General features: G+C 39.2%; 1 protein-coding gene across 1 annotated transcript; it reads right to left on the bottom strand.

The window, feature by feature from the left end:
• Window positions 1-33,103: 33,103 nt before the first annotated feature.
• LOC109398343 (uncharacterized) lies at window positions 33,104-121,476 on the bottom strand. Its single transcript, XM_019670693.3, has 6 exons — window positions 119,743-121,476; window positions 49,040-49,248; window positions 48,784-48,919; window positions 48,450-48,712; window positions 48,115-48,247; window positions 33,104-34,551 (listed from the first exon to the last, which is right to left on the bottom strand). The coding sequence occupies exons 1-6, from the start codon at window positions 119,783-119,785 to the stop codon at window positions 34,379-34,381; spliced, it is 957 nt and encodes a 318-aa protein (XP_019526238.3). The 5' UTR covers window positions 119,786-121,476; the 3' UTR covers window positions 33,104-34,378.
• Between the last annotated feature and the right edge of the window lie 22,703 nt (window positions 121,477-144,179).

The raw sequence follows: 144,179 nt of genomic DNA, 5'->3' as shown, positions 1-144,179 counted from the left end.
AAAACAATTCCTGCTATCAGTGATAGCAAATTGATAACTGTTTTTGCTATCAGTATGAAAAAATGGAAAAATCGTTAAATATAGGGATATTTCGATTGATATCAAATCCTAAATGCCATAAGATAATTACACTAATGGTATATTCCAAGAGTTATTATACAATATTGCCTAGAAGTTATTAAATAACCTTAAAACTTATTTTTTTAGAAATAGTTTGAAGTGACAGCAAAACGAAATCTAAATTTGAAATCAAATTTAGTCAAGACCAACTGATATCAAAATGTGATATCAATTTGCTGTTGAATACAAAACGAGTTTTCGATTTGCTATCATTTTGTTGTCAGACTCTGCTCGGGTAGTAGTGATGGATGAGAAACAAACAAAGGTCCCGGCTCAGGTTTTGCTGTATGCCAAACGAAGTTTGATCCCCAGTTGGAAGTTTAAATGATATGTGACAATATGTGCGACAAAGGTGGCTCTAAGACTACATATTTGATATGACGATGTTCGGCAAAATTCCCGGATTTCAAAATGTCACCTGATCTGGATCTACCTAGTAAAGAGGTACGATTCATGCAAAATCTACCTGTGATTTAAACGACAACGTAGGCTTTTCTGTGAGGAAATTTATTATTCACTCGACATTTCGACGCGGGGTTTGTGTCTTCTTTAGGGGTAGCCAATTACCATTAGTTAAATAAAATTACCTATTTACATTTTGGCTGAAACAATATTGTTTTTAGTTTTATTTACTGACGCTACACATTAGGCCTGGCCGCTTCAATACTTGTAATGCTTCTTTGATGCATTGCAAGTATTGATAATGGAAAGAAACATGATAAAAGTAGTTAACCCAAGTAACAGTTTCATTGCTGATTGGTTTTGTTTGATTTTTATTAGGGTTTTATTACAGCAATAATTAAAACTCGCAGTTTAATGACTGCTTTTATGAAAACCATTGATAAAATGTTTTATAGTATACTTGAAGATATCCATAAAGACAGATTTTAAGAGTAAACAAAACTTTCCGATTTGTAAACCTTCTGGCTATTATTATTACCACAATAAAACTGTTGAAACTCTCAACAGATGGCGATCCGTTCGATTAGTAACGACATCTGTTGGTGGAAAAGCAGAACTACGACATTTCTAGGTTTATTGCGGTCATCATAAAAGTAAACTTGCTTTCGTTTTATTTTCGCTGATTATGGTTGTCGCCACAATGAAGAATTAGCTAACGTGAATGGAAAATAGTTAATTTTGGTCAAATTAGCAATGAATTGATAGTTTGCCACCATATCCATAACATGCTCACATAAATAAACTCTATCTGCTGAGTTTTCTTGTGATTCGAGATAGTTTTACTAAATTAACAAATTGATTTATTTCATTCAGAGATGATAGTATTCACTATTTTTATGAATTTTATGATTCTGCCACCCCAATACTCACGGTAAAATTGAATGCGCATAAGTCTACCAACACAATAACTACTAAAATATTGCTTTGAAATGACTGCTTCTACTTACGAATGATGTATCCTCCTGAACTTTACGTGCCATCGAAGAAGCTTCTCTGCATCTTGAGCTGTCATAGTTTTTGTTGAAAAAAAAACAACAACAATCGAGAATGGGATATTTTTCTACTAGGTTTTAAAACGGTTTTATTGCTACTCTTAATGCGGTTTGCAAAACCTTTCCGAGAGTGGTCCACTTAGCCGGAAGATACTCTTAAAGAGGTTATCAAGAGGATTTGATGTATAAATCAGTTTTATTGCGAGTTTTATAAAATTGGTCATGAAGATCTCTTGTAGAGCCGAACAAAACTTAGAATGTTACTTGGGAAGTGTAGTGATTTACTGATAAATTTTGTAAAATTATTCTGGATTGAGCTCACCAATAAATGTCCTTCTTGTACTCAGGAGATCAAAATCGAGGATAACAGAGCATTACCCACAGGGGATGGCCAAAATGTTTGGGTTAGGCAACTTTTTTTTCTCTCACAAAAAAGTTCAACAAGCTATAACTTTTCATTGAGTGATATAAAAAATCTCAAATTTTGACTGTTTGTCAACCTATTATATGTGCATCATTCGCACAAATTTGGGCTCGATTGAATAATATTTCGCAAAGTGAGAAGCTTTCGGGTAAAACACTATTTTTAGACAACTCATTTTTGAGCTGTCATATCTCGGAAACGAGTGAACCAAATTGAATGAAATTTTGAACGTACACTAACAATATGTAAATACTTCACAAACTATTAAAACATAGGTACTTTTTAAACGTTGAAAAAAGTTATCATGAATTGAGATTTTTTGGATTTTTCTCGAAAAATGTAATTTTTTTACATCAATGTCAATAAATTTAAGTGTTGATATCCAAAGATTTTCCATTTCTGTTCTCAACATATCTCTAATCAGATATATTAGAGCCTATTTGGATTGAAGAAAGAACACATTCAGTAATTTTTGTGTAGTATTGTAAATTTGACTTATTTTCCTCTATATGGGTAAACATTTCAACCCGGTATAACTTAATTCGTTGTGAGAAAATATTACATTTTATAACGTCGTATTAAGCATCAATATATTGTTGATAAACGTTTAAAAATTCATTCAATTCGGTTCACTGGTTTCCGAGATATGACAGTTCAAAAATTAGTTGTCTAAATAATAGTGTTTTACCCAAACGTTTCTAACTTCGCGAAAAATCAATGAATCAAGCCCAAATTTGTACCAATGATGCACATATAATAGGTTGACAAACAGTCAAAATTTGAGATTTTTTCATGCACTCTATGAGAAGCTATAGCATGTTGATTTTTTTTGTGGGAGAAAAAAAGTTGCTTATCCCAAACATTTTGGCCATCCCCTGTATATCGAACAACGTCGAACAATAGATCTTGCAAAAAAAAAATTTTTTTTCTTTTTAAGCACACGAAATCTTACCTGTTCCGGTAATCTTACCTGTTCCAACACAGCGCTGTTAGACATGTTCCGGTTTTGACTTTTGGATTGTTCAAGATAATCTAAACGCTTGGAGTTTTATTTGTATTCCATAATAATGAATTTCTCTTTATTTGTGATCTCGTTTCCTTCACAGTTCTCACACGGCTTACTCTTCGATCATTTTGATTTAACTAAAACTCAACCCTAGAGAATTGCTTCTCATCGTTCCGAATCTTTTCAGTATAACTGCTTTACCCTTTGACTGATTTACTTCTTCATTATTTTTTTTTCTTACGGCACATTATTTTCACCTTTTTCAATGAATTCAACATACGTTACATCTACGCTGTATTTCTCTCTTTTGATTTAAATTCATGGCACTCATGTCTTCCCTCTCTTATCTAGTACTAGTGTTTTGACTATCTTTGATAGAGTTTTAAAACTTCTCCCTCCTTTCGTTTCGCCACCAGATGCAGGTTCGGTAGAACAATGAGAAACAGTGATAGTATGTTCAATGTTATCAGCTCTTAATCTTTCCCAGGAAATTGATCGAACGTATATGTTTGAACATCAAATAGCGATTTTGATTTCATTTTGCGCAGTTAATTTCGTGCTGTCGATACTTTGTTTTTTTTTGTTAGTTTCAGAGATTGTAAAAATTTTCCTATAGCTACGCCATAATGATCGCTTTTTGTTGGTTGTGAAAAGTCCTTAATTGATCTTCAATATGCTTTTGATATGGAAACGGCATTATTGATATACGCTTTCCGCATTGTTGCTTTTACGATATGTTACACGAGGACTCATTACCACCTTTGTGTCATTCATTGTGTTTTTTTTATTTCTCGGGGGATGAGGACAGAAACTGTTCAGTTGGAAATTAATTTTTACGGCGTTTTTGTTATCGCGTATCGCATCCTGCTTGTACGGCAAAAATAAGCTTTTTAAAAACATTCAGTTTCCTGTTGTGGCCTTCGTCCTGCATGCGATCTATTTTGGTGGTTTGGTTTGTCTTCTGATAGGAAAAACTGGGTTTTAAATCGTACATGCATATTCATGGTATTTAATTACACTCATAATTATTCAACAGCCGGTTTGCGCCGTCATTTTGCTTAAACACTTTCCAACCCCCGGCGAGACTGAATGTGTATTTATTTACACAGTAAAAACCGAACACCGGGGAAAGGTTTTCCGATTCATCGAAGTTTTGGAATAGCTAAACAATGGTCATTTGGTGGTGGACGAACGCCCGGGCAAAAAGCGTGCCTGTTGATAAGATCTACCCACTTTTCGGCGCGGTGGAGGGGGTAGCTTTCATGGGAGGCACTAGTCTGGAAAATTTACGTGCCAGCAAACCAGCAGACGAGGGGGGGGGGGAATGGCTGATGGATGGTGTTTGGTTTTTTGTCATGCTTTCTCGCTCTCTCTCTGGGTACGTTGGATGTGGGGAAGGGAGTTTCGGAGGAATGAAGTTTTTGGGCGAACATCGATCTCGTAATTAACGTGATGTCGGTTTTATCTGGCTATTAAAATTATCGCTTTTCACCATGCGGATTTAATTAAATGACGAATGATATTGATATGATTTCGAACGTGGCTCGCGATATGAATAATATATGCAGCGTTGAATCGATCCCTTTCCCATCTCTCCCCGCATCCATCCTTTGACGTCACTCTTCTTGACACGACTGCTGTTTTGAGATACACATATTCGCCAGCCAGCCGCAAATGTGTTTGCCATAGTAAATGAAAAACACATTTGCATTGAGTGAAATTGATATAAAAAGCGTAGCTTGTTGCCTGATGAGCTTAATGAACACGATTTCGGGATAATTTGAAATCGTTTCATTATGCAGGGTTCCTCCGTTTATCGAATTCCAGTTAAGGATTTTGAAACGATTTTTTATTTGAACATTCGAAGCAATATAATATCTAATCGGCTCATAACTCACTATAATAATGATAATAATGAACCCATACTATTGCAAAACAGTGCTGCACAAATTTTGATTAATAAGCATCATATCGTACCCCAATGCCAAAAACAAACTTTTTTGGGAATTTTCATGCAATTTTTGAGAGTTTTAGGCCTCTCGATGGAATATGGACTTCAAATTTTGACACGATATTTTTTAAGCTTGAATATAGAACTTCTAGACATTACCTTTATGAGTTTTCTATTTTTGCGTTCCCACATGTGCAAAAATATCGATGTTAATGAAACTTTTCCAGGGACTCCTTCAAAAATTCCTACAAAGAAAAAAAAATATTCCGGAAACACATTCGGAAACATCTCCAAGAAATTAGAAATCCAATAAAAAAATCAGAAAATCTATCGAACATCCCATCAGAAATTCTTCCAGGAATTTCATAAAAAATTCTTTTGAAATGCCCCACATTTTCTCCATAAATATCTTCCGAAATTGTTCCAGGGATTCTTTTAATAATTCATCCAGGGATTCCTTTTTTCAAGTTTGCTTTAGAAAATCCTTCAAAGATTTCTTCAATTTTTTTTCTGTTTCGAAAAACTCATAACAATTTGCTCAGAAGACCCTTTAGCGATTTCTTAAGAAATTCCTCCAAGAATTCCTTCACAGAAATAACCTTTCCGAAATTTTATTCAGGGATTGCTCTTGGAATTCATCTAGTCAGCTTCTATAAATTCTCATAGGAGGGTCAATGGAGATCCATTGATTATTTCAGAATTTTCTCGACGGATTCTTTGAAAGAGAGATTGCCAGGAAGATTTCCATGGCTTTCTTCAGAAATTAGTCCAAAGATTCCTCCAGAAGCTTCTACAATTATTACATGACAGAATACTCCAAAGATACTTAATGCATTTATTCGGTTGATTCTTCTAGAAAATCTTGCAGGAATTCCTTCAGAAATTGATTCAAAGAAAATAAATATTCCAGAGTTACTTTTGCAAATTTCTCCGGAGATGATCTTAAATAGAAAATCAAAAAAAAAAATCAGAAAGGCCCCCCCAATCAGCGATTTCTCCAAAAATTTCACAACGCATTTTTCTGGAAAAACTTGCATGGATTTTTTCAGATATTCCTCCAAGAATTTCTATTGAAATTGTTCCGGGGATGTTTTTTAGGTAGTTCATATAAGGATGCCTTCAGAAGTTACTCCAAAGTCTAAATATGACACATTCTACCTTGACGTTACAAGGTTTTGATGCTTTTTCTGTCGGATTATCCACTATAACTCGTAAATTCGTTCGTAATGAGTAGCGGAATGAGCAAGGGCGTACCCAGCTTTTCGGCCAGGGGGGGGGGGGGGGGGCGAGCACCCTGACACTGAAAACCACTTTGCAGTAACAAGGAGTTCAAATACTTCATCATTTAAAAAAATAAAAGTGAAGTATGAAATATGGGTGATTAACAGGAATGGTTCAATGGAAGAATCGCAGACAGACGTTCAAGTTTGACTCAGCAGCTTGTGTAAAAAACATGGCCGCCACAAATTGCCAAGTGGCAATCAGCGAACAGATGGCGTTAGCGACGTTCATATTCAATCGCTGCCTCACATGTGCGTTGCGACCAACAACTGTCACCACGGTCGTCTTCCAGCCGGATGGCGGGAAAAGTCCGCACGTGTTTCACGCTAATAATGTTTCCACATAATTTGTGCAGAGTAAATGACTTTTATTTAATGTCTAAAATCTTTTGCACAAATTAGCGCAGGACTCTTGTTAAATATTTTACACATTATTACTTTTATTTTACATAGATTTGCTTGAATAAAACTGCATTTGGATGAACTTCACGCGCATTGGGAAATCTTTGGGAATGTGACGCAAATGTAGGAATGATTTTGACAGTGTTTGTTTTGATTTTATTTTTCGGTGGGTGGTGAATTGGGTGGTAAGTAAGCGGCTGGAAGCACGTGGTTTCTCAAACTGTCAACTGCACGCGACTGCACTGTGGCAATCGGTTGCCTAGGTGTCGCTAGTGAAAATTTACATAGAAAATTTGAATAAATTTGTTCGAGCTAGAACGTCTGTCTGCGGAAGAATCATATATGATTATAATCCTGAGGAATTCCTCAAGATATTCCAAAGAGACGAACCAGCCAAGGGCTGAAAGTCTCTCAAATAAAGACAAATCAATCAATCAAGATATTGCTTCAGGAATTTCTTAACAAATGCCATCATGAATTTGAATTTATCCAGTAGTTTCTCCAGAATTTTCTTTAATATTTTTCCAGGTTATTTTAATGTAGATATTCCAGCAGAAATTACCTTCGGAAAACTTGCAGTAATTCCGTTGAAGAAATTTCTTCAATAATTCCTCCAGAAGTTTTATTACGAATTTCACCATGCATTCTTTTGAGAATTTCCCCAGTAAATAATTCTTTCCAAATATCATTCTTAATTCCACCAGAAATCCGTTTGAGAAGCTCCAGAAAATACTTTAAGAATTTCTCCGGGAATTCTTTCAAAAATTCCAATCAAACTAAGATTCCTTTCCTTGAGGAATACCCTAAGAAATTTTTGGAGAAATTTCTTCGAAAAATCCTTTAATGAATTCCTTCGGAATTACTGGAAAAATTCTTTGAAAATTTCTAAAGGAATTCCTTCGGAAATTCCTGGAGGAATATCTTTGGAAGTTGCTAGAGGAATGTATTCGGAAATTTTTAAAGGAATCAATTAAAAAATAATTTCAGGAATTTATTTCGAAAATCCTTGAGGAATTCCACCGGAAATTCCTTGACAAATTCTTCAGAAAATTCTTGAGGAATTCCTTTATTTCTTAAGCTGCTTGAGAAATTCCATAAGACATTCCTTCGAGAGTTCTTCTACGATTTCCTTTAGAAGATTCTTTGGGAATTTCTTGAGAAATTTCTTTGAAATAGATTTGGAATATTCCTTGAGGAACTCCTTCGGAGTTTTCGTCAGAAATTCTTCCGAAAATTCCTTGAGGAATACCTTCAAAAATTCTTGGAGGAATTCATCCGGAAATTTCTGTGAGAATTCCTTCCCAAATTCCTGAAGCAATTCTTTCGAAAATATTGAAGAAATTCCACTAAAAGTCTCATGAGATATCCCTTCAGAAATTCCATAAGGAATTTCTTTAAAAATCTTTCAAAACTTCCTTGAAAAAATATTTCGGAAATTCCTGAAGAAATGCTTTTTGTGATTTTTTATTTCCTAGAGGAACTCATTCGGAAATTGTTTGAAGACTTCCTTTAGAAATGCCTTGATAAGGAAAATTCGAAAATTGTTAAAGAAGTTCGTTTGGATTTTTTTTTACATATGTCTGAAATGTACATATGTAAATTCGGAAATTTCGTGAGGAATTGTTTGATAAGTGCGTTGAGGAATTTTTTCGTTTTTTTTTTATAAATCTTTACGAAATTCCTCAAGGAATTCCAGCGAAAGATCCTTGAGAAGTTTCTTCGGAAATTTCACAAGAAATTTCTTCAAAAATGTATTGCGGAACTCCTACGAAAACTTGAGAAACTTTTTCAAACATTCCTTCAGAAACACGTTTGGGGATTATGTGAGAAAATCCTAAGGAATTTTTTTGAGGACAACCGTCAACAATTTTTGGAGGAATTCATTCGGAAATTTTTGGAGGTATTTCAAGGCAAATCCATAAGAAATTTCTTTGGAAATTCCGAGAGGGATTTCTTTGGAAATTCGTAGAGGAATTCCTTCGGAAATTCAGGAGAAAATCCTTTGAAAATTCCAGGAGAAATTCTCTTGAAAATTCCTTGAGGAATTCCTACGGATATTCCTGGACAAACTCCTCCGGAAACTCATGGAGGAATTCTTCGGGAAAATCCTGGAGGAATTCCCTCGGAAATTCTTGGAGGAATTCCTTGGAGAACTCGTGGAGGATTTCCATCGGGAATTCCTGGAGGAATTTCTTCGGAAATTCCTGGAGCAGTTCCTTCGGAAATACCTGGAGAAATTCCTTCCTGAAATTTCTAAAAGGAATTCCTTCGGAAATTCATGGAGGAATTCCTTCAGAAAATCCTTGAGCGATTCCTTCGCAAAAGTCCCGGAGGAATTCCTTCTGAAATTCCTGGAGAAATTCTTTCGAAAATTCCTGGTGGAATTCCTTCGAACATTCATGAAAGAATTCCATCGGAAATTCCGGCAGGAAATCCTTTGAAAATTCCAGGTGCAATTCCTTTGAAAATCCCTGGAGGAATTCCACCGGAAATTACTGCAGGAATTCCCTCGGAAATTCCAGGAGGAATTCCTTCGGAAATTGATGAAGAAATTCCTTCGGAAATTGCAGAAGGAATTTCTTTGAAAATTCCTGGAGGATCTCCTTCGGAAATTCCTGGAGGGTTTCCTCTGGAAATTTCTGAAGAAATTCATCCGGGAATTCATGGAGGAATTTCTAAGGAAATTCCTGGAGGAATTTCTTCGAAAATTCGTGGAGGAATTTCTTTAGAAATTCGTGAATGAATTCTTTCGGAAAATTTCTGGAGCAATTCCTTCGGAAATTCATGGAGGAACTCTTTCGGAAAATGCTTTAGGATTTCCTTCGCAAAATTCCTGGAGGAATTCATTCGGAAATTCATGGAGGAATTCCTTCGGACATTCATGGAGGAATTCCTTCGAAAATTCCAAGAGGAATTCCTTTGAAAATTCCTAGAAGAATTTCTTCGGAAATTCTTGGAGGAATTCCTCCGGAAATTCCTCGAGGAATTTCTTCGGAAATTCGTAGAGGAAATCCGTCGGAAAATTTCTGGAGGAATTCCTTCGGTAATTCATGGAGGCATTCCTTGGGAAATCCTTTAGAAATTCCTTGGCAAAATTCCTGGAGGAATTTGTTCGGCAAATCATTGAGGAATTCCTTCAAAAACTCATGGAGGGAATCATAAAAAGCATTCCTCTAAGAAGTTTAGAATGATTTTTTTTTCCAGGAATGCCCTAAGGAATTCATCCAAGGATTTTCTCAGGAATTTCTCGATAGATTTCTGAAAGAATTCCTCCAGAAATTTCCGGAGGTATTCATCCAAGATTTTTCGAAGGAATTCCCCAAGGAATTTCCGAAGGAATCCCTCCAGAAATTTCCGAAGAAATTCCTTCAGGAATTTCCGAACGAATTCCTTCAGGAATTTCCGAAGGAATTCCTTCAGGAATTTCCGAAGGAATTCCTTCAGGAATTTCCGAAGGAATTCTTCCAGGAATTTGCGAAGGGATGCCTCCAAGAATTTTGGCCCGGAATTTCCGAAAGAATTCCTCCAGGAATTCCTAAAGGAATTCCTCCTGGAATTCCAAAGGAATTCGTCCAGCAATTTCCGAAGAAATTCGTCCCGAAATTTCTGATAGAATTCCTCCAGGGATTTCCGAAGGGATTCCTCCTGGAATTTCTGAAGGAATTCTTGCAAGAATATCAAAAAAAAATCCAAACAGTATTTCCGAAAAAAATCCTCCACGACTTTCCGAAGGAATTCCTCCAGGAATTTTTAATGACATTCGTCCAGAAATTTCCGAAGTAATTCCTCCAGGAATTTCCAAAAGCATTCCTCCAGAAAGTTTGGAATTATTTTGTCCAGGAATTTCGTAAGGAATTCACCTAAGGATTTCCTCACGAATTTCTCTACGGATTTCTGAAAGAATTCCTCCAGGAACTGCCCAAGGAATTTCCGAAGGAATTACTCCAGGAATTTCCAAAGGAATTGCTCCAGGAATTTCCGAAGGAATTCTTCAGGAATTTCCGAAGGAATTCTTCAGGAATTTCTTCAGGAATTTCCGATGGAATTCTTCCAGGAATTTGCGAAGGGATTCTTCCAGGAATTTTGGATGGAATTCCTTTAGGAATTTCCAAAGGAATTCCTCCAAGTATTTCCGAAGGAATACCCTCACGATTTATCGAAGATATTCCTCCAAGAATTTCTGAAGGAATTCCTGCATACATTAAAAAAATACGAGGATGCAGGAGAATTTTATTTTTACTAGTCAAAAACAGCTCTGATCATCTAAGTTTTTCGGTTAAGTTAGAATATAGTTGCTCGGTCAGGGGGGGGGCCCTGCCCCCCTCTGGCTACGCCCTTGGGAATGAGTAGCGTGACGTTACAACGTTGTAACATCACGCTACTGATTCCCATTTTTAACATACTTTCCCAATGAAAACTAACTGTTCAACAAATTAAACTTATTGGAAATTTTACAAGGAATCCGAATATGCAAAAATATTTAAGGGTTTACGATCGAATTTACGAGTTATAGTGGAAAATCTGACAGAAAAAGCGTCAAAACGTTGTAACGTCACTGTAGAATGTGTCATATTTATCCAGAATTTGTTCTACAGATTGCTTCCAAGTTTTCTCCAGACATTTGTTCGGTTTTCTGAAAAACTTCCAAAACTTCGTTATGAAATACCTAGTTGAAGCGATTCCTTCATGGATTTCTCCAAGAAATACGCTAGAAGTTCACTTAAAAACCTTCACAGATTATTACAAAATATGACCGTTTGGTTTTTTTTTTAGAAATTGCTTAAAAAATTCCTCCAGTGTTTCATATGCTTGTGCATCACAAAATCACTTAGGGACTGTCCATTAATTACGTAAGGGTTTATAGGGGGAGGGGGGGTTTGAGAAATCTTACGCGCCATACAAAAATATTTTGGTTCTCATACAAAAAATCTTACAAGGGGGGGAGGGGGTGTCGACAAATCGTAAAATTTCCCTTACGTAATAAATGGACAGCCCCTTAGATGGTTTATCGTATCTTTTTGCCCCCTAAAAAACATAAACAAACATGTAAATATTGCAGTTTTGTGTGCCTTTACACATGGAACAAAATCTCCCTCAATATTGGTAAATTCTCTCTTGTTATAGAAAATAGCCACTGTGATATTTTTTTTTGGGTTTTTGTTCCCTCTGATACATTTCACTGAACCTTTATTAGATTTTTAGTTTTTGCACCCCTACTTGCAAAAAAAAACATCGCTGTGAGTGAAACTTTTCCCAGGCATTCCTTCATTATGTGTTCACCATGCATGGATTTCTTCAGAGGTTCCACGATAAATTTCTTCCGAAACTCTTTCACGGGTTCTTTTGAAAATTTATCCAGGTATTCCGCAAGAAATTCTTCTAGCTTATCATTTATGTTTTTTTTTTTCGATTGCTTCCAAAATTCCTTCAAAGAATCCTTAAGAGTTTCTTTCGGTTTTCAGATTAGCCTCCTAAAATTCGTACACGGAATCTTTCAGAAATTTCTCCAAGAATCTCCACAGATTAGTTCAAAAAATGTCCATTCAGAGATATTTAGCTTCAGAAATTTCTCTAGTGATCTCTACAGAAATTCTTGTGGAGTATCATCTAGAAATTTCTATGAACTCCTATAGAAACCCTTTCATTGTTTATTACAGAAATTTCTCTATGGATTCATTGTGGGAGAATTTCTTCAGAAATAAATGTGAAAATGCCACCAGAAACTTCTCCAATAATACCATTAGGAAGTCTTTCAGTTCTTAAAGAAATTTCGCCAGGAATTCTTTCAGAAAACTGCGCAGGACTTTTTTTATACTTTTTAAAAAGTATTTCTTCAAAAGTTTCTCCAACGATTTTAAGGATCCAGAAATTCCTTCGGATAGTTTTCTTGGGATTTTCCTAATGATTCTTTTCGAAATTCCTCAGACGGATTTCTTCAGAAACTCCTCCAGTAATTATTTCAGGAATTCCTCCAGGCATTTCACTATTCTTTTTAACTGAAGTCGGCAAAAAACCTGTAGGAATCTCTCCACGGAGTTATTCAGAAACTCACCCAGATTTTTGTTCAAAAATATTTTCTAGGAATTTCTTAAGCAATTTTTCTATTACTATTTGCAGAGGTTTTACCGTTTATTTCTTGATATGTTCCAGATATCCACGAATTCCTCCAGGATTTCCTTCAGAAAATCTTGTAAGGATTTTATTGATAAATTTCTCCTGCATTTCTTCGAAAAACATCTCATAAGATACTCCTAGAAATTCCATCAGGAGTTTTCAAAGGAAGTTCTCTAGTGATTCATTAAAGAATGTCTTCGGGAAATCCTTTTTCGATTTCTTCTTGAATTTCTTCATATGTTCCCACAGGGCACAGTGTTCGAAATCGATGATTTTGCGATCAAAATTGAATAACTTTTTTTAGGTTGGTTCTAAAGGTTTGACGTGTTCTGCAAAGTTTTTCTGCATGCTAAAAGGCATCTTTTGATAAAATGTTTTTAATGATTAATCCCCCTAGAAGTCAGATAAAATTTTCATTTTTTCAAAAAAAATGTTTAGAGGTTTGACGTCTTCGGCAAAGTTGTAGCCCATAATGAGAGAAAAACTTTCGTAGAACATGTCAAAACTCCACCTCTTACGGTTTTCGAGATATGGATCGTTTTGTGCGAAGTACCCCTAAAACTAGTTTTTTCAGTGTGGCTTCAACAGATGCAATCCTACAGTTTTGTGACCTTCTACAAACTTGTTCAGGGCGTCAAAATACACATTTCTTCCGAAGATGTAAAGTCATTAGGTCTTAAAACAAAAAAGTTATAGGCAAATTTGTCATATTTTAAGGCGTACTTTCACCTCAAGTAACTATTTCCGGCGCAAAATGGCGCAGATGGCTCAGTCGGTAGTTGAAAGATTAGACTTTTTGCTATCACTTGTGGGTGGAAACCTTCGTGGGCAATAGTGGGCAAGGTGTTTTAAATACAAGGCAAAAACTTATTATTTTGTCTGTAATACAAGAAAAATAAATAAAAATAATAATTTAGAAGCCCGCAGTAATTTTTATTGCATTACGTATTTTCCGGCAATATTTTACAACATATTTGAACATTGTCTTTAGCAAACAGACTATTTTATTGATGATTTTGAATTCATTTTTTTTTGCTATCAGATGGTTAGGCAATTTCTTATAAAGTTACTGCAAAATTAAGTGTTTCAAGTTTTTTTCTGGGCTATATTCAAGTTATGTAGCACTAGGAATAGGAAAAGGTAAATTAAACAGTTCAATATGTGCATCAAAACACAGAATAGATTTTTTTATTTTTTCATGTATTTATATTTATATTTGTTGTTTGACTTTTCAATTACGGACTCAGTATCGGAAAATATCAGAAAAAGCTTTGATTCGTCCGATAGCAGATTAACAGCTTTTTCGGTAACCCACGAGTTTGACTTACAACTGGGAAGCAATTGAAGTATATCAAATTTAAATAAAAAAAAACTTTCGCATTATTTCTTGGCACACCTTGTATTTTACAAGGTGTGCCAAGAAATAATGCGAAAGTTTTTTTTATTAAAAACATTATTTTTAATCTCTTGACGTTAACCAATCACATGTTTTGATGTCCCATCGTCTGTCTCATGAGTTATTTGAAGTATTTTTCAACAGTACTTTTCACAAAAATCGGGTTGAAAATAAAATTTTATATCAAATTGCACATTTGAAACAAATTACTTTATTTTCACCAGAAAATCATTTTGCCGATTCGATTTGAAAAATGTAAAATTACAACCATCTTAATTAGAACTGCGAAACGCATTTAATATTCCAACCATTGTATCCATTTAATTTTATGACTATTGGGTAGGTAGTCAATCGTTTGAGCATATGTTGTCATAAGTTTGAAGAAATTCAATACTTTTATTTAGAACTAGCTTTAGTTATAACTCTCGGGCTTTAACAATATTTTCTTCTGATTTTTCAATTTAAGTGATGAAAACTCACTGTTTTCTGCAAAAAATTTGTAAAGATTTTGCCGGAAGTAACACAGTGCAGTAAAGAATACTATGGGCTTCTAATTTATTATTTTTTATTTTTTTTTCTTGTATTACAGACAAAATAATAAGTTTTTGCCTTGTATTTAAACCACCTTGCCCACTATTGCCCACGAGGGTTTCCACCCCCAAGTGATAGCAAAAAGTCTAATCTTTCAACTACCGACTGAGCCATCTGCGCCATTTTGCGCCGGAAATAGTTACTTAAGGTGAAAGTACACCTTAAAATATGACAAATTTGCCTATAACTTTTTTGTTTTAAGACCTAATTACTTTACGTCTTCGGAAGAAATGTGCATTTTAACGTCCTGAACAAGTTTGTAGAAGGTCACAAAACTGTAGGATTGCATCTGTTGAAGCCACACTGAAAAAACTAGTTTTAGGGGTACTTCGCACAAAACGATCCATATCTCGAAAACCGTAAGAGGTGGAGCTTTGACATGTTCTACGAAAGTTTTTCTCTTATTATGGGCTACAACTTTGCCAAAGACGTCAAACCTCTAAAATTTTTTTTTGAGAAAATATTTTTTTTATCTGACTTCTAGGGGGATTAATCATTAAAAACATTTTATCAAAAGATGCCTTTTAACATGCAGAAAAACTTTGTAGAACACGCCATACCTCTAGAACCAACCTAAAAAAAGTTATTCAATTTTGATCGCAAAATCATCGATTTCGAACACTGTGCAGGGGTTGATTAAAGAATTTCTACAAATTTCTTTAGAAATCCAGTAAGATATTCCTGCAGAGATTCGTTATAAAATTTCTTCTGGAAATTATTTCAGAAATGTTCTGCATTCCTTAGATTTCCACAGGAAGTTCAGCAATTCCTCCACGGAGATTTTTATTAAAAATTTCCCAAGAAATTCTTTCAGAATTGCTATACTACCACGGTTTTTTTTTTTTCAAGAAATATATTCCTACGGGGTTCTTTCAAGAATTCCTCCAGTGACTTCTTGGGGAAATTGACTAGAGATTTCTTCAGAAATTCGTTGAGATATTTCTCCAGAGATTTATTCTGAAAATGTTTAGACACTCCTTCTGTATTTTGTGGACTTCAACAGGAAGTTCAACAAGTATTTCTTCGCTTTTTTTTCCACGAAGAATTCCATAGAAAATTCCCAATTCAGAGTTGTGATGAAGACAGCGTTCAAATCCTAGGTGAATCTGTCTTTTGCTATTTGCTCTAGAATTGATTACATGGTTATGAACAAGGAATGGAAAATTTCACGACCAATCAACGAAAATCGGATATTATCTTGTCTGCTCTTTGCGCACATATGTGATTTTCGCTCAGTATTAAAAAAACACCCTCTGCACCACCGGTATTGTAATCCAGATCTAGAAAAACATCAACATAATATTTTTGGGGCGCAATACTGAAGTGACTTCCATGAAAGCGTACCGTAATAGGAGCGCTCGAATTTCCAAGTTTGTGAAACCACCTCCAGATTGCACAACAAACTAGAAGAATTTCAGAGACTTTCTAACTAAGAGTAAATCTCAAAAGCAGTGCCACGCAGCGATTGACCTATGACACAAAAAAGCTATGACATACACAGCTTTTTCTTTCTTCCATTTGCGCAGCTCTAAAACGCATGTACGATGTAGATGTTCTCGTGTCGAGCGCTAGTCTACACATACACAGCCATCTCTTGGTAGGAATCCCAGAATATGATCAAATCAACTACTTTTATCATTTTTCTTGTCATTATCAATACTTTCAAGGTATCAGAGATGGATAACAAGTATCTATAAATGGCGACATCTCGTTAGCTGCTGTGTATAATATATTATATTGATGAGAAGCAAAAACGTTGGGAGTGACGATGTTAATAAAGTTAATGTCACTCTTCTTCCTGGGATGGAACATAGGAATTCTAATGTTCTGGCTCGAAAGCCTAGGCTTCAGCACCACTGTTCAATATGTGAATGAGAAATAAAGGTGTTGCTCCCATGCTTTTCCACGCTTACGCATTAAACAATAACTTGCAAAGACATAAATGGACGATAAAAAAGGAACATACTCACCAAATCACCAAAGGTAGATCCGGTGCAACTCAAAAGCTGTGGTTCCGTGTGATCATTAGCCACGAGATGCGGTGGTATCACTCAGCTATTTCTTCACATTTTCTCCCGCCGAAAACCAATCCATTTCTAGCATAGCACGCACACTAGATGAAAAACCAGAGATGTCCAGAGTTCTGCCAGCAGCACTTCTCTTGAAGATCTGACAGACCATGACCAACTTTTCCACCCGTTCGGGACCCAAGACATAAATCATTGAACGTCAACACGTCATCAAATGATAACAAATAAATACCTCCCCTGCTGCTGTTGGACCGTTATCAAGTTTTGCTCGAAAAGCGCTTAGTGAGGAGCGATATTCTTAGCATTGGTACATGGAGATTTAAACCCTTTGAATGTGATTGAAAGGCGTAATGCAAGAGCCAGTGCTGTGCATTTTCTAGATGGTTATGTCACTCTCTGTGACCCTCACTACTAAACTATCAATACAGAAACAAACCACATCAAGGTGAGTCAAACTACCCTCGTTCCAGGCAGTATCAACCAGTGCTGAAAATGTCATTTCGACATATCTAAATTCAACCACCTACAGAACATTTTAGAAGTTGAACCTGAGAATATGGTATATGAAAAACTTATGCGGCTAGACTAGTTCTGCTAGAAAGTCACGGAAAACCACACCTTTTCGAATATATGAGCTAAATGTCTCGGACTATCTTCGAAAAATGCCGATTGATATTCACCGTGAATATCAAATGGCATTTTTCGAAGGTAGTCCGTGATATTTACCGTAAATATTGGGAAAAGAGCGGGTTTTCCGTGATTTTCTTGTAGAACTGGTCTACCCGCACAAGTTTTTCATATACCATATTCTCAGGTTCAGCATCAAAAATGAGCTGTAGGTGGCTGATTTTTTTTATCTGTATTAACGAGATTTTTAGCCCTAGGCTAGTTCATCTCGGGACCCACGCTTTACTTCCCTTCCGAAGGAAGAACTCACATTTTGCGAGTTTGTCGGGAGTGGAATTCGATCCCAGGTCCTCGGCGTGATAGTCAAGTGTTCTAACCATCACACCAGGTTATGGTGCAGGTGGCTTAATTTGATATGTCGAAATGACATTATCAGTGCTGACCCAGACAACCACAAATCGCATAAGGATGTACGCTGTACATCGCATAAAGTACTGTTTTTACTCACTATCGCATATATATATACAGCTGAGGGACAATTTTCATCGCATATGATGTTATTTTTTGAACTTCTTGCGATGCATTAGGTAAAATCATATAAGAGTGCAAATTAATTTTTATAATGTGAAACTACATCGTAGTAGACGATATTCTGATGTTTAATTGCGACGAACTTTACTTATTCGTTAAAAAAGTTCGAGCGGACTTGCAAAATGTCAATTGAATTCGCATAATTGCGTACTACGATGACTATACGACTTCGCTTGGTACTGTTATTATTATGTCAGTTAAACTCGCATTAGTGTACAAACTAAATCGCATAGAAGTAAAAATGAACTCGTTTAAAAGTGCATACAAACTCGCATAAGCTAGAATCGTTAACGTTGGTATATTGCGATGTGATATGTGATAACAATGAAAGAGGTGCTGTTGGAGTTCCAAAAAGCTACAAGAAAGTTAGCAGTCAACATTATGGTTACAAAACAAGTTAAAAAGTCATAATTTTTGTTTTGTTGACCTGATAATTAACAGAGGTGATAACTGTGCATGAAAACACGCTTCGTCATTTGAGCTCCAGATAACTTGTTCGGTACAGCGCAGGGAAACCAAATGCATTTCAACATACACTGAGGTGAGTTAGAATGTAGTGACAATTAATCAGTGTGTTTCATAAGTGGTGTTTGGTGTTAAGTGTGAAGTGTGGCTCGAAAATCCAAAGGTTCTTAGTTCGATACTGAGGTGACAAGAGTTGTTTTTTTTTTCGATTATTATTAAGTCGCATAAGATGCTATATTACGTCGCAATAGTGCACACCGTCCATCGTATAAGATATCGCCTGAAGTCATGTAGCGTTATTATTTTTCCGTCAATGCACGTATAGCGCCTCCACTTTTGTACGCATAAGGCCCTTTTACTGCATCTTATGCGATGTAACTTTAACGCATAAAAGTACGTATAACATGAACATAAACTTCATTATACGTACAAATTGGTTGTCTGGGGATCAACAATCATCAAACAGCAGCAATCGTATCGACTTCACGAAAACACTAACGATAAAACGCGAAACTGTGACTGAATGATTTTTTTGTTCTACGCTTTACATTAATGTTCATGTGGCGTGATAAATATGTATGCGTTTGTAGCCCCGTGTACCAGTGCTTAAAAAGTGAAGCGTTTTTACCCGAACGAAACAAAGTTCCTCCCTCTTTGATCGATGATTTTCAATTCAATGCGGTAGCTAGGGTTTGGAACTACTTGGGCACCCGCGTCAATTCCCGGCACCTCACTGCAAAACAAATCAAAATATCACTTGCCGTATATATTCTAAACACACTTCCATGGATAATCATCTCCCGCAACATTTCCGCAACGGGATCCACAGACCTACACTTTCATTCTGAAGCAGCACAAGTGCTCAAAACAACTATTACACGCAGACGAGTGCACTTCGTCAGCACAAAGATGGATACCGAAGTTATTTCTCATTTGATTTTGCTGCAAGTTCGGGAAGTGGTGCCGGGAATTGGCGCTGAACTAGGTGCAGTAAACTCGTTCAAAATCAACTTTCTGACAGAAAATCTTCACAAAAATCACTGTTAACAACGAGTTCACACAATAAGGTAAGGTTCACCGGGGCAAGTTGTAACGGGAAGTTTAAAAATAGTTTTCAATACATTTTAGAATTTTTTCTTTCGTTAAAAGATTGTTTGAATCAAAAACTATATGTTATGGCATTCAAGCTGTTCACAATCATTGGATAACTTCATGTTAACCCACTGTTTCATCTTGCCCCACCCGTTCCAACTTGCCCCGGTGTACCTTATCTGATTCAGATGGAAGAAATGGATGAAAACGATCGTTTCATTGTAAGTTTAGGTAATGCACTATTTTGTTTACATATAGTGCCGGGAATGGGGTCAAAAACCCTATATGTCGCCTAACATATGTACTTCTGAAGCAAATCAGAACCGTAGCAATACGGATTATGTCTAAGAGTGATAAACGTTGGATCAACATCATGAGCTCTGAATAGGGTGACTTGGGTATTATCGGCAGATTCTTTCTCTTCGTCATGAAAGGCTTTTGTTGTCTGAAACAGAAACAAATAAATTTATCTTAACCCTCGCCGCATTAAGTAAGAATGAATGATCTCCCGTTAGCTTGCTTCATGAGCCAACCAACCGATGAGGAACAGCGGTCGCAATTGATTCGGTTTTTCTTTGCTCCCTTTTCATGTTCGTTCGTAGTGCTGGCTGGCAATGATAACTGATCGTTCACTCCCATTCAAGCACTGCCGTGTAATAATACTAATCAATTTGATTCTCATTCGGGCTAAACTTGATGACGGTCATCTAGCAGCGAGTGTCGTAATTACTGCGTAGAAGTGACGGCGGTAACGTTGGGCTGTTATTGAGATTTGCAAAGTATGATCGTGTAACATTGATGGAGGGTGACGGTGATGGTGTACAAGAGTACCTAAAACAATCATATAGTCAGAACTACGCGTATTTCAAGAAGAAGAAATCGATCCATTGATTTCACCGAGCTCTTCCTTGAGTTTTTCCTCAATTTGCATGAGTGGACTTCTCTTCCACGTATGTCGACCCAGAACACTTAAATGACTATAACTATGGAACTTTTGGTTCGATCCTAATTTAAATCTTTCTCTTGAAAACAGTGTTTTAGCTATACACGATTAATACAACAAATACTAAGTACATTTTTTTTTTAATTGATAGTAATAAATGCATGGATCAAATGATAAATAAACGATTTTTAAAAGATTTTCGTTACAAATTTATAAGTGAAGATTGGCGATGAAAGCATACCACCGCACAGCTGACAAAAGAGAAATCCTCTCCAAATGAATTACGTTTCCGAGATAAGTACGCATAATTTGCATTAATTCAATTTATCGTTCATCGTGTGTCACCAGAACGCACCGAGGAAAAAAAACACGTAAATCCCCCAATTACTCACAATGCGAATCCATCTAAGCTTTTTCGTCGGCACGGGGAAAACGCCGGCATCGCCTTAATTCGTCCAGCCCACACTCGGCTCGGCAGGCAGCGAAATGAAATCAACGTAAGCTGTTTTTTTTTGCTCTCGTCTCCCGCACATTCATCCCCATTTCCGTGAAAACCTTGATTACCACGCGCACGCCGGCAACTGCTTCTCAAAGTTAAATCCTGATGACGGTGCCTTGATCTGGTGTTTCACGGAACTGGGGCTGCGAAACAAAGGGAACGCCGCGCCGGATGGCTGCCTGGCTGGCACTCCGACGGAATCGGGGCTATCGGTGTCACTTCTACGAATTGCAAAAATGGTTCACTTTTTAAACGTTGGTACTGTGTGGTGGGGAGAGGTTGAGCTAGTAGTGCTTGTTGGAGAGCCTCTGTCTCTAACAGCTACCATGTACTACGACTTGATCAAGGTCTTGATAGATTGTTTATGATCAGACCGTTTTCATCGCATATTCACAACCCAATAAGCTTCGTCAGAACACCATGTTGTGTAGCAGATTTGCTCTCTCCAATTCCAGTAGTCTTAAGGATTTGTCGCCTCTTTTAAACAGTTACAAAGTCAACTTCCCCCGATCTACGGCACCCGGAGTGCGTTCTCGCCAAGCCACCAGGGTTCCAACCCGAAATGAATTCAGCTTCATAATAAATTACGTCATCATCCTTTTCCATCCAGGCCGGAGCCATTTCGGTCGCCAGTTTCCGTCACGTATTTCGGGGAGCTCGCTCAAGTGTATAGCTGCTGCCAGTTGGCTGCTCCCGCCCGGTTGGTTGGTTGGTAGGTATCACGACGGCATCCGGTGTATTTTCACTTCACGTGCTACCGATACGGAAAACAAATTGACGTTTTTCGGTCTTGTTTCGCGTGACGTCCACGTTAGCGCACTCACACACAATGCAATGGAGGTGAAATGTGGCAACAGCGGCGACAAGGAACCACCGCAACCGGTTGCGCACCGCGCGAATCCTGATTGGAAAAAATCGTACCTTCCACCTTTCGATTTCGTTCGTGGAAAGGGAAGCTTTGTTGGTTCCCGTTTTTTAATATCTGGTGGTGGTTTTCCGCTGTTTTACATTTTGATACCCACTATAGGAGCTCAAGGACCAACAAACTAGACTGCGAACGACGCTTGTTTAAGCATTCATTTCACGAAGTAAACGTCGAATGCGGTAAACAATCGTAAAACACCGCCACCGCCGCCCACCATTTGACCTTACTAACTGTTTGTGATGGCATTTTTGTGTGCTGATAGGATTCGGTCCCTCGTCTCATGCTAGGTTATCTCGCCGGTAGCGACCGTTTAGCTTGAGTAGGGTTTATTGTTTCCCAATCAGGGGAATGAAGGCTCGGTTGGTAACCGATAGCCATGATAATCGAGCGATGATTGTATTTTGGAGATAATTCCAATGCGGATTATCAGTAACTTGTTTGAACTATAGCAACCTCAATTTTATTCAATCGAATTGTACCTACGAATTATTTTACAATTTCTGTTGTCAAAAGATTCGAATATTCTTTTCAACCAACATAATGCTGCTGCAAAGCAGATAAATTAACCGGGTTTTATGAAAATCGCCTTTTTGATATTAGGCTCATCTTTACGTCTTCTAGCTTAATGACAAACGTCTTGAAATCCCGGTTCAACAGTGCATCAAAACTTCAGACGCACAAATCTCAAGAAGCAAGTTTCAAACAACAATGCATTTTATTATTCTGTTCTAGCTCACTTTTAATAAGCTTAAAATAAGAAGCTCAGGTGCGCTGGTTTTGTTTACGAAGAGATAAGTGCCCTCAAATTCGAGAGTAGGTGCCAAAGTCGGCCATTGTGGCGGGCATATTGGGATTCTAACAAGTCTGTCCTTAATGTTGTACAGAAGGCACTCAGATCTTGTATTGAATACCCTTACCGACAAAATAACAAAATATGAGTTTTTTTTTTCTTCAAAAGGAAAGTGATGTCAAGTGTCCAGTCAGTGGTTCCGCTATAGGTCATAAATGCAAAAAATGGCCTTAATGAAATCGTGTTATCAGGCGCTGTACATAAACTACGTAGACTCATTTTGGGCCATCTTAGAACCCCCCACCCCACCCCCTCCGTAGACTTTAGTTCCTAAACAAGTGTCCCTCGAAGTAGTGCTGTGATGAGTTGAATACGCTATGATTGTTCTAGATAAGAATAATGATTGTACTAGCAGGCACGTGCAGAAAATCATCGAATAAACTGCTTGCTGCTAGAGCTCAAGTGAACCCTCTCCGCACACCCTTCCTTATGTTTTGTTTCAGAGAGCGTAGAGAGGATCCGCCATAGGTAGTACTTCGGCTACAGCACAAGGCTTTGCGACACCGAATCACAGAAACGACTGGTACGACGGCGAATGTGAACAGTTGAAAAACGAGAAGAATGCAGCATGGGCGAGAATGCTGCAGCACCGTACGGGAGCGAATGAGGCACGTTACAAACAGGCGCGGAACAGGCAGAACTCAGTCTTTCGGATGAAGAAGCGCCAGCAGGAAGAACGAGATAGCGAAGTGATGGAAGAGCTGTATCGCGCTAAGGACACACGAAAGTTCTACGAGAAGCTGAACCGCTCGCGCAGAGGCTTTGTGCCACAAGCCGACATGTGCCGAAATAATCAAGGGAATATTCTCACAAGCGAGCGTGAGGTGGTCGATGAGCACCTCAATGGCGACGTTGCAAGCACCGAAGGTGGCGCGGTAACAGATCTAGGAGTATGTGCGCAGAACGAAAGATTTCCAGCCCCTAACTTCTAAGAGATTGAAGAGGAGGTTGACCGGTTGAAAAACAGCAAAGCCGCTGGAGCAGATCACTTACCAAGCGAGTTGCTAAAACACGGTGCAGAAGCACTGGTGAGAAAACTACACTGGGTCATTACCAAAAATTGGGAAGAGGAAGTATTAACGGAGGAATGGATGGAAGTTATCGTGTGTCCCATCTACAAAAAGGGCAACAAGTTGGATTACGGGAACTACCGCGCGATCACACTACTGTGCGCTGCCTACAAGATAGGGTATGTGTACCATTCCTTGGCCTAATTTGCAAGCCGCCTTGACAAATTTGACCATAACTCATGAATTAATAGCACTAGAAATAATATGATGCCCATTTTACACACTCTAGGCAATGCACGTATCACCAATTGGAAGTAAACAAACGTAAATATTCAAGAATTTACTTAATTAAGTTGAAAAGATTCGATGTGATGGTATGCAACGTTGGTTTATGGTACACAAATTGGCCTATTAGTGGATATTAGTGGATAGAGTGGTGTGCGGTAGTTCGGCAGCAGCAAAGTTTCGCGCGCTCGCTTTGCTAGATTTTTGCGATTTTTTTTTTCCTCTTTCCTCTGCGGGGCTCCGACGACGGGACGCCAAGCAGTCAGTAGTGTGCGGTAGTTCGGCAGCAGCAAAGTTTCGCGCGCTCGCTTTGATAGATTTTTGCGTTTTTTTTTCTCTTCTCTCTGCGGGGCTCCGACGACGGGACGAGTGTGCGCGCGCCGTGGTTCGAGTCGGTTCCGAATTTTTCGCTTCCCTTCGGCGCTAGTTTCCAATACACTTTTAGTTGATAATAGATATTTTATTTCATTTTTTGCATTTACACAAAAGAGTGAAAAATGTTAGTTCGGGTTCGCCGGTCGAGAAAAAATCCGGACACCGACAAGTGAGTCGCGTTCAGTGTATTTCTGTGTGGAATAGACTAAAGGTTTCTGCTCCCTAGTGGAGTGGAGACGCGCGATAGAATTTTCTTTTTGGCTAGTTCTTACGTCGAAAAGTTGTCGGTTGTTAACGGCGGTTTGTGTATATTGATCCATTGTCAAATCATATCACCAACCATAGGTGACTCCCGGACTGACAATGTACCTTACCCTACTAACACAAATTCCTTCCTGAGACAAACGTGGAGATGCAGCGATTCGCGGTCTTTTTAACAACGTTTGTCTTACTAACATTCCCTTCCATCCTCGATGACCGTAAGGACGTGGCCGGCGCCGTTATTGACCTTATTAAAGTTGAGAGCTCTCGACCTGTGTACATTGAGAATAGTAAGCTAGTCCCAAGCCCTATTCATTGGTTCCTTGTGCAATTTCGATTGCTCTGGTCAATCACGGAGTAGCAACTACGAATTGTGCGGTCATCTATGCTCATGCTCATGCTCTCATGCTCATGCTCACAAATTGGCCTATTAGGGGATACAACGTTGGCCTATTGCTTTCCATGCACTAGAACCACTTATTATCTCATTTTTTCAATATTTCTGCTGAAGTATCATCTCTGTTTGTTCACCAATCTTTCTTGTAAATTACATTTTCGGAGCAAAATTTAAAAAAAAAACTGTAAATAAATTACTTAAACTTAAGTTCTTTCTTAATTTATTAACGAAAACAATGCAACCCTATTATTGTGTTATATTTTTACAGTCACCGTACACAAAATCTTTCTTCCTGTTTGTTCTTTCTGGTTCTTACGCAAGCAATGTTGTTGAAGTCATTTTATCGGTGTTTTTGATGTCACTTTACTGATGGGCCAAGATTTGGGTACATATAAAAAAAAAATGTCCTCAATATTCGGCCCACATTCAATTTGTAAAATAGTTATTATTCGTTGAAAACAAATACACAAGTTCAAAATAGCGTCTTTGACCGTCGCATCAAATGTTCAGTTATTCAAAAGTCAATTCGAAATGTTCCAGAATCATGCCATTTATGATCATGTGTATATACTACCCACTAAGCCGAAGAATCATGGCGTCTACAAAAGCTAAACAAAATGACATGTTCATTCAATTTTATAGCTCCAAAGTGCTAAAATTGAAACAAAATGTTACATTTGTTTGCCGCATAGCTTTTCCGATATCCAGTTATGCGTGTTTGTTTGAGTTTTTGGTTAACGCTGAGATAGGCCGAACGAGGGGACTATGTCAACGAAGCATCCCGATACCCTACTCTCTCAAATTTTATGCCGCCGACTATCACCGATTGCAAGAGAGTTTGTGGGGCAATATCAGGCTGGATTTATGGGTGAACGCACTACAACGGACCAGATGTTCGCCATCCGCCAGGTGTTGCAGAAATGCCGCGAATACAACGTGCCCACACATCACTTGTTCATCGATTTCAAATCGGCGTATGATACAATCGATCGAGAACAGCTATGGCAGATTACCCAAGTAACACACATGTTATATAAAAGTTACAACAGCGCAAATTTTGGTTGTATAGAAGTTTATTTTACGTTATTTCAACACAATGTTAGAATTACGTAAAATAAACTTCTATATAACCAAAACTTGCGCTGTCGTAACTCTATTATAACATGTGTGTTGCTTGGGTATGCACGAATACGATTCCCGGATAAACTGACACGGCTGAATAAGGCGACAATAGATCGAGTGATGTGCGTAGTTCGAGTATCAGGGACACTCTCGAGTCCCTTCGAATCTCGCAGAGGGTTACGGCAAGGTGGTGGTCTTTCTTGCTTGCTGTTCAACATTGCTTTAGAGGGTGTAATAAGGGATAAACACGAGTGGAACGATTTTCACGAATGATACACTTTCATGCAACATTTGAATGAGTCACTTCAACCGTTTCATACATTTTTCTTATCACTCGGTTCGTTTAAAAAAACGTTTCCGCTCATCGTAGCACTCGGTAGTCTCCCACCCGGTCGCATTGCTTGTGCTTCACCCGGCAGAGCATTAGTGTCTCACTGGTGCGCGCTAGTCTCTAAATGGATACGGGCGCCGAATAATTGGATTTAAGTGGTCGAATTTGTTAAATATCCTCTTTCATAAAACATAATTATCATTCTATTGGCGTGCAACACTATTGAAAAATGCGGTTTAAATAGTGTTTTAGCATGTTCAAGTATTTCAATGACTCATAAATCCAAGTGTATCATTCCATGTTTCATACACACTTGTTTCTGTACCAAGCAGCAGCGAACGAGTGTGTTGCTGGGTGAGAGATGAAGCATCACAGCAGTCCGTTCGTATGGGAAACGATTTGCTACAGCTTTCGCACGTCACGTTTTCCTTTCGAAATTGCACGACCCTGCTGGTGACCGCCTACAACGACACCAGCAGAGAAATTCAGAGGCGCGTTGTGGCAGGAAATCGTGCTTACTTTGGACTCCGCAGAACTCTACGATCGAAAAAAGTTCGCCGTAACACGAAGTTAACTATCTACAAAACGCTGATTAGACCGGTAGTCCTCTATGGGCACGAAGCATGGACCCTACGTGCAGAGGTCCAATGCGCTCTTGGTTGGTCCTTGGTTTTCGAATGGAATATGTTGCGTACCATCTACGGCGGAGTGCAGATGGAAGACGGGACTTAGAGAAGGCGAATGAACCACGAGCTGCATCAGCTGCTGAGAGAACCAACCATCGTCCATACCGCGAAAATCGGGAGGCTACGGTGGGCTGGTCACGTCATCAGGATGTCGAATAGCAACCCGACTAAAATGGTTCTCGAGAGTCATCCGACCGGTACAAGAAGACGTGGAGCGCAGCGAGCTAGCCGGGTCGACCAAGTGGAGGACGATCTGCGGACCCTACGCAGAGTGCGGAACTGGAGACAAACAGCCACCGAGTGGACCGAGTGGAATGGAGACGGCTACTATGTACAGCAGAGGCCACCCTAGGCCTGAGCCTGATCGGTAAGGTATGGTAAAAGGGGCTCTTAAGTCTAGGCACAAGGGCCAGGACATTCTAGTGTCCCATATCCGAGTACCGAAACATGAGGGAGTGACACTAACTTTCTTAGCAACGTCACTCTCATCGTCATTTTTTCGAACTTATGTATCGTATACGGATGGTATGAGATGTCCTCGATTTTTTCAGGATTCTTTCAATGAATGATTGTGTATGTGTAGACTAAACTATACAAGTCTAGTTATGTACTTGTGCAATAATTCAGACCACTTAGTTCCGTATGCATAAGACCCGATCATTGTGACCAATGAACTGAAATACTCAGACCATGTTACCATGTACAAATCAGTGATTATCATTTGTGAAACTTCAGTGATTTATCATGCCGGGTATGTATCTGTCAAATTGCATACTTTTTCGCTTTGACACTTATATCCCTGTCTATCCTCGCCAGCAAGAGACGTTGTGACAGCGACGCCAGCGACATTCTTCCTCTATAGTTTATTACCTCTATTGTTCAGCACAATCCGTTTGCTGCATCTTTCTCGACTCGCTCCAGCAAAGAGGAGTTAATATGAATGAGATAAGGCGAATAGATGGACCCCTGCTAATCATGTGAAATTGGTCCTAGTCCTAGCAATCTTTCGGCCAGTGATTGATAGACACACCAGTCCAATACATGGGTCAGATGAAAAGGTTTTCCAGCACATTCCATAGTTACAGTAAACTCTCCAGGTCTCGATATTGAAGGGAAAATCGAGATAGGGAGAGATATAAAGATGTAGAACATCGAGAACTGGAGTCGACTGTATTCTGCTCTGATCTGACCTCGTTTGTTTCCACAATCTGCATCGATTGCAACACGATTATTCTCTATCACTGCGATGCACGTCTGCAAGTCTCTTGCAAGCCCCTAATACTCTTGTCACAGTCGAGCCTGTTCTACTAGTGGTAAGCTATCCCCAATCTTGTGTCAACAGAACATGAGAGAGTCCTTATTTCGAAGTCAGTTTGGCTTTCTATTCCGCAGAATCATTACTTGTTCTAGCTATTTGGAATGCGACCAGGGTTTTGTTGAATAGTCCCTCTGTTATTGGCTGTTTCCGGTCAAAATAGATTTTTAGGTGGAATTACTTTATATCTTCCAACGTTTCGGCCCTTGGTTTGGGCTCAGGGAGGTTATAGGCGTACCGCTAGCGTTTCATAGCCCGTTGCTGGGCTGTGGGCTGTCGGTATAAACTTTGTGGTTTGTCTGATTTTGGATGGTGGTGGGTAGATTTTGAGGGTGATTTTTTTTTAATTTTTGTTGTTGCCACTTCACCAACCACTGACATGGCGTCTAGACACTGTGTACTCTTTAGAGGTAACCAAACCATCTACAGCAGTGGTAACTCTTGCGAGCAAGGAACAGGTTTAACCTTAGTACGAATATAGGGTCAATATGACCCAGACAGGAACACTGAAGGCGCACTACGAGATCATGGTGCGAAAAACCTAACATTCTAGGAGGGTTAATTGTGAATGGCGATATGCAGAGGCGCGTGATTGTTTGATGGCCGATAGCTGAAAAAATGTGCAGGTTGAGGATCAAAGGTACATTCTTCAATTTCAGCACAATCAGCATACTCTGGCTTTAATACTTATGATACCTAGGACAAATTCACAGCTGGTACACGAGTTTGATCGCTTTACAAATCATGACGTCAGGATAATTATAGCAGACCTTAGTGCTCAGATAGGCCAGGAGAAGCATTCAGACTGATGGTTGGAGAGTTCAGCGCCTACCAGCTGATGAACGAAAATAACCTACAACTAAACTATTTTACCATCTCCATGAACATGATTCTTGCTTATGTAGTTTTTTTTCCTACACAGCCTATCTTATCGTTACACATGAAGATCTCTACATCAGACGGAATCGCAAATCTACCACGTTCTGAAACGCTAACATCGACTCTGACCACTACTCCCTGATGTTCAAACTGCGCGCAAATTATATGTCATCAGCAATGTACGGTACCGGTAACTTCTACGGTACAAGCTACATCGACTGAAGCAACCTGACATCGCAACGGCATACGCGCAGAGTGTTGCAAGACGAGGGCAAACTAGATGTGGCCGCTCTAGAAAACAGCTGGAGAACAGCAAAAGCAGCCATCAACGACGTAGCCGAGAGCATTATCGGGTACCTGGAAAGGAGTCGACGAAACGAATAGTTAGACGAGTAATGCAGAGCGATTTTGGAGGAGAAGGACGCAGCACGGGCGGTAGTGCTGCAGCGAGGAACCCGGCAGAACGTTGGACGTTACAAACAGGAGCGGAAATAGCAGGACCGCCTCTTTCGGGAGAAAAAGCGCCGCCTTGAAGAAGCGGAACTGATGTTCCGTTCCCATGAAATACGGAAGTTCTACGAGAAACTTAACGCATTCCGCAACGGCTTCGTGCCGCGAGTCTAAATATGCAGGGATAAGGACGAAGGCGTCTTGACAGACGGATGTGTGGTGGTCGAAAGGTGAAAGCAGGATTTCGACGAACACCTGAATAGCATGGAGGACGTAGACACGGGAGACCACGCAATGGAGGAAAAAACGGTGCCAGTGCAGCGGAGAACGGACATGAACCAACTCCCACGCTGAGGGAAGTTAAGGATGCCATTCACCAGCTCAAAACCAACAAAGCAGCTGGTAAGGATGGTTTCGCAGCTGCTCATCAAGATGGGCCCAGAAAAGTTGGCCACCTGTCTGCATCGGCTGATAGTCAGGATCTGGGAAACCGAACAACTACCGGAGGAATGGATGGAAAGGGTAATCTGCCCTATTCACAAGAAAGGCGACCATTTGAAATGTGAGAGCTTCAGGGCGATCACTATTTTGAATGCTGCCTACAAAGTGCTATCCCAGATCATCTTCCGTCGTCTGTCACCTAAAACTAATGAGTTCGTGGGAAGTTATCAGGCTGGCTTCATCGACGGCCGATCAACAACGGACCAGATCTTTACCGTACGGCAAATCCTCCAGAAATGCCGTGAATACCAGGTCCGAACGCATCACCTGTTCATCGACTTCAAAGCGACATACGACAGTACCGACCGCACAAAGCTATGGAGAATCATTGACGAAAACGGTTTTCCTGGGAAGCTGTCTAGACTGATTGAAGCCAAAATGAATGGTGTATAAAACTGCGTATGGGTTTCGGGTGAACTAACTAATTCATTCGAATCTCGCCGGGGACTGAGACAAGGTAATGGACTCTCATGCCCAGGGATTGGCGGCATGCACCGTGCGGTGCGAAAAAAGCGTGTGCTTCACACAATCGCAAGTGCTCGTCTCCCGTTTTGCCGAGAGACAAGAGACGTATGAGTGAGAGCTTTCGTAGTTGTGCGAGAGACAATCGCAGCACTAGTTCTACGGCACAGGGAGTAATGCACGGTGCTTGGGACTGCGCTTGTCTCCTAACAGAAAAAATCAATTAATAAATTAATTGAAGAGTTTGTGTTTTCGGCAAAGTTGTTAAGCTTGTCGAGGGTTGACAAGTGATGGGTCGTTTGATTCGAAATTTTCCCAATCGTGAGTAGTATCAAGCCAAGTGCCAAGCACGGAGACAAGCACCGAGGGAGTGCATACGACAGAGCGTGAGAGACAGGAGAGCTCCAGCGCGCGGCAAAGTAAGCGAGCAACACACAACCGATTGCGCGTACTCGTCTCCTTCTAGTTTGTTGTGCTGTCTCGTAGCAGAGTGTGCGGCACGCAAAGAGTTTTGAGTCGCACCCTATCCCTGCTCATGCCTACTCTTCAACATCGCTCTGGAATGTGTGATGCGACGAGCCAGGCCGGCTGTTGAGCCGGGAACGATTTTCACAAAATCCGGTCAATTCGTGTCGTATGCTTTGCGGACGACATGAATATTATCGCCAGAACATTTGGAACGGTGGCAGAGCTGTACACCAGCCTGAAACGCGAAGCAGCAAAGGCCGACATGGAAACTCATGCTTTCTTCTCACTCGACGGTGTAATGCAACGAACTGGGTGCAACACTGGGGTACTATATAAATACACGAAATCCGGTCAATTTGTGTGCTTAGCGAACGGCATGGACATAAACATCAAAACATTTGGAATGGTAACAGAGCCGTAAACCTTCTTGAATGCGAAGCAGCAAAGATCGGATGACTGGCGTGAGTCATGAAACTGACGTAAACAAAAAATACTTGATATGAAACTGGGATCTTACTCGAAGAAACATGCAAACACTTGGGGTGTTTGAGTGACGAGTGCTCAGGACGATCTGTGGCGGTATGGAGGTGAACAGTGTGAGTCTGTGTATTACGAGCTCGCTTGAACTCAGTATTCAGAAGGTTGCAAAAGCCGATTGGAAAAGGTATTGCAGGACTGCTGGGTAGTAACTCTATAGAGATTGTGTTCTAAAAAAGTCTGGATGGTATATGATGTATTAAATAAATGAAATGGTTGCAACACTCTTGAAGGTGGTGGAACCAACCATTTAAAAAAGGGTGTGTTAGTTCCCCGTGCGGACACTGAACTTTTCATCCGACAACCTAGCAGACTCACTCCATCTGCTCTCAATACGACTAAATGACTTATGTCAAAAACCCAACACCCACACATCCACCGATATGTGACGTACCGTTGTCCATTAGCCAGATAACCATCGACCACACCGAGTAATTAAATGAACCACCCTCTTCGCCCCTCGTTCCCCCACCCGTTTCTAACTTTCCACCTTCGCCACGGATATATCCAGGTCGGTAGCCTATAATTCGTCGACATAAACGTCCGACTATTCCGTTCCTGTGCAGCACCCATGCAACTGGACGTTTTCGTCTAGCTAGCAGCTACCTGTACGGGGATGATGCCAGAGGAATCGGTTCCGTTCCGGTGAAATATGTGCGGTCGCCCTATTACGGCTTTTTCGGGGGGAGGGATCCGTATAACGCCATTATATTCAATATTTCATCGGTAACAGCTATCGACAGCATGATGTCGATTTTAATTTTTAAACTTCCCAGTTCCATGGGGTTTGAGTACGGTCGATTTGATTTTCGGTTCGCTGCGAATATTGGCTTGCGCGGTCCCTGCCTCACCTGTTTAGAGCCTTGGTCGGTACCTAGAGCACCACCGATTGTTCTATACCTAATGCGGCGCATCAATGAACAGCGGTCGAATGATCGCTAGGAGAGAAGTTTGTCTTCTGTGGTGGAGTAGGGTGGTTCATGATCTGTAATTCCCTGTTTACTGACACATAATAAAATTTCAATTTGATTAGTAAACTCTTAAAATCAAACTGAACCATCAGTAAAGTTTACTGAAGGTTGGTAATATTGTGCAGAAATACAATTATTCGATATTTACCGAAACAGCTGAAAATGGAATTGAAGGTCATTTAGAATATTAGAATAATCACACTGAAATTACTCGCTTCCCAACAAACATTTTTGCTGTACAAGAATGGAACAAACCACTCTCAAGCAAATTTTAGCTTAAGAAACTGTTGTTCAACTAGTTCTGTTTCTTGGGTTGTTCACATAACAACTTATTAACAAGAAGTTTGTTTCCACCCTAGTATAGAGAAATAGGAATTCTACTCAACCCATTGTCCTGAAGAGGTGAAATGTGGTGGTTTTTGTTTGCCTGGTCTGATATTTAGATTTGTATGTATCAACCTACATCAGGCCCTAGGCAAGAAGGCGAGGGAGGATTTTGGGAGAGGTGTTTGAAACAAACACGCAATGAGCTTTGCGGTACACGACGCGACGCAACAGGACGAGTTTTGTGTGGTTGGAGGAGGTACCCGAAGAAGATCGGAAAGGAGAAGGAAAATCTATTTCCTGATTTCATGCACGATTCTCGCTATTTCCTGTGCCGGTTCGGGGCTTCCAAATAAAAATGTTACCCAACACCACCACCCTCTGAGACGATGCATGACGAACGGGGCTGAAATCGAGGGATGGGTCGTTCGTTCGTTAAGCGGGACGATGCGGTTTCATGTAGTAGAAGTATGGTGCAAATCGGCTTTATTTACAGAGTACGTTGAAATGATAATGCTATTTGACTAAATCAACTGAAAACGTATAGCTATCTTTCGCACTTTGCCTCCTCCAGCGCAGACTATGTTGTTAGACTAGCGTAACGAAATGAAGACATTTACCACGATGAAATCATTTTAGCTTCGGTACTTTCTTCTTGCTTTTGCTTCGTCGTTGTTTACCGGCTTGTTTGCATTGAAAATTAATTTGATTTACTTCCAGATAGCAAAAGTGTCTCTCTTCTTATACCATTTAAAATAAATTACGCTATCGTCAAGCAATCTTATCCCCAATCATGCGTCTCGTTTGATACTTTCTGAAATTTTCCATCGTTGCCACATTTTTTGTAATATTACTATTTTATTCGATACTTAATTATCTAAAACAACAGTCCTGTAAGGAACTTCATTCGCTCTATCGTTCTCACTTAGTGCTCCAGTCACTCCATCCTGTTTCCACACACGCATTCAAAACATCAGACGATAAAAACCTAACCTCTTTCGAATAGAACTTCACACGCCCGTCCGTTATTTAAATTTCGTTCCAACCCGGTCGGTCCCAACCTCCACCGAAGAGTTTCTTTTTGTTTTAAGTTAAAATTTTGGTTTCCGTCGAAGTCTTAATTGAATTACACACACATTTCAGTTGGTTAGGTTCTTGTGGGTGCACGATTTCCCGTACGTGTGCTGCTGCTGCTGCTGCTGACTACAAACCCTTTCATTTGCGACGACGTCGTCGGTCGCTAGTTACCTTAGTGCCAGTTGATTGCTGAATTGGCGCTGCCTCTGGAGAAAGTTTGTGCCGGCGACGCCGACGCCGAAGGACGAAAGTAGCGATGCCGACGAGCAGATGATGAAAAAGGCGACGCAGGATGCCCACAAGGAGCTGCGTAGTCCTATGCTGGATGCGCTGTTGTGAGCTGAAGAGAATGGAATAGAAATGGATATCATTAGTTTTGTGTATGTTAATTATTTTGTAATTGATTGATTGATTGATTAATTTGTCTTTATTAAAGAGACTTTCAGCCCTTGGCTGCTTCGTCTCTTGTTTTGTAATTGCGGTGAGAGCTTTCCTGATAACTGTCTCTCTAGGGTTTTGATCTAATTTCCGTCACTCGAAGCACCGATGATTAATGATCAAGTTTTTTCTTGCACCATACCTCATAGCCAATTCAATACAAAAACACTACTTCATAAACAACTTTCAACTAATGTAAAACCACAACAATTTCATTTAAGTCATAGTTTCAGAGTTTCAGAGGTCGCGAGAGTTAAGGTGGTGAAACGATGATTTAAATAATAAGATTAAATAATTATTCCTCGAAGTCTTTTTTCGTCTACATGAATTTTATTTCCGTCATATCTTCAAGAAAACTTTATGGTACAAAGGATGGTCAGAAATTACAAAATAACCCTAATTGTGTATTCAAAGAGTCGGTCAAATTTTCCACATTCCAAGAAAATTAATGTTTTCAAAGTACTACTAAGCTTAGTAGTGTAGTGTAGTGAGTGTAATCGCGCGGAATTAAAAGGCACGAGACTGATTACACTCATTCGAAGAGAGTATTCTGCTCAGAAGGTTCCAAAAGCCGGTTCCATTTGGCCGAATGCCGTTTGGCCGAAAATAAATGGTAAACTCAAGTGACCATGTCACTATTCTTCGCATCAGTGTAACTCGAAAGAACAGCCTATGATTCAAAGAAGGAAAAATCTTCGATAAAATATTGACAGGTTCAACGCAAACTCATCCCTGAAGGTCAAAACTGGAAAGAATAGCCTATGATTAAAAGAAGGAAATATTTCTGATGATTATATTGGTAGTTGGAATATCAAAAACTTCCTTTAAATTCTTTTGAACATAATTCGGCCAAACGGCATTCGGCCAAATGGCCGGACACCCGAAAAGTCGGTACAAGAGAACCCTGAGTGTAGAATTAGCAACTAGTTAAAATACACATAAATAAAAACAAAAAAAAAAAGGTACAAGAGAATTCTACTAAGCATTTTTTCGAAGTTAAAATAGTTGTGCCTATATTATAATAATCAAAAAATTGGACAATAATTGCCTAATTATTTTACCCATCAGATATTTTGTGGAGTATGAATTGAGGGGCCCAGAATCAAAGGGGTGTAAGTAACCATTTTGTCGATTTTGAGCTGAGCATATAAAAAAATTCTTCAGATTTCAAGCTTTCAGGAACTTTTTAAAGTTTATTTTTATAACGATTGGGATAATTACAATAAATCGTGGAAAATTAGGTCGATTTTGAAACTCTATACATTTTGTATGGGATGAAAAATTAATGAAAAACTTTGAGCCTCATTTACTCGAAAGTGGGTTTTTGACACTTACACCCCTTTGCTTCTAACCCCCTCAATTGATAGTCAGACAGTCAGACGGACTGAAAATTGAACGGTGATGAAAAACCATTTCGCCAACTGCTGATGCTGTGCGGTTTTCTTCGACAGAGGAAAACGTCAACTCCTAAGTGAAGTGAAATTTAAATGTGTAACATAGGAAATTTGTTCGATGTCTAGTGCTATGGAAGCTGGTTATTAATGCTTCCATCGACTGTGTCATTGGCGAAGGTTAGTTGAAATATCCGTGATTATTGATTTTTTTTTTTCTGTCTGAAAAGACGGGAATTAGCGCATATGCTAAAGTCAAATTTTACTCAAATAAAAAAAATGGTAATGGATAAATCACTTGTCTTGTAAAACTGGTTTTCCTATGCAGTTAAATCTAATTGAAGACCTTAGCTCACCAGAAGAAATCGAACTTGAATCTTATGTAGAGTTAACTAAGCATACTAGAAAAAAATCTCCAAAAGTAATAATCATGAAATTTTTGGACATCTCAAACTTCAATACACCATCTTGGATTTATTGATCATTTTTTGGATTACATTCACCAGATTTGGACTCCGGAAACAATTCGTATTCATTCATATTACATGGTTTGGTTTAGTGCCAAATATTACGAAAAAAACTGCCAGTTTTTGAGTGATTTAAGGGGGGATTTAAGGGATCTTCAGGGAGGGAAGTGGTGAGATTTTCGGGGAAGTGGAGGGGTGATAAAAGTTGTGATATTGGCGGGAATAGCAAGACGCGTTTGGAGAAGTTTAAAAGAGGCCAAAGTATAGCGAGCTTATGGAGTAAGGTAAGCGGCTCAAGTAGAGCCAACAGGGTCTAGTTGGAGCCTATGGGGTGTTTCAGAGTTTATCAACGGTTGAGGTTTCCAGAGAGATTGAAAGGGTGGATATGATGGCTTTGGGACAGAAGATCGAAGGACAAATGGTCGAAGGACAAAAGGTCGAATGGACAAAAGGTCGAATGGACAAAAGGTCGAATGGACATTAGGTCGAAGGGACAAAAGGTCGAATGGGACAAAAGGTCGAATGGGACAAAAGGTCGAATGGGACAAAAGGTCGAATTTTAGTAGACCAATTTGTTGCCGCTCATTGAAACATTGTAGTGCTGTTATAGAAATCATATGCATTTCAGTCACTAACATTTCCATAGGAAATTTTTCCTTCTTTAGTTTGTAGGCTGTTCTTTCAAGTTCTGTTAATGTAGTATTTATTTAATGGCAATTTAGTTTGATTTTTTGTTCTGAAATTTTTCCTTCTTAAATTTATAGGCTGTTCTTTTAACTTTTGTTAGTGAAATAATTATTGACTCCTTAGGGACTTATTTTTCAATCAGAAATTTTGCCTTCTTCTTTTCAATATTTGTTCTATCTAACTGTACTACAGAAACATTCATTAACTACTTGTACTTAGTGATCATCCCCTCTTGGATTGATAAGTAGATCCTAATAATTATACTGTATAATTAAACAATTTCATTTTGTTTGCTAATACAGGCGTTACGCCAAAAATTGAGAATTTTCGATCCCCCTCTCCCTGTCCTATACAAACTATATTGCTTGTTACACTTTTGAAAACCACCCTCCCCCTATAATCGTTACGTACTTCATGGATCACCCCTATAATATCCAGAGATTTGTCCTTTTCTAATTTATAGACTGTTTGGCTTTATTTAATCGCTTTAATGATTGGAATTTCAAATGAGAATATTCCGATCTATGATTCATCCTTCTTCAACCCATAGGCTGTTCTTTCAAGGGCTCAGAGATGGCATGCTCCTCAGTCCTCAGTGCGAAACGTGAGAAGAGAAAACATACAGTCTATACACGACTTTTAACGAGAGCGAGGGTGAACTACGCAACTTTTTTCACACATAAACCACCAGCTCACTCTTTGGCATCCATCGTGGCACCCTCAAAATGAGTGCTCAAACAAATGTTAGAACAAACATGTTTTTTTGTCAGTTTCTGCGTGCACATTTTGTGCGCGCAGAAAATGTGCACACAAAAATTCGTGTTGAGAGCGCACTCAGTCGTGCTTCCAGTGCAATACTGTGTGTACCACAGGAGTATGAAAATACTTGCTTGTCTAAGATATCACATAAATCACAGACAAATAGATGTGACACTAACAAAATTTCAATCTCATATATCTCATGATCCTGATTACTTAGAAAGTTGGTGTCTTCGACAAAGTTGTTTGGCTGGTCAAGGACTAACCGATAATAAGATTAAAGATTCAAAATTCCACCGCTAGGCGGTGCTAGTGGGCAAACAAATTATGATTTTCATAAATATCAGGAAAATTTGCAAAAAAATGCAACTAGCGCCGCCTAGCTGCAGAAACTTGAACCAAACGGTAATCATTCTGAAAGCCTTTGATCTACCAAACAATATTGCCAAAGACACCATCTTTCTACAAAATAAGGATGCTGAGATATGAGTAATTTAAAATTTGTTTGCTCTCTAGCGCCGCCTAGCTGTAGAATTTTGAATCTTAAGTCTTATAATCGGTTAGTCCTTGACCAGCCAAACAACTTTGCCGAAGACACCAACTCTCTAAGTAATCAGGATCATGAGATATATGAGATTGAAATTTCGCTAGTGTCACATCTACTTGTCTGTGATTTATGTGATATCTTAGACAAGCAGACGCAACATTGACAAAATTTCTATCCCATAGGGTAATTCATGTATTTTGGACAGGCTGAGGACAACGTTGGAAAAATCGCCCCCTAGCTTCCTTAGAAAGCAATCGATTATTTCGCAAAGTTACTAAAACGCTTATAATATGATTGTACTTTGCGTTCCTGATGACAAAAACCTTAACGATAGCATTTTAAGCTGAGAAAATCACAATTTCCAATCGCCTGTTAGAATTGCATTTTGGACACCGAATATATGTTTTGGACACCCTCAGGTATATATAATTTGGACAGGGCAATTATCTCAATGTTTAGCCATGAAAACTGCTAAATCATGGAAGTAGCATAAATTAACAAATATTTTCTTACACATAATCAAATTTCTCCGCTTAATAGGCATCTATTTTGATAACTATTACAGCTTTTGTTAAAATCGGGAAAATATCGCCAGACCCACAGAATACGCCTCCAAGTATGCAATTGCACAGCATCCCCATGTAGTTCGTCAGATGACCAAAATATATTAACAGTAGAAACCATGCAATGTATTTTGGACACATCCTATTTTGAGCGTTCTAGATGAATGTTAAAAGATTGGCTGCCTAATGCTTCTTTATTGAACATTTTTCATTGCAAAAAGGCTTTTAAATTTCTTACAATTGTTAATTCAACGAGTTTTGAGATGAATATTGTATGTGACTGTGAAGTGTATGTCGTCTTGCATACCTGTGCATTTGAGGGGTTTTAGTGAAATAATTTACATTTTCGATAATTTTGAAGAAAATTCTTAATTGTTAAGAGTATTTTCAACGTAAGTCATCAGAATAGGGTTTGTTTGATCCAATAATCGATATTGAGAAGTATCTACTTTTATTAGCTCTCCGGAACAAGGCATACTTCGACGTGCATGTCCAAATTATATTTTTTACCCTATATCTCAGGAACCTGATTACTTAGAGAGTTGGTTTCTTCGGCAAAGTTGTTCAGCTTGTCAAGGGCTTTCAGAATATTGGCCGTGTGATTCGTGATTTCACCGCTAGGCGGCGCTAAATAGCGTACAAATTTTACATTTCACATATCTCAGCATTCTGCACGCAGAAAAATAAATTGTAAACACAATTAAATTCTAGTTCAAATCAACCGATTTTTCAGTTTGCTATAGTGACAAACTGATTTCTAGTTTACACTGAATTGTCCCATTGTTTGATAATACAAATATTTTCATTTGACGGAATTTTCGACAGTTTTGTTAGAACAAACAGAGATTTGGTAGTTTCAACATAAAATAACAGATTGTTTTAAACGACTGCACTTTTGTGACTAACAAAGCCGGAATGTGATTGTGTTAGTGACTGCAGCTCCTGCGGCAGCTCGGAAATCTATTTTTAGACACTCGGAAAGTGGATAGCAACGAGAACGAATAAAAAAAGACAAAAAAAGGCGAAACCGACCAACTTTTTGTGGATGCTGTTTTGAGTACCTGCGCGTTATCCATCACGGCCAAAACTGCACTTGGAAGTTGGAGTGATGGATTTGAAACACTTTCTTCGTTGTGGCGATGTTGGAGTGAGAATTTTACCCAAGTAACCACGGTGTTGAAGCCTTATTGCATGCTGATATAGGGTGTATTAAGAGCAACCATTACTTTACATGCAAACTTAAGGTTGATTTAAAGTGGAAAAGGGCAATTATAGAAACAAATTACGATTATACTGGTATAATCTTAAATCAGTCGCATAATTGCCACTTCCACTTTAAATCAACCTTAAGTGTTCATGCAAAGTAATGATTGCTCTAAATACACCGTATATTTGCATGTAATAAGGCTTCAGCACCGTGGTTACTTGGGTAAAGATGTGTGAATGCTTCCAGGCCATGTTTGTGGTCCCCATTTTGTTAAAACAAATGAAGTTTTTAACGTTTTATGGAATGATGGGAATTGATTGTTTTGATCGATAAACTCCAAGTTAGATCAAAGAAATATAACTTTGGAATAAGTAAATCCTCAGTTTGAAAATCAACCATGCGTTTTATTGTTTTAAACGAGCCTCATTTTTCTACGTGTGATTCTTTAGAAAGATGGTGTCTTCGGCAAACTTGTTTGGTAGATCAAGGGCTTTCAGAATAATTAGCGTTTGGTTCGAGTTTCTGCAACTAGGTGGCGCTAGTTGCATTTTTTTGCAAATTTTCCAGATACATATGAAAAACAAAATTTATTAGCTCACTAGCACCCCTTTTTTTTGGAATTCGGAACCAAAATATTCATCAACTGTAAGTCCTTGACCAGCTTAAGACATCTGCTTGTCTCTGATATCACAGGATTTGATACCCCTTAGCGGGTTTTGGACTCACTGGCATGCTCTTTACCCTTTTAGACCTTTTGTCCATTCGACCATTTGTCCATTCGACCTTTTGTCCTTCGACCTTTTGTCTTTCGACCTTTTGTCATAGATTCGGATAAGATAGATCAGGTGATTTAAGCGAGAAGGGTATCAAGGGCACAAGAAAATAAGGCCTTCTGGTAGATTCAAGAACCATAAATATCTTAAGGGGGTCTCAGTTAGCCTAGTGGTTATAGCTATGGATCGCCAATCTGGAGACGGCGGGTTCGATTCCCGTTCCGGTCGGGACTATTTTCTCGACTCCCTGGGCATAGTGTATCATTGTGTTTGCCACACAAAATACAAATTCATGCAATGGCAGCCCTTCAATTAATAACTGTGGAAGTGTTCAAAGAACACTAAGTGGAAGCGAGACAGGCCAAGTCCCAGTGGGGACGTAGAGCCATAAAGAATAATCAATCATTTAAGCACACAAGTTATGCATGTAGATTCGATGACTTTCAATAATTCGATGACTCAAGAAAGTTCTTAGGAAACCTTCAACAGCACCAAACCAACTCCATCCCCCCTCATTGCTCTCCCCTGAGGACGCCCTGGACTCCCCTTAACTTGCAACTTCATTCCTTTGAACCAACCTTATCCCTCATCTAACACACTCCAACTGCTCTGAACACAAACAGATTCAATTTAGGTAACGTTACCTACATGGAGGGACCTTAACAGATTTTTCCTAAATGTATTCGACCTCAATGGAGGTTTGAGTGTATTTAATCTAATTTTTGTCGAGTATTACTAGCTGAAATATATAACGTTCCGTTCCTGTACTCACCATTGCTATAGCAACAGAAACCAGAATAGAAAAAAACTGAGATTCTGTATTGATGAAGTACTCGGACATCTTCTCCATACCAACTGTACCCATTTTGCTTGGTTATTGAGCCTAACAATACTTAAAACATCCGCCTTTTTGTTTGTGGGCCACCATATAAAATTTTAGGTCGTGATTCTCAATTTTGGGCCTACATCGTGGATTTTCTGGTCTCAAATAATGATTTGCGCACAACATTCGTCAACCGATAGGGTATGCTTCAGTTTATGTTAAATATAATATGTTAAGTTTTAAATACGTGTTTTAGCAACCCTTGAGAATGGCCAATACCCGTTAGTCGAAACGTCGCGAAAATAGAAAACAATCGTTCTCGACTTAAATATTGAGAACGCCATTCGAAACATTGATCAAATATCCACTGGAAATCCTTTAGTTCATAGTATTTATTTTAGTTTAATGGTCATATGTTAGTCGCTATGACCTGTTTGACTGGTGCAAATAGCGAAACACGTTGGCCGATCGGAACAATCTTTTTTATTCTTCAACCACTTCACCTAATGTACAACTCTTTTGTCCAATAGAGCACTGCGTGAGCACTGATGAGCACGAGGATGTTGGTATGTGGCTCCGTTTCTTTTTCCAGTCCGATTGAGGGTCCATTATTAGTTGCCTTTAGCCGATATCCAAGTTTCCGGGTTCGTTGGAGCATATGGTCAGAAAAGGGTCAGGTGTCAGCCGTTCTTGGTGGGAAGAGCAACATGTTTTAAGCATTAATACACGGGCTTCCATATTGCCCCATATGGTCATTTTGTCACATAATCCCCAATATTTCAAAGAATTTTTGAAAACATTAATGAAGGAATGCCTAATAGATTTTCTGAAGGAATCTCCGGTGGAATTGGCTTCTTTAACGGTGTTGAGAGAATGCCATATTCTGAATCTGCATGCAAAACTGAGCCGAATCACCCCTCGTCCGATGTTGTACTGGGCGCAGCTACCAAGCAGTTGTCCAGCTGTCAGAGGGTGATTTAAAGAAATTTCTTCGAAATTGATTTTAGGTACCAAAATACAGTTAAAAAATCGGAGAAAAACCATAGCTGCTTAGAAAAAGGTGCCCTCCCGAGCAGAGGAAAAAAGCTCAATAATAGCATATTTTGATATGGAGAACAAAAAGTGATATTTGTTTGTTTGAGATAAGAGGTAAAAGTACTGAAAATAATATCTCAATTTTACTCCTGGAGCATCATCATCATAGCACATTTAGCTCTTGGTAAGATCTAGCCAATAGCAGTGAGCTATTTGATTGAACTTCAAATATCAAATTTTGCTATTGGTTAGATGGTTCAAGAACAAATTTTTGCTATTATTTTCAGTACTTTTACCTCTTATCTCAAACAAAGCAATATCACATTTTGATCGTCAGTACTTGAACTCTGCCCGGGCTTTCATATAAAAATAACAAATCAAAGATTTTTACAAAATTTAAAAACTCAATTTCTGACGGAAGACTTCTTAAAGAACCATCAGGAATATTTCTGGAAAAATAAACTAAAAGGAATATCATAGAAACTCTCTAGAGGAGTTTTTAAAGAATCATTGAAAAAGTTTCTGAAGTAATCGCCGGATAAATTTCTGAAAGAAACCATCAAAAGATTTTATTATGGAATTCCTAAAGTAATATTTGTAACTAATGGCGGTTAGGCCACAGCTACCGTTGGCTGAGGAGAGGGTCACAGAAGGTGACCCTTCCCAGCGGCTAACGAGACTCTGTATTAGGACCTCACATCTCAAGGGTCGGCACGCTTATCCTATCTATTTCGCGGATTCAGGGAAACACTTGGATTGCCTTTTTCACACTCCTGTACGATTTGTTACGATTTAGTGCACTTCTTCTATCTTTCCCTAGCTATCTACAATCACTCTACTTCCACCCACTTTCTTAATCTAGCCTGACCTTCTTTCCTTGGGGCCCCTTTCTCCTGCTGCCATCATCTGCTGATCCTCTCCTTCCTCTCGTCCTTCTTCTTCTTCTTCTTCTTCTTCTTCTTCTTCTTCTTCTTCTTCTTCTTCTTCTTCTTCTTCAATGTCCTTTGCGGCCCGATCGAGCCAGGATGTCAGCGACCGCTGGAGCTCGGGCCTCAGGTTGGTCCTCGGCCAGGAGTACCGAATGGCCGGATCTTCATCTGCCCAAGTCTTTGCCGGATATCGTCACGGCGGAGGGTGACCCATTTTAGGGTTAGGGTTCCCCTCTAAGCTTGTGCACGGTAAAACTACGGTTTATAGTAAAACCTCGTGGTTCTGTGTGAGGTGGGAGGGGGGGGGTAATTCCAGGTATTATATGGTTCATGGAATTATCTGGATTCTAGATTACCTGTGTTCTTGGAACCCACCACTCACAATAGGAACACATTAGACACTATAAGTACAGAGGACTTCACGAGTGTCGATCTCTTGGGCAAACGGCCGTTTCTTAGGTCGATTGAGATCCTAATGGCCTCCTTTCGCTACCAACGTCTACGTGGCTGATTCAGGGAAGGCAGAGGCATCTGGTGGCTAATGTTTACGGGTGATGGTAGCTGCTATATATGGCTGCGTCCTTTTCGGGTGACCAGCAAACACAAAGAGTGGAAACAAACAACACAAACACTTTCCTGAATTTTTAAGAAACAAACAGACGAAACTACACTATAACGCGACAAAATCTCACAAACCTGCTGAGGGGATACTACGAACCGTTACATATTTGAAGCAATCCGTGGAATATTTTTGAAGAGAATCCCTAGCGGAATTTCTGAAATAATTCAAGGAAGCTTTTTTAACGAATCCATGGATGAATTTCTGTAAGAATTTCTGAAAGAATCGCTTGAGGAATTTCTAAGGTAATCTTTCAAATAAATTTGTGAATGCATTATAAATTTAAGCATTTCTGAAAAAAATCACTGGAGAGAATATTTGAGAAATTCGCAAAACAATCATCGGAGGAATATCTGTAAAAAAAAACAAAAGACAGATTTTTTTTCAAGAATCCCTCGTAAAGGAATCCTATGAGGATTTTTTAAAAGGAACTCAACAAGATTTTCTGAGGCATACTTCTGGAAGACTTATGAATGTTCAATTTTTTTAAGGAATCACTGAAGAAGTGCATAGAGGAACTCGTGAAAAAAAAAATTAGAAGGGATTTTCCAAATTTTCCGAGTTTTCCCGACAGGATTCTGAAAGAATTTGTCAATAAATTTATGGAAGTATTTATGCAAAAATCATTATAAGATTTACGGGAGAAATCTGAGAAAATTTGAATTTTTGAAGATATCCATCGAAGATTTTTTCTCCAAGATTCCTTGGAAAAATATCTTCTCACAGGAATATCAGGAAGAATCTTGGAGTAATTATTGAAGGAATCCTTGGAGAATTACATGCTTCTGGAGAAGCTCTTGAAGGAAAATATTGTTGTTGTTTCAAACATCGCACACTGTTCCCAAAGACCCAATCTAGATCATGATAATGTTGGATCTGAAAAGTTGGCATAGTGTCTTCGAAGAAGTTGTTTGATATGTAAAACACTTTTTGTGAAAATATCTCTAATGTCATAATCCATCTAGAAGTGAAAATGATTTCCGATTTTAGTAAAGTTATGATATCGTGGGTATGTATTTATCAAAGTTCAAGGAAATTTCATTATGTCAAACAAAGTTTTATTATATCTGCTAAATTTTTAGAGATATGGGTCATGTTTTGTGAACGGCCACTTTGAATTAGTTTATTTGGTGTAACTTTTTCTACATATTTTTGAGAAATTTAAAATTTCCCACTCCCAGCACAGTGTATGTAACGCCTTCAAGTTATTCAACCAAAGCGTGCTGTGCCGCTTGACCTTCTTCACCTTATTCACTACACAATCTATCACTTTACCAACACTATAAATAACCCCTATCCATGGATCGCATCACCGACCCAACGGTGTCGGTGTGTTGTGGGGATGCAGAGGTGATCTCGGTCTTTAGTAGCGACAACCAGCACACTCTAACATTCCTTCCCCTTCCCAACTGACTATGAGGACGTAGCCGGCGCCGTTATTGATCCAAAATGCATGAGCTGCTTACATTGCATTTTGAGAATAAGTGGAGTGTCCCAGCCCTTATTCATTTGGATCTCAGTGCAATTGGTACCAGCTCAGATCAATCACGGAGGAGCAACCATTGACATGTACCGTCTACCCCCGTTGTTGGTTTGAACGACACCTCATGCAAACCAAGGGGGTTCATTTTTTAATTTGAATTTTTTTTATTATTTTTTTTTATCTGTATTAACGAGATTTTTAGCCCTAGGCTAGTTCATCTCGGGACCCACGCTTGACTTCCCTTCCGAAGGAAGAACTCACATTTTGCGAGTTTGTCGGGAGTGGGATTCGATCCCAGGTCCTCAGCGTGATAGTTAAGGTGTTCTAACCATCACACCAGATCCGCTCCACAAATTTGAACTTCTAGTAATTCTGTGGGTATCGAAAAACACACTGATGGTAATCCTTTTTGCCGTTTTGTTTTGATTTTGCGTTCCGTTTCACCCCGGCCCATGAGCAGAATGACGTTTGAACCATTTTTAGTTTCAACGATGTGCAGATTGACAGGGGTCGAATTAAAAAAGTCAAGATTAGTTGCGGTCAAACCAACGAGGCTAGACGGTATAGTCAAATTTGATCGTTGATCGTGACCGTTATATTTTTGGGAAATTTCAAATGTTCTAAAACATGGCTCTGTAAGGTAAACTTCTCCTGAAGGCAGTGAAATGTTATTTGAAAAACAGCCTAAATTCGTAAATATTTTGACCCTGAACAATTGTTTTTTAAAGCTTAATTGGTTCAAATAAGCTATTTGATAGATAGGATTCCTCCTTATGAAAGTGTTGCTCTTGTGATCAATACACGAAGTAGAGAGACGAAAATTCAATTCTACATATGTGAAGATGTAATCGGCCACTGGTCTTTGAGATATGACAGTTCAAAAATTAGTTGTCTTAAAAATAGTGTTTCACGAGAAAGGTTCTAGCTTCGCGAAAGATTAACCAATCGAGCTCAAATTTTTACCAATGATACACATATAATTGGTTGATAAACAGTCAAAATTTGAAATTTTTTATGCCCTCTATAAAAAGTTACAGCTTGTTGTACTTTTTTGTGAGAGAAAAAAAAAAGTTGTCTATCCCGAATATTTTGGCCACCCCTGTAGCTTTGAGTAAAAATTGAGGTTAACGTATTAAACTTGAATGAAAAATCATATTTTTTTCGGAAGAGACTATTTTTCAGGAAATTGCCTACTTTTAGGCGTTCAATGCGGTTTATTTTGAAACTACCTGAATTTTATTAAAATATTGATATACGAAATACACCAGATTTGAGAATTTTGAATCCTTTTTTTCGATTCAGCACAATAAAATTTCTTATTTTCCAAATTTAGAATTCAATATCGTTGGTTGATCAACTTCACCCCAGATTTAAAGTTTCCACATTAGACCTTCCGAATATCTTTTATCAAAATGTTGTTATTTCTTGTAAGAACTTCGTTAACGTTGCTTGATGGAAATCTCTTTGGTACATGTTTTAAACATAATGGTTTGGTATCATGCACAGTTTAATTAATTCTATTGAAAATAACAGATGACGAATGATCAACTTCCCCCCAGATTACGGTACCCTGATTTTATATATTTATCGGAAAAAAAGGGAAACATGCCCAAAAAACAGATGTGATTATTTTTTAGTTTTGAATATGATTTTTTGAAAAAGATTTAAATAATGTCCAACGTGCTATAACCAAAGTGGTACTACATCAGCCGAGACAGCTAGTTGTATATTTTTGAACTTGAAAGATAATTTCCTAGAGCAGTTCTAATTGGATTGACATGGAAATTGTTATTGCGCCCTAGGTACTGATTATTCCCAAAAAGCCTCACCAATAAAAACAAATCAAATCTAAATTAATTTTCTTCCATGTTTCCAACAGCTTCCTCCGAACCGACGCAATGAATCTAAATTTAAAAGAAAAACTTCGCCTGTCTTTGACATTGCGCCCTCCACGCGGCTGCCTGACGGACGGAAGCATTCGTTTCCCTTTTATATCATGCTTATTTGATTAATACCGTAAAAGATGCTTCGCATTCCGGCGAGCAAATGGAACCGCGCCAAAACATCGTTTCAACAAGAGAAAAACAGAAATCCTTATGCCTACAATCAGCAGGAAAGCTCTTCCCGCCCCGTCCCCGGCCTCGGCCATGTTCATCATCATTTCGGAGAAAGCAGGGCTCACCTTGAACGCGATCCGCCCGGGTGTTGGAGGCGACCGCTTTCCGCGATTCCAGCATCGGAGCCTTCTGCGGTTTATCGCCTTCGACGCTTTCCTCGTTGCTCTTCCAGTAGACGGTCGAGATGGTGGCGAGACACTGCGGTGGGTGGAGAAGTGAGATAAGAGCACCGGATTAAGGGAGAATGCAATAATGGAAACAATTTAACAATCCGCGCTAAAGTATGAGGAAGTACGACACGGGGGTTTATTCGAGTTTCCGCATGCTGATCAGGGAAATTTTCTTATAATTTGTTCTCGTTTTGTTCGTCTCTCTCTCTCTCTCTCTCTCTCTCTCTTACCTTGAGTTTCATGTCGCCTCGCTTGAAGTGCTTTGGCTTGACGCGGAACTCCAGCCCGAGGATGGAGGTCTCGAGTCTGTCCGAGCCAGAGACGATGGGCTCGTATTGTCGTACCAACCCGTGGTCTGCCGGTTCACTGTTGATGTACCAGGTCAGGTGTACTGCAGGTTTGGATCGACCGGAAGTGCAGTTAACCCGCACGTAGTCTCCGATCTGATAGCGAGGTTTCCCTCCCGTTATGTGGGGGTCCTCGTCCGGAAGAACTAACCATGTGGAAGAAAGTGAACCGGAATGTGATTTCCGCAGAAGAAATACTGTCATAAACATTACTCACCAACGACAGTCATCTCTGCATGTTCGGACACGGTCTGGAAGGATGGTGCTTCAGCTGATACCTCACATCGATATTTCCCACTAGATTCCAGTTCGACTGGATCCAGCACAACTTGCTCGTTGGAAGAATTTTGTACCTTTATATTGCAGCACATCATTCCGGTTCATGGGAAAGCAAGAAAAATCGTTCTCATCAACATAATCATCAGGGTAGGTAGCTTTCTGTGGAAGCGGATGTGGAACCGGGGATTACTTACGTCTACATTTATTCCTTTCAGGTCGAAAACTTGGATGGGCGGATTATCTCTTGGCACGTAGCGATAGAACTCGTTGCCGTCCTTGTACCACTTCACCGCGTACAGTGCATCGCCCTCCATCTCGTAGTGGCACTCGAGGCGCACCGGGTGATCCCTGACGGTGTGTTTGGGCACTCGTACCTCCGTCAGCTTGATTCCGAAGGCTGTTTCTGGGGGGATGGAGAAAGAGAAATTGGGCTCACATAAGATGAAAGAAGCAATTTGTTCTGCTGAATATGGCTGTCTTTTATATGCTACACAAAATTGTGATGTAAGATTTTTACCGGTCCCAACTCAGATGATGTCTAGCTCAAAATTGGCTGTGCTTTAAAAACTACATATAGCCATTATTATTATTTCATGCATGGGTATGATTGCACTGCATTTTCATATTTAGTTTTACTTATTAAATACTAGCCGTCCCGTCAAACATCACCTGCCTATTGAACTTTCGGCATGCAGTTACGTAGGGAAACTACCCTTAGTTTTGGGGATTTAAACTTCAGATTTAACTCTATTTTCACCGTCGATTTTGTATGTTTTGATATGTTTCCACGGATACATCAGAACTCTGGTCCAATGCATAAATGCAAGAAATACGCAATTCAGATAAACCCTTCAGGTGGAGAATTATGTTTATTGATACAAATGATCAACTCAAAGTATGCTTACAAGGTGAAGGCTTTAAAACCCAACCAAAGTGTACTAAAAAGCTTAGCCTGTATGTTAACTAAAAAAACAAATTTGCGATAGAAGGCTCGAAGGGTCGAGTCATATATGCCAATCCACTCAGTTTGATGAATTGAGATGATGTATCATGTATCATGTGTGTATGTATGTATGTCTGTGTACAAAAAAGATCACTCACTTTTAAGGCACTTCCCATTGACCGATTCGGATTATTTTCGGAATCAAATTTCGGATTATAGCTCGAATCGAACCGAAATTTTACCGCAATGTTTTGCTATTGAAAACAGTACCGGTGAATTAGTCATATATGAAAGTGAACCAAACGCTATCACGCGGCGTATCAAATTGCGCCGAATTTTGTAAACTTTAGTATGGTTGACGAATTCTATACAGAAATAACGATGTTGACTAAAAATTCAAGATGCGGCTGTTTTAAGGAGTTTGAAGCTCTTAAACCATGCAATATGGACATATTCGGTATGGAGAAGAAGCTCGAAGTCCAAAAATGGCGACAACAACATCCAAGATGGCGGCCCGAAATTTTGGAAGGTAGTTGTTTTAAGGTGTTTTAAGTTCTGAAACCATTCAGTGTTTGTATACTTGGTACAGAGAAGATGTCTGGAGTGCAAAAATGTTTTCCAGAATATTCAAGATGGCGGCCCTCAATGTGGGATAGCAGCTTTTAAGGAGTTCAAGGCTTTAAAACCATGCAATGCATGCAATTTGGTATGGAGAAGAAATCCGGAGTCCGAAATTGGCGACCAAAATATACAAGATAGCGGACCTGGATGGCAGCTGTTTTAAGGTGTTTTAGGCTTAGAAACAATGAAATATGGGTATAATTGGTACGGGAAAAATGTTCGGAGTCAGAAAAATGGTACCAGAGTATTCAAGATGGCAATCCAATACCCAATATTACGGCACAAAGTTCAAAATGGCAATAGTTTTAAGGAATTTTAGGCTCTAAAATCATTGCAATATGGGGATATTTTGTATGGAGAGGATGTGTGGAGTCCAAATATGGTGACCAAAAGCAACAATTAAGTGGCTCAAAAATCAACATGACAGCTGCTTTTATGGAGATTTACTCTCCGAAACCATGTAACATGGGTGTTTTGGTAAGGAGAAGATGTCTGGAACACAAATATGGCGACCAAAATGGTATAAAGAAGATGTCAACGGTCCAAAATTCAAGATGACAGCCGTTTTAGGGTGTTTTGGACTCTGAAACCATGCAGTATAGATATAATTTGGTATGGGGTAGATGTCTAGGCTCTGGAGTCCAAAAAAATGGCAACCATAATATCCAAAATGGCGGCTCTAATTCAAGATGGTAAATGTTTCAGTGAGTTTTAACTATGAAACCATGAAATATGGGTAAACCAGAAATGTTTCGATTATATCACTGTCTTTGTGCGACACACCCTAATTTTTAAATAAAGTGCTGTTATATTCGAAGATAATTCTTCCTACTCTTCTTCAAGATGCATGTTTGTGGGCTTTGTGGCCGTGCGGTTAGCGGCGGCGTATCGTAAGCCTCGGAATGTGGGTTCGATACCCGCTCCAGTCGGTGAAAATTTTTCATCAAACCAAAAATTCATCACTGGGTCATTGGGTGTTCGCAGAGACAAATTTCGTTCATTTAAGGTTGAAGGATTCGTCATTGATATTATCGTCATCATTGAAATTTCAAAAGCAGTTTTCTCGAGCAAAACACAAATGGTCGTTATGAAAATGTATTCACAGCATTCCGTTCTCCATCTGGCATACAGTAAATACATTTTCATAACGAACATTTGTGTTTTACTCGAGAAAACTGCTTTCGAAATTTCAATGATGACGATAATGTCAATGACGAATCCTTCAACCTTAAAACAAACATTTTAATGTTTATTTGGTAAACTGATAAAATGTTTGAAACTAAAATTTTAATTTTTAATACAAACTCAAATACATATTGATTTTTCAAATACCCATCGAGGAGCCCCTCATTCCACCGTCGAGCAAAGCTCATGAGTTAAAAATGTTAAATTTTTCTGAAAAGTTTTCACGGATTCTATTTGTTTTTGGTAGCGAATGTGACCTATATGATGTTGGCATTGAAAGTGGCACAGGGGATGTGGGTTTTCTGCTGGTTATCTGCTATTCACAATCCAAACCTCCTTCGGATGGGATTAGAAGAACATCTAACACATACACTGTTGTGCACAAGTGTGTCAAAGCGGGAGAGGAAATTATTTTTAATTGTCAGGAGCTTCGGGCACCGTCTCTCAATTACTTATTGGTATGACAATTAGTGTGCAGTCGGACTCTCGACGGATCGGTCCTCAGCCGACCAATTACGGTAAGGTTAACTGTAGCACCTTACAAATGTTAACTTATTGATTTTGCTTTGGCTGACCAAGCCTTGTGGGAAATTACACTGGAGGGATTCCACGGAGGCACGCAAGTCGATCCTGAGCGACCATTTCAAAAATATCTGAAACTTTGCACAGTTTTTCAATTTCATCTAAAACGTCATTTTTCGATATCAAATCTTCATATAGAGTCACGTCTAACTTTTCAAAAGGGTGTATGTGAAAATGGTTGAAAAATATTCAAAAAGCTGCACAGCAAAAACGGTTCGTTCGATTGTTATGATTTTTTCAGCAAAGTTAGATAACTTAATGGGAATTGCTAAGAAAATATACACTGTAAAAAATTTTTTTTTTTGCATTAAAAAAATATCATTTTTGTTACACAAACTCAAATATCTCAAAACCCTATCTTTTTACCAACGTGATTTTTTCAGGGAAAACGGTCCATTATATTAGCTATCTACCATAAAAATTTGGTGATGGTAAACTAATAAACAAAAAAGTTATGATATTTCAAACATTTCACAATTTTTACATTTAGTAAAAAAAATATGTTTTTTTTTTACCGTGTACATTATTCAGAGAATCGCATTATGATGCTGATTTTATTGTTAAGGCTACCGCATGAATTAAACAAGTTATTTTCATGATATTTTTATTTAATTATTCATAACTATTATAGCATCTATTAGAAACTTAGACGCGATCCAGTGTAGTGATCAAAAGTATTGATAGTGTCATTATTTTTATTGTACGTGACTGGCGAAAAATTCTGTTAATAGGGTTAAAACCTGTTGATAATAAGAAACATAAGTAATATTATTTTTAAGATAAAAGCTGCAAAACAAAAGTTTTATATAGACGAATGCGTCTAGTTTACCTGCAAAAAACTTACCTCTTAGATAATAGATTTTATGATGGAGAGAAAGCGAGTAACTGCAACACCAACAAATACATAATAGGTGCATACCACGACAATGCTCTAGACGTCTAGTTTACCTGCAAAAATTTACCTATCAGAGAATAGAATCATAAATATCGGGAGGAAGCGAGTAACTTCAACAACAACAAATGCATGATAGGTACCATGACAATGCTCACGAAAAAGCAAACAATTACTACCGCTATGGTTATTAAGGATTGTAAAGTAAAAGTTTTCTTCAGTCAAGTAAACGACACCAAACTAGTCAGTAAAAACTTGAAAGTGATTTTGTTTATTAAAATCTAACGAACAACATGAGTAGTCGCTTTCTCAACTGTTGTAGGCCGTTTGCAGAAAAAAAGTGCTCAAAAGAGTTACGAAATCTCACCGAAAGCACCATAGATAAACTGAAAGCGACAGGTTATGCTCCAATGTCCACATTGAATACAAATTTACGCATTTGCACGTCCTGCCGTCTAAACGTTGACAAACGAGCAATCTGTATATCATCGGAAGAGCAGGGCGCAGGAAGTTCGAAAACGACAACAACTGAGGAATTACTAGAAGTTCCAAGTGCAGAGAGCCTTGCCACCGTACCATCAGCGACATCTGTTTCAACAAATCAATCGGAAGATGAGTGTATTCAAAAGGTAAACATCGAACGCTTTAACGAGGGCATAGCTGGGATAAAAGTGACTCCGATTAAATGGACGAAGATGGACTACGTTTATTATCCAGAGAAAAAATACCGTGAAATAAACGAAGCTGTACGTAGAAACCTCTTCAAATTAGGACCTGAGGATGTGGAAAATACAGACTACGATGAGGTAATTATGAATATGAAGGAAAGGTTCTCGAATCCAGCCACGACAAGGAAAGAAAAATTATTGATTTTGTCGATGCTGCCAAGTTCGTGGTCTATTCAAGATGCCATTGATGAGTTCGAAATCAATAGATATACAGTAAAAGAGGCAAAACTATTTAAGAATAACTGTCTTTCAACCAAAAATACTAGGTCTAGTAATGCGTTAACAGACGAGGCAAAAGAAATAGTAGTTCAATATTTTGAAGATGATGAAGTAAGTCGAGCTATGCCTGGCCAGAAAGATTATGTATCAGTAAAACAAGATGGAAAGCGTCAAGCAATCCAAAAACGATTAATGATGACGACATTGAAAGAAGCTTACACACGCTTCAAGGAAATTCACAATAATATTAAAGTAGGTTTTTCCTCATTTGCAAGCCTTCGGCCAAGGCAATGCAAGCTTCTTTCCAATTCAGGAACACATAATGTTTGTGTGTGCACAACCCATGAGAATATTAACCTTATTTTAAATAGTTTGAAAAGAATAAATTTAACAAAGGATATTAAAATTTTAACTGGTAGTCTTTTGTGTGAAAAGACAACATCAAATTGCTATCTACGATCTTGTTCGGATTGTCCAGATTCTTCATTATTGGAAAATACTTTATTCGGTGAGTTTGAAGAAAAATATATTGATCAGTTATCATTTGAGCAATGGGTAACCACGGATAGGTGTGACCTAGAAACAATTGTAAAACCTGTAGATGAGTTTGTGTCATATTTTTGCTTGAAATTAGAAAGTTTAATCCCTCACGATTTCATTAAAACAGAGCAATCCAGCTTTTTAAAAAATACGAAAAATACGTTACAAAATGGTGAATTTTTAGTCATTTGTGATTTTTCTGAAAATTACAGTTTTGTATTGCAAGATGAAGTTCAGTCCCATCACTGGAACGTGCAACAAGCTACAATTCATCCATTCGTTATTTATTTTAATGGAAGTTCGCAAATTGAACACTTTAGTTTCATTGTAATTTCCGAAGATTTAAGGCACGATTCAATATCCGTAAACTTGTTCATTGCCAAAATGATTAACTTTTTACGCGTTGATAAACATAAAGAAGTCAAAAAGATATATTTTATGTCTGATGGAGCAGCGTCGCAGTACAAAAACCGTAAGAATTTTTCGAGCCTATGTCAATTTAAATCAATGTACGGAATTGATGCAGAATGGCATTTTTTTGCTACGTCACATGGCAAAGGTCCTTGTGATGCTATTGGAGGAACAATAAAGCGCATGGCCACAAGAGCAAGTTTAGCCAAAGAACGTGAGCATCCAATTAAAACTGCGAAAGAACTTTTTGAATGGGCGAATCGTAGAAAAGAAGAAGATTTAACCAAATTATCATTTTGTTTTACTACTACGGAAAAGTACGAAATAAAGGCTTCAGAGCTCAGCGAGCAATATAATAACGCGAAAACGATCCAAGGAACCCAAAAATTCCATTGTTTCATTCCATTGTCAGAAAATAAAATTAAAGCAAAACTATACTCAAACTGTTCTGACAATAATACCAAAGTGTTCGATATTGTAAAAAAATAAATAAAATCAAATATAAAATAAGTAAAACTGTTTTCATGATCTCATAACCCATAATAAAATCCAAACCCAAAACTCTTAGCCCTCTCTTACCCCTATTGTGTCAAATCTATGATTATTGTTGTGTAATTTGAGAATTCATTTATATGTATAAATATTATATGTATATATATTATATGTATATATATTACATGTATATACATATAATATAAATACATATAATATTTATACATATAATATACATAATACAAATGAATACACAAATATTGAATATCGTAAAAACAACTTGTTTAACTCCCGCAAGACCCTTAACAAAAAAAACAGCACCAAACTGTGATTCTCGAAATAATTTACACGGTAAAAAAATTTTTTTCTACTAAATGTAAAAAATTGTGAAATGTTTGAAATGTCATAACTTTTTTGTTTATTAGTTTACCATCACCAAATTTTTATGGTAGATAGCTAATATAACGGACCATTTTCCCTAAAAAAATGACGTTGGTAAAAAGATAGGGTTTTGAGATATTTAAGGACTGGGGCAAAGCGACGAAAAGCTTTCATCGTCCCGAAGATCTTCCTGGTTACGTCATTTACTTGCGCGGTCCATTTCATTCTGTTGTCCATCTTCAGTCCAGGTTGATGACTTCCAAACTTATGATTGCGACACATCAAATAGAGGCTTTTCCGATAACCTGGTGAATGGCAAGCAGAAAATTAGTCTTAGACCTATTCTCAGACCATATCTGAACCGTTCCGGAATCGGTTCCGGGTGTCCCACCAGAAGTGACTGAATATGAAAGTGAACCAAAATTACGCATGCAAACACCAGATAGCGGCTTTCTCGATAACCTGATAAACGGTTAGTAGGAAAACAGTTCCAGACCATATCAGAATCGTTCTGGAATCGGTTCCTGGTGTCCCACTGAAAGTGATCAATTATACCGTCTATCCCCGTTGCTTTGAACGACTACTCATACAAATCAACGGTTTTCATTTTAAATATGAAGTTCTAGTAACAGAGATGTCCATATCCTCAGTGTAGCAAAGAGAAAAAGAAAATACACCACTCACGCTGTGCATCTCAACAGGAGCCCGTCTCTTATATGTGGATCCACAACCGTGATTCGGATGCGCGCAAGCTTGGTGGGTAGAAATAAATCTCTTAGCTCTCTGAGCACTAGGCCACACAACAGTGCGGCGAGAGCGCTTTAAAATTCTCTCCGGTGAAAGTGTAAAAAATCACCCGGGCGCGCGCTCCAGTGAGGTTTCAGCGTCCGAGTGCGCGCTGTGGTGAAACACCGGAGAGTTCTCGCCCCGGCGACACCATGGTGGTGATTCGGTGACTGCTGGGTGAAAACACGGGAGAGCGCGTGAGAGCGATGTGCGCGAAAGAGTGAGCCACACTCGATCCAAGGCGAACGAGCAAGAGCACACACTAGCGCTTGGTCTACCCACCACCCAAAACAAGAGAAACTGGCTTCTTGGTGTGGTGAAAAATGTTTCTATCCCCAGTGTGGTCAATAAATTGACGCCCCAGTGAATCGCTACGGTGAAATGCCATCTCTGTCTAGTAACCCTATAGATGTCTAAAAACAAACTGAAGGTAACCGTTTTTGATGCTTAGTTTTGATTATGTAAACTCTTGTGTAAACTAAAAAGTGTTCAGTTTATAGATACGGTCAAACCAACGGGGGTAGACGGTAAAAGTGAACAAAACCCATGCAAGCGACACATCAAATCGCGGTGTTTTTCGATTATCTGATGAAGGATAAGCAGAGAAACAGTCTTAAACCGCATCTGAACCAAAAGTGTTCCAGAACCAATTTTGGGTGTCCCGCCGAAAGTGTCCGAAAGTGAACCAAACCAAACCATTCATAAATTTCCCAATTCGATGATGGTTTTGATTAAATTCTTGCATTTCTAAATAAAGTATTACATGAATAAGAAACAACTCGGCGTACGTCGACGGAAACATCATGAATACATATTCGACGAGAAAGACACTATCACCACTAGGTGGATTAATTTGGGTTTTCAATAGGTACGCTCGCGAAAATAGTCATATACGGCTGTCATGTATCACATGACAGCTTAGTGTAGTCCAGGTGAAAAAGTTTGTATATGATGACAAACAAACAAACAGTTCAGCCCGCGGACCGGATAAATTTGTTGACTCAATTGCCATGGTAAGTGAGTGGATAAGTTAAATTTTATTTTCGAAACATGCATCCATTAGCCTTGACAGCAGGCCTTGATTTGATGCTGATATATGATCATTTTTGCGATCGCACGGACCAAAAATGTACGATACAAGCGAAAAAGGTTGGTCAGCCCTGTTCTAGGTGATATGAACATCAGAAATATTTCCTTCCTTAACCCTTTCGTGAAGAACCAGCACAATCGTGCTGTTTTTCGGCATTGGTTTTACACATTTTTTTCAATTGTTTTTTCCTCAAAATATGTGATATAAATAATTTTTATGATCGAGTTATTACTCTAACTTGTATTTCTGAGCCTCAGCTTTGATTGGAATTGTTTATAAAAAAACGCCACAGTAAGTTTAACAAAAAGTAAACAATCACCTTAGAAGTTGAAAAAAATTTATCTGTCGTATTTTTATAAATATTTGTTTAATCCAGGTGTGCAGCGATAAAAATCGATAGAAAAAGAGTTAGTTCTGCAAAACGGCGAAGAAAAAGTGGTGCTTTGTTGAAAAGCACTAGATTTCTGGGTGGTCAAACCAGCACAATTGTGCTGTTCCGTCCCCAACGCAGTCCAAGTTCCATCGGTAATTGCCTATTCTTAGGCGTTTTATGGTATAGAAAATTGATTTTAATTATTAAATCACTACAAAGCGTTAGTTTGTAAAAACTTAGACGTATAATTTCAACTCAAGGAACACGGTATCAGCTTGTACGAGTTTTTTAAGGAACTTTGAATACTTGGGTGAAAAATATTACTCCACATTATCGAAATCATGAATAAGCTTGGAACAGGGATTTGCTGTTCTTATTATCTTCTTTTTATTCATTTCTATGATTTGAATACCCTGTCAAGCTGATCTCGTGTTCCTAGATTTAAAATTATACGTCTAAATTTCTACAAACTAACACTTTGCAGTGCTTTAATAATTACAATAAATCTTCTGTACCAAAAAAAGCCTAAAAGTAGGCAATTTTTGGCAATTACTTAGAGAACATCGACCGGCTTGAGGACGGACCAGCACAATTGTGCTGGTGCCAATTTGACCCCAAAAAGTGCATAGGTGGATAAAGCAGCCGAAGAAAAGAAAGATTTATTCTAGAGGACGTTAAGTTTATAAGAGAAAATTTGAGATAATCATTGTTTTATGGTCCGTCACGAATGCTTAAGTTCATCATTCCATTTTCGGCCAAACGGCATTTGGCCAAATGACCTGTAGCTTTTTTAGATCGAAGCTTCTTGTTGATCCTATAGTATTTTAGACATCAACTGATGATGCGTAGATGATTCACCATCAGCTCGACCTTTGCTGCTCCATGTTTCAGGCGGGTGCATAATTCTGGCACCACTCCAAATGTTCTAGCAATAACTCCAAATCCGTACTACTAGCAGATTTCCGGGCTCATTATGCGCCTACGCATATTGCCTTCACGATGGAAGTTGATCCTTGCTCGCGGGGAAATCTCTAGATGTTCGCACCTTGTATCCTGTCAAATACATCTCCTGCAGCGTCACGATGCCGAACCTGCAGTCCTTCAGTAGATAGGTGAGTATGCGGGTGCTCTCAATGAAGTGAGAGATCACCAGTTCCGCATACCGAGTTTCCAATCGCAAGTCCTTTTCGTTCGCTGGCGTCGTATCGTAGGTACATTAGATATTGTATTCGTATAACTCGCAACAAAAATGTTATGTGGTGCAAGATATCAGAAAAAAAAAACAATATAGCGCATTTAGTTCACCACTGGACTATTGTACGAGTTTCTAAGAGTGCGACAACGTAAATAAAAGTGCGCGATTGCAACAAATCAACTCGGTATGTCCAGAGCACTTATTCAGCATAAATGAAAGAAATAGTGTGCCGAAGACATCAACTGGATTTGATGCAACCGTGCACTTTTATTAACGTTTTCGCACTTATGAAGACTGAGTGCGCATTCCAGCAATGAACTAAATGCGCAATACAATAAAAAAAAACCGCGACAGACCCAAATTGAAAAAAAAAAATTTCTATAAATTGTTCCTAGAATTCGGAATAGTAAATTCTATTTAGTTTGTTTATGCAAGTCATCAGAAATATAAAGTACACCTCATGAATACAATTTGTGCGAGTTTTTTTTTGTTATCTTTGCGCCCAACAATTAAAAAAACTACCTTGATGACTCACGCGCCCTTCATCGTGAAATTTAAAACTTCACTCGTATACTTTATCGCCAATCAGTTGGGTTTGTCATAATAATAACTCTGCATCACATCCAGAAATGACAGACAGACACACAGACCGAAACCCACATGCACAGCACATCAACCCGATAGAGTCAATCAACGAGGACTCGTTTTCCCAACTGCACATGAATAAATGAACACCTACAACCAACAGAGAGGAGTTTGGAACTGCTCCTGCGGTAAAAATGAGTAACAGCTGTCGACTTCGTTATCATGCATATGTACTTGCATGCACCGCGTGACCAGTCCAGTCAGCCTTTGGTCCGGCGAGGCACGGCACGGTCCGCGTTCGCTTCTCAAACATCATCGCACTCTTTGTTTTGACGTCTCGTTGCTTTTGGGGGGTGAGGCACACCACGCGCTTATGGGTTCCGTGCAGGATAATAGGGGTCACTGTAAATTAGTTCCGTTTTTCGTGTCATTTGACGTGTGTGGACTGTGGACGGACAAGGGACGGACACACGTGTACGACGAGGGTCAATTTCATGGATTTTTGGTTTAGGTACCGGGTCTAGTTTGTTCTAATTTATTTTTATTGTACTTTCATCTCCTCATTTAGAGGGTGCTTTTATGAAGGATTAATTGAGCAGCAGGGCAAATGAGTTTGCTCGGAGATTGAGGAAAATGTGATGCTATCTGACATCTATTTTAATCAAAATTATACGCATAAAAGTCACAGAACTTGAGAAGGGGAAAATTTTATTACTGTTTAGTGCAAAGTTTCCAATTCCCTTGAAGGAACTTTGGTTTAAAAAACAGCTGTCTGAACCTTTGAATATGGGCGTAGCCAGAGGGGTGCAGGGAAGGGGCATGCTCTCTTCCCTGGCCACCAGAATTTATTTTTAATTCGAGCCAACTAAAAGATTATCAATACTTCAGAGTTCCAGAAAAAAATAGCTCACGAAAAATAATAGGATTGCTCAAGGGATTTCTACAGGAATTTCTCCCGGTTTTCCTCCAATAATTCCTCCAGGGATTCACCTGGGGATTTCTTCTGTGTTTCTTTCAGGAACAATTCCACAGATTATTTAAAACAAATCTTCCAAGGATTCCCCTAGGAACTTTTTTTAGAATTACCTTAGAAATTCCTCTGGGAATTAATCCAGTACTTCCTCCAGGAAATGTTAAGGGATTGCCTTAGTAATTTCCCTTGGTATTGCTTTCGGGATACTACCTGGGTTTTTTTCAGGAATTCCCTAAGGAACTGCTACAGGGAATCCTTAAAGAGCTCCTTCACGAACTTAAGATTCTTAGGATTCCTTCAGGGTTCCTCCAAGAATTCCATCTGCGATTTCTTCAGGAATTCATCCTGGGACTCCTCCAAGAATTTCTCCAGAGCTTCACCCGGGAATTTCTATGATTCTTCCAGAAAAATTCCTCCAAGGATTCCCCCAGGTACGCTTTTCAGAATTCCTTCAGGTGTTCATCTTAGAATTCTTTCAGGAACTCCTCTAGGAATTAATCCATTACTTGCTCCAGGGACTGTTTAAGAATTCCCACAGGAATGCCTCTTGGAATTGCTTCCAGGATTCCTCCTGGAATTTCTTCAGGAACTCCTGCAGGGATTCCTTCAGGAACTGCTACAGGGATTCCTCAAGGAGTTCCTTCTCGAACTCTTCTTAGGGTTTCTCCAAGTGCGATTTCTTCAGGAATTCTTCCATGGGATTCCCCCAGGAGTTCCTTAAAGGATTCCTCCACGAATTTGTTCAGAAATTACTCCTGGAATTATTCCAAGGATATCTGTGGGAATTGCTGCAGGGATTCTTCCAAAAATTCTTTTAGAAATTCTCTCCAGGAGTTTCTCTAGAAATTCCTCCGGGAATCCCTACAGGTATCCCTCTAGGATATCCTCCAGGGATTCTTCCACGAAATCCTCCAGAGATTAATCCAAGAATTTCTCCAGGGCTTCACTCGGAAATTCCTTCTGTGATTCTTTCTGTATCAACTTATTTTCCTCCAAAGATTCCCCCAGGAACTCTTCTTAGGATCCCTCCAGGTATTCCTGCTTGAATTCTTAAGGGAACTCATCCAGGAATTAATTCCGTACTTCCTCCAGGAAATGTATAGGGATTCCCTTAGAAATTCCTCTTGTAATAGTTTCCGACAGTTTTTCAGGAATTCCTTTCGGAATTTCCCTACGAATTCCTAAGGAGATTCCACTAGAAATTTCTTCAGGAATTCTTCCAGGAATTTTTCTGGGAATTCCTTCAGAGATTGCTCTAAAAATTCCTCCACAAATTCCTCCTGAGGTTCTTCCAGAAATTCCACCAGAAATTCCTCTAGGAATTCCTCTAGAGATTTCTCCACGAGTTCCTCTGGATATTCCATCAGGAATTCTTATAGGCATTATTCTAGGATATCCTCCAGGGATCCCTCCGAAAATTCCTACAGAAATTTTTTCAGGGATTCCTCCACGGTTTCCTTCTTCATTCCTTCAGGACTTCCTCCAGGTATTTATCCAGAGATTTCTCCAGGAATTGCTTCAGGGGTTCTTCCAAGAACTCCACCAGGAATTCCCCTAGAAATTTCGACAGGAATATCTCCAGGAATCCTTCAGAGGATTCTTCCAAGGATTTTATCAGAGACTCCTACAGGAATTCCCCCAAAGGACTTCAGGGAATCCTCCAAGAATTCCACCAAGAATTCTCCTATGCAGTCTTCCAGGAATTAATCCAGGCATTTTTCATGGGATTCCTCCTTGGATTCTTGCAGAGATTTCTCCAGGAATTTTTCCAGATATTTCTCCAAGAATTGCTTCAGGGATTCCTCCAGAAGTTTTCACAGGAGTTTTTCCAGGAGTTTCTCCTGGGATTGCTTCAGAAATTTTTTAGGGATTACTCCAGGAATTCTTACAGGCATTCCTTCAGGATTTCATCCAAGCATTTCTCCAGGGTCTCGTCGAAGAATTCCTCTAGAAATTACCTCAGGAATTTCTGCAGGCATTCTTCCAGGTATTTCACCAGGAATTAATTTTGGAATTGCTTTTTATATTCTGTCAGCAGCTCATCCAGAAATTTTCACCAGGAAATCCTTTAGAGATTTCTTCAGAAATTCTTCCAAGATTTTTTCTAGGAGTAACTTCTGGAGTTTTTCCAGGGATTCCTCCAGGAATTCTTCCAGATTTTTCTCCAGGAATTGCCACAGGGATTCCTTCAGGTACTTCTTCAGGGATTTTTCCAGGGATTTCTCCAAGGATCCCCCCAAAGATTCCTTCAGAAATTCCTTCGAGGATTTCTCCAGGAATTCCTGCAGAAACTCCTGTAGAACATCTTCCAGGAATTTCTCAAAGGATTTATCCTGAAAATTCTTTCAGAGTTCCTCTAGAGATTCCTCCAGAAATTCATTCAGTAATTGTTTGAAGAATTCCTCTAGAGATTCCTCCGGGAATTCCTCCAGCCATTCCCACAGGAACACCTCCAAGAATTCTTCCAGGCATTTCTCCAGGATTTTATGCAGAAATTTCTCCAGGAAATCCTCCATGAATTTCTCCAGGAATTGATCCAGGAATCGCTCCTGAATTATGTCAGCAATTTCTCCAGGAAATTCTCCAAGTATACCAGCAGAAATTTTTCAGGGATTCCTCCAGCAATTCTCCAGGAATTTCTTGAGAGATACCTTCAGGGTTTTCTCCAGGGATTTCTTCAAGAATTTCTCCAGGGATTCCTCCAGGAAATCCTTCGACGATTCCTCCAAGAATTGAATTCTTTAGGGGTATCTAGATTATTACATAATCGGAATTTCCGTCCAATTAAGAAAAATAAAAAAAAATCATAATTTTTGGTGGCTGGGAACTATTTTCAAAATGCATTCTAGGTTTGAGCATTTTTTGTTTGGGGCGAACTGCCATTTTTTTTGTATTCTTCATCACTTAACCTAATTTACAGCACTATTGTCCACCAGGGCACTACGTGAGCGATTTCATTTGACAGCAGCACTTACATTTTGTACAGCGCCTAGATGTATTCTATTCTATTCTACAATATTTAACAGGTTGCCTTTCTGCTGCTTTCACTTTTCTACTCTATGGTAGAATGATGAGCACAAGGATGATGATTCCTTTCCGGTCCAATTGGGGGTCCATTATGAGTAGCAGTACGCCGATGTCCAGGTATCCGGGTCCGTTTGAGCCAAGGGGCTCAGAAGAGGGTCAGTGTCAGTCGCTCTCGGGAGAAGAGCAACTGACGAAAAATTGCAAGTGCCGGGGCTAGGAATCAAACCCATGACCCTCCGCATATGAAGCGAACGTGTGACCAACTACGCCACGGGCCCCAACAATAACTGTCATTTTATCAAATGAACTTTCATTCAATCTACGGAAATGTTTTGTTTATATGTATAGTAATCAAAACAAAGGAATTGGAAGGCAATAAAATCACGTTATACTCAGACAAATGAGATCTTTCGATAAGGTTATAGAAATGCAATATTTTATTCACTAAACAACTCAATTTCCCCAAAAATTCCTCCAAGGATTCTTCCAGGAAATCCTTCAGGGATTTCTTCAAAAATTATTCCAGGAAATTCTCCAGGAATACCTTCAGGAATTCCTCTGGAGATTTCTCCAAGGATTTCTCCAAAAATTTCGTCAAGGATTCCTCCAGGAATTCCTTCAGGAACTCCTTCTAGGATTTCAATTCCTTCAGGGATTTTCTCTAGAAATTCCTCCAGAAATTTCTCAAGGGTTTTTTTTTAAATAAAAAAATGATAGAAAAAGAAATTTCCCAGAATTTCTCTAGAGATTTCTACAGTAATTCTTTCAAGATTTTTTCTAGAGATTCCTTCAGGAATTCTTTCAGCAAATTTCCACAGAAATAGCTGAAGGAATTCCTTCAGTATTTTATCCAGGAATTTCTCTAGGAACCTGACAAATTTTGTCAGCAATTCCTCCAGGAATTTTTTCAAGAAATCCTCCAGGGATTTCTTCAGAGATTTTTTAGTAATTTTTCAGGGATTCCTTCAGGAATTCCTCTAGATTTATTCCAGGAATTGTTTCAGGGATTTTTCCACGAATTTCTCCAAGAAATCATCCAGGAATTCCTATTGGGTCTCATCCATGAATTGCTCCAGGAGTTCCTCCAGGGATTACACCAGGAATTTGTTGATGATGTACCTGGGCTTGTTAGAGGAATATCTGTAAATAAAAAGAAAATCGTGTTAAGTGCTGTTCCTTTGAATTCCACTAAGAATTTGCATCCTTTGACAGATACGTATTTCGACTTCAACTGTCGAGTCAAGTACAAGACACTGCAGACGACCTTACAGTTGAGGTCGAAATACGTATCTGTCAAAGGATGCAAATTCTTAGTGGAATTCAAAGGAACAGTACTTAACACGATTTTCTTTTTATTTACCAGGAATTTGTTCAAAAGTTCCTCTTGGCATTCCTCCAGCATTCTCTCTAGAGATTTTTCCAGGAATTGCTTTAGGGATTCCTCCAGGAATTCCTTCAGGAATTTCCTCAGAAATTTAGCTAGGATTTCTTAAAGAGATTTCTTCAGAAATTTATCTGGGGATTTCTCTCAGAATTCATCCATCAATTCCTTCAGGTACTTTCAGTAAATCCTCCAGGGATTGCTCCAAGAATTTCTGAAGTGATTTCTTCAGAAATTCCTCTCAGTATTTCTTCAAAAATTTATTCAGTAGTTCCTTCAGAAATCATTCAGTCATCTTTTCCAGGGATGTACCCAAGAATTTCTTCAGGATAACAGGAAGGTTTCTTTTAATTACTTCAAGAATTTCTGGAAAAAAATCCTCCAGCTAATAGTATTTGAAGATAATTTAAAAAGAATGCATACAGGAACCAGGAAATTAGCCAGGGATTCTTTCAGGAATCCCTCCAGCAGTTTACTCAGGGATTCCATTAGGAATTCTTACAACAAGCGAGACAATAAGTCCTTCAGGGATTCTTCCAAAAGAGTCGAGGCAGCGCAGGTTTTGGTTGCGTAGAAGTCACTGTGACTTACACAGCTAGTCGCGTTCGGTAATTTTCACCGAAATTTTAACTGCTGAGCGTTCGGTAATGGTTTTTTACAGAAATTCTGTAAAAACGGCCAAATTTCAGTAAAATGTTATCGTTTATCTGCCCAATTTTAACCAAGTTCGGTAAACGTCACCGAATTTTTGCTGAAATTATTTTAAGATTTATTCAATAAGTTATGTATATAAAATATACATAAATTGTATAATAAATTAAATATTTTTCATGTTCTTCAATGTTAATTTATTATTCGTGTTAATTTATTTTTCATTCAAATTTAATGTTTTCAGTGTCAAATGTACTAAATTCCAAAGTTCACTATAAATGTTTTGCGATATTCAATGTCACCATTCGAAATGACATGCACTTCAAAACCGCATACAACTTGCATGCAAGTCGCCTTCACAAGTCTAATACATGTAAATAAAATTCCTGCCGTTCTATCCACTACACCACGAAACCCGAACAATCTCGAGGTTCAATGTTCGAGCCCGAACTCTCTCGATAAAATTGGATCGGGTATTTTAAAATAGATGGAGCGATACAGATCATTCAGATGGGTATGAAAGTGAAAGAGATAGCAATTTATTCGGTTCTCATTCGTGGTTGATGAGAATTGTCGTTTGAAAAGATCGTAAAATTACTTCGGTAATTTTACGTATTTCCGGCCACGAAGTCTTGGAATCCGACCTTATCTGAGGACTACCAGAACTTCTACTCGTCCATTTTGACCTGGACCGTGGAAGAGGCGGGAGTGCGTGTTAAAGTTCTTGTGTCGCGGTGTGTTTAATTCAGTATGTTCTTTAAAACGTGAGAAGCCTTTAGATTGAATTAATGTTACATTTTGTTCCTTTCCGTTAGTTAGCCAGTTCAATAACCTAAGCCAAAAGGTTAAGTGCGGTCAAGTAGATTGTGTGTGCGTGTTAGTGAATAGAAAAAGGTAATTGATATTTTTGTTGTGTGGAGTAAACTTTTGTTAAACCAGTCGAACAGTCATTTGACGGCTTTTTATTCAGGATTTGATCCACGGCCGAAAGCTCGGTACACCGCACCTTTTTCGCTAAACGCGCTCTCGACCCCACGTCGCAGCGTCAAAAGTCCCGGTTTGAGGGGAAAGCCGGAAGGGAACAACCGTTCCGACAGAGCGGCGGAAACCACGTTTTTCGTCGGCGCTCATGTGGTAGCAACCATACCGACCAAGCCACCGACGACCCCCATCGTCAGCTCCGCCATCGACGAACTTTTTCGGTGATCGGAACATTCACCCACCGGAGGCGGCCGAAACCCACGTTTTCCTACGTCGGCCATGTGATAGTCACCTTACCGACGAAGCCATCGACGACCCCCATCGTCAACAACACCAACAAGCAACTGCGCCGGTGATCCGGTCCGTTTAGCGACCGGCAGAGAGAAAGGCGCACCTTCCGAACCGCCGCGCACCGCGCGCATTTGGTGCAATTGTCGCAATACCGCCATCGAGGATGCGGTAAAAATAGCGTGCTGCTTTGCCAAGCCGTCCGTCGACCACCACACCGTCGCTTCTGTTTTGTCGACGGCATTGATGAGCAACTGAAAGGTACCGTGAGTAGACAAATCCAATTAACCATGCGCATGTGTTGAAACCTCCACACAACTAACCGAGCTCGGAGAAGAAGTGATGTCGATTAATGTCGATAGAACTCGAACAGATTAGGAACAAATTAATACCGCACACACATTAGGGAAAGCTAGAAGAAGAAGAGAAAGCATGGAAAGGAACATGTTCGAATAAAACCTAGGTTATCAAATTGAATAAATGTTTCGTTAGTTTTGGTAGTTACCTTAAAACATGCTGTATTTTTGTGAAATGTTAGTGCTTTCCCTGTAACAGTTTTTTTGGTCTTCGAGATTTCTCACGTTCGCGTCGTTCTACCTGTTTTTTAGTTAATTCTTGTACGCCAGGGTAGACTGCCTGGGAAATCAGTCTCTCCACTCACGTGTCCGAAGCTAACAGGGAAATTTGAGCTGGTGAGTTCTTCCAGTGATGATACTCGTGAGTGGTGTCTTTGTGAGTTGGTAGAACGACGGTTAGCATCAACCATATTTTGAGAATCGCTTAAGGCGACCTCTATAAGTGAGATATCTCGATTAACCGTACTTTTGAGTTTTCTGTATCGTCCCTAAATCGCTATTTGATCTCTTATAAAACAAACCCGCCCTGAGGTTGGGTTTCTTGCCGGGCAAACATAACACGACAGACGGTCCTCTTCGGAGGTGGCGCTTAAGCCGTCTGTTTTCGGAGCCAGGGAACGAAGCAGAAGACGGGAAAACTCTTAGCCGCAATTTGCGTGCTACAGTACTTTCAGACGATTCATCAGGAATTCACCCTAGGAAAACTCTTTCGGAATTCTCTCCCAGGGGTTCCTCACGGACTTTCTCTAGGAAATGTACCAGGAATTCTTCTGGGAAATCCTTCTTAAATTTCTCCAGATACCTAGTAAACTATAAACGGTACAAATTTGGGCTCGATTGGATAACTTTACATAAAATTGGAGCAACTCTAATAAAGTAGTTCATATTTGAGTGTTCTTCGTTTAATTGCTATATCTCTGGATCAAGTGAACCGAATGAAATGCGACATTGCACAATTATGACTAATACATAGCTTTTTGAAAAACCTTTGACTTGACTTAGACACGTTCAAAGAAAACAAACTTACAGCATGTTGATTACTTCACGAAAAAATATCAATCATTTGAATGATTTTGCAAATGTGCAACTAGCGCCGCCTAGTGGACCATTAACTGTAAGCCCTTGACTCACTTAACAACGTTGTCGAAGACACCAACTTTCTAAGTGGTGAGAGTCCTGAGATATATGAAATTTAGAATTTGCCGTTTATTGGTGGAATTTCTAATTAAACGATCCATCAGCATCCATCATGGCATCGCAAATAATATTATTAGAAAGCAGATTTTTTAATCAGTTTCACCAGACGAACCACCCTAACATAACAATAATAGGGAATAGGGTCAACAATTGAAAATAAACTTTCTAAAACACAATATGTGTCTAAAAACTTAAAGCTGAAGCTTAAACAGTTTTGTCTTCTCAAATACGGCTCTGGACCCATTGTGCAGTGTGGAGGCTGCATCACTTCCATCACCAAGCCACGTTTGTGTTGATGATGATGGCTTTCAGCCTCTTGTCTATTCATGTGCAGTAATAGCCGTGCTGGTTAGAGCGCAGGATACTGTGTATCACCATGATAGTGTCTCGGTTCGATTCCCGCCGCCGCCCGTATTTCTTTTTAAATATGTATTGGTATTTGATGCCGCCGCTGCTGGCCATGATCAGTCTAAAAATAGAACAAATAATGAGAAACCAGTGCGACAGAGCACACGCACACATGCGAAATTTTCCTTTTCCAGATTCTAGGAAGCCAATACAATTTTTGGTATACTGCCACCTACCAATTTTTGTATTTGCAAGGCCCTAATACAATATTTGTATATGTTTCATACCCAATTGTATTAGAATCTGCCAATCTCAGGTTGCGTGTAGTTACAATGCTATTACGAGAATACCTTCAAATATTCTTTTAAGCATCATTCCGTGAATATGTCGATTTACATTTCTATAGGATTATGCTCCGAGATGTGTACATATATGCATGCAGTATATGACTCTATAATCTTTAGGGAGATTCCTGCAAGGATGTACTCAGAACAATTCAACTGAAAGTTTATTCTTAGAGGAATCGAGTTCCTGGACATTCCAAGATTGCTAATAAGCATATAAAAACTGGATGATTAATTACTGAAAGCGTGGAGCGGACCTGGTGTGATGATTAAAGCACGTGACTATCACGCCGAGGACCTGGGATCGAATCCCACTCCCGATAAACTCGCAAAATGTGAGTTCTTCCTTCGGAAGGGAAGTAAAGCGTGGGTCCCGCGATTAACTAGCCCAGGGCTAAAAATCTCGTTAATATAGATAAAAAAAATACTGAAAGAACTTCAGTTAGTCATTATGTTAACATTTTGAAAAAAAAATCTTCGGACGTGTTACCATTACACTGTCCGACAAAAAAAAACTTTTGCCGTGATCAGAGACCCCATTAGTAGGGCATAAAAGCGCATGGAAAATGTAGAAAAATGCCATTTTCAAATTTGTTGGAGCACCCCTAGAAACTTTTTGAGATGAGTTTGAATTTTATTCATTTTTGAAGGTTTGACACGAGCTTTAGAAATTATCATTAACACTTTTGAAATACAATATCTTTAAAATGCAATTTTGTGCACCGCTAAAATTTTCACAGATCTGAGAAGTAACTTTGATTAATAACTAGTCAAAATTTCAGCCTATTACGACATTCCATTTCATTGATGCATATCCGGGAAGAATCAAACAGTGGCGTCTCGTAACCTCACTTTTTACCTGTTCAACGACCCTAAAAGTTGCATTTGCGGAAAATTTAGGATTCGAATCAAATTGAAAATGGGCGGAAACGGCTATTCTCGTTATTTTCTACAAATTACACGCCAATTGATTGCGAAAAATCAAGAATTTGCATTCGTTGAACAGGTAGAGTTGAGGTTAGGGAATCGCCACTGGCATCAAATATGACTTTTATAATAAAAATCCTTGAAGTTTTCTCTTAATTCAATCACAAAAAGCAAGCCCCTATCCTTATCTAATTATGACAACATAACTATTTTACTTTGATTTGACTTCGAAATGCTACACTTATGATCTAAATAATTGAATTCAAATTTCGAGAGGAAAATCCGGTCGATCTTTCAAATTACTAACGTGGTAAGCCTGTGTAAAAAAATAAATCTAGTACATTTATATTTTGCGATCAGTACAAAAAAAAAAACGTTTCCAGTGTTTTCGTGGGTTGTCTATATTCACTTAATGTTTCGAAGAACCTCCTAGCCATACCAAGGTGGTAAAATTGATAACTTTATTGAATAAAACAAACTTATTTCAATACAATGAATTGAAGCTGGCATTGCGCAGAAAACATGGTTTGAGTTCACGACTGTTCAAAACAATACAACCCTAAAAAAATGCAAACCAAAAATGAGAACACTCTCCATTTACTATTAGTAATCGTACAAGCACTGTTGCTTTCATCACATTTTAGTTAGTTTCACAATACAGAATGTGTATGTTGGGGCATTACCATTGAAGACACTTTTATGAAATTAATTGAATTTGTCATGTAGTAAAATCTTACTTTCAAGCTCAATAATGTCCTCCACGATTGTAAAATTGCTTTATAAGTTCCAGCAGCATTGGGTCTGGAACCATTTGGGCAGGATCACCTATTTTGGGCACTTGTGTCTACGACTCAGTCAATTTAGAACCGATTGACTTGATTTTAGAGACACGATCAGATACGCATATTATCTAGATGTGCAACAATTGGCTTCTTTAACGGTGTTGAGATAATTCGATATTCTGAATCTGCATGTCAAACTTAGCCGAAATCCAAATTTTCATGAATTTTGGAGCCCGGGAACCTATTTAAAAATCAATTTGAAGTTTATATGGGAGCGATTTGTCGAATCACCCCTCGTCGCAGTTTGTACTGGGCGGAGCTGTCAAACAGTTGCCTACCTGTCAAAAGGTGATTTCAAAAAATCTCTTTGAAATTGATTTTAGGTATCAAAACAAAGTTCTAAAAATCTGAAAAAAAATCATAGTGACTCAGAAAAAGGTGCTCTTTCGTATAAAATCAAAAAATCAATACATTTTTCAAAACTTCAAAACCCAATTCAAGTCAATCGGTTTGGAATTCACTGAGTTATAGCAGCAAGTGCCTAAAATAGGTGCTCCTGCCTAAATGATCCTGGACCCTATTTGTTAGTATAGTGTTAAATATCATCTATCCAGAAGCACTAAGGCGAGTTAATATAATTTAACTCTTAGAAAAAATCATGTAAATTTAAGTTCACTTGGATGCACATAAAAGGAGCGGCCCGTTAGACACAAATTTACGTCTTCTATCACAAATAAATTCGAGCTAGCAATCGCTAGAGCCGAAGCGAGAGATAAAACTCATGTAAATAAAATAATGAATTGGATTCGAACTCTGATCCGCTGATTGAGAGGCACGTACTATACCTCTCGGCGAAATCACCAAGTTGCGAGACAAACGATAAATGTGAAACTGTTTCTACTCATCTGCTCAGATAGGTTTGTTGACATATTGTGCAACCAACTCGAACTTACATGATGGATGTAAAATTGAGTCAAATTTGCCATTCAGTCATGAAATGTTTACGTACGTTGATGGTTTACGTCACGTGTAAAATCCTAATTTTTTAAGAGTGTAGTCCAAATTGGTTTCAATGCAGAGGTCGTTGGAATTAGAATATATTTTCCGCATCGTATTTAATTTTTTGAGAACATGGAACTGCTTGATATCCACCAGGTCAAGCAATCTGGAATGGTTGCTAAGATACACACTTAATCATTGAAAAGTATTCTCATCCATATGCGATATATGGATATTTAAATTGGGGCACGACTCGAAATTCGATCAAAACAAAATACTTCCTTGAATTAAGGTGAAACTGGAAGCATTTTCTCATTTTTTCGGTTTTTAATTTTTTATTAAATAACAAAGCAATATTTTCAAAATCGGTTTTCGTACACATGTAGAGTATGGATCAAGGTATCTTCTGAATTTTTTTGAGATGGAAAATGTTTTCCATTTTTGCAGAAACCATTTTTTTTGTGAAATTTTGTTCAAAAATGGTTTCTGTAAAAACGAAAAACATTTTCCACTACAAAAAAAAATTACAAGATACCTTGATCCATACTCGTGCACGAAAACCGATTTTGAAAATATTGCTTCGTTATTTAATAAAAAATCAAAAATCAAAAAGTGAGGAAATACTTCCAGTTTCGCCTTAAGTAGACGAAGTGTATTTTGCCTGAATTGTGATCCTAATCCATCACATTCAAAATCGCAGTTTATTGGTATTTGAACATTATTATGAAAGTAACATTTGATGTCAAATGTTACAATAAACTTTGTTCATTTTCATAAGCGACAATTTTTTTTTGAAAACTGCAATTAGAACATTACATTTATTTGGAAAAGTTTTTCCTTAAAATACTCATGTTTACCTCAATGAATTAACTTTCTTCCTGTGGATCCTTTGTAATCATATCCTAAAATTTCTCGTATAGCTTTCTAGAATCATACTTAGTTAAACCAGATGTTTAAAATACAATTTTCATCTTTTTCAGTCAGAGACTGAAAAATATATTACCACTAGAAAACGGACGTCACATCTAGTGACCTAGTGGAGAACTTGTAAAGAAACGTTTTCTCTTACTGGAGCGGAAATCCATCCAATATTCCGAGGCGTACGAAGTATCCGAAAGACTGACGCTTCACGGAATTAACGCATAGAAGCTTTTTAAATGGATATGAATATGGGCGTGCTTTATGGGATTAGATTAATAAAAAAAACCTTAAAAATTTTCACTATATAAGTCAGAGTTAGGCCTTCGCGGATATGTACCAATGAAACGGAATGTCGTAGTAGGTAGAAATTTTGACTAGTTATTTATCAAAGTTGCTTCTCGGATCTGTGAAAATTTCAGCGGTGCACAAAACTGCATTTTGTAGATATTGTATTTCAAAAGTGTTTATGATGATTTCTAAAGCTCGTGTCAAACCTTCAAAAATGAATAAAATTCAAACTCATCTCAAAAAGTTTCTAGGGGTGCTCCAACAAATTTGAAAATGGCATTTTTCTACATTTTCCATGCGCTTTTATGCCCTACTAATGGGGTCTCTGATCACGGCAAAAGTTTTTTTTTGTCGGACAGTGTTATGCTACTGGAAAAAAAATGTTGAAGGAAATCACGAAGAAAATTCTGGGTTAGTCCTCAAAAGAGTTCGTATTTCCAAAAGAGTTCAGCTATAATTTCTCACGAATTTTTTGTAGATATACCAAAAACAAAACAAAATCTGAGCTCCAGAAGAAATAATGCACGAGTAAATAAAAATCCTCATTCTTTCAGAAATTGGCCACCGCTACCTGCAGATAAAAAATGCTTTAAGAATATTATGTAATTATATTCAATTTCATCGTGTTGCGTTTAGTTATAAAAGCTAGTAGGTACAAATTTGCTAAGGGTGCTTGCACTCACCCCTCCCCCTACCTGGTTGTCTAGGCCCTTGCCTTTGAGGCTGCTCATAAACCCTGTGCACCGAAGTCTGCGAGGTTTTCCATCACAACTAGGTAGATTATTTAGGGTTTTCGTAGGCTACTCTTTTACATATGGCAATGACTGAAACAAAATACCCGCCATTCTCCTCGCACTGCATTCATCATGTAGGTACTGCACAAACGCCAACAAAGATGTCAATTGGCCCGATCCGCCCAACTCCCTGCCGTGATTCCAATCAGCGTTCCAAATTCAATAAAATTAGTATCATACAGCAAATTAGTGTTAAGCTTGCGCATTCAATTCGATTTGAGAAGTTTTTGACCTACTTGGCGAATTGGTTACCGCAAATTTTCCACCCAATCTGCTAGTGCGGGGTAGCTCTGCGCTCGTTATCACAAATTGGCGTTAAACATGCCCAGCGCGATCCACACCAAACCAACAGCAACGCCAAAGCCCCCAAAAAGCTGTTTTAAAGCAGATTACCGAAAATTTTCCCAAACCTCCGGAGCGCTCTTCGAATCACCCACACCCGCAGTCAGTAGTTTGCCCTAGCAGCAGCATATGTTTGGAGCCAAAATTTAATTCCGAAATAATCCCTATAAGTTTTCGCTCAGTTTCAGCTCGGCAGAGAATAGTTTCAGCATGTTGCGGCTACTGGGCTGCGCTGGTGGGTGCCTTTGTCTCCCTCACTGCCATTATTGCAGCATATCTCTGTCGTTGTTGTTGTTAGTGTTGTGACCTGGCCCCCTTTTTCCCATTTCGCCTGAGTCATATGGTCGTCGACAGTACCTAGAGTGTTGGCAGTGTTATTTGAACAATTTTCCACCCAGCCAGCAGCATGTCAACTGATATTTATGCCGATCGATTGTGCAGCTGGGTTTGCACTCAGTCTGCCCGTACTGCACGCCATGGCATGCGTCGTCACGGGTCCTGGCCACCACCACCACTATTAAAATCAGCAGCGGGTTTGCCGGTCAGAGCACAAGTAAACAGTAATCTGCAAATTTACGACATTCTGGACACAGTTTTTTTTTTTTGCCCGGATATGCCCGATGACCACGCACGATTCATTTTGGCGCGGACATTGTTTTCACATTTGAAACAATTTGGGTGGCCTACCTGACGTGTAGTCCGATCTGCACAGTGGACTAGCGTTTGGAAAGTATATTGAAATTTGGTTTTATACACCGGGGGATGATCTAATCGGAATGATGCATTGAATATTGAATATAAATGATTTTTATACCTATTCGTTTATTTGGAAGCCTCCGGCACCACATGGGCATAACTGAGCCGAAATCATTTGTTCATTTTTGCCTTTCTCGTACACTATGTGTGCTGGAAAGGCTATATGTTCACTCCAAAAATGACTTTTTGATAGAAGGCCCGGAGGGTCGATTCACATATACCAATCAACTCAGCTCGACGAATTGAGGTGATGTCTGTGTGTATGTATATGTGTGTGTAAGGTACACCGGGGCAAGATGAAACAGCGGGTTAAAATGATGTTTTCTAACGATGATAAACAGTTCGATCGCCTTAACACATAGTTTTAGATTCGAACAATCTTTTAGCGAAGAATAAATTTCCAAATTGTATTGAAATCTATTTCAAAACTTCGTGTTTCATCTTGCCCCACCCGTTTCAACTTGCTTAGGTGTACCTTATGTATGTGTGTATGTGTGTATGTGTGTGTACAAAAAACTCACATCACTTTTTGGCAGTAAACCTCAACCGATTTTAATGATCGACGGTTCATTCGACGCGTAATCTGGCCCCATTGTTTCCTATTGAAAATGGTTCGGATCGGTCCAGCCGTTCCGGAGTAATGGCCATTTAGGTGTTCCGGACCGGTACCCCAGGAAGGGGCCAGATATGAAAATGCTACAACCCTATGCTTGCGACACATAAAACCGCGGCATTTCCCATAACCTGATGAACGGTATGCAGGAAAATACTCTCAGACCATATCTGAACCGGTAGTGTTCCAGAACCGGTTCCGGGTGTCCCGCCGGAAGTGGCCAAATAAAAAAGTGAACCAAATCCATGCATGCGACACATCAAATAGCGGCTTTTTCGATAACCTGATTAACGGTATGCAGGAAAATAATCTCAGACCATATCTGAACCGATAGTATTCCAGAACCGGTTCCGGGTGTCCCGCCGGAAGTGGCCAAATATCAAAGTGGAGCAAACCTATGCACGCGACACATCAAATCGCGGCTTTCTCGATAACCTGATAAACGGTTAGCAAGAAAATAGGCTCACACCACATTAGAAACTACAGGTAGTGTTCCTGAACCGGTTCCGAGTGTCGCGCCGGAATTGGCCAAATACAAAAGTGAACCAAACCCATGCAGGCGACACACCAAATTGCGGCTTCTCTGATAACCTGATGAACGGTAAGCAGGAAAAGAGTCTTAGACCATATCTGAGCCGGTTGTGTTCCGGAACCGTTTCCGAGTGTCCCGCCGGAAGTGGCCAAATACATAAGTGAACCAAAGTAATGCATGCAACACATCAAATTGCGGCTTTTTCGATAACCCGATGAACGATTAGCAAGAAAATAGAACCAGACTACATTAGAAACTACCGGTAGTGTTCGGAATCGGTTCCAGTTGTCCCGCCGGAAGTGGTCAAATGTAAAAGAGAACCAAACCCATCCTTGTGACACATCAAATCGTAGCTTTTTAGGTAATCTGATGAACGATTAACAAAAAAAATCTCAGATCCACGCCGGAAGTGGACGAATGTGGAAGGAAACCAAACACATGCGTGCGGCTCATCAAATACCGGCTTTTTCGATAACCTGAAGAACGATCAGCAAGAAAATAGTCTCAGATCACATTAGAGACTACCGGTAGGGTTCCAGAACCGGTTCCGGGTGTCCTGCTGGAATTGGTAAAATGTAAAAATGATCCAAACCCATGCATGTGAAACATCAATTCGTGTCTTTCTAGGAATTCAGTGAACAGTTTGAGGAAACTAGTTTCGTGCCATGTTTGGGACAATTGGTACTGTCCTGGTTCCAGATGTCCCGCCGTAAGTGGTAAAATGTAAAATTGAACCAAACTCATGCATTCGGTGCATCAGATCACGGCCTTTTCGATTACCTGATGAACGGTTAGTAAGAAAATAGGCACAGACTACATAAGTTACTACCGGTAGTGTTTGTGGATCCGGGTGTCAGGCCGGAAGTGGCCATATACAAAAGTTAACTAAACTAATGCATGCCACACATCAAATCGCGGCTTTTTTGATAACCTGATTACCGGTTAGCAAGATAATAGGCTCAAACCACATTAGAGACGACCAGCAGTATTACAGAACCAACTTTGGGTGGTTTGCCGGAACTACGAAAGTGAGCAAAATCATAGCAAGCGATAGATATGTGTAATTGTTCTCTTCATCATGACAAAACTAAAGTGATCTCAGAACTCATCAAATCACACCATTTGAGATGCCTACTCATCCTTACAGTCAACGTTGTATGGGAAAATTAAAATTTAATCGCAACAACCCTGAACATTTTTTTTTTCAATCCCCTTTTGCGTCTAAAGTTACTACACAAAATTCTGATGTGACTGGTTGCGCCCTCGCGCTCTGTAATGTGGTTGAAATTTTATTGGGATTTAGTTTGGGAAATTTCACTTGCTTGCTTTTTTTTTTTTTGTTCCATTTTACATGGATCTTGTAATCAGCGATAATAAAATATAGCTGATGTGTACAGAAAAAAAACTTTGTCGACGACCCCAAAGTGATCTGTGGTTGTGAAAAAGGTTATATCTTAGCTTGTAATCATCGTCTTCATATTGATTGGCCTCCAATGACAGTGAACGTGGTCAAGCAGTCAACTGAGAGCTCTGATATTTTTAAGCTCTGCCTATACGTTGAACATAACGTCGGAATATGCGTCATCAATAAGTTTTTCTATTCGATAATGACTTTGATAAAATTCTTGCTTTTCTCAATAAAGTATTCTCAGGATTCAGGAACACTTGGGCTTACGTCGACATCATGAGTACATATTCAACGAGAAAGGCACTATCACCACTAGGTGGATTAATCAGGGTTTTTATTTTACTTTTACATTTAACATTTTTTACTGCCTTAAATATTATGTTAGTTTGGGAAGCCGAAGTACTTGCGATCGTTTCAAGGTTATGAAGAGATTGCTTTCTGAGAGCCCAATACGGAAGAGATGTGCGTTTAACAAATAGTGGTTGGACATCAGCCGACACATAATACGAATGAAATCGCGCCTAAATCCAACCCTTTGAACCATGGCCTCCTCGACACCTGAGGGATGACAGAGTACAACCATCTACCCATCTCTTCATCTCTCCATTTGTGTTACCAGCTAATCAAAGTCTCCTGACGGGCCGATGCAAAAAAAAATTCGTCGCAGGCGATTCGATGCTCATAAACAGGGGCGTACAATTTCGTTTCAATGATACACTTTCATGCAACATTTGAATGAGTCACTTCAAGTGTTTCATACATTTTTCTAATGACTCGGTCGTTAAAAAAAACTTTTCCACTCATCGTAGCACTCGGTAGTCTCCCACGCGGTCGCATTGCTTGTGCTTCACCCGTCAGAGCATTAGTGTCTCACTGGTGCGCGCTAGTCTCTCAATGGTTACGGGCGCCGGTTAATTGGATTTAAGTGGTCGAATTTGTTATCCTCTTTCATAAAACATAATTATCATTCTATTGGCGTGCACCACTATTTAAAAATGTGGTTTAAATAGTGTTTTTAGCATGTTGAAGTATTTCAATGACTCATAAATGAAACGAAAATCCAAGTGTATCATCCCATGTTTCATACACACTTGTTTCTGTAGCAGCAACGAACGAGTGTGTTGCTGGGTGAGCGATGAAGCATCACAGCAGTCCGTTCGCATGGGAAACGATTTGCTACAGTCGTCGTACGTCATGTTTTCCTTTCGAAATTGCACGACCCTGCTCATAAATATCGCCTTGCCTTCGTGGATGGGTGCTAGACCTTAGCCAGAGAGTCTGCTTTCTCATTGCCCAGAATTGAGCAATATTAAGGGACCCAAGATATGGTAATGATGTATGAGCGTTTGGACAAAGCACTCAAGACTTGACGTATTCCACTCAGGAAGTACGTTGAGTGCTTCATCAGTTTCATTGACCGTACAGCCTCCAGAGAGCTACAGAACAAGGTTTTTGAACCATGAAGGTGGCGTTGTGCAATTCGTTCGAATCATGGGTTTTTGAGCCATCTATGAAGAACTGTCTGTCCCCGCTAACATGCCTGAACCTATTTGCAAACATTTGTGGAATACCTACGGAACGAAAAGATTCTGGTATAACGATGTTCTCAACTTTCATAAAGAGATCAAAATTCACAAAGGAGCTATCGAAGACTGAGAAGTTGTCATGATTGGTGTTAACCGGAGATGGGCTTACATCCAGCGTCATGTACCAGTCCTACATACTTATTAAACGAGTTTGAGGATTCGAGCAGCTTTTCGAAGTTTTCTATGACCAACGTGGTGTCCGGCCATTTGGCTGAATGCCGTTTCGCCGAATGCCGTTTCTTCGAATGCCGTTTGTTCGAATGGGTCGTCTGACCGAATGCCGTTTGGCCGAATTATGATCAGATGAATTCAGAGGCAGTAATTGATATTATAACTGCAAAAATGATCATCAGAAATGTTTCTTTTAATCATAGGCTGTACTTTCTAGTTTTGGCAACCAAGGATTAATTGGCGTTGAAACTTCCAATGTTTATCAAAGATTTTTCTTCTTTGAATCATAGGCTGTTCTTTCGAGTTATACTGATGCGGACATCAGTTGCATGTTCATTTAAGTTCATCATTCATTTGTTGGCCTAATGGCATTCTGCCAAATGGCATTCGGCCAAATGGCGTTCGGCCAAATAACCCGGAACCGACCAATGGATTCACAACCTTGTAAGTGTTCGCAGTTCAGTGTGGCGTGTTTTTGAGATTTTGTATGAATTGGAATCGTGTATTGTATAAAAAAGTGCAGGGAGTGTTCGTATAGGTTGTGTAGTTTTCTCCGTTAGCTAGATGTCTGCTAGACCGTAGTTAAACAGTTTACCATACTACGCCACCATCCACGCTACTTCCGAAACCCACCACCAGAGGGAAAACGACAATGGAATGTCTTGGGTCACTGCCCGAATACTGGAGGCCAGTAAACCAACTACACTCCTCTCCATAATTCTTGAGGAGTCGCAAAAGAATCACCAACCGAAATGGTTGAAGAAACAGTTTTGATACTTTGAAGTGCTGTACCACTGAAGCAAAGATAGAGAAGTGGAAGACAGAAAGAAGTGAAGCGAAGAAAGACAGTAGAACCCCGCTGTTTTTGGTTAGAACTTCGTTTCTGACTGCTGAAGGATACCACCCCCCCTCCCTTCTACGTTAGGGAAGTCCCGGCAAGTCCCGTCGTAACCGAGTCCGTCAACATACTCGGCAGCCCGAAGACTACAAGGGTCTTGGAAAGTCGCCATCGCTGAAGGCTACTGAAGTACCGAGAACGTAGAAGCCGCCATCGTTTAGGATCTGGTGTGTGGTACGTGGTGGAAGGTAGATGAAAGGGCCCCGAAATACAAGAAAGAACAGGTTAGAGTAGATGTATGAATGTTGGAAGAATAGGAAGAGTAAGAGGCCGGAAAAGTCCGAGAATAAATGTGTAAAATGTAGCGTGACGTGAGTTTTTATGTACGCCAGCGCGAAGATTCCCTGACTGCGATTAACTGGTCTAGAAGCATGCCCACCCTGAGGGGAAGGCTCCCATCTTGAGCTAGTCGGCAGTTACAACCTCGCATCTAATGAGGAACCGGAACGACAACTCCGCAAAGCGGTCAATTTGATCCCGGTTTACGATACCCGTTACATTTAATACAGAAGCTACCTCTAAAATGGTTGTTTGGTATAAAGTTGATGCACTTTTTGGCACTTCTGTATCAGATACACAATGTGTGTCCCACAGTTGTATTTGGAGTCGAACCAGACACCGAGATATTGAGAAGACATGCTATGAGTGATTGTCTTACCCATCAGATGGAGCGGAAACTTATCCGGTTTGTGTTTTTTAGAAACGACATCTATCTCAGTTTTCTCTGGAGAGAACTCGATACCCAGTTTAAGAGCCCAAGTAGAAAAATTGTCCAAAGTATCCTGTAGTGGTCCTTGCAGATCGACTGCTATTGATCCCGTTACAGAAACAACATATTTATCCTTAAGCTGTCTTAACGTGTAATGTTGCATCAGACCATCATCTTTGTTTCTGACATAAAAATTGTAAAGAAGGGGGCTTTAACATGAACCCTTGGGAAGATCCATGTAACGAATACATGAAACTGTCACGTCACCATGAGTTAAACTCATCTGCTTCCCAAACAGCAAATTATATAAAAAAGTTAATCGAACATTCTTTAAGAGATTCTTCAGAATATTCCTTTTGACTTCACTTTAAAAGCTCAGAATTTTTCCATTTTTTTTTCAGAATTTATTGTTTGAATTTCTTCAGAGCTTCTATCACGTATTATTCCATATGTTCAGGGATTCACTCAGGTATTTAATTAAAAATTCTCCAACAATTTCTTAGAGATTGCTTCTCCACGAGTTTATCCAGAACTTTCTCCAGGTATTCATCTAGGAATTACTAACAATACATTCAAATCTTTCTTCAGAGAATTTTTTGGCAATTCTTCAGGAGCTCCAACTATTCTTTGCATCCATCAAGGAATTTTTCAAGAAATTGCTTTATAAATGACTGCTGAAAGTTCTTCAGTTGTACTAAGTATTTTCTCGAACATTCATTAAAAAATACATGTATTAAGAAATTTCTTCAATGATTCTCTTAACAATTCCTCTTGAATTTTTATTGTTCCTGCAAGACTTTCTTCAGTACTTCAGGGATTTTTGTGTGTTAAGCCCTTCAGAAGTTGTATAGGGAATTCTTCCCAGAAATCCACCAGAAACTTCTCTGAAGGTCTTCCAATCGAAGAAAATATTTCTTCAAACGGAAAATTCTTTGGGTGTTTCGTGTGTTGTCTGTTGGCTTTTATTATTGATCGTCCAGTCTGTGCAACCTCTGGTTGAAGACGGTGTATTGTATTTTTTTTTAAATGAAATTTAATGAGGGTTTTTTCAAGAGTTTCATCAGTACTTTTGTTTGTAATTTCTGCATGAATTTCTGCTCATAGTTTTTTAGAGTTTCCTTCAGAAAATCCTTTACAGATTTATTCAGGATCAGGAATCCCTTCAGAAATTTCTCCAACATTTTTTCATTGGAATTATTTCCACAGTTTCTCCGGAAGCTTCTTATGATTTTTTTTTTCAAAAAATTGAGGAGGTGTCCTGAGGAATTTCTTTGGATATTCTACCAGGCATTGATCAAGGAATTCCTCCAGGGATAACATAAAAAATTGTTTCAGATTATTTTGTCCGAGATCGTTCCTGAAAATGTTTAAGAATTTCTTCTATAAATCTCCAAAGCTAGAAGATTTCTTTAGACATTTTTCAAGAGGTTTTCTTAAAAAAATTTAAAGAATTCTTTCAGCAATTTTTTCCAGTATTTTTGACGCGAATCCTGGCAAAAGTTCTGAAAAAAATCCCTGGAGGAATGTCAGAAACAATTTCAGCAGACATTCCGGAAGGAATCCTCGGATATATTTAGAAGCAAATGTAGGAACATTTCTAAAACAATTATTGTAGGAGTTTTTGCAGGAATTCATGAACGAATTTATCAAGCAATTATTAATAGGAACTTTAAAAGAATTTCTGTAGGACTTTTAAAATTAATTTTTAGACGAATTTATGAAAAAATCCACACAAGGACTTTTGAATAAATACCTTTCTGAAATTCTGAAAACAATCTGATATATTTTTGAAGGAGTTCCAGAAGGAAGTCGAGCAGAAATTTCTGAAAGAATCCCTGAAGGGCTTTCTGAAGTAATTTCCAGTAACATAAAATCCATGGAAAATCTCAGCAGTATTCTTTAATGAATCTCTATAGGAATGACGGGAATTCTTCAACAAATCTCAGGAGGAATTTTTGAAAAGCTTTCTGCAGGAAAGTTTGGAGAAACTCTTTGAGATATCCTTGTTGGAGTTTATAGTAAAGTTTATTGGGGATTTTTAGGACAATTCCTGGAAACATCCTTTAATGGATATCTTGGACAATTTTTGGAAGTTCTTCTGGAGTGTTCTGTGTGGACATTTTTAAAATGAATGTTTACGGATACACGTCTACAGTCAGGTCTTTTTTAAAGCGGTTTTCATTTACGCGGCCGCGTAAATGAAACCCCATACAAAAAAAAAATCATCGTCTTATTTTTGCATGATTCGTCGAGAAATGGTGAGATTTTTTTACGCGTTTTTTTTTTTAATTTTGAATTGAGTTTTTTTACTTGGTACGTATTCCCCGCGTCAAAAAAAAACTGACTGTATATAAGCATCTTTAAAGATCCTCAGAAAAATTTGGAAAACTTTTAAAAAGAATTCCTGTAGGAATACCTAGGAAATATTTGAAATAATAATAATTGTCTTGAGGAAATCCTGAAGGAATCTCTAGAGGAGTTCCGACCTGAATCACTGAAAGTAATAATGTAAAAGTATCTGGGGGAATTCCTGCAGAAATCCTTTGAATTTTTTTCTAAGTAATCCCTTGCGGAAGAGGGGAAGGGGTCCATAGAAATTAACTTAACCCTAGTACAATATTGGGGTCAATATGACCCCGATAGGCTCGCTGAACGTACACTGCCGTGGTGCGAGTGAACTAACATCTTAGGAAGGTTAAAAGAATTCTTGGAGAAGTTGTTGGGAGAAATTATTGAGCGAATATGTGTGGAAAGCTTTTCCGTAAAAATCCTCGGAAGAATTTCTGCAGAAACCGACAGTGGAGTTTCTGAAAAAAACCTTGGTAGATTTTAAAACCTTATTCCTGGAGTCATTTCTGAAGGGATCCATGGAGCAATTTTGGAAGGAATCCATAGAAGTTTTTTTTTATTGGAATACTTTGACAAATCCTTGACTCTAAAGAAGAATTTCTGAAAGAGTCTCCAGAGAAATTTCTAAAGAAATTCCAGCAAGAATGTATTAAAGGAAGTCTGGAAGAATTGTTGGAGATTTTCTAAAGAAACTCTTAGAGACATTTCGTGAGGAATTCTGAACGTTTGATTTGCTGATGGAATTACTGAAAAAAACATTTCTGTATGAATTCTTGGATGATTTCTGGAAATTCTGAGGAATTCTCTGGAATCCATGGAAGTAAAGGAATTCTTTGACAAATGTATGGTCCAGAGGATCGAAAATTCAAGAGAAATTTTTAAAGCAGTCCATGCAAAACGTTCCTTAAGGCTATGGATCGCCAATCCGGATCCCGCGGATTCGATTCGATTCCCTGGGCATAGTGTATCATTGTACTTGTCTCACAATATACAAATTCATGCAATGGCAAGCAAAGAAAGCTCTTCAATTAATAACTGCGGAAGTGCTAAAAAAGAACACTAAGTTGAAGCGAGGCAGGAAGATTTCGTGAATGATTTTTTTATAAATCTAAAGTAATCCATGAAGCAATTTCGGAAGGAGTCCATGTCCAAGGCAGATTTTATTAAGGAGTTCTTAAATCAACTTTTGGGTAATCTCTAGAAAACTTAGATAAATTCCAAAGGAAACTATGAGAGCCTGCAGAAATCTCTGAAAGAATTCTCAGATAAATATCTTGGAAAGAATTTCTGGCAGAATCGCCTTAAAATTGTTTAGGAGGACTTCCAGAAGAAATTTCTGTAGACATACCTGGAGGATATTTTACAGGGATACATGGGAGAATTTTTAAAAATATAATTTGATGGCGTTCTGAATTCATTCTTCGATAACTTTTTAAAGGAATTTTTCATAGAATTTCTGAAGTAAGGAACAATTCGACTTGTTTTACACTATATGAGTGAAAATGTCATACCGGTATAACTTTGTTCGTCGCAAGAAAATATAACGTTTTACATCGTCTTGTCAAGTGTCGACATATTGTTGATAATCGTTAAACATTTCATTCAATTTGGTTCACTGGTTTCCGAGATGTGACAGTTCAAAAATTAGTTGTCCAGGTTCTAACTTCGTGAAAGATTACCTAATCGAGCTCAAATCACCATGATGCACATATAATAGGTTGACAAACAGTCAAAATTTGAGACTTTTTGACGGATTTGATGAAAAATTACAGCATATTGAACTTGTTTGAATAAAAAAATATTGCCTATCCCAAACAGTTTGGACACCCCCTGTATGTGTGTGTGCGCAAAAAAGGTTCACTCACTTTTAAGGCACTTCCCATTGGCAGATTGTAGCTCGAATCAAACCTAAAAAACTGAAACCGCATTGTTTGCTTTAAAAATGGTCCAGATTGTTCGAGGCGTTCCGGAGTTATGATTATTTCAATGATCTGGACCAACACTGGCACAACTGGCTGTATATAAAACTGAACCAAGCCCCATCATGCGACACATCAAACTGCGGCGATTTTTGTAACTATGACCATGGTTGAAGTTTTTGGTACGGAAATCAACACCAGAGATTAGAAAATTCGCGAAGCCGGCCCAAAATTCAAGATGGCAGCGATATATTCAAGTTGTTGGATTCCAAAAATAGCGACCAGAATATCCAAGATTGCGGTCTAGAATTGAAGATGGCGTTTATTTAATGGTGTTTTAGGCCTATGCAATATGAGTATATCTGGTATAGGGAAGAAGTCTGGAGTCCGTGCGATATGCATCAACACGTCACTTGAGTTTTTTGAAATGAGTTTTCGAAGGCACGAGAAAGGCGTATCACCGCTAGAGGGATTAATTAGGTTCTTTTTGTGGTTTTAAACGTCTCATTTATACTTTTCTACCACGTTTATAGGTGCAAAATGTTGAAATATATACAAAAGTCATTTTTCAGAAACATCGAAAAAATCAAATAGGGGCACTGGGGGTAAGGCGTCCATGCTAAGGATGAGTCCAATTTTAGCTATGAAACACTTCATAATGCACACCTTTTAGGCACCGGTCTGAAGGTTTAACATGTTTCTTTTCAAATGAAAGAGCCACAAATCTGTTTTTTAAGGCTCAAATAACCATCATTCAACCATCAGCAATCATCAACTATTGAAAAGCAGTTTTTTTTCGTTTGTATAAGAAAATGTGAGGCGGACAAAATAATTGAAGCAGGTTAAACATAACCTGAAGAGAGACGGTGGAGTGCGGCATTCGCAAACAGAGTATTATGGACGATATCGTTGACTTTGTGCAAATAAATTGTGGTATGTGTTATCGCACAAATCATATCTGAACCACTGTGATTGAGCCTGAGCGCCATATTTATCACCTTTATAGTTGTCACGAGGGTGCTTCCGAGCGATGCATGGAAAGTGGATAAATATATGCAGGTTCAATATTTAAACTAAATCTGACATTAAACCCAGTGTAATGACTTTTCGAGTGCCCACCTACAAAAAATAAACACCACACATACAAAGCCCAGCCATTTCAACTGGAGCGCTTTTTTGTGTCCAGTAATATCACCACCAGGATTAAGTCTGCAGAGGGACAACAAATGCGGCATGTGTTATTACCGGTTGTCCCCCATTTCCCGGAAAACCATTTCCCGGAAAACCGTTTCCCGGAAAGACGTTTCCCGGAAATCCATTTCCCGGAATGGACCATTTCCCGGAAATCCATTTCCCGGAATGTACCATTTCCCGGAATGCACCATTTCCCGGAAAAAAATTTAAGATTAATTTTCCGTTTCTGTTCACGGAGAAAACAAAGTACCCAAATATGAATTTATTTCACCCAACTTGGGGGTTGCGTGCGGGAACCCATATTTGAGTTCGTGGAAGCGATGTTGAAGTGGGTTTTTTACATTTGATCCCGTGCGGCAAAGTACCTACCGGCTAAGTTTTTTTCACCCAACTGCTAGTTCAAAATATTCAAATTTAAGTTACATGCTGTTTACTTAATTTTGGCTTCCCGCACCGAACTGTCAAAGTTGGGTTGGTTTGCTCTTCGCTCTCTGACAACAACAAAGAGAGTGGATGAGAGAGGAGACAAAAAAGAACTCAAAAGTGAGTTTAAAAAAAACTCAAATTTAGGTACTTGAGTTTCTCCGTGTTCTGTAAATAACGACAGTGAATTATAATTGTATACCGCATTTAGTTCACTACTGGACTGCGAACTGCGACATTATAAGTGCGAAAACGTAAATAAAAGTGCGCGATTGCATCAAATCAGGTTGATGTCTTCGGCGCACTATTTCTTCAATCTATGGAGAACAAGTGCTCTGAAGACACCGAGTTGATTTGATGCAATCGCGCACTTTTATTAGCGTTTTCGCCAAGAGGACGGCATCCTATTTTTTCTCTATGGAGTTTGACAGGTTGGATTGTGCCTCCTTGCGTGGAGCACAAATTTATACTCCAGCCAAAATGTTCACCAACATAATCGTGAAAGTGGAATGTTTACCTTTTCACGAGGGATATCGGGTCAAAACGCTTATTTCAGATTAGATCTCAATAATGTATTGAGTATGTAAAAGCGGAATAAATTAATAATTTTGAATTTTCAAGTGTCGGTGTTTAAATCAACTTCCTATTAGAGTACTAATTCTATGTAAAAAGACACAAAATATTTCTTTTCGCAAACTATCTTTGCCGAGGTGCGTTTTTCTTCATTTCCTCCCGCTGCTGTATTGAGTGAATGTTAGTATTGGTGAGGTCTGGTTGCACACGATAAGCGGCAACAAAATCAGATCACCGTAGCAGCCCCGTGGTTTTCGCACTCGTAAAAACTAGTGCGATAGTCTAGTGGTGAACTAAATGCGCTATATAATGTTTGACAGTATTGATATTCAAAGAACAGTAATCGATGAGTAGGACACAAAATCATTTACTGCAGAATGCATAAGGGACCGTAATTTTTACAATTATTGTAATTCTCACAAATAGTAAATTTCTCCTTATTTCAAAGGCTATTCATTTGAGTTTTTTTTGTTAAAATAGTTGATGGCATCGAACCACCGACGATATCAAACTGCCAAGTTTTCATCACATATTTTCCCTTCTTACAAGCATAGGCTGTTCCTTCTAGTTAAATTGCTAAAATAGTTGTTGACATTAAGCTTGAAAGCGAACTGCAAATAATATCATAGGATGTTTTGGGTGCATACCATTTCGCAGAACACCATTTCGCGAAATTACATTCGCAGTGTAACATTTACCGGAATGAACAATTTCGCCGGACATCATTTCGTAGAATGACTTTTCGCGGAATACCATTTCGCGGAATACTTTTTCGTGGATTTTAATATTTTACAAACGATAGAAGAATCAACAGTGTAATTTCCGCATGGCTTGGCCAGCCAAAGCTAAATCAAGAAATTAACATTTGACAATAAAAGAATGACAAATTATTTCCTCTGCTTAACTTTAACTCTGCTTAAGCTTAGCTCTCCGATTATACTAATTGATTGTTAATCTGATACCTTCCTGAATAAAAATTTGCCTTGTTTGATTCGTAATCTGTTCTCAAGAATTTCGAACGTCAGGACGAATGGGCATTAGGCGTAATAATCGTTGTCACATAGATTGTACTTTTAAGCGCTTATATTGGTAACTCCATCAGAGATTCTTCCTTCTTTCAAATAAGGCTGTTCTTTCCAGCAAAATACCGAATTGCTAAATGTTCCATCATTTGTCTTCTTCATCAAAGACTGTATATGTGTTGTTAAGTTTGCGGCGATGAAATCCGGCACTATATAGAAGATTTCACCTTGTTTTGATAATAGGCTGTTCTTTCAAGTTACACTGTTGAAAATTTTGGCCAGCGACCAAACTGCTGATAAAATGAACATGTTTCCTTCTATTAAGAATGGGCTGTTCTTCAGAGTAACACTATTAATGTGTTTTTTGGTGCCCAGGCTGCTGACTTTACCTTCAGAAATGTATCCTTCTCTAAATCGAGGTTTTTTTTTTCGAGTTGGACAGTTATGTTGTTTATTGGTGGTCTACTGCTAACTCCGTAGGAGTTTTGTCCTTCTTTTTAAATGTGGTCTCCTTTCAAATAACATTTGCTGGTGATCAAACTGATATCTACATTTAAAAATTTTCCTTCTTTAAAGAATAAGTTGTTAACTTATATGTTGCAGTGCTACAGTATTATTTAGTAAACAAGCAACTAACTCCTTTTTGTGAGATTTTTCTTTCTTTTAAAAATAGGCAGATCTTTCATTGAAATTGGTCTTACATCTATTCAGCCCAGTGATTAATCGCATCATGTCAATTAAGCCTAATCTCCCAGCATCATCATTTTCGCACTCAGCCTACTTCTCAGCTCCTACACGTGCGTTATGCTGATTATAGAAGAACAACTTCTGAATTAATATTATCGAAGAATTTTCCTTCTTTCATGCATAAGCCGTTCTTTCGAAGTATACCCATACAAAAATTTAATTGTTGATATGAAAAATTCCATACTTCATTTGCTGTTTTGAGTTTTGAATCTTAGATCTTATCATGATGTAGTCTCTCGATCAGTTAAATTTTTGTATCATATTAACGATTTTCCGCAAAACGATTTTCCGATATGCTCCACCGCGAATAAGAATTCCGCGTAATGGTTTTCGGCGAAATGTTACACAATCGATATTTTCCCTTCTTTTACACCTAGGCTGTTCTTCCGACATATCTTTCAAAATATTTGTCGGCATTAACCTGTCCATGTTTTCATTAAATATTGTCCCTTCTTTTAAACATAGGCAGTTCTTTCTAGTTACACAGTTAGAATAGTTGTTGGCACTAAGCTAGCAATATTTCCATATGATATATTCCCTTCTTTTACGCATATGCCGTTCATTCGTGTTTATCGAGATCAAACTGCTAACTATTTCATCGAATATTTTCCCTTCTTTTAAAAATAGGCTGTTCTTTAAAGTTATACTTCTATAAAAGTTATTTGAAACAAGCTTTAGTTTTCAAAGAAGAGGAACGCAATACTTTTGACAAATACTTAGGCTACCAACAAGGAGTCTTTGATATTCGTAAGATCAAAAAACTGGAAAAGTGTCAATGGCAATGTTCTTGTCCCTCCGATTAGCTGTGGAGGCATACCGTAATTAAGAGCTTTCAATTATTCATAATACTCGTCATAAAAAAAATAATACAAATTAAGAGTAGTACATAATATTATTATTGTTATGCAAAGAAATATTTACAAAATAATGAAAATAATAGAAATGTTGTTTTTTTATATTGAATGTTTTCCGGGAAATAATTATTCCGGGAAATGGTTTTCCGGGAAATGGTACATTCCGGGAAATGGTTTTCCGGGAAACGGTACATTCCGGGAAATGGCTTTCCGGGAAACGGGTTTCCGGGAAATGGTTTTCCGGGAAACGACGTACAATCGTTATTACCCGTGTTACCTATAGCCTAACAGCTCGGGCGAAAAGCAGTTGGAAAGCGGGAGGCTTAGCTTATAGCATAGTTGAAAATTGTTTTTCTTTCCCTCGTTTAAACGGCTCATCCATCACAAACGGAATGCGGTGCATGCATATTTCTTTGCCTTCGCCATTGTCACCTCGCTCACGACGGACGACGGTCTGGATGCAGCTAGCCTGCTAGAGCTAGAGAGATCACCAGCAGTAGTGGAGACGTTCCATTGTGGTGACTATGTTTACGGATTTGGCTGCAAATAAACTCATTGTGACTTTTATTTATGGCGAGAAATCTTAAGATTTACTCACACCGCAACATAAATACCATGGCCCCGGTGCGGATTTTTCCGTTCTGTTGTTTGTTTGGCGAAGGATTTAGCCGTGTGGCGGATTTACGAAATATGTGCGTTTCTTGGGTGTGCTTCCTAGTAGATGGATAGCTGTATGCGATCAGGAGGATGACTCAAGAGGCTTTGTTTGACGGGCTGAAGCTATGCTGTTTGAGTTCGGTGTTTGGTTTTGTAATTATGTTCGCATAGTTTATTGGCCGTAATAATTGCTTTGACGTGGGGTGTTCAGAGTACACAAATGCACAAATCAAATAGAATTAAAGACACCAACGGTCTGAGAAATTTCAAGCTTGTGTTGAGAAAGCAGGTCAAATGAGACGTTAAAGTCTAACACAATGATGACAGGTTTCTAAAATCCTCGCAAGAGAATCTTCTTTCGCTCTCTTTAAGTTATAATAGAAATACGATGACGAGATTGGTGGTCCAATATCTACCACTTTTGATTTGATTGGTGGAGATTATATGTTGAATCCTTCCTACTATTTTGAACTTTATTTCTCTTTTTCCTTCCAACATAATAGAAGACATGTTTTTGTCTGTCATGTCACAGCTACATAGTACCAACACCGGGTTGAAAAAACAATCCAACTTGGCATGGGCGAGATATTGCATCATCACTTTCCTCCCTTTATCTACGTTAACCAGTATTCTGACGTAGCAGGCGTCATTACAACGCAACGCGTCATTACATTACAAATGCCATCAAAACTTGTACAGTGAAGATTCCTATGAGTCACTAGCAGTTATTTAACCCTAAAAGGGATACCTGGGGTCCATTGGACCCCAGGCGTCTTTCAGAGCTCGTCTTTGATGGAACAACACACTCAGCGAGGTGCCGAAACTGAGGGTTTTAGGGTTAATAGATTCCTTGTACACTTGCAGCGGAACCAGCGGTACTTGAGCAGCATCCCAAGTAGCATTTTGATGAATAATTATACGTGTAGCGGTTTTGAGGACCGTCATAAAACCTAATAGCATTGAGCAAAAAATACATTTGCATTAGTAAAAGTAGTGTGGAACGAGCTCAACTGGTGATGCTGATTGGGTAATCAAAACATCAGGTAAACAATCGCACCAGTTGGGTACAAATCCAGTTCACAAATTCGAAAAAGTTGCAGATGTTACGGCCGAAACAGTGTAAGATTGATGGAAAACTATCGTGATTCAGTTCAATACAGCACGGCCATTATCATCAGCAGATGGGGAACATTTTGTTCCTTAGGTTTTCTGAAGCACCTTCAACCTCACAAAAAATCGCAAGAAAAAAACTCCTTCATGAATTTCAAAACTAAAGCAAAAACCATGCTTCCCACACACAAAGTAGTAAGCAGTTGGTGGTGCTCTGTCGCACGATCGTAGCGAAAAAAAAATCCCTGCTAAGCACATGCTAATGACGCTCATAAAGTACAACCAACCTTAGTATGAATGTACCCACTGTAGTACTTGTGTGTATGTGTTTGTGTGGCAAGTACGTAGTAAGCGCGCCCGTCGTCCAATCCTTGCGGTTGGTGCGGAAGAGGAATGGCGGCGAGGAAACCAACCAAGTAGTACACTGCCGTTCTACGCCCGATTGTCCCATGTTATAAGGGAATCCCATGTAACATGGGACAATTATGCGTAGAACGGCAGTACACCAACTATATTTAGCACGCTAGTCATTTTGTGAAAATGAGCACTTGTTCCATTCATAAAATTATGATGATCGAAGTGTACGATGAAAGCCCACAGGAGCGTGCATTTCGATAGTAAGTTGCTTGTAGGTATTTTCATGGTGGTTACAACGTGATAGTGTGTAAGCATAACAAGCGTCCGGTTCAGCTCATGGATTCTCGCGAACATCATTACAAGTGGCTCTTGGAATCCGAACCCTCACATTCCTGGTAAAGTATTTTCCAATGTTTTCAGTGAAAGGATATCATGAAGGTTCAGTTCAGGCTTAAATTAATTATTAAAAAAATGGCTTTCTAGGAATTTCAAATTCAACTTATTTTTATCTGGATTTGATAATATCTTCTATTTATGGCTCTACATTCCCACTGGAACTAGGCATGCCTCTCTACAACTTATTCAATTTGGGGGGGGGGGAGCAACAAGGAGGGCACAAGCTGTTTTCAAGGTTTTTGCATGGACAAATTTTGAAATCGTCATCAACATTTGGGGGGGAGGGGGCTAAATCATGCATATCCCCCTTAGTTGGTGATTTATTTTTTCCTCTGTTCGGAACATAACCACTGCGAACTAGTATTAGTCCTTTTTGGTTTGCTATATATCCGGCATTTCTCAACCGATTCATTTAATAATTATCAGACGACTTAGTGCTAACTAAGTCTAAGTGATGCTAACTAAGTGCTAGTGATGTCTTTGGCTCATAGATTCTCCCGTCATTAGGCCGATTTTTTTTTTTCATAAGCAATGGAAAAGTGCTTTTGAAGTCTTAGATGATTTTGTTGAGCCTCAACGACATGTCTCACACCAAGCGCATCAGGTATTAGTAGGTCGGCTCCAGAGGCACGTTCTCCTCCATTTGGGAAATTGTACCATGAATATCAAGTTCATACCTATGAGTCATGATATCATGATGTATACGACGATTACCACATATATTTCTCACCAGGCCCGTGCAGAGAAGTGGCGCCAAGGGAAGGGTTTTTCCCAATTTCGGCAAAAGGCGGAGGGGTGCCTACCCAAGCAACACACATGTTATATAAAAGTTACGACAGCGCAAGTTTTGGTTGTATAGAAGTTAATTTGACGTAATTTTAACATTGTGCACGGGTTTGTTTCTCACCCTTTTCATAAAAAAGTCATGGTTATCAGAGGCGTTACGACAAACTCATTTTTGCATCCATTTATCAAATCATGACTCTGAGTCATGGAATCAAGCCAGTGAGTCATAAAACCATAAAAGAGCGTCATGAAATAATATATCAGAACAAACGGGAGCAACTTTTTTACTCATTACACAAATAAAACGTTAGTACTGTGAAGTTTTCAAAACCGCAGTGTAAAGATATAATCCAGTTGAGTAACATTTACAGCAGAAGTGCGTTTGTTTTGTATACAAAATTAATAATTTGAAGGAAAGATATTTTTTTTCATCTGCAATGACGGTGCAAAATTGAGATCAATGTTTTGTGTATCTGAATTCCTTTCGCACTATTCAATATTAATAACCTGCACTGTCAACACTCCTTTGTGACTTGTGTGCTGCTTGGGTGATATGCATGACGAGATTCTTGCTGTTATTACTTCCGGGATTATTCTAGGAGTTCCTTATGGTTTTTTTTCTAGGAACTTTTTTTGATATTCATCCAGGAGTTCCTTATAGGCTTACTCAAGGATTTTTTCTTGGATTCCGCTAGGTTTCTGGGATCCAGGAAATTTTTCCTCCAGGAACTTCTAACCCCAAAAATTCTTTTCGGGACTCCTCGAGGAATTCCTTCTAGGGCACCATCAGGAGAGACTTCACGGATTCCTCCCATAGTTCATTCTGATATTCATCCACGATTACTTCTCAGATTACATAGAGATCCATCCAAAAAATCACCCAGATTATCTCATATTTTTTTCAGAATTGCTTTAGTTATTCCTTCCGGGGTTCTTTCAGGATTTCCTTCCGTCCAGAAATTCGATTCAAGATTTCTTTAAGAGTTCTCAATGAGATTCATCTGGGAAATGAAAATGGAGGGGTTCCTCCAAGTACCGTATTCTGTCTAGAACTTCTTCTGGGCCTTCTCTAGGAGCAACTCTTTCTGGGTTTTCTTCATTAACTCTTTCTAGAATTCATTCAGGAACATCTTCTAGTATTTCTATAGGAGTTCCTTATGGAATTCTAAAATTCCTAAGAATTCTTGAATTCCATATTTTCTCGGATGAATATTCTCTCAGAAATCCTGCAGGAGCTTTTCTCTGAATTTCTTATGGAAGAATTCCTAGTCATTCATGTTAAATTCTCTCTGAGTTCCTTATAAAATACCTTTAAAATAGCACTTTCTTGACGAATTTCTTCACCAACTTTTTATGATATCCATTGGAAATTTTAGACCTCCTCCAATTCCTCCAATAGTTCTTCCTAGAAATAAAAATCTAAAAACATTTCAGAAGGAGCCGGAAGAACCTCAAACGAAACTTGTAAAAGAATTCCTGAAAGAGCTTGTACACAGCAAGCTGCTGTATTTTTACCGAAATCTGAACTACTGAACGCTTAGTAATGTTTCTTTACCGCAGTTCTGTGAAAAAAAAAAAACGGATTTCATTAAATGTTATCGTTTATCTGTCAAAATTGATCGTAGTTTTTTTTAAGTGGCTTACTTTACCAAATTTTTCTGGTTAAAAGTATTTAACCTTCTAGAACCTTCTGAACGAATCATTTGAGGAACTCTTTGACAAATCTTAGAATGGATTCCTAGTTAAATCCCAAAAGGTGTTCATGGAGAGGGTTTTAAATGGAATCCCTGTAATTATCTAGAGAAGAATTCCTGTGGAAATCTTAGAATAAATATCTGAGTGAATTCCTGAAGGAATTCTGGAAGGAAGTTCAGGAGGAATCCCAAAATAGACTTTATCAAGAACTTCGGAAGAAATTCCAGTTGAAATTTCCTGAGGGATGTCCGATGCAACTTATGGTGGAATCTCAGAAACAAACCTACGAGGAAACCACGAAGGAAATCCTGGGAGAACCCATGAATGATCTCTTGAGAGAGCCTTAAAAGGAACATCGGTAATCCTCAGAGCGAGAAATTTAGAAGCATTTCCTGCAAGAACCCCAGAAAGGAGAATCGCCAGAAGAAGAAATTCCAAAAGAAACGCCCTGAGAGATACAAGAAATGTTTTTTTCAGGAGATTATCCATGGATTTCTTCAGAAATGCATTCAGCGACTCTCAAAGATTCCTCCAGAGATTTCTCCACGGATTTCTTTCACAGGTTCCTTCACAAATTCTTCAGGAGATTCGTACCGAAATTTTCCCAGAGATTTCTTCAAAAATTTCTAATGATATACTTCCATAGATTTGTCCACGCGAGATGAACCAGCCGAGGGCTGAAAATCTCGATAATAAAGAAAAATAATAATAATAAATTTGTCCAAGGATTCCAAGTCCAAGGAAATCTTCAAAGGATTTTTCCAAAATTTGTGCATGGATTCCTTCAGAAATTACACCAGAAATTACTTCGGTCTTACAATCTACTAAGGTGTCTCACAGAAGCAACAACGGTTGTTTTTTCGACATTCTTCCAAAATTTTCTAAAGAAATTTATACAGGGTTTCTTTTTGATATTCCCTCTTCAAGAATTCTTTTAGGTAGATTTCTATGGGTTCATTTTGAAACTCCACCAGGAATTACTGTCTGAAATTCTTTTGAGGAATGAAATTCTTCCATTGGTTTCTTCAGAAACTTTTCAGATATTCCTTCAGGTATTCCAATAGGGGTTCCATTGAAAATTCTCACATGAATGCGTCCAGAAAACCTGTAAGGTATCCAGGTATCCAGAAAATCCAGCAAAAATCATGTAGACCCAACTAACAATTGCAAGTCACAAACAAGCAAGCTTGCTGAATTGTTGCTTAATAATGGTAATGTTAGCTGAACTAAAATTGTGCTCTACACATTACTGTTTAAATGATTTTTCAATTGAGAAAATAGTCAATGTTCGACTTCCTCATCGGTATCAACAATGATAAATTAAAACACTTTTCAAAAGTTTAACAACAAATTTATTCGACAAGCATTGATTCCTTAACAAAATAGTTTAACAAAACATTTGTCTGCATCTTATTTAGCTAATGTATCGATAAGCATATGCTCCTGAACAATGTGCTTTTCACTTGTCAAATAAACGCCTTCAGCCCGTCATAGTTTGACTCGGAACTTTGTTCGGATTAAGGGATAAATCATGGCTAAAACTGTTCCCGAGCAGAGGGGAATATCAAATTAATAACTACGAAATCACAAAACCTGTTTTTATATCTTGTTTTGTTATTATTGAATTATCAAGGCATTACGTTTCCATAACATGTTTTGTTGGACAATCTTATTTTGTTATGACCAAGCAATTGGTATGCAGCCCTTAAATAACATCTCAATATTACATTCTGTTGTGGAACAAGTTTGGTTATTATTGTATTATTGAGAGTGCACAAATACTTTATGGTATTGCTATCTAAACTAAAACAAATTTTGCAACAAAACCTACGTCATTCTACAACGTTATTTACAGCATTTGAGGGAAAACAACTGCATATTCACTCATCAATTTGTCTTCCTCTTCCATTTATCATTACATCCAAACTGAGACAAAGTGCATGCCCCATATCACTAGCTAGTATTCCGTGGGAAAAAGTTTGCATAATGCACCAGAAAAACTGTTTAACGATTTTTTGAAAAGTGCGCAAAGTTAGGCCCTAGGTGCGCAAAGTATGGTACACTTACGGTATCACATTTGATAAGAGGTATGGTATATTACGTGACATGGAGGTGCTGTAATGTGTACAAAACAAAGTCCCTGCTCTGCGGCGCGAGGTTTTGCTAAATTTCTGAAATTGACTGAGTTGTAGCTGAAAAGTACCCAAAATACCAGCCACTGCCCAAGTGGCGCAGTACCCTGCATACATCTAAACGAGAACATAGCAGACGATATTGAAGGTTTTTAAGGTTTTCAAAGGGACGTTCCAGATTCCGCCTTTGACATGTGAATTTCAATGATAAAAATGTCAAACTTATGGAATAAACTTGTTTGAACGAAGCTAATACAGACAGCTGAATCCAAAATTGTAGATGGTTTTGAATGGGATTTTTCAGAAATATTTTGTATTTCACATGTTTTCCCTGTCGTTCCAGAGGATGAAGTCGGATCTACCTATTTGAAAGATAGGTACATGAATAGTTGAAAATACACCTATTAGGGAAGAGAGAAACTGAAGTTCGCATTCTAACATGTTGGTCTAAATATATAGAATTCTCAGCCATCACGAAGTCATATATGATGTAGAATAGGATGCTAAAGTGGAGGCCATACCCGACTAGATGAACATAACAATAATATATCATAATTATATCTTAATGTGATATAACTAACAAATTATGTTATAATTTTGTTATGACATGGACTGTTTCAAACTTTTTCAAACTAAATTATAAGAAAATATATTATAATCTTTTGTAACTAGTTTTGTTACAAATAAATCAGAACAAACTCTGTTATAACTTTGTTATTTTTGCAACTGAACAAAATAATCAGTTGCAAAAATAACATAATTATATCAGAATATGAAATAATTTTAATTTTTAGCTATATTACAAAAAATGAGAAATTTGATTAAGTATTCGTTTTTTTTTCATTGCTTGTAGAGCAAAAGGTCGATGGATAGCAGGTAAAAGATCAGAAAATGTTTATAAGGAAACAGCTTTATTCTATGTAATTGAAAAATTAAAAAAAACATTCAATTGCTGTTGAGGGGCTGCAGTTTTGCTTGTTTTTCATTGCGTAGAATGCCGGAAGCGTATCCGGCTACCCTCAAAACTGAAAAGTACTCATATTTTTTCAACTTTGAACCGATTCAAGTGAACTTAAACTCGTTTGAATAAGACATCTTTTTTTATTGATTGGTTATGCGAATAGAACGATTGGGTTACGCGGTATTCCCAAAAGTCCAAATTTTCTGGAACATATCCTTATGCTATTGAGGGGCCCAGATGCAAAGAGGTGTAAGTGACCGTTTTGTCGAGTTTGAGCTGAACATATCAAAAAATCTTCAGATTTCAAGCTCACAGGAACTTTTTAAAGATTATTTTTATGATGATTAGAAAAATTACAGTAAATCAGAGAAAATTGGGTTGATATTGAAACTCCATACATTTTGAATGGGATGAAAAACTGGTGAAAAACTTCAAAGCTCATTTACTCGAAAGTGGGTTTTTGTAACTTACACCCCTTTGCTTCTAAGCTCCTCTATTCTAATATCGGCGTTGTTGGAGTTAGCGTATTGAAAAAATATGGTCTCTCGTGAAATATGCTTCGTAATTACACTGTTGAAAACGCTTTGACATCCACGTGCAGCACAACAGAACATGTGCTCGATGAACAAATTGAGATTTGAATTATGAAAATGCTACGGTCAACCTTGGCTTGGTCAGCCAAAGCAAAATCAAGAAATTGACATTTATGCTTCGTAATGATTACTTTGAAGTCAATACTTTGGGCCTAGGCTGGGCAGATATGCTATTGGTGATTTGATGGTGCATGAAGAAGAAGAAGAACGATGGTGTTTTGAAAAATCCTATCCCTACCACACAGGAGAAGATTTTAAAATGTCTCTATCAAATCTAAAACAAAATCTAATTAAAAACGTTTTGATGTACGGTGTAAGACTTTGGACGGACTACATATTGAACGTATAAATTTAAATTTAACATTTTTTTTTCTTGGTAAGGTACTTAATTTGTACCAATCACCAATTGGGTTTTTTAAATTAAGAATAATATATTGATTTTTTGATTTAATTCGAAAGATCACCTTTTTTTAAGCCAGTATGATTTTTTCAGATTTTTTAAACTTTATTTTGATACCTTAAGCTTCAATTACAAAAAGATTTTTTGAAATCACCTTTTGACAGCTGGGCAATTGCTTGACAGCTCCGCCCAGTACGAAATGCGACGAGGGGTGATTCGACAAATCGATCCCATACAAACTTTAAATCGATTTTTAAATAGGTTCCCGGGCACCAAAGTTCATGAAAATTTGAATTTCGGCTCAGTTTGGCATGTATAGATTGTGAATATGGAATTATCTCAACACCACTAAAGAAGCCAATTGCAGCTGGTCTATGGAAAATTCCACGTGTATGGCAATTCGGGTTTTTTCTTAACTCACGATGACCAGATTGGTTCAGTCGGATTTGTTTTTGATGGAAAAAATAAATCTGGATCAAATGAGATCAATATTGTCAAAATCGGAGAAAATTTATCGCAGATATAACCATTACATAGCTTACCTTCTTTATTTTATTGTCTGCTGTTTCATATTATGAAGTAGAAAATAAAGGCATTGTAACTTTTAAAATTTTCATCAGACTCTTCCGTATTTTTCATTTTATTCATTGCTATAATTTGAGTTTTGGGTAAATATAGCATCATAGCTATTGATATGTTTATCTTTGTATTAATTTCCTTCTTTCAATATCCCAGTTCCGTTACGGTGCCAAATTCCTATCACTTTTCTACGATTCCCAATTCTTATAGGTTAAGTAAAATTTTAGCTTCAAAAAGTGATACATCTGCAAATGAGTTCTTTTTATCTCAAAATTGAGTAAACTTAGTTGAAATTATATGTCATGTCATATGTACTGCTATTCTAACCTCTAATTATAACGTCAAAAAGTATCGAACAGACTATGTATTACGAAGTAATGAATGTTAGTGAGAGTGGAGATAGCAAATATGGTACCTACTAAATAATTCTAATCAATAAAAATGTCAACTATACAGACAATTCTGCTCAATTGATGATTGCATTTGTCTATTATAACTTTTTTTTCTTTCGGTCTATTATTATTCGATCATATATTGTTTGACATTATGTCATAAATATCTTTTTTCATTACTAAAAATAATCTAAAACAGGATAAAACTAAACAGCATCTGCAGAAGTAATCATATCGGCATATGATATAATTACCTTTTACCTTCGCTCACGTAGGTACGTGTATAATCGCCGTTCTCACAACGCGAACAAAACAAAAAATTAAATAAAACCATCTCCGTCTGGAAAGGATCTTTGTCGCCGCCAAAATGCACCCCATGACGAAGCTCAATCATAAATAGTCGACTAGCAACTTTTTCGTCGTTCTCCTTGTTCCGAAACAGCCGACGACGGGCCCTGCGAACGCCACCACTGTTATTAGTGTTACAGTGCACATGTCTGCGCACCGCGATAGCGCTGTTGGTAAGAGAGAGAGGTTCGTTGTTTGATCTTGCATTCAAATCTCTGTCTATTTTTGTCCTGCGACTGGCAAACATGAAATGGGGGAATAGGGAAACTGGCAATACGTAGAACCAGTAAAGCTTCTATCGTCCCTCACTGCAAGTGCTGTGATAGCCTCATTGGTAAAGGCGACTGGAAATTTACGATAGCAGGATTGGAGGTTCAAATCCCGTCGATGTTTGTAAGTTTTATAATGAATTCGAAATTTTTTTTTATGTGGCCTATTATTTTCTAAAAATAGAATAACACACTTAAAATAATTACCCAAAAATGAGTAAAAAAAGTTAGTTTTTACCCTAATTTTTAACTAATTTAATAACTCTTTAATATCAAAATTTGTTATTGAAATATTTCCCAAATTCACTGTTATTAAGTTGTTATTGCCACTAACAAAACATGTTATTAAATTGATTTTTCAGGAACAAATTTTTGTTATGTGACTTGTTATTTTGCCGCTTATGACAGCCAAGTTTATAACTCAATATGTTATGTTAATAACATGAAAATTACTAATTCCATTATGCAGTTATTTTGCCAAAATAACGCATTTTGTTATGCTGTTGTTATTCTCTTCTGCTCGGGTTTAGACAACCAAGTTATTAAAGAACCAAAATATTAAACGAATCACATAAAATAAAACAGCATAGAATTATGTAGTTTAACATTGAGTGCCAAGAGACGTAATCAACGTAAAAATGAGGCTTTTATATATTATTATTAGTCTGTAACAAGATATCTTGTACCTTAATTATTATATTTTTTATCTTCCGCAGCAGTTCGATTGTACGAGACGCTTGGATCGATGCATTTGACATTTCAGTGCTGTCGTGTTTACTGAATATTGTTCCCACAGTCACCTAGATAACCAAACAGCATTCAGAAATCGACACATTTCAAGTACCCCTAAACATCCTTATGCACTATTTGTTGAACATAATATCAACGAACTTCGACTGAGCATGAGTAGATTACTTGAACAGATGCTGTGAATGCACCATGTCCAAGACCATACCGCACCACATATTGTCATACATTTTTAAAGATCGATATTTATCTATCTATATATCTATATATATATATAAAAATGTAGTGGCATACGTGGGACCGCGCATAACTTGTGAACGGAGGGTCCGATTCGGGTCATCTTAGTTTTGTTCTGTTAGTTTTTACCCGAGGAAGGTTTATGAGGCAAAAAACATGGATAAAATGTGAGTTTTTGAAAATCGACCTTCCATACATTTTGACCGGCGACTTGGTCTTGACTAGAAACTTGAAACGTCAAAAAAACGCAGTAGGCAAGACAAAGTTTGCCGGGTACAGCTAGTCTATCTATCTATCTATCTATATATATAAAAATGAATTTCTGTCTGTCTGTCTGTCTGTCTGTCTGTCTGTCTGTCTGTCTGTCCGTCTGTCTGTCTGACCGGTATGGATTCGAAAACTACTGAACCGATCAGTGTGAAACTTTGTATGTGGGTACTTTTGGGGCCGGGGAAGGTTCTTAGCTTGGTGCGGGACCTCTCCGATCTCTGGAACGGGGGGCTCCCATACAGATGACTTCGCCGGGACGTCCCTATGGAGCTGCATGTCAAAAAACACAGTAGGCAGCAGGCACCAAAATTATCTCTATCAATTATCATTATCAGTCCTATCTTTGGATAGTATCAACTGATACTATCAGTAGGGGCACTGATAGAGATACTATCAATTTTTTTAAACTGATGGATAGAAGATAAAATAATTATCTCTATCAGCTGATAGAAGGTTACTGATACTATCAGCATTTTTACTATCAAGGATAGACGTGGTCTATCTCTATCATCTATCTTTAGAAAAAAGATACTATCAGAAAAATTCTATCATTATCTCTATCTATCCTATCATTGATAGCAAATCCGGAACATAAATCTTCCGCATAGTGGGAAAAAATTGAATAAAAAAATATTAATTTGAAATGAAATATTTGTTATAATCAACAATATTTATCTTCCGGATACCAAAAAACGAGTTCCGCCGCCATTTTGAAATCCAAGATGGCGGCCATCGGATTTCAAAAACTGTTGTAAACCCATGCAATATGGGTATTTTCGGAACGGGCTCGAAGAGTAGAAGCCAAAAATCGATGCCCGCCGCCATTTTGAAATCAAAGATGGCGGCCATCGGATTTCAAAAACTGTTGTAAACCCATGCAATATGGGTATTTTTGGAACGGGCTCGAAGAGTAGATGTCGAAAACTGGTGTCCGCCGCCATTTTGAAATCCAAGATGGCGGCCATCGGATTTCAAAAACTGTTGTAAACCTATGCATTATGGGTATTTTCGGAACGGGCTCGAAGAGTAGAAGCCAAAAATCGATGTCCGCCGCCAATTTGAAATCCAAGATGGCGGCCATCGGATTTCAAAAACTGTTGTAAACCCATGCAATATGGGTATTTTCGGAACGGGTTCGAAGAGTAGAAGCCAAAAATCGATGTCCGCCGCCATTTTGAAATCAAAGATGGCGGCCATCGGATTTCAAAAACTGTTGTAAACCCATGCAATATGGGTATTTTTGGAACGGGCTCGAAGAGTAGATGTCGAAAATTGGTGTTCGCCGCCATTTTGAAATCCAATATTTCGGCCATCAGATTTCAAACACTGTTGTAAACCTATGCAATATGGGTATTTTCGGAACGGGCTCGAAGAGTAGAAGCCAAAAATCGATGTCCGCCGCCATTTTGAAATCAAAGATGGCGGCCATCGGATTTCAAAAACTGTTGTTAACCCATGCAATATGGGTATTTTCGGAACGGGCTCGAAGAGTAGAAGCCAAAAATCGATGTCCGCCGCCATTTTGAAATCAAAGATGGCGGCCATCGGATTTCAAAAACTGTTGTAAACCCATGCAATATGGGTATTTTTGGAACGGGCTCGAAGAGTAGATGTCGAAAACTGGTGTCCGCCGCCATTTTGAAATCCAAGATGGCGGCCATCGGATTTCAAAAACTGTTGTAAACCTATGCAATATGGGTATTTTCGGAACGGGCTCGAAGAGTAGAAGCCAAAAATCGATGTCCGCCGCCAATTTGAAATCCAAGATGGCGGCCATCGGATTTCAAAAACTGTTGTAAACCCATGCAATATGGGTATTTTCGGAACGGGCTCGAAGAGTAGAAGCCAAAAATCGATGTCCGCCGCCATTTTGAAATCCAAGATGGCGGCCATCGGATTTCAAAAACTGTTGTAAACCCATGCAATATGGGTATTTTTGGAACGGGCTCGAAGAGTAGATGTCGAAAATTGGTGTTCGCCGCCATTTTGAAATCCAATATTTCGGCCATCAGATTTCAAACACTGTTGTAAACCTATGCAATATGGGTATTTTCGGAACGGGCTCGAAGAGTAGAAGCCAAAAATCGATGTCCGCCGCCATTTTGAAATCCAAGATGGCGGCCATCGGATTTCAAAAACTGTTGTAAACCCATGCAATATGGGTATTTTTGGAATGGGCTCGAAGAGTAGATGTCGAAAATCGATGTCCACCGCCATTTTGAAATCCAAGATGGCGGCCAACGGATTTCAAACACTGTTGTAAACCCATGCAATATGGGTATTTTCGGAACGGGCTCGAAGAGTAGAAGCCAAAAATCGATGTCCGCCGCCATTTTGAAATCCAAGATGGCGGCCATCGGATTTCAAAAACTGTTGTAAACCCATGCAATATGGGTATTTTTGGAACGGGCTCGAAGAGTAGATGTCGAAAATTGGTGTCCGCCGCCATTTTGAAATCCAAGATGGCGGCCATCGGATTTCAAAAACTGTTGTAAACCTATGCAATATGGGTATTTTCGGAACGGGCTCGAAGAGTAGAAGCCAAAAATCGATGTCCGCCGCCAATTTGAAATCCAAGATGGCGGCCATCAAAAACTGTTGTAAACCCATGCAATATGGGTATTTTCGGAACGGGCTCGAAGAGTAGAAGCCAAAAATCGATGTCGGCCGCCATTTTGAAATCAAAGATGGCGGCCATCGAATTTCAAAAACTGTTGTAAACCCATGAAATATGGGTATTTTTGGAACGGGCTCGAAGAGTAGATGTCGAAAATTGGTGTCCGTCGCCATTTTGAAATCCAAGATGGCGGCCATCAGATTGCAAAAACTGTTGTAAACCCATGCAATATGGGTATTTTCGGAACGGGCTCGAAGAGTAGAAGCCAAAAATCGATGTCCGCCGCCATTTTGAAATCAAAGATGGCGGCCATCGGATTTCAAAAACTGTTGTAAACCCATGCAATATGGGTATTTTTGGAACGGGCTCGAAGAGTAGATGTCGAAAATTGGTGTCCGCCGCCATTTTGAAATCCAAGATGGCGGCCATCGGATTTCAAAAACTGTTGTGAACCTATGCAATATGGGTATTTTCGGAACGGGCTCGAAGAGTAGAAGTCAAAAATCGATGTCCGCCGCCATTTTGAAATCCAAGATGGCGGCCATCGGATTTCAAAAACTGTTGTAAACCCATGCAATATGGGTATTTTCGGAACGGGCTCGAAGAGTAGAAGCCAAAGATAGATGTCCACCGCCATTTTGAAATCAAAGATGGTGGCCATCGGATTTCAAAAACTGTTGTAAACCCATTCAATATGGGTATTGTTGAAACGGGCTCGAAGAGTAGATGTCGAAAATCGGTGTACGCCGCCATTTTGAAATACACGATGGCGGCCATCGGATTTTGAAAACCGATAGACACCCATGAAATATGGGTATTTTCGGAACGGGCTCGAAGAGTAGAAGTCAAAAATCGATGTTTGGCGCTATTTTGAAATTCAAGATGGCGGCCATCGGATCTTGAAAGTCGATTGAAACCCATAAAGTATGGGTACTTTCGGAACGGGTTCGATGAGTAGACGTCGGAAATCGATGTCCGCCGCCATTTTGAAATCCAAGAAAGGGAATTTTGCCGTGAGGTGGTTTATTCATCACTACCTGGAGAACCTGAAAAATTCGAATTTGAGTTCTTTTTAATATTCCTTTTCAAGCGCTCTTTTTATTGTTGTCGAAGAGTTAAAAACGAAACAGCCTAACTTTTGCAATTCGAGTACGTCAACAAAAATGGAGTTTCTGGCACGAAATTTCTGTTGAGTGAAAATAGATATTTTTTTCAAATGGAAGCAAACGGAAGCAACATCAATAACATCTATTGGCTAGGCGCACGCAACCCTTAAGTTAGGTGGAAATAACTTTGATAAATAAAATTGAGTACAGCGGGGATTCGTTGGTTGGGTTACGACTGCACCCCGATTAGCGAATCGTATTCATTGGTTGAGGCAACTGACCAAAATGCTCTAGACACACGCAAGTGACGAGAATTACGTCACGATATACCCACATACTTGCACAAACCTTCTGTATATAGGAGCTTCGGTGCGTCGGCGGTCAGACGTAAAACTTGATTTTGACATAGACAGTGCTTTTCAGTTGGGTTTTGCCCCAACCACCGAACAACCAACGAGCAGCACTGTGCTCTTATTATTCCGCGTAAATGGAAAATCCCAAATTCCTAAATTTGAGTACATTTAAACTAACTTTTAAGTTTTTTTTTTATCTCCTCTCTCATTAACTCTCTATATTAAGCATGAGCATGAGATGACCGTACAATTCGTAGTTGCTACTGTGTCAAAGTTCGAAAAGCAAAACAACCCAAGTAACAAAATTATTTTTATAATGCTTTTGAAGTATTCTTCAACACCTATTCTTTAAAACCATGCATAAACCAAATTGCTCTGCAAAACGACATCAACTCAATCATAAACCCGCCATAAGACCAAAGGGGCCCATCCTAAGATGCTCTTGAAGAGTTGTTTTTAAATTTCTCTTAAAACATTTTGTACTTCCCAAGTTGTCCTCAAGGCGAATTAATCTCTACTTGTAGAACTCTTCAAGTGCACGATAAAACGATAATAAATTTGTCAGTGTTGTTGCTGTTGCAGCTTTTATGTCGACAGAAAAGTTTGGTGAATTGAATTGAAAAAAAAACACAATGAAAATGACACATTATTGTAATCGGGATTAATTTATTACACAAATTGGAAATATTTCCGTGGTGTAACAAGGATGCCAAATGCCAAGCTAAATTCATCGTATATATGTTGCAAGATACTTCCAAAAATTGCAACGCGCTTCCATTATAATGCACTAATAAAATATTCAAAAATATTATTCCTGGTCGTGAAAAAATTGTTCATGAGTTTTCTCAACATGGCTTCCATTGAAATCTGGGCCGGTGGTCGGTCCATTATCGATGGTTTTAATCAACATCACCATAAGATCGGCTTAAATTTCTTTCAACTCATGCCAGAGTTACAAGCATAACTCAAGAATACCTGGATTTATAACGTTCTCAATGAAGCCTGATTGTCCTCCATCAAGAACGTCTTAAATTTATTCCAACTTAAACAAGGGTAAGAAGTATTACTCCAGAGTACTTAGGTTTATAACGTTCTTAATGTAGGTTTATACAAACTCCGCCGAGAACGTTATAAATCGAGTTTGCCAAGTTGTAAACAAACAATAAATTATCGCACCGCGGTGGATTTTCTGAGCCGCCCGTTCAATTTTATCATCCCCGGTACCATTTCTAACCAGGTAGGCCTTCTCCGAGAACCAGCCTCAAGGCGGCGCAGCGCCTCATTCCTCCGGTCAGCATTTCCAACGGGTAAGTAGTTTGTTGATTTTGCAGGTCGATAATTTGACCCCCGGTTGCACGGGAATCAACGTCCTGGATGACCGAACGACCTCATTTTGGATGCTGCAACCGGAGGAATTTGGTACTGCACCGCGTTGAGGTTTTCCGGATAGGTGTTCTTGATTGATAATCGCTGCCAATGGAACGATGAAAATAAAAAACGAATGCTTGAGTTTTTTTTTTTCATGTATCAAACTGTTCTTATGCGAGAACAGTTGCACTTGCTCAAGATTGGTTGATTGAAGATAACTACTAGTGCCTTATAAAACTGAAAATAAGTTCAACAGTTCTTGTAGTGTTTATAGTTTTATGGATTGAATCTCAAGTATTCTTGGAGGTGTTCTTAAAACCACAAATTGATGAAGAATAGTTTTGCTCAGCTGAAACTTCGATAAGATCAACTAGAATATGTAATGTTCCGATAAAACTGTCATAAAAACAAATAAAACCAAATAGAATCAAAATTGTTACTTGGGAACCCAACTTTGACAGTTCGGTGCGGGAAGCCACAATTGAATAAAAAGAACAGTGCCAAAGACGGCTCATATTTACTTGATTTATTTTAACTAGCCGTCTTCGACAGTACCCAAGTTTGAGTATATTGAACTGGCAGTTGGGTAAAACAAAACTTAGGCGGTAAGTACATTTATCATACGGGATCAAATGTGAATAACCTATCCTAGCATCATTTCCAGAAACTTCTAAAATGCCTAATTTCCTCTCAAATCCCCAACTTCTCCTAAAATCCCCAACTACTCGTAAAATGCCCAACTTGCTGCTTAGATTTTCCATAGGCATCATTTTCCTCGAAGAACCTCATGAGTTCTAAGTTCCCTTTATTCTCCCCAAGGATCGGTATATTCACCTCACTCCATTCATATTCACTCCTCTTTGCTGAAGCGAATTGAGAAAGATGCAGCAAACGGATCGTCGTGATCAAACACGCAACCCCATCACCAGTGGGAAGCGATGAGCCAGCTGCTTGACATGAATATTCGTTACCATTCGTCGCAGTTTGGATCGCAAGCGAATGAATGAATGGCGAATAGTGAAGAATACTGGTGAGCGATCGAAGCAGCTATTATCATAAGTAGAAGAGAATTTCTGCATGTAATGCATACATTTTTACTGTATTGTTGCTGAAATGCTAGATTAGCAAAGAAAATAATTCGAAAACATCAAAAATTCGTATGCACAATATCAATCGCATCACTCACGAATCGCATTCGCTTGCGATGCGAATGTGGACGAATGAGTAATTTCCAAGTGTGGCTTCCCACCGTTCGCCGGAATTTGCTGTCGTCGCTGACAAGCATACACACGAACTAAAGCGATAACCGTTCGCTGCTGACTGTCTTCGAATGTGGAAGAAGATGAAAAGTGGAAATGAGAAACCCTGATTCTCCCCAATATCTCCCAAAACTTCTCCCAAATTCTCCTAAAATGTCCAACTTCTCCTAAAATCCCCAACATCTAAAAAAATACAAAACTTGCTGCTTAGATTTTACAAAGGCATCATTTTCCTCGAAGAACCTATTGAGTCCTAAGTTTCCTTTATTCTCCCCAATATCTCCTGAAAACCCCAATTTCCCTTAAAAATCCCCAAATTGTCCTAAAACTCCTAGCTTCTGCTCAAATCCTCAACCTTTCCTAAAATGCCCAACTTCTCTCAACATCCCCTGCATCTAAAAAATACCCAACTTGCTGCTTAGATTTCCCAGATGCATCATTTTCCTCGAAGAACCTAATGAGTCCTAAATTTCGTTTATCCTCCCCAATATCTCCTAAAAACCCCCCAACGTTCCTTAAAAATTCCTCAACTTCTCCCAAAGTCCCCAACTTCTCCTAAAATGCCCAACTTCTTTTCAAATCCTCAACCTTTCCTAAAATGCCCAACTTCTCCTAACATCCCCAACGTCTAAAAAAAAATTGTTAAACTTGCTGCTTAGATTTCCCAGAAGCATCATTTTCCCCGAAGAACTTCATGATTCCTAAGTTTTCTTCATTTTCCCCAATATCTCCCAAAACTCCCAAAGTTCCTTAAAAATCCCGAATTTCTCCTAAAATCCCCAACTTCTAAAATAATACCCAACTTGCTGCTTAGATTTACCAGAGGCATCATTTTTTTCCGAAGAACCTCATGAATTCAAAATTTCCTTTATCCTCCCCAATATCGCCTAAAAATCCCCAACGTTCCTTTAAAAGCTGAGAAACAGTCTCCTCCTAGTGGGGGTGTTATGCCAGATAGAAGAAGAATGCACTTACATTGTCAAATAAAAAAAAATCTTTTAAATTGCCGCACGCATAGACCCCCTCATCTGAACAGCACCGCAGCAGAGCTACGAGTGCGAGGGATATAAATGTATGCTCTTTTAAATAAACTTTCATCGGTGCTTTCGCTCCGTCGAAACGTCGCACTTAGTTTGCTCACACGATTTATTAACACCAAACTCCGCCTCGATTGCTTCCGCAGGAGGAGATACGACGCGTCAAAGAGCGAACTCGTTTTCCGTTCGTAACGACAGCACCAGCAGCTGCCGTCGTCGTCATGCTGTGGAGCAACAACAAACGAACGCGCGAACTGATAGGGGGCTGTCCATTAATTACATAAGGGTTTATGGGGGGGAGGTGGGGGTTTGAGAAATCTTATGAGCCATACAAAAAATTTTGGGTTGTCATACAAAAAATCTTACAAGGAGGAGAGGGGGTGTTGAAAAATCGTAAAAATTCCCTTACGTAATTAATGGACAGCCCCTAGGGTGATGACCATTGTTTTGGTATGAAGTTTATGCAATTTGGAGTGTTATTTTCAAAATCATTTTTTGGGTAATCTACAAAAGATAGAAATTTGCTGTCAAAGAAACATTTTTAGAGAACAAGTTTGTGCATGTTTTGTAGAAGAACTTTTTTAACAGAAGTTATTTATTCATTTAAAATTTTTTTTAAATACTTAAAAAATGACTGATTTTTAAGACACTTTATGCAAACTTTTTGAAATTTGAACCTTTAAAGTAGTTTAACCAAATCCCCGTCAAAAAAGCTAAGAAAGATAAGTTCATTAGCTTTCGTTTCAAGCATTACGTACGACCTTTAATTCCTGAGACATTTGATTTCAAAAATGAGCTTACTTTAAAAAATTAAAATTTGAATGACTCACTTAGCAGTGGTTTCCGACCCTATGTTCCTTGGGCATTTTTTCATAACTTTTGAAGACCTAGATGCCCTAAAATTTTGTAAAGTCCGGAACCAATCACCCTGTATGAAATCCGATGGCCACCATCTCAGATTTCAAAATGGCGGAGTCCACAGATTTTCGACTTCTACTCTTCAAGCCCGTTCCGAAAATACCCATATTGTATGGGTTTACAACATTTTTTTTTGAAATCCGATGGCCGCCATCTTGGATTTAAAAATGGCGGCAGACATCAATTTTTGGCTTCTACTCTTCGAGCCCGTACCGAAAATACCTATATTGCATGGGTTTGCAACAATTTTTGAAATCCGATAGCCGCCATATTGGATTTCAAAATGGCGGCGGACATCGATCTTCGACATCTACTCTTCGAGCCCGTTCCGAAAATACCCATATTGCATGGCTTTACAACATTTTTTAAACCGATGGCCGCCATCTTTGATTTCAAAATGGCGGCGTACATCGATTTTCGACTTCTACTCTTCGAGCTCGTTCCGAAAATCGCCATATTGCATGGGTTTACAACAATTTTTGATATCCGATGGTCGCCATCTTGGATTTCAAAATGGCGGCGGACATCGATTTTCAACTTCTACTCTTCGAGCCCGTTCCGAAAATACCCATATTGCACGGATTTACAACAGATTTTGAAATCCGATAGCCGCCATCTTGGATTTCAAAATGGCGGTGTACATCGATTTTCGACTTCTACTCTTCGAGCCCGTTCCAAAAATACCTATATTGCATGGGTTTACAACAGTTTTTGAAATCCGATGGCCGCCATCTTGGATTGCAAAATGGCGGCGGACACCGATTTTCGACTTCTACTCTTCGAGCCCGTTCCGAAAATACCCATATTGCATAAGTTTACAACAATTTTTGAAATCCGATGGCCGCCATCTTGAATTTCAAAATGGCGGCGGACATCGATTTTTGGCTTTTACTCTCCGAGCCCGTTCCGAAAATACCCATACTGCATGGGTTTACAACAATTTCTGGAATCCGATGGCGGCCATCTTGGATTTCAAAATGGCCGCGGACATCGATTTTCGACTTCTACTCTTCGAGCCCGTTTCGAAAATACCCATATTGCATGGGTTTACAACATTTTTTGAAATCCGATGGCCGCCATCTTGGATTTCAAAATGGCGGCGGACATCGATTTTCGACTTCTACTCTTCGAGCCCGTTCCGAAAATACCTATATTGCATGGGTTTACAACATTTTTTGAAATCCGATGGCCGCCATCTTGAATTTCAAAATGGTGGCGGGCATCGATTTTCGACATCTACTCTTCGAGCCCGTTCCAAAAATACCCATATTGCATGGGTTTACAACAGTTTTTGAAATCCGATGGCCGCCATCTTGGATTTCAAAATGGCGGCGGACATCGATTTTTGGCTTCTACTCTTCAAGCCCGTTCCGAAAATACCTATATTGCATGGGTTTACAACATTTTTTGAAATCCGATGGCCGCCATCTTGGATTTCAAAATGGCGGCGGACATCGATTTTCGTTTTCTACTCTTCGAGCCCGTTCCGAAAATACCCATATTGCATAAGTTTACAACATTTTTTGAAATCCGATGGCCGCCATCTTGGATTTCAAAATGGCGGCGGACATCGATTTTCGACTTCTACTCTTCGAGCCCGTTCCGAAAATACCCATATTGCATGGGTTTACAACAGTTTTTGAAATCCGATGGCCGCCATCTTGGATTTCAAAATGGCGGCGAACACCAATTTTCGACATCTACTCTTCGAGCCCGTTCCGAAAATACCCATATTGCATGGGTTTACAACAGTTTTTGAAATCCGATGGTCGCCATCTTTGATTTCAAAATGGCGGCGGACATCGATTTTTGGCTTCTACTCTTCGAGCCCGTTCCGAAAATACCCATATTGCATGGGTTTACAACAGTTTTTGAAATCCGATGGCCGCCATCTTGGATTTCAAAATGGCGGCGGACATCGATTTTCGACTTCTACTCTTCGAGCCCGTTCCGAAAATACCCATATTGCATGGGTTTACAACAGTTTTTGAAATCCGATGGCCGCCATCTTGGATTTCAAAATGGCGGCGAACACCAATTTTCGACATCTACTCTTCGAGCCCGTTCCGAAAATACCCATATTGCATGGGTTTACAACAGTTTTTGAAATCCGATGGTCGCCATCTTTGATTTCAAAATGGCGGCGGACATCGATTTTTGGCTTCTACTCTTCGAGCCCGTTCCGAAAATACCCATATTGCATGGGTTTACAACATTTTTTGAAATCCGATGGCCGCCATCTTGAATTTCAAAATGGCGGCGGGCATCGATTTTCGACATCTACTCTTCGAGCCCGTTCCGAAAATACCCATATTGCATGGGTTTACAACAGTTTTTGAAATCCGATGGCCGCCATCTTGGATTTTAAAATGGCGGCGGACATCGATTTGCGACTTCTACTCTTCGAGCCCGTTCCGAAAATACCCATATTGCATGGGTTTACAACAGTTTTTGAAATCCGATGGCCGCCATCTTGGATTTCAAAATGGCGGCGAATACCAATTTTCGACATCTACTCTTCGAGCCCGTTCCGAAATTACCCATATTGCATGGATTTCATAATGTCTATTCAGAACTTAATATTTTATGACGGTTATGATGCGTCTTGCTCATTGTCCAACAATTTTCAGTCTATCAATTGATAGAGATAGAACTTCTATCTCTATCAATTGATAGAAGTTTTACTGATAGTATCTCTATCACTATTTTTACTGATAGAGATACTATCTCTATTTTTTCTATCCCTGATAGAACCCGTTCTATCAGTGATACTATCACTGATAGAAAAGAACTGATAGTATCAGTAGCTCAAATTGATAGTATCAGTGGTCTATCAGATAATTGATAGTATCACCTTCTATCAGATAATTTCGGTGCCTGGTAGGCAGGCAGAACGACGTTTGCCGGGACAGCTAGTAATCTTCTTCTATATATATATATAAAAATGAATTTCCGTCTGTCTGTCTGTCTGACCGCTATGCATTCGGAAACTACTGAACCGATCGGTGTGAAATTTTGTATGCGGGTATGCTTGAGCCCGGGGAAGGTTCTTAGCATAGTGTGAGAACCCTCCCCCCACTGGAAAGGGGGGCGCCCATACAAATGAAACAGAAATGAGCTGAGAGAAAAGCTCAACAGTCAAAAGCAACAAAACCAATCTAGAGTGCGGTGCTCCACCGCAGTCCAGTGACAATTGACAAATTTGAATTACCAATACCTACCAATTGCAAATTACCAATGGTGTTGAGGCAAACACGGCGGTGGCTGGCTAGGTGGGCCCTGAGAGCCACAGAGGAAAGGCCGGGGGTTTCTGACCCAAGGGGTGCGACGATGGCTTCGTCTCGAAGAACCAGGCCCGGATGGCCGGACGCTTGGCAGCGGATAACGTGGGTGCTGAACAACGGCCGGGAGACAACGGCGCGGCGGGGCGACAACGGTGGTGACTGGCAACGTCGTCGTCGATAGCAGGAAAGGCCGTGGTATCTCCTGTGATTCCCTAAGGATTTCCTCATGGGGTATCTTCAGAAATTCACCCGGGAATTCCTTCTGTGACTTTTTCAGGAACAATTTTCGGGATTATCAAAAAAAAAAAATCCAAGCACTCTTCTTGGGATTCCTCCAGAAATTCCTTCAGGAGTTGTTCCAGGATTCCTCTGTGAATTCCTTCAGGGATTCGTCTAAACAGTCCTACAGGGATTCGTCCAGGAATTCATCTATAAATTCCGCTAGATTCCTCTAGAAAATCCACCAAGTATTCCTCTAGATATACCTCAAGCAATTCTTCTAGAGATTCAAACAAAGGAACTCCTTCAGGAATTCTTTCAGGGATTTGTCCAAGAATTCCTCCAGGGATTCTTCCTGAAAGTTCTCCAGTGATTTTTCAAGGAAATCTTCCAGAAGTTCCTCTTGGGATTTCTCTAGAGATTCCCACAGGAGTTCCTTAGAAGATAGCTCAAGGAATTTCTCTAGAGATTTCTCCAGAAATTATCCCAGGTATGTCTACTGGAATTCCTTCAGGAGCTAGTCCAGGCATTCTTTCAGAAGTTCCTCTAGGGATTACTCTTGGAATTCCTCCATGAATTCTTCTAGGAATTCCTCCAGGAATTCTTTTAGTAATTCCTCCAGGAATTCTTTTAGAAATATCTACCAGAGATTTCTATAGGAATTCCTCCAGGGATTTATCAAGGCATTCCTTCAGGATTTAATTCTGGGACTCCTCTAGAAACACCTCAAACAATTCCGACAGGAATTACTCCTCCGGGAATTCTTCCAGGGTTTCCTTGAGGAATTTTTCCAGAAATTTCTCCTCCAGGTATTCCTCAACAGATTTCTCCAGAACTGAGAGACCTCTAGGGTAAAATCTAAAAAAAAAAAAATTCTTCGGCAATTGGTTCAAGGGATCCCACTAGCATTTCTTCCAGGATTTCCTTCAGGAATTAGTCCAGATATTCACCAGAAATTCCTTCAGGGATTCCTTTAAAGATTCATCCAGAAATTCCTCCAGGAATTCCTCTGATGATTCCTCCAATAATTCATCCAGATATTCCTCAAAGAACTTTTCCTGGAATTCCTCCAAAAATTCCTCAGGAAATTTCTAACGGAATTTCTGCAGGGATTGCTCCAGGAGTTCCACTGGAGACTTCTCAAGAATGCCTCGAAGAATTCCTGCAGTGATTTCTCCAGGTATTTCTCTACAGACACCTCATAAAATTACTGTAGAAATTCCATTAGGGATTTCTCCAGAAATTCTTCAAAGGATTACTCCAGGGATTCTACCTGAAAGTTTTCCAGCGATTCTTCAACAAAATCCTCCAGAAATTACTCCTGGAGTTCCTCTGAAGATTTCTAAAGGAATTTCTCTAGATATTCCTCCAGGAATTCGCAGAGCCGTAGCGTAGCTCCATGGCGCCCTTGGCAAGCATCCAGGTTGGCGCCCCAAGACGGCGATTATTATTGTTTAAAGTTTTTAAAGTTTCTTTTTTTTTTAAATTTCTAAAAGTTGGGTTTTGGTGTTTCGAAAAAAAAAATTGTCCCTCGATTTTTTTTTTCTTAGAGTACTTTTCATTCGTGTTTTTCTTTTGGAGTTCAATGGATGTCACCCAAAATTTTTCCTAAGTTTATTTCTCTTGTACTAATATAAGCGCAAACATATTTTGCATTTCAAGAATTTCACTAAGACCAACACAATAATGAGAAATGACATAAATGATGAATACATTTCTTCAAGACATCTTACAGATTTTTTTCTTTTCTTTTCTGAATCAACTGTTTTTAAGGGGTATTCAGGAAACCTCAAACGATTTATTTTACAAATTTTCGGCGATTAGCTGAATTGGTTTTAACAGAATTTTCCAATAACTTAATGAACTTATTTCCCAGAAGATCTGTAAGAAAATTTTCAGTAATCATTAGACAAGCTATAGACAGGATATCCCAACAAACATTTTTTCTGTACTAGGGTGGAATAAACCACTCTTAAGCAGCTTAAGAAACTGCTATACAGCTGGTTCTGTTCTTGGGAAATACCAGGACAGGAGGTATTCCCGAAGAAATTTTTATATGAGTTTTGTTGAAATCTGTGGAAGAATTCCTGCTGGAATTACTGAATAAAATTATGCAGGAATCTCGGAAGGAATTCTGCTAGAATATCCGGTTCATATGAAAATCCAGGAGACATTTCATCAAGAATTTCCAACGGAATTTATGCGACAATTCTTACAGGAATTTCTGTAGTAGTTCTTAAAAAAAATTAAGATTTTCCAGGAGAATCCCAGGAAAAAATAAGAAATAGAAGAATTGAGAGATAGAAGCATGGACAATTATTGAAGGAATCTGTGGGTGTAGGGGAATTTCAGAGGCTATCCTTGAAGAAAATTACAAATTTATCACTGAAAGATTTTTTGAAAGAATATCTGCTGAACCTCTTTGACATAATTAAGGTAAAATTATCTACTAAAATTCTAAGAGAAATATGAGGAGGAATCGTTTGACTAATTTCTGAAAAACAAATCTAGATAACTTCCTGTATTTCTTAAGTAATAAATAATACTTCAATGAATGCGAAGATCCTCGGAAGTAATCTCAAAACATTCCCAGTGAGAATGTTTAGGAATTTTTAGAAAGAAATTAGCATTTTGAAGATGGTTTCTCATAATAAAATAGTAGATAAACTCCCTGCTAATCTCATGGTAAATGCTCAAAATAAACTGAATTTTTGTGTATACTGAAAAATGTAAAAAACATATTATCAATATCAAATATTATTATAAATAGTGAAATCTTGATAACATTCCAGAAAACATAAGCACCATTCCGTTGAAAACGAATGTCAACTCATCTGGTAAAGTGTTCTTTGTAAAACATAATAAATATAATTAGCATCATCCAATTTCCTTCTAGCCTTAGGCCTTTTCGGCGCCCCTCTGAGGTTGGCGCCCTCGGCGGGGGCCAACCTGGCCAACCCCACGCTACGGCTCTGGGAATTCGCACAGGCATGTCTCCTGGCATTCCTTAAGGAGCTTCTCTAGGGAATCCTCCAGGGATCGATCTTAATTAATTCCTCCAGGAATTCTTTTGGGAATACCTCCAGGCATTCCTCCAGGAGTTCCTCCAGGGATTTTCATAGGGATTTCTCCAGGAATTCATCCAGGCATTTCTTCAGGATTTGATTCCACCAGAAGCTCCTGCAGAAATTACCTCAGGAATTCTTGCAAAAATTAATCCAGTAAATCGTGCAGAAATTACAACGGCAATTTATCTAGGAAATCAACCTCCCGGAGTTTATACACGCCATATTCCAAAAATCCAGGAATTTCAACAAGGATTCCTCCAGAGATTTCTGCAGGAATTGTACACTTTTATGAAAGGGTGGCCTTCTCTTACCAAAAAAGAAACCATAGATAAAATTTGTTCGGGCAATTTAAACACAAACTGTGTATTTCTTAGGTAAAAAGCATGTTCTGATAGAAGTTCAGTTATATTATACATACACGACGTTCTATTATATATACAACTGACTTTGCATACCCTTTGTAGTCGATGAAATATTAGAATGATCGGCATGATTTTTGCACGGTTCAATTTGACCTCAGGGTGGCTATGTTAAAATGTAGAAAAAGTTGGGAAAATCAACTACATAATTTATTTTTAAAAGTGTGACATTACTTAAATATAAATGAGATGCAAAAAATTTCAAAAACATAATAAAATTAATATTGAATTCGGTAGATAAATGTAAAAACAACTACACCAACACATTAACATAAAATGGGCAATACAAGGTTTGCCGGGTCAGCTAGTAATAAACATAAAAACATATTCATATCGCAATTAGGTCGTCTGGAAACAATATCTTCAATAAGTACCAACACCTTTTTGGCCGCATTCGATACAAGTTTTCTCACCGTATGGTAAAAATACTGACAGCGAAAATAGAATGGAAAACACGTGTTTTGGGCTAAACAGCCGTTAAGTATAAGGCGTTGTTCAGTTGATTACCACGTGCTGTGCTAATTCACCACTGCTGAACACAGGTTCAGGAGTGATCATTCTTGAGTCATGGGAAGATTATGTTTTGCTTTGGGTGCTGCATCTCACCATCTCTAGGATGGCGCAGATAGGAAGGCATGCGGCTGGCAATCGACAGGTCTCGAGTTCTAATCCGGATTTAGGTAATTTTATATGTAATTCTTATTTCATAATAGGTTCCCCGTAACGTAAGTAGATCACCTTAGAATGGTGCGTTGCGGTGTAAGATCTACCAAATCAAATTTTGATCTTGATATTTACCGTATTTTTAAATATTCCAAGATCAAAGTTTGATGCTATTTTTCTTGTGTTTTGTAGTATTTGTGTTTCAATGTACTGCTAATTAACATTTTATTTCAGCAGGATTCAGGTAAATGTAACGTACAATATAAATAATATTTTAAAAATATGTAACTGTGGCGAGCGTATCACTAATATGTAGCTTATTTGACGTACGATGTTAATATTATTTTATATTTCAGATTATCAACCGCAGAATCTAGTAATTCAACCAAATGCCAACAAGATGACTAGGAAACCTGGATGAATTGGGCAGACAACTGATTCGAAGCAGTCTAACAATGGTGTGCCTGAACGTTAACCAAGCGTATCCTTTGGAGTTTACCCTTCCACTAACAACACCCAAATTCCCGTGACACCTAGGCCTGAGAGATCGTAGAGTTGTCTACATTTTTCATAGGTGTCCAAAACTAACCATCCTTTCCCATTCCTCAGCAGTCGCAAGGACGTGGCCAGGACAGTGCTCGACCATTGGAGGATTGCGTCAGTCTTGTCTAAGAGTCAGAGATTAGTCTCAAATCTTTGTGCTTTGGTTCGGACGGGAAGGAAGCAACCATCATAACAGCGGTCTAGGACTGTACCACCTACGAATTTGTGCGACTCGCTTAATGCTAATGCTAATGCTAATTCTTATTTCATAATAGGTGTTCTCAATATGAGAGCAAAAAATTACTCTCGTGAGAATTCAACATTTTTGCATTTTATTTATTTTCAGTCATTTTTGCCAAAGCTTAATACCACTTTCCTGTACATTTGTGAAACGCTTTGAACAACAAAAAAATAAGTTGGTGCTCAACATGATGCTTTTTAACTTCTCCAAATTTGTGTGAACAAAACCCGAACATAGGTTGTACGTGAAAATAATTCAAATGTTATTCAACATTATGCTGAATAAATTCGTCATAATGGTGTCTGTTAAATGAGTGATTGTTAGTTGGGTAATTGGTCAACAAAATGTTACTTGGGCATGATAGCAGTAATCTGAGGAATTTAAACAATAATGTCATGGGGAGATTCATTCATTACAGTAGGATATACAACATATTGTCGGCTCTCATAAAAAATCTTACAATTATGTAATAACTGGACCACCCCCATACTACTAACCTTTAACAAAACAAATTTGCAGCAGCACTAGCAAATACCACATTTCATATTCCGTTTCACTGAAGCCTGGTACGAGGGGAAGAAGTCCGATGATGATTCGTTGTTTTGTTCGCCTTGAGCCGCGGTTTTGTTTTACCGTCTTCTATACTATAGTTACGTTGTTGTGGTTTAACTACTAATAGGCAGGTACTATGCTGTTCACTGCCGACGATGGAGCTGGCGATGATGGTTGGGGTGTTTCGCCACCACCATGATGATGAAGATTGATTTAATCTTTCAGAGGCGTGTAAAATAAATCATTACTTTCACAGCTGGGGATTTTACGAGGGATTTTTTTATCGACTGCGATAAACTGGATTCCAGCCTGGAAGGGGTAGGAATCTTGTTTTGATCCGCACGTGATGGGGAACCGAGATTTTCACATTTGTTTATACACGTCACGAATTTCCCGCTCCATTCACACGGTCGGTTGAGATGGTTTCCTTGGAAATTAAGTGCACCGAGACTCAGACAGGTATCACATATAAATTTTCATCCGTTTTGCTTTCTAACTCGTACTCACTGCTGTAGCTGTATGGATGTCTGATGCACCGTTCACTTGGTAAAATGCTACGTTTTTCACTGCGAGTAGAATATATGGCACACTTGCACTCGCACTCGGCGCGGCGATGGCCTTCCACTACCCTCGACCTTACAGAGTACCGACCGAGATGTGCCGAGAAAGGGCTACACCGAAAGGTACATACAGTATACGTTGCGTTCCGCTATTTTCCACGGGTATTTTAACTGTAACAAAACATCCGCGTAAATCACCTCCCTTTGGGAGACTGAGAACGAGCCCGGCAAAACACGGTTGCTTCCTGCTGTGATTAATGACTTCCAAATAAAACAAACGAACTTAGGTATATATCTTCTCGGCCAACAGCGTCCCCTCCGGACTCCCTACATGCGAACACGTACACACTCCCGAGCTCGACCAGCGACCGGACGAACTTTGGCCTCCCGCCACGGACCTGATGGTGGTAATGTTTACGGTTTGTCTGCTACCACACTGCGGAAATTCGACGTCGTAAATCCGCTCGGTGGGATTCCCTCGCACACGGCGGCGGCGGCACCACTGCTGCACTCACTGCCAGACTAAACGCCAGACGCCTGCCTGTCCAACTTGCTACTGAGAGTTTCCCCGAGGCAACACCACTGCTACCACTGACGACGGGACGGGCGCACAGGTGGCACCGAGAACTAGGTGAGATGATAAGCGACTTTGCTCCGGTCTATCCCAAAGTCACTCCTAGGACATCCCGCACACTAATTGAACTTAATTGAGATGGATTTGCATTGATCCGTTTGATTGGCACACAGCATCGGAAACTCGATTAACTCTTCCCCGGCGGTATCACTCTCCTAGTACCCACAGGAAAGAAAAAAGTAACGCATGAAATGTAGCACACGCGAGAGTCAGAGGCGCGGAACTTGAGGAAGGAGCCGTCAACCACGAATTGTACGTCCTGAGGAAGCGAGCAGCTATCCCATTCACGACCGAGACGATTGCACATTCATCTACGCTCAGCGTTGATAATAGACTGAAAATTTCGGAACGGAAAAACGCGCAAACCGTGAGCATAAGCGAGTCTTTCACCCTTCGTTCGACGCTGCTCCCACGCTCGATGCGCGCTTTCTCTCCGCGGCGAGTCCCACTGCCCACGATTGAAGCCAGCATAAAACCGCAAGAAAGCAGGCATAGGCAGGGAGCGCGAGTGGTGTTGTTTTGCTTTCTCTCGCCAGATGTGAGGGAGCGTGAGAATGCATTGGAGACGCGAGAGAACTTCGGATTACGAAAATATACTGCAGCGGATTCCAATAGGAACGAGGACATCGGGAGCATGCGTACCGGCTGCGAACTGGTTTCGGTGCAAAATGGTTTGCCCTCTGGCGGTGGGAGATGGAACCGACTCCGTAGGTATAGGTGGTGGTCGATTGACTCTGGTGCGTCTTGCGTGTGAACGAGGGAGGCATCATGAGAATGAACCTTCGGTAATCGAGAGGACACGCAGTGTGTAGGTAGGTCGGTTGGTCGGATTGAACGTGGGAGTTCATGGAATATAATTACTCGATTAAAGAAAAAGGAACACCCACATGCTGATTGCAAATTTTCGGAAAATTTTCGGCTGCGAATATGAATCTTTCTGGGAAAAGTGTTTACGTCAGCGAATTTTACATATCGCAATAAGGTGTTTATAAGCTGTCTGAATGATAAAAGGTGCAGACCAAGAGCTTTAGTATTAGCTATCAGCTGTACTCAAAGATCAATATTACATACTAAAACATTCGGTTTTATATGTTTGATTTTAGAATCAGGCGCAAGGAATAGCTAGATAAGCACACTTTTTCAGAGAAAAATCTATAAAGCAACCCCTGGATAAATATCTGGAGCATTCAGAGGAATCTCTGAAGCAGTCCATGGGAGAATCTCGTGAGAAATCCCTAGAAGAAGTATTGGGTAAATCTCCGACGTATAATGGAATCCCCAGAGGATTTCTTGAAAAAAAAAGAAGGCGGAGAAGTTCCTAGAGTAATTATCGGAAAAACCATGTGGAATCCCCGGAGAGGAATCCTAGGAGCAGGGATGCCAGATGATTTTTTGAAAAATCTGTATCCCATACATAATATTTAAGAAAAATCTGTATCTCACCATAATAAAATGACACCCATTTAGCTCAAAAATCTGTATAATACAGACAAATCTGTATATATGGCATCCCTGCCAAACAGCCCAGCTCAAGAAGAATTTCAAGTGGCATTTTTGACGAATTTCCTGTTATACTTGCTGTATCTTACGAAATTCCTGAAGGAATCATCTTCCTGACGAAAATCCGTGGAAAAATCTGGAGCAATCAAAGGATGTATTTCTATAAGATGCCCAGCAGATATTCCTGGGAAATCCTAGCAGGACATCCTGATTGAATCGCTATACATAGTAGAATTCCAACGGGAATCCTTTAACGAAACCATCTGGGTTTGCTAGAGGAATTCCAGCAGGAACTTCTGGACAATTGCTAGTACGAATGCATAGAGGAATCCTTGGAGAAATTCCTAGAAAACACAAAAGGAATTGTGGAAAATCACAGGCGGAACTTCAGGTTAATCCCAGTAGAATTTCCTTGATGATTCCTATCAGAAACTCCTGGAGAAATCGCACAAGGGATTCTTTGAAAAATCCCAGCAGGAGCTTCTGGGGGTATCCCAATTAACATTCCTGTATAAATTTCTGCAAAAATGATCTGCAGGATTTCAAAGAATCTTTGTTGGAGAAATCGTCGAACATTCCCAGCAAGAATTCCAAATGACATGGATATCCGATAAACATAAGCAAATTCTGCATTTTTCCACAACATTTATTCAACAAAACGATTTACACTGTATCTTCTTTTTATGTCATGGAGGGGTGGTGCATAAATTATAATGGGTATAAATGAAAACGGCACATGAAACGAGGATGTTGCGTGCAGAATTTAAGTCAAACTTTAAATGAACGAACATAATTCTAGAGAAAAATTTACCGTCTGTGGGTTTGAGATGAAACCAAGATAGTTTCGCGAGATTTCAGAGGAGCTTTAAACGATGAGGTTTCTTGGGGTTTCAAGTGTTTTGAAGAGCTCTAAAGGGGCTTAGAGGGGAGTTCAGGGGACTTGGAACCCCATAAGGAACGCATAAGGCCCTTAAGAGCGCCCCAGAGATCACCTGGAACCCCATGAAGCCCCCTGCGACTCCCTGAAAGGCCCCTGATACCTCCTAGTATCCGACGGAACTCCTTGAAATGCCCCCGAGACCTCATTATATCCTTCTGAAACGCTCTGGAACTGAGACCCTGAAAGCTCTCTGAGACCCACCTGAACCGGCCCTGAGACCTTATGGAGCCCCACCAAAGTCCTCCAGGAACACCCCAGAGACTCCCTAAACTGCCTCTGAGACCTCCAGATCTGAAAACCCCATGGACCCCCTACATACTCAGTTAGAACCCCTGAAATTTTCCTAAGATCCCTTAAGTGCCCCTGAGGTCCTCTGAGACCCCCTGGAGTCCCCTAAAACAGCCTGAGAATCCCTGAGACCTCTTGGCACTCCATGAAACCCTCTTGAAATGCTTCGGAGATCTCCTGGTGCCCTTCGGAAACACTGAAACTCTTCCCCAAAACGGCCCCTGACCGTCGTTGCCATAGTTAGAGTTATTATTACATTTGCACATTGATGGTTCTCAAATAGGGGAACTTACGTATTTTCGGCAGTTTTGTTCTCTTCGTCATGGGGGCTGTTTGAAACATGTTGAACTCAGAGTTGGCCTCAAATCCTTCCCATCCCAGCCAAGCTGAGTTTTATGCTCAAATTTCAGGCAATTCGGTTCACAAAAACCTCACATGACGATGAGAACAAACCTGCCGACAATACCCTTCGTGACCCTATCTCTCCCTTTTCTATGCAGGGCATAAAAAAGGTGGGGTATCGCGCCACTTGGGCGGTGGCTTCTATATTCGTCTGTTTTCCACTATAACTCAGTCAATTTTGAACCAATTGACTTGAAATGTTGCCCAGGTAACCAATAAGCAGTTAAAATGGCATTAATTTTGCACTATATGCGCCTTTACAGCAGGCCATTGAATGATAATTTGCCCTATATGCGCCATAAGTGCTACTTAAATGCAGGTTTTGGCCCAATATACGGCTGATTAAATGCTTAAATTTCCTGCCCCCCAGATTGTCAAAAATAAAAACAAAAAAAAAATCCCCTGCCCATTTTACGTACGGCTTCTTTTTCTCTTCTATTTTTATCCTCACTCTCCTGTGCAAGAGGCTTGGGAGCACGATTTCAAATTCTGTTGTTGTTTTTTTTGCTGATTTCGGCGAGTTGGGATTTGATCCCTCGATCCTCGGGTTGACGATGCTGCTGGACCACGCTACGGTGTAAGCTATAGATAATTATATAATGTGCGTTGGTTTTTTGATCAATTTAAAGCTTGGATATTACACGTCAGATATGCTATGTGCCCGGCATGTGCTGATAATTAAGTCGAGCATTGGAAAGTAGCCAAAACCATGGAATTTATTTGCCAAAGCATGTTTTTTAGTTGTTACTCTATATATGACAGGACAAGCGAATAATTATGGCATCTACAGCCGGGGCACGTGAATTAAATAGTGAAAATGTGTTGTGGGTTTAGCATCACTCACCCCACTTAGCAGTTTTATGGCACTAATGTAGCAGTTATGCTGCTTGTTGACCAAAACATACCGTGCATCTGAAATGCTACATAACTGCTGTCAGATTTTAAGTAGCATTTCAATTGCTAATATAGGGCAGTTTTGCAGTCGAACTGCTATCACACGGCAGTTTGCAGGTCAAATGCAGATATAAAACAGAAATACAGCTTATACAAATGCTTATTGGTTACCTGGGTGTACACGGGTAGATACTATACTTATCTCACCGCATTCCAAAAGTTGTGTCAATTGGTTCAAATTTGACTGAGTTATAATGGAAAACAGACGAATATAGAAGCCACCGCCCAAGTGGCGCGATTCCCCGCATAGAAATAAACCAACGCCATCTGTTGATGAGTTTTCTTACTTACAATCATATCAGCAGGCAGCGTTTGAAATATTCAGGCCGAACATTTCTATAGGTCCTAACCCAAGTAACAGAACTAGCTGAATAACAGTTTCTCAAGCTAAAGTTTGCTTAAGAGTAATTTGTTCCACTCTTGTACAGCATAAATGTTTGTTGGGAAGTGCAGATGAGAGGCTCTCTTTAAGTCCCCTTTATTTAAACAATCCTTTTCCTATCTACACATCACAAGTTGTTTATTTGTCCACTGTAACATCGCAATAATTTAAAGAGAATCGGAAGAAAGAGGCTTTCTGCAAATTGGACCTTTAGAAATGTTTGTCGGCATTTGTCCTATTTCAGAAGCAAAAAAATACTACTGTTACTACTACTTTTCTAATAGTTTACTCAATGTTTCAAGAGGATTGAATGTGCTTTGGTGTAGGGGCAAAATTTGTGGTGATGCCTTGATGCTCTGGAAATTCTATAGGCAATTACTGTGGCATTACTCTGAGAATTCTTCCAGCAAAAACTTTGAGAATTTCTTTGACATTTCTTTTTTAATGGATTTTTTAATGTGCGATTCTCAAAGGAATTCCATTCATTTCTTCGGATATTTTCTGACAAATCATATTATTTTTTTTTTTCTACAGGTCCTTACGAAAATTTCTCAGCATTTTCTTTGGAAATGTCATGGATATTTTTTTACAAGTTCAGAAGTCCTAGATGGAATTGCCGAAGAAATTTGTGAAGGAGTTGTCGAATAACATTTTAAAAACAAAATGTGGATTTCCAGAAAAGAATTGCCGGTAATTAAGTTAAGTCCTTTACCTTTGTACCCAAGGAACAATTCGAAGTCATAAATAAGCATGCATGTCAAATTATTGCTGGTTTATAACATTCTCAGCTGAACAAAACCAAATGCTGAATAATAAGCTGAAATAACGCTTTTAAATTGTAAATAAACCAAAATGCAACATTTGGCACGTATGTGAACAGCAATTTAATTATAAGCTTAAACAATGTCAGCAATTTTTGTTTGTTTGATTTACCCTTACTAGCTTTAATATAAGCTAAAAAAGGATTTTTAGCAGATTATTGTGGTTTACATAAGTTTAACAAATGCGTTTAATGTTTAATACTTCAGCTATTGTGGGTACGTTCAATAATAGTTTAACAGTAAGCTATATAAACGAATATATTAAATACGTATTGCTCATTATTAAATATGTATTGATGTTTGTTGCACACCAATGCAAAATATTTAAAATATTTTCTAATTTTCATAGCAATTTCAAAGTTGTTGTCATCTTTACAACTTTCTTTGGTAAATATTTTCAACCTTTCATAAATCTGAATATTGATATTTCACAGCTTTGTGGAGATGCTTCGCTCTCAACGAGTAACTTACCAATTCCAGGATGGCGTAGACATTGACAATATTTACAAAAAAAATGTAAAGATGACTACAACTTTGAAATTGCTACGAAAATTAGAAAATGTTTTAAATATTTTGCATTGGTGTACAACTAACATAAATACAAATTTATTAATGAGGAACGTTCCAGTACTGCTCTGTTATAATCACTTCGTCCTGTTGTTTAATCGAAAAGTAATATTTGAACAAATAAAGCATAAATCCGTTTGTATAGCTTACTGTTAAACCATTATTGAACGTACCCACAATAGCTGAAATATTAAACATCAAAAGAATTTCTTCAACTTATGTAACTACAATAATCTGTTATCGGAAACTGTGGAACATAAGCTTTTTAACGCGTAGAAACAAGTTCTTCTTCGGCTTATATTAACCGTTATGTATCCGACAAACTTTTTGCTTTTTTCTGCACCGTGCTTTTTAAATGGACGCTGGGTATCCGGGTACCCTTTCGACCATATGAGGGTTAAAACCAATACGGGCAAATCGAACAAACAAAAATTGCTGACGTTTGTTAAGCTAATAATTAAATTGCTGTTCACTTACGTGTCAAATGTTGCATTTAGGCTTATTTACAATGATGATGTTAACCTGGGCTTGTTAGGGGAATATCTGTAAATAAAAAGAAAATCGCGTTAAGTACTGTTCCTTTGAAATCCACTAAGAATTTGCATCCTTTGACAGATCGTAGTCAAGGACAAGACACTGAAGACGACCTTACAGTTGAGGTCGAAATACGTATCTGTCAAAGGATGCAAATTCTTAGTGGAATTCAAAGGAACAGTACTTAACGCGATTTTCTTTTTTATTTATTTACAATGTAAATAGCGTTAATTCAGCTTATTTGTTTTGGTTTTGTTCAGCAATAATTGGACATGCATGCTTATTTTTGACCTCGAATCGTTTCTTGGGAATACTGTTGACTTTGAAAGCTTCGTTGCTGCTTTCTTATACTGCTTTCATCGGTATAACAAAGGACATGTGATGTTGTTGGTATTTTTTCTTATCATTTCGTGCGTGCGGCGTCCATTTGATATCGTCATGGCTATACATGGGTCGCTGTCCAATAAAACGGCTTCGTTAGTACTCATAGAAGATTTAGTTTTAATCAACGATTTGTGTCTGCTGACGAAAAGCTGTTAGTGGTGCGGTTGGAGATTTAACCTCTGACCATCTGCATACAAAGTGAACGGGTGATCCTCAAGACCAGGACTGCCCCTATTCGCATAAGAGTCCCATGTTTGCTGGGTTTCCTATTCACATGGGATTGTTGTGCGAATGGGGGCAGAGGAGGACACCCAATTTTTTTTTCTCGAATGGAATTTGCAAAACAACTGCTAAATTTTTGAAGGAATTTTTGAAAAATTTCTGCTGGAATTGTCGAGGAAGTTGCAAAAGAATTACCGAGGATACTTGAAATTCGATCCGCCGTTCGGACGTAGTCATTCTTTCAGCTTCTCTGCAGGTGCTTGCTCCTTTCAATTTCAGTTCCCGGCACAGTTTGGCTCACGGCAAAAAAAACCGTTGCGGGCTGCGTTGAGCTTCTGGTAGAACTTCAATAATTTTACGGCGTTTCACAAAAGAGGTAGGTCTGCTACTTCCGCTGCCATTTGTAATGTTCCACGTTCTAAATTCCTCGTGGAACCAATCGTTCATTCGATTCCGTCCCATGCACTAGGTATTTTTTTTTCTTCTAAACCATAGGGGGATAATCTGCTCAACAGACACCCTAACAGAAGGTTAGGGTAGTGTAGGTCTGACAGGCCGTCTTCTACAACAAAAGTAAAATCCAGGACTACTCTCTCCTCGTATCCACTAAACCATTCCTATGGTCGTCAAACCCTACGTCTCTCCGGAACCACCAAAAAGGTATTGCTTCAGAGAGGGGCTAGTGCACATCGCACCCACAAGGTTAGCTGCGTAGCCTGCAGCAACGAACATCGACGACTCACTTTGGAGAGTCTATCACGGTAGCATGCTGGCGCTTAGCCAGTTTCCCGAGTGGTCCTCGCCACTCCCTTTGTCCTCGGAAGGCGGGCAGAGTCAACCCCGCCCGCGCCCTACTGCTGAGCGGACATCAAGAACTGATGCCCACATGCAACCCGATCTGACCTGCTCGCAAAGGAAGGGTATCACTACCCTTCAGGCCCTATCAGATGCATACGTAGGTTGCTGACGGCAGGGTCTCCACCTGCCCCGCCCCTTGCCGGGGACCCCTTTCCAACCACGGGCTTGGATCCAACCCAGTAGACCGACGCACCGCTACCGGGACTTCCTCTCCGCGGCCACTTAATCGCTGTAAGGGTCGATCTCGACCGCAGGGCACCGGTATGACCTACGAAGCCGACTTCGAACCCCTGGACCACCTCTTGTACTGCATCTGGACTAGCCATTCTCCGAGTCCACGCGCCACCTCCTCTGTAGCTCCCAGACGATGTGGGTAATAGCCGTTGAAACGGCGTTCCAGCCAAACTCATCCCTACACATCCTGTGGACCAAGTTGTCCGGAGTTGTGTCCTCTCCGCATGTGGCAAGCATGCGGTCACGCATTGTGCGAAAACGCGGGCACACGAACAAAACGTGTTCCGCCGTTTCCTCTAAACCATTGCACACTGGGCATTCGGGAGAATCCGCATGCCCGAAACGGTGTAGATACTGTCGGAAGCAACCATGACCTGTAAGGACCTGTATCAGGTGGAATGTAACTTCCCCATGGCGCCTATTAATCCAACTATCTACCCTCGATATCAACCTATGGGTCCACCTTCCTTTGGTGGAACTGTCCCACGCGCGCTGCCATTTGACCATAGAGGCCATCCTGGCAGTCCTGCGTATGCCTCTTGTGCCGCGCATTTCGAAGCACTCCATGTCCTCACTGATAAGAATGCTGATAGGCACCATACCAGTAATGACGCAGAGAGCGTCATGTGACACGGTACGGTACGCGCTCGCAACCCTCAGACACATAAGCCTGTAAGTACTTTCCAGCTTCCGTCGGTAGCATTCAGTACTTAGCGCAGTACCCCACGCCGGGCCGCCATACCACAGTGGTACCGCCATAGGCCAAAAATCGAAAAATTGATTGTCTAATTCATGAGTTTATATAATTTTTATAAATCAATTTTGTTTCCAAGAATGCAGAAAATCAATTTTTATGTAAGTTTCTGCTCCATTATTTGCTTGAGATTGTGGGTACTGTTATGCAATTTTACATTATCAGGATTTGTCAAAAAATCACATGACTTTTGAATTGTACTCCGCGTCTTCGTATAACAAAACCAAGTAGATTTTCAATTGGTTTTCAACGCAGAGAATCAGAATAGATGTTTATCTTCTAATTCGAAGCGCCGAAAAGCGGATCTGGATGTTTTTGGACCAATGGGGATGTGAGTAATAGGCACATAATTTGACCCATGGAATATATGCATAATAAAAACTCATGTAACATTTCAAACATGTTCTTAACCACATTTAATCAAACGTCCGCCAGCAAATGATCAGATTTGAGTAGGAGAATCAATCTGTGAAGGATATAGCTGCAAATATCTGCATACAAGTTTGCAGGATGTACTGGAAGTTACCCGTTATTTTTATAAAAATATGTATTAAAATAACTACAAAATTATATATATATATACTAGCATTTCTGTAATTGTCTGAAATGCGTACCAAAAAGACTGAAATTTTTAAAGGAGATATTTCAATGCTTTTCACAATAATGGGGGATATTTTGTTTGAAAACAAACTTTGAAAATGTTTTTTTTTTAATTATGAACAAAAATTACACTTCTGGAGGTATGACTTGAGGTAAGAATAGATACATAACAACCATTATCATTTGGCCTCGTTAAAATCTACCTCTGTGATTGTCGAATTTTAAAAGAAGTTTTGCATTTGCTGCCAAAATTTACAAAAGTTCCTGTTACGCACAATGCGTGCGGGAAATTTGAACTATATTCAGATCTGTTTGAACACCACTGTGATTGCCTGTGCGATCCATTATTTTGAAGCTTATGCACTGTTATAAGAGGATAGGGACACAAAGCGTATTGTAGCGCTAGTGTGGAGATACTTGTTTACGAGGACGGAAGCAAAAGCCCTTCTATTAGGTTACCGAATTTGTAGGTAAATTGTACATGTACACATAGAATACTTTAATAAATGTGATATTTTAGCTTTTTAGCTGACCATGATTAAAAACGTCTGCTGTAAGAGTCGGTTCGTCTTTATCTCCCGCAACACTAAAAAGAAATTCGTTTTATCGAGTAAACGAATCAATTGCTTTGGCGCATTTCGATCATCCGATCCAGCCGAAGGGACCATATCTCGGATTAATGTTCACCGCGAGATGCACGAACAATCGTCTGGGAGTCGCTTGTGTTGATCGTCATCGAACGCCCAAAGTGTGTTGCTGCTATGCGGAATGGCTATCATCCGACAATATGGAGACAACAGACAACGCGAGCAGGAGTTGTCGTCACAACGAGATGTGGTTACTGCGCAAAGCCTTCATATCGTTCGAGATGGATATCACCAGTGAGCGGGGAAACCGTGGGTTGTCTCTGAATGACAACGAGATCACAAACTTCTGATCGCCCTGGTGCCACAAGAACCAACAAGAGTGCTTTGTATGCATGTTTTGTCTTCCAATTTCTAGTATGTAGCCATTCGAGTGTAGCGTCAAACAATCTTAAATGTAGGTACATGTTATTGGTCCCGATAAATCATCATCCGTGTCATTTCAACTTACTGTATATGTGATGTATCAATAGCTAATTGTGCTTCATAGGTTCTCAAGTGTTCAAACAATTTTATGTAGCACGTGTCTATGTTGAATCTTATGTTAACTAAAGCGTATTAGTAAGAATGTAAATTGTCAAATAGCGTTCAAATTCTACTTGTAAAACTTCCTTGAGTATGAAGTGTTACGGGGGGGAGTGTTACGCACAATGCGTGCGGGAAATTTGAACTATATTCAGATTTGTTTGAACACCACTGTGATTGCCTGTGCGATCCATTATTTTGAAGCTTATGCACTGTTATAAGAGGATAGGGACACAAAGCGTATTGTAGCGCTAGTGTGGAGATACTTGTTTACGAGGACGGAAGCAAAAGCCCTTCTATTAGGTTACCGAATTTGTAGGTAAATTGTACATGTACACATAGAATACTTTAATAAATGTGATATTTTAGCTTTTTAGCTGACCATGAATAAATACGTCTGCTGTAAGAGTCGGTTCGTCTTTATCTCCCGCAACAGTTCCTCAACATCTATTCAGCACCTTAGACTGTAGTTCTAGAAGAAGAAGGAGTAAATACGCTCTTTTAGTAATATTTACTGGACATAACTCTTCACTTCATATTCCCTTCCCAAATCGGAATATATGATAAATTTATTTACATTAAATCTTAGCATACAAGTTGAATTCTTTGATACTATTGCAGGCGCCGGATAAATTGCAATGAGGAGGGGAATATGAATACATTTCTGTTATTGGGTTAGGGCTATATTTGATTGAAATTCCACGTAATACATTACTGGATAGCAGTTCCAATGCAATTGTAAGAAACAAATACGACTGGTCAGAGACTTGAATCTTTTTTATTGTGCAAAACGCAGGCCCATGAATTTTATAACATATTCTAACTGTGTAAAGCAATATTTGGTTGAAAGGTTTCCTTTTACGTACGTTTTGTCAATTAATCCTGAATATTTGTTTGAAATAATTTCAGAAGTAATTGATTCCGTAATTGCACTCTTGTTACTATTGTTTCAGAATTATCACTTTTGAGCGTTAGGTACTGTAGTTATACATACTAATTCGATATGTGATGATTTTTCTGTGTTTCGACATTGCAAACTACCTTTGTAAGAAAAAATCTTCAGTTTCATATATTTATTTTATTGCAGCAGGAATAAAACCTACTAATAAAATCACATTTATAATGCTAATACTGATTCTATTCACAAAAATCAATTACGATACTGTCGTGCTATACATTAGACCTGTTCACTTTGAAACTTTTTTTCTCCGATTCTCCGTGACACATCAAATTATCAATCCACATACAAGACCAAGTCTTCAGTCCAAAATTGAGCCAAATTGATGAAGATTTAAAGGTGTATCAAATCAATTTTGTGTTTTTTTAGCCGTTTTTACAGAAATTTACTCAGAAATTTACAAAATTGCTCCGAAAAGATGCCGGAGATACCGTTAGGATGTAGTTGGAACAATACTCTACAACTTTGCCGAAGACACTACGGTGTTTTAATTGCGTATTTCGAAGCTATTCAACAATTTTAGTTAAAAAATCACGAAAAAACACGATATTTTTACGATTTTACATATAAAAGTCGTGTAATTTTACATTAATTTAGGTGACTAAATTAATAAGCGATTACTCCTTTGTGTAACGAACATTTCGTCCATACATCGTTTTTGTGTAGGAATTCGTTTTCATTGACTAATTATCAAAAGTATGTCACGTTGATACTAAAAATCGCGTAGAGTTGCCAGCATGAATTAAAACAAAGTTACCCATGATTAAGACGTCATGCCATCGTATTCTAATGTCTTTCGATTCAAGTATCAGAAATGGCGCAGATGATAAGGCTCGAGCCTGCGGATCAGAAGGTCCCAGGTTCAAGCTCAAATACATAATAAACTTTTTTTCTTTCTTTATAGCAGTTAAGATGATGAATCTGCCATGAGCCATGGCCCATGACTTACACGCAATCTCCCAAATAATGATGATCGGGACCTGCCAATTAAGCCCATTCCAGGACTAGCTAGATATTTAGTTTACTTGTTGACAAGAAATCGTGTCGACGAGATCAGCTGGACGAAATATTGGACATCTGTTTGATACCGATTAATTAAGCTAAAACAATTCAATACGATGATGGAACTGCTTCTGGATCCAACATTAGACAACTGTGGGTGGAGCTTACTTGTTATCTATCTACCCACAAATCAGCACAACTACACGATGAAGGGAAACTTCATTCTGACTATGCACTCTACGGTTTCGAAACAATGCTATGATGTCAAATTGCAATGAGATGCAGAGTGTAGTCTCATTAACTTATAGCTGGATCGAGACGCAAAAAATCCTATTCCAGGGCTCGAACCTTAAATCTTTGAATCGGCAGTCTCATGCTCAACCATCTACACCAAATTTAAACTGATGCAGATGCGACAAAGAAATGTAATGACGTTTCAATCATGGGTAACTTTGTTTAATTTTGTGCTGGCAACTCTATGCGATTTTTAGTATCAACGTGACATACTTTTGATAATTAGTCAATGAAAACGAATTCCTACACTAAAATGATGTATGGACGAAATGTTCGTAACACATAGGAGCAATAGCTAATTAAATTAGTCACTTAAAACAATGTAAAATTACATGACTTTTACATGAAAAACCGTAACAATATTATATTTTTTCGCGATTTTTTAACGAATACTGTTGAATAACTTTGAAATAAGCAATTTAAACACCGTAGTGTCTTCAGCAAAGTTGTAGAGTATTGTTCCAACTATATTTTAACGGTGTTTTCTGTACCTTTTCGGTGCAATTTTCTGGATATTGGAGTACATTTTCGTAAAAATGCTCGAAAAAACACAAAATCGATTTGATACACCTCTAAACCTTTATCAATTTGGCTCAATTTTGGACTGAAGACTTGTTTTTGCATGTGGATTGATAATTTGATGTGACACGGGTAGGTCAAAAAAAGTGAACAGGTCTACTATACATGTTTTAACGTGTTAAACTTAGCAGAAATTCCTCAGAATTCGACCCACTCTTCATAATAAGTAAAAATATTTGATTACTGATTTCTGTGCAAAATAAGGGTTTTTAATGATATTTTCATTTATCGTAAATAAAAATGTTCAAAGTTCATATTTTTCAAGTGATGATCATGAAAATGAACTAGAATATCCTTTTTTAGTCATAACATGCTATTTCTGGTCACTTATAATGATTCTGCCCTTCAAAAAATGAAGAAAATGATTTATGACCGCTTCCCTGGACAAATGGAACCACTGTGCATACCTAAGTATGGACGTAGCAACACTAGCCAGAAGCTTGCGCTTACTGGCGTACACCGCTGAGCTATTGGACATCATCCGGGACAGTGCCGCAATAGCTGTGGAGTGGAGGCTCTTTTACAGGCATAATCGACGTGGCTACCGAAAGTAAGCTTATCGTCGATCATCACGCCCAAGTGTTTGACGGAGCGCTTTGACAGGATAGTGCACTCTCCTACACTGATCTCCGTCTGCTGCTCCGACTTCAGGTTGTTAACAACCGTCACCTCTGTCTTGTGGTGAGCCAGCTCTAGTTTCCTGGACCGCATCCACGCCTCCACAACCTTGATCGAGTGGTTGGTAGTCAACTTTACCTCCTCGATCGTTTCACCGTAGACTTCGAGCGTAATGTCGTCGGCAAATCCGACAATCACCACTCCCACTGGATACTCTAACCTCAACACCTCGTCGTACATGACATTCCATAACACCGGACCCAGGATGGAACCTTGCGGGACTCCTGAGGTTATGTGAAAGCACTTCCGACCTACCTCCGTGTCGTAGACTAGTACACGATTCTGAAAGTAACTTCCGAGAATCTTGTACTGGTACTCCGGTATCCCCAGACGCAAGAGCGCATCGGCAATAGCAGACCAGCTGGCGCTATTAAACGCATTCCTTACAGAGTCACTACCGCGCAAAAGCGAATTCCCCTCCTCTTAGGCTCGAGTGCTTTCTCGGCGGTTTTTGTAACCGACAAGATAGCGTCTACGGTGGACCTCCCCTTCCGGAAGCCGTACTGGTTACTCGAAAGACCATTTTCGCCCTCGGTGAACCGCAACATTCTATTGAGGATGATCTTTTCGAGCACCTTCCCCGCCGTGTCAATCAAGCATATTGGTGTATATGCCGACGGGTCTCCGGGTGGTTTCCCCGCCTTTGGCAATAGTACCAGGCTCTGCCTCTTCCAAGCTTCTGGGAAAACTCCCTCGTCCAGGCATTTCTGCATAGCAGACCTGAACATCTCGGGAGCCTCTGCAATAGCTACTTTTAAGGACAGGTTCGGAACTCCGTCCGGACCTGGGGCCTTACCTACGCTAAGGGACTTAGCTATCCCCGCAAGTTCCACATCGGTGACCCTCTCCTCATCGCCAGCCCCAGTCCCCGGCTGTCCTACGAAAGGAGGCCAAGGACTAGGATCATGACGCGGAAAAAGTCCTCCAATGATCCCCTCCAACATCTCTGGAGATTGCTCTGTAGGAGCCATCACCCCTCTCGTCTTGGCCATAACGATCCTGTAGGCATCACCCCACGGGTTCGTATTGGCACTCTGACAGAGACCCTCGAAGCAGGCCTTTTTGTTTGCTCTTATCTCGGTCTTGAGCGCGGCTTTTGCAGCGGCGAACACCACCAGCCGTTCGTTTCGCTCTTCCTCTGATCGTGCTCGCTGCATCCGCCGCCTAGCCCGTAGGCAGGCGCGGCGCAGGTCCGCAATCGCGTCGGTCCACCAGTAAGCCGGTGGCCTCCCATTTCTAGGGTGGACTCGCCTAGGCATGGTCGCATCACACGCACGTGAGAGCACCGCTACCAGCTCGTCGCCGTCTAAACCGATTAAGTTTCGCTCACGGCGGAGCGCTTCCCTAAATACCTCTTCGTCGAAGTATGATGTCTTCCACCTACGAGGGCTTGGCCTTGGCCTAGCCGCCTCTTCTTCTATCCGCTGTCTTCTGTTGTTGTAGTCGATACTGTAGCGAACCGCCAGGTGGTCGCTGTGAGTGTAGCCATCATCTACTCTCCAGTTCGAACTACTTGTTAGGCCAGGACTGCAAAAGGTCACGTCAATAATTGACTCCGCTCCGTTTCGACTAAAGGTACATTAGCCAAGTCGACATCTAAGATGGCCAGTGTTTCTAGCAGGATCTGACCCCGCTGGTTCGTGAAACGGCTTCCCCATTCCACGACCCAGGCATTAAAGTCGCCCGCTATTACCACCGGCCTTCGCCCTGTGAGCACGGTCGTTAAGCGGTCCAGCATTTGCGTGAACTGCTCGATCGGCCACCGCGGAGGCGCATAACAGCTACAGAAGAAGACCCCGTTTACTTTGGCGACCACGAAGCCCTCATAGGTAGTAGACACCAACTCCTGAACGGGGTATTTACCCGTCGTCCATATCGCCGCCATTTTTCTGGTCCCATCCGCGACCCAGTGGCCGTTGCCGGCGGGTACTCGGTATGGGTCCGATATGATGGCGATATCCGTCTCCCACTCAGAAACTGCCTGACAAAGCAGTTGCTGAGCCGCATCACAGTGGTTCAGGTTCAGCTGCGTTACCTGCACTGTGATTTGTTGTTCACTGCGGCTTTCTTGAAGGCCGGGCACCTTGGGCCACCCATCGGATGTCTGTTGTTCGAGGATTTCCCGGTACAGATCATGCAGATGGGCGGACTCGTGCAGCTTTGGGCCTTATGACCTTCAGCGCCGCATCGCCTGCACAGTTTGCGCCTGTCGGGGCCTTTGCAGTCCCACGACTTGTGTCCTTGTTCCAGACACCTAAAGCAAACCTCTGGTGGCTCGTGGAATGTCAGTGGACATACGCACCAGTCCACCTTTATCCGCCCTACTTTAACGGACTTTTTAACGTCCGCCACAGGTAGCTGAACCAGAGCTATGCACTAGGTATGGAATGACTTCTTTGACGGAGTACAGTCCTCTAAAGGGAGCCTCATAGAGCTTTTCATCTTCCAGCTATGCTGCCTCCAGATGCTGCGCGTATGCTGAGACGACACCTGGTTGAGTCAGTCATCCTACGTCGTACTCAGGCGGCCGTACATCAATAATTACGGATAGCTATTAACGCAGTTTGACCCTCACGCTTTTGTGGTTACAGTCGATGTTAGCGCCACGATAGGTCCTGACGTCGATAATGTCGGAGAAATTCCGGGTACAGATAAGGATTCCGTCTGGTAGGTGTAACGATAAGAGAGGCTGTGATAGAAAAAGGTTCTATTAATGGTCATGTTGTTAGGGGCGGCGTATTCGATCAGTCGCAAATAGCCCGATCTCGTTCGTTAAATTGGCGGTCCAAATTCCGCCTCCTGGCCAACATGAGCGTTCAAGTCTCCTATGATGATCTTGACGTCATGGTTTGGGCCTTACAAGAGGTCAGAATCGCGTGGCTAGCCTTTACCAAAAAGATGAAGTTAGATCTTGAGTTAGATAGTCAAAAGCTACATGAAGGTGTTCTTCCTTCCAAACAACATCTCCAAGGCACCCCTTCAAAGCGCTTACTAAAAGTTTGTGTGAAAATTGCGTGCGATGTGAAGCACCCGAAATGTTGAGAAAAGAGGAGGAGCACCACAACAGTCCAATATGTGCTGCACCAGTGAGCCGACCAAAAGGTCGTAAATGTCACAAAAGCCTCGATTATTTCCTTTCACCATAAATCATACAGCACTCAGTCAGTCGTTTCGATTTACTGCGAAGCGAAGAGTTGTTGTTGCCCTCCACGGATCGCCCCCGCACTTTTCACCGAAACTGCTCCGGAATCATCAAATAACAATAATTTCAAGAGCAACAACACAACATTCCCACTCACTCCTTCCATGATCGAGATGCTTCGTCGTCGTCTTCATCATCATCGCCGGCATCACCAACCACACATCTTTGTCGTCGTCGTCGTCGTTGCTTTGGTTTTGGGACGGGCTTCCCTTCTTCTCATGATGAAGCTCATGATGGGATATGGTTATTCAATTTGTTTTTTTTTGATTGAATTGCTTAATAAAGTGCGGGAGCAATTTACCCAATGCGACTCGGAGAATTAATTCTTCTTTCGTTCGCTGTGTGGCTGGGTTGACTTCACGATGTCGTCGTTCGGGAGTTCGTTCCGGGCTTTTTTTTTTTTGTCCACGGTCATGCACCGCGGTCGTTTGATGCTTCTATGTTAGGCGAGAATTGAGATGAACTTCGGGTTCTTGATTTTGATGGCACTTTTCGTGGGTTCAATTGGGAGGCTGTGAAAGCATGCAGCGGAAATGTCGATAGAACGCGGTAAATCGATTTGGCTGTGATGTCTGCTCGTAGATGAACTTTCACTTGGAATCAGTGGCAACAGGGCTGGCTGTCGTTTTTTTTCGTATCACTGAGAAAGAAATTTTGATTTTTATCAAATTTTTGGTAACAATTCCACGCAGCAAATTTTTGATTAAGAACCTTTCTAAAAGTTATTCGTTAATCTTGCATCGTGTATAACTTACCAAAATCATGATGAACTAATAATTATCATAGGTTTCATTGATTTATGTTTATTGTAATTGTTATTATGTTTCAAAAAAAAAAAAATATTTTTATTCGGAAATTGAGAATTCCAAAAATGCTATTTGAATGTGTTCATTGCTGCTTGATGATGCTATATCTGCATTCGTCTGTTCAAGTTTAATGCTTAAAATTAATTGCAGGTTCACCTCAATTTAGTGGACGTTATAATTTTCGCATTTTTTATTTTATTTTTATTCAAATTGTTTAACCAAATGTTCCGAAATCTGAGTTTTCGATATCAGGATCGTATTTTTTGCCATATATTAGTAATTCTCGCTTAATTCCGAATAAATCATTATCTCGCTATCTTGATCAGAATCTTTTGTTTCCAAAAATATGCATGGTTGATACAAAAGTCAATATTTTGAGCAATGGACATACACAATAACGCTATTTGCATAAATGTTCCAAAATAAAAAAAAGTTCAGAAATGAAATTCAGGGATTTCTTTGAAAAAGGTCTCCGAGGGTTTACTCTGGAAATCCTTTACGAATTAATTCAACATTTACCTTCTGAAACTCCTCAAGGGGTTATTTTGACCCGCTATTTTGGATTTAAGTCCGCAGTCTTGGATATTCTGGTCGCTATTTTTGGACCCCAGACATCTTACCCATACAACCACGGGCTAAAAGTCTCTTTAATTAAGATAATAAAAAATAATAATCTTCCCCATATTAAATATACCAATACTGCATGGCTTTAGAAACTGAAAATCCATTAAAAAACCGCCATCTTGAACTTTTAGCCGCCATATTTAATTTTACCAAATATACCCATATTGTATGGCTCAAGGGTCTAATACCTCATTAAACAGACGTCATCTGAAATTTAAGGCCGCAATGTTGGATTGTGGGCCGCCATCTTGAAAATTTTGGTCGCCATTTTTCGACTTCGGACATCTTTCTCATACCAAATATACCCATTTTACTTGGCTTCCGAGCCCAAAACACCGTAAAAAAGCCGCCATCTTGAAATTTGAGAAGCCATCTTGGATTTTAGACTGCCTTCTGGGATATTCTGGTCGCCACTTTAGGACTTGACATCTTGCCAATACCAAATATACCAGTATTGCAAGGTTTAAGAACCTAAACCACCATTAAACAGTAGCCATCTTGAATTTAGAGAAGCCATCTTGGGCTTTATACTGCCATTTTGGATATTCTGTTCGTATTTTTGGACTCCAGACATCTTCCCCATACCAAATATACCCATATTGAATAGTTTTAGAGCCTAAAACACCATTAAGCAGCCGTCACATTGAATTTCGAGCCTCCATCTTGAATATTGGGCTACCATCTTGAATTTTGGGCCGACGTCGCGGAATTTATGACCTCCAGTGTTGATTTCCGCACAAAATTCGTCAACCATGCTTAAGGTTTCAAAAAATCACCGCAATTTGATGTATCGCATGATGGGGCTTGGTTCAGTTTTATATACGACTAGTTCTACCGGTGCTGATCCGGATCACTAAAATGGCCATAGCTCCGGAACGCCTTGACCGATCTGGACCATTTTTATAGCAAACAATGTGGTAAAATTGTGGTTTGTTTCAAGTTATAATCCGAAAAATCGGCCAATGGGAAGTGCCTTAAAAATAAGTGAACTTATTTTGCGCACAGATATACATACATACACACATACAGACATCATCTCAAATCATCGAACTGAGTCGATTGGTATATGCGACTTGATCCTCTGAGCCTTTTTTCGAAAAATCGTTTTTTGAGTGAACAGATAGCCTTTTCAGTACACTTGCTTCATCAATTCCAACTTTCACAAATCAGAGATTGTTTGAGAAATTCGTCCAGGAATTACATCAGAAATTTCACAAGGTAATCGTTTGGAAAATCTATTGGAGATTCCTTTAGAAAATTTACAAAAAATTCTTCAGAAAATCTTCAACAAAATCTTTCTTAAAATATTTTTTCAGGAATTTGTCAGAGTTTTCGGCTGAAAATTCCCTCAAAGATTCTTTCAAAAAATCTTTCATGGATTCAGTCAGAAATTTTCTTTAGAGATTTGTTTAGAAATTCCTCCTATTCTACAAATTCCAAAAAGATTTTTTTCAAATCATCTTGCATGATTTACTTCTGAAATTTTTCCATTTTTTTCCAAAAAAAAATATTCAAGAATTTGAGCATAAATTCCTCCGGAGAGTTTTTCAATAATTCGTTCAGAGATTCTTTCTGGAATTTCGTTACACATTTATTTCGGAATTTCTCCAGTGATTTCAGTGATACCTCACAGATTATTCAAGATTTTGTTTCAGAAAATGTTTCAAAAGTTTCTTGAATTTGTATGCTTGGATTACTTTGGAAATTCTTCCAAGGATTTTACGAGAAATTCACACAGCAACTTCCAATTTCACAGCTTCACAGCTTCACAGACAGTTGTGTTAGAAAGTATTGTATGAGTTTCTGCAGAAATTCCTCCAGGAATTTCTTTAGAAAATCCTTATGAGGTTTACCTTATTTCTTCGAGACTTTTTTTTGATTTATTTTCCGAAAAATCTTTCGAAAATTCATCTAAACATTCTCTCCAACAATCTTTCAAGGTTTTATTCCAAAACTTTTTCCGGGGTTTGCCTTAGAATTTGCTCCAGGCATTTTTTTCTCCGTTACTCTTAGAAACTGCCCTAGGCGTTCCATTGCAAATGTTTCGAGGGATTTTTTAATTAAATCTCTTATGGCTTTTATTATAAGTTCGACTAATGATTTCTTCGGAAATATCTCCAGATGTTCCTCTAGAGATTTATTTACAAATTTCTATAAAGATTACCTTTGAAAAGCTTTAACAGATTTTTCGATTATTCTGTCATAGACCCTAGCTGAAATCTTTCCTAGGATTTATTTCAAAAATCTTTCACGAGTTCTTGAAAAACTCTCTCGGGGATTCTTAAAGATGCTTAGGAAACTCCTCGCGAATTTACTTTAAAAAATCATCCCGGAAATCCTAAACAAAATTCAGCCAGAAATTATTTTACAAAATCTTCTAGGATTTCCTTTATATTTCAGAATGTCCTCCAGAAATTTCTCCAAGAACTCATTTAGAAAGTTTAGCACGGATAGCTTCCAAAAATGTTCCCTGGCTTTCTTTAGAAAATACTTTCCTTGCTTAGATTGTTCCAAAAATTCATCTACGAATTTATTCTGATTTTATTCATAAAGAATCCTCCAGAAATTTTTCAAAGTATTCATTCTAGGAACCGTTCCATGCACTTTCTCAAAAATACCCCATGGATTTATTTTTAGGAAAATAATTCACGGATCTAGTCTAAGCTTTTCCAATTTTTTTTCAGAAGCTTTCCAAAGAATTTTCTCCAAGGATGGCTTAAGAAATTCTACAAAAGATGATAAATGATATTCCCAATATTGTTTCACATACCTTTAGATAATCCTTTAAGACATTTCCCTTACAGAAATTGCTCCAAGGGTTTCTTAACAAAATCTTAGAAAATCCAAGGATACTTTAAGAAATGTTTCTACAGATTTTTAGAGATTTTTATAAGGATTCTTACGGAAAGGCAAGAAGATTTCATCGGAAATTCCGACGGGTATTCCTCTATGTATTTCCTCAGAAATTCCTCCACGCATACCTCTAGAAGTGCTGAAACCGGTGAACCTTAACTAACTAGCTCTGATATTTCCATGGCAGTACACATCTTGTCAGTAATCTTCCGAAGCATTACAATGACCTCTTTATGCAATTTGCTAAAAATTTTGGAATTCAATCAGCTGAGTACACGCCAAGATATTCTAAGACATCTACCAAAATATCAGGAATTTATTACAATTCTCGATGAGGAAGTCGCTCCACTCAACAATTTATTGATATGAAGGGCTCCGCGTATCAAAAGACTGAAAAACCACGCATTATAAGTTTATGATGACTGCATGTTTGAAATTGATTACATATTAAAAATTTTACCATAAACAAATGTACTTAATCGAGGAAAAATGTACATACAATCGAGGGTCTATATAATCAAGGGCCCACTAAACCAAGGTATGCCTGTACTTTGTTCAGCGTTTTGTTATCGTTATTCAGTATATTTTTATATGGTTTAAAGAGGCCGACCAGCCCTGCTTCTTTGGGGCCTAGTGATGATAGATTCGATTAAGACTGGGTGTGAGTAAAACCTTTTTTCTGGAACATCGTATCGATGACAAAAATATGACCATAAAAAGTCAGAAAGAGAACAGAGCACAAGTGGAAGAACATACATTCAAACTTAACAAGCTGTTGAGCAAGTGATGATCTCGCGGCTCCATGGTGGAAGGAAAGACACAGCAATAATGAAACGATGATCCCTTTTCTTCGATGCCAGCAAGCAAGTAAGTAGTTGGCGAACGAGTTGGAAGCAGTGTGACAAGCAGCACTAATTGGGATCTGAAGTGGCTTTTTGCCACCAAAGCCGATCATAGGAAAGCGCCAAAGAATGGTACTTATTCTCACATCTATGGCTGATGGCTATGAATACGATGGAAGTTACGACGTTGACAATGAACATATGTCGTCCCAAGTGTCGGAAAGGGGATTTGTGATTCTTCCACCCTGGTTGACAGATTTCTCACGTAGGAATATCCCGAAGTTCAAGTGAGCCAGACCACTTCAGAAGATGTCGTAAAGTTACCGTTGCCATTCCATTCACGAAGCAAACCCATAATAATTCCGAATGGCTTACTCATCCTCATCGAGACACAACCCCACAGCCACAATCGACCGACGACGACTCATCAGAGCTCAAACCAATAATTGATTACCAATTAAAACCACTTTCGTAGCTCATGCCAAACAAAGAGGAAAATTATTTCACACACAGCCTGGTCCCGACCGCCCGCCCGGGAGCAGCCAGAAAGAGACGTGCCTCTTTCTAGTCCAATTAAGACTCCAGTTCTATGATCTATCGTTTCTGGCTGGCAGAGTCAGTGCCGGGCCCGGCCCATCGCATCGGAACGTTGCAAATGATGCGGAAATGCGGCGTCCGTCGTCTTCCTTCTGTGGCTGTTGGACCGATGCACCAGAACAAGTATCGAGAATCGATAAATTT

Source organism: Aedes albopictus, chromosome 2, assembly GCF_035046485.1.
Source record: "Aedes albopictus strain Foshan chromosome 2, AalbF5, whole genome shotgun sequence".
NCBI classification, from domain to species: domain Eukaryota; kingdom Metazoa; phylum Arthropoda; class Insecta; order Diptera; family Culicidae; genus Aedes; species Aedes albopictus.
The sequence above is the reverse complement of the archived record's forward strand: the minus strand, read 5'-3'. Positions and strand labels throughout refer to the sequence as shown.

Excerpts from the sequence above, each read along its gene's own strand:
- LOC109398343 (XM_019670693.3), bottom strand. The coding sequence starts at position 119,785 with ATGTGGTATTTGCTAGTGCTGCTGCAAATTTGTTTTGTTAAAG. Across the intron at positions 48,713-48,783 it reads TGCAGAGATGACTGTCGTTG|TTCTTCCGGACGAGGACCCC; the intron begins GTGAGTAATGTT and ends CCACATGGTTAG. Across the intron at positions 48,248-48,449 it reads GAGGCGACATGAAACTCAAG|TGTCTCGCCACCATCTCGAC; the intron begins GTAAGAGAGAGA and ends CACCCACCGCAG.